Source organism: Pyrgilauda ruficollis, unplaced genomic scaffold, assembly GCF_017590135.1.
Source record: "Pyrgilauda ruficollis isolate IOZ18807 unplaced genomic scaffold, ASM1759013v1 scaffold132, whole genome shotgun sequence".
Lineage (NCBI taxonomy): Eukaryota > Metazoa > Chordata > Aves > Passeriformes > Passeridae > Pyrgilauda > Pyrgilauda ruficollis.
Window position 1 is genome coordinate 61,854 of NW_024511655.1, and position 141,312 is coordinate 203,165.

At 42.5% G+C, this 141,312-nt stretch overlaps 4 protein-coding genes and 1 long non-coding RNA gene across 9 annotated transcripts; all 5 read left to right on the forward strand.

Moving 5' to 3' along the window:
• Positions 1-23,507: 23,507 nt before the first annotated feature.
• Positions 23,508-30,671, forward strand: LMO2 (LIM domain only 2). The gene is made up of 4 exons (XM_041459186.1): positions 23,508-23,559; positions 23,889-24,066; positions 26,674-26,889; positions 29,717-30,671. The coding sequence occupies exons 1-4, from the start codon at positions 23,523-23,525 to the stop codon at positions 29,934-29,936; spliced, it is 651 nt and encodes a 216-aa protein (XP_041315120.1). The 5' UTR covers positions 23,508-23,522; the 3' UTR covers positions 29,937-30,671.
• Positions 30,672-38,574: 7,903 nt separating this feature from the next.
• FBXO3 (F-box protein 3) lies at positions 38,575-50,417 on the forward strand. The gene is made up of 11 exons (XM_041459185.1): positions 38,575-38,912; positions 40,827-40,916; positions 41,366-41,529; positions 43,082-43,196; positions 44,789-44,993; positions 45,263-45,308; positions 46,393-46,477; positions 47,133-47,255; positions 47,653-47,768; positions 48,091-48,281; positions 49,346-50,417. Exons 1-10 carry the CDS (start codon positions 38,803-38,805, stop codon positions 48,276-48,278), a joined length of 1,242 nt encoding a protein of 413 aa, XP_041315119.1. The 5' UTR covers positions 38,575-38,802; the 3' UTR covers positions 48,279-48,281; positions 49,346-50,417.
• Positions 50,418-53,158: 2,741 nt separating this feature from the next.
• CD59 (CD59 molecule (CD59 blood group)) lies at positions 53,159-59,929 on the forward strand. Of its 2 annotated transcripts, none has more exons than XM_041459181.1 (4): positions 53,159-53,386; positions 55,627-55,699; positions 56,454-56,555; positions 58,023-59,929. In XM_041459181.1, the coding sequence occupies exons 2-4, from the start codon at positions 55,636-55,638 to the stop codon at positions 58,214-58,216; spliced, it is 360 nt and encodes a 119-aa protein (XP_041315115.1). In that variant the 5' UTR covers positions 53,159-53,386; positions 55,627-55,635; the 3' UTR covers positions 58,217-59,929. The 2 variants fall into 2 exon arrangements, with proteins under 2 accessions (XP_041315115.1, XP_041315116.1); XM_041459182.1 differs by lacking the exon at positions 53,159-53,386 and adding an exon at positions 53,393-53,869.
• A 5,473-nt stretch (positions 59,930-65,402) lies between these two features.
• LOC121349087 (golgin subfamily B member 1-like) lies at positions 65,403-98,062 on the forward strand. 4 transcript variants are annotated; one of them, XM_041459176.1, is made up of 29 exons: positions 65,403-66,552; positions 67,218-67,361; positions 68,065-68,211; positions 69,065-69,187; positions 69,769-69,936; positions 70,175-70,360; positions 70,632-70,754; positions 70,905-71,018; positions 71,149-71,470; positions 71,818-71,927; positions 72,283-72,400; positions 72,493-72,584; positions 73,060-73,210; positions 76,712-76,821; positions 77,610-77,733; positions 78,580-78,710; positions 79,516-79,563; positions 79,856-79,965; positions 80,232-80,400; positions 80,751-80,855; positions 81,117-91,952; positions 92,235-92,386; positions 92,466-92,625; positions 93,916-94,068; positions 94,605-94,772; positions 95,637-95,734; positions 96,093-96,227; positions 96,854-96,968; positions 97,443-98,062. In XM_041459176.1, the coding sequence occupies exons 1-29, from the start codon at positions 66,508-66,510 to the stop codon at positions 97,599-97,601; spliced, it is 14,616 nt and encodes a 4,871-aa protein (XP_041315110.1). In that variant the 5' UTR covers positions 65,403-66,507; the 3' UTR covers positions 97,602-98,062. The 4 variants fall into 4 exon arrangements, with proteins under 4 accessions (XP_041315110.1, XP_041315111.1, XP_041315112.1 ...); XM_041459177.1 differs by having other exon boundaries at positions 66,200-66,552; positions 81,117-91,835; XM_041459178.1 differs by lacking the exon at positions 79,516-79,563 and having other exon boundaries at positions 66,201-66,552; positions 81,117-91,835.
• A 7,939-nt stretch (positions 98,063-106,001) lies between these two features.
• LOC121349105 lies at positions 106,002-114,552 on the forward strand. The gene is made up of 4 exons (XR_005954459.1): positions 106,002-106,360; positions 106,534-106,716; positions 108,586-108,823; positions 114,144-114,552. It is a non-coding gene; the product is annotated as an uncharacterized LOC121349105 (long non-coding RNA).
• Positions 114,553-141,312: the final 26,760 nt, after the last annotated feature.

Here is a 141,312-nt window from a genome sequence, read left to right on the forward strand (position 1 = left end):
ACCTCCATAATTATTTTGATCAGCAGAGCCACCTTTTGCCAGGATTGAGGCAAGGATTGCCTTCAGCCAGGCACCTGCGAGTCTCTCACTCCCACAAGTGTTTGTAGTGGTGTTATTTTTGTACGTGTTCCGCAGCCTTTCTCATTTTTAACTGATTCGCTGCTCTGGTGTTCCTATGATCCTGGCTAAATATGGGTTCAGCACTGCCTCACAACCTGATGAGTCTGTTCTTGCAGCGTTGTGGAGTCTTTCATACACAAAGACGTGCTGGGTCTGATCCTTCATGTTTAACATGCAACCATGGGGTCACAGATCCCAGAGTCACAGAAGGATTTGAGTTGGAAGGGACCTTGAAAATCATCTTATTCCATCCCTGCCATGGATGGGGACACCTCCCACTATCCCAGGTTGCTCCAAGTCCCATCCAGCCTGGCCTTGAACACTTCCAGGGATGGGGCAGCCACAGCTTCTCTGGGTAACCTGTGCCAGGATCACACACCTCATAGGGAAGAATTTCTGCCCAATATCCAGTCTAAAGCCACCCATTGGCATTGTCACATGCCTTTTATGGGCAAAAAAAAATTAATACTAATTTTTAATTGATAGGTATATTAGGTATTTAAACCCTGAGTTTTAAAGTCCTTCTGTTTATTGTTCCTACAAGCAGGGTTGATGACAAAAGCAGATGCACTCCATTACTCCTGTGACAACAAACCATGTGGCTTCTTTGTGTTCCAGCTACCTTTTGGACTTTAATTAAATATAGCATCACATTCCTTGGCTTTTCTCTCCACTGTGTCCCTTCACATACTTCCACTTTTATTTTTCCCCTTGTCTTCCCTCACCCATATTTTCCTTTTCAGAACTCCCCTCATTTATGATATCCGTGTGCGCGCCTTGGGTGAGCTCCGAGCCCCTGCAGCTCCCACAGCGCCGCGGTGTTTGTGTGTCATCAGCACTTGCTGAGCAAGGATTTGGGTTTCCCAGAGCTCAGGACATTTTGTACACTTCCCTTTTCTCCTGTCAGTGTGAAATATATGTGACACTTAACGTGATGTGTGATAGGAGAGCGTAGGAGAAAAAACAGAGATACCCTCAGAGGTGCCTTCAGGTTTTAAACAAAACAAAACAAAAAAAAAAAAAAAAAAGGAGCAAGAAATAAAATAAACAGCGCTGAAAATTTTGGGTTTAGTCCTTTTTCAGGGGCTCCTTCTGGGCCGGTGCCGTTGCTATCGCTCGGCAGGGTGTTTGACAGGGCCCTGTGAGGGTGCCGGTGCCTCTGGGCAGGCCGATAAGCGCGGCCCGGGGGCGCTGGGCCCGCCCGACCGCACCGCCTTTCCCCTTCCTCTGCTGGGCCCGGCCCGGCAGCCACAGCCGTGCCCCCATTATCACCGCCCTGCAGAGCAGCCCGGCAGCATCTTCGGCCCCTGCCTTTCCAGCGCTAAGTGCCTTTATCAGCTCCTTCGGGGCCGCGGGGAGCGGCCGCCCGGGACGCGATTCTGCAGGGATGGCCTCGGCTGGGGCCGGTGGGTCTGGGCCGGCGGAATCGCTCATTTCTAGGGATTTCTGTCGCTGCATCTTCAGGAGAGCGGGTTCCCTTCCAGCAGTTTCCTTCAGCAGTCAGGGGTGTGCCAGAAATATCTTTTCATCCTCCCACCATCCCTCTTCAAACGGTTTATACCCTCTGAGGAAGGACCTCGAGGGAATACCATACCCAGAGCTGATTTCCTCCCAGCTTTCCCCAGCTGGGATCCAGTGGGAACAGCAACCATCCATCCTCTGGGAGCCCCCACCCTCCCAGGGACCCGCAGCCTTCCAGGGGACCAGTTTGGATGGCTGGTGGGCGAGCAGCCATCCCATCTTCCCAGTGACATGGCCCAGTCCCTTTGGGCTAACACAACATTTACCTTGCTGGAATATTCCACCCTGAAATATCAGTTTTGAATACATAAACTGATGTTCTGCTGACCTGGAACCACTCAGGCACATAAACATCCGAGAGATTTTGCACAGTCCTATTGAGTTCCACCCAAATTTTTGCACTTTTTGGAGAGTTTTTTAGGACTAGGTTTTAGGCCAGCAGCTGTTTTTTTTGTGGCGTGGCTGGTATGATATGTGAACACCTGAGAGCTGAAGCCTCTGCAGACTGCTGTGCTGGTATATTATAAAATCATGGATGATTATAGATGTATGAAGAAATTCAGGGAACAAGGGAGGAGTTTTATTGTGGTTCAGGTGACAAATTTCACCTGAGTCCCTTCCCTGCTGTGTCATGGACCACGGGGAGGAGATCTGTTTTACTGAATGTGTGTACATGTTATCAGCCAGCCTTGGAAAACCTTTTATTTTATTCTCAGTTTTATCTCCCAGTAATCTTTCAAGTATTTCTACAATTGAGCAGATGTTTAATACCCAGGGACAAGTCTAGAATTGAAGGAAAGATATTTTCCAAGTAATTTGGGGGAACCTGACAAGAATCCCTTAGTGCTGGCTGCTAACTGTGTTTTCTTCCTCTTTTGATAGATCTGGTTGTGTCAAGGAAAGTCTCCATGGACTTGGTCTAACAAAGGCATGATGGATCTGACCCTTTGTAATCTTTGCCAATAAAGCTGGAAAAATGTTATTTTTTTCCTCTGTTGCTATCCTGCCAAACATCATTTTGCTCCCAGGAAAGCCTGGCTTTGTATCATGCTATAGTTACCCACCTGGGCTTGTATCTTTTACCCAAGCATGCCAACTATTTTTTCCCCCTTTGTATTGCCAAGGTTTTTTTGATTTATTGTGCCTCAGCTCTTTCTGAGGTAACGTTATTATCTTGAAAGAAGATTTTCCTGATCAGTTGCCATAATAAACAAAGCAGATCTGCCTTGGGTGATTGCAGACACTATGCACACTTGGATCCCTGTTGCTCAGGATTTATTATGGACCATAATGTATCTGTGGGATGCATGGAGAGGAAATTCAGAGGGGAAAAAGGGCTCCTATCCCAGTTAGGCTGGTGAAACTAAACAGGGGAGAATGGTGAGAGACACAGAAATAAGGATGTTATTTCTGATACTCTGATGAAGAAGGCGAATCTGAGCAAACAGCTCTCCCAAAATTTCACTGTTCACTTAAAATGTGCTTGCTGCTTGTTAGGAACAACCTCCCTCCAGGCTTGCTGGCACTGCTGTTGTTAATTACTGACTCAGAAGCTGTGTGAAGGAGGCTGAGGATTTAGATTCTTTGGATAATATAGAAATTCAGCCTAGAAATGAGGGATGTGCTGCACAGTTATGGCTAACGGAGGCATAGACTGCTTTGGGTTGGAAGGAACCTTAAAGCTCATCCCATTCCCACCTCCTGTTATGGGCAGAGACATCTCCCACTATCCCAGGTTGCTCCAAGCACCATTCAGCCTGGCCTTGGACACTTCCAGGGATGGGGCAGCCACAGCTTCTCTGGGCAACCTGTGCCAGGCCCTCCCCACCTCACAGGGAAAAATTCCTTCCTAACTTCTGACCAAAATCTCTCCTCTTTCAGTCTGATCTGTCTCTTATTTTTTATCTCCAGCAAGTGAGCCCAGAATGACTCAAGGATTTAAAATTAAGTCTTAGAGCAGTACAAAATATTCTATTTTTTTTTTTTTTGTCTGGTCGAACCGCTCATTTTATAAATAATTTTTCCTAATTTATGTTCTTCCCACCAAATCATTCATTCCAGTGTCCTTTGTGATCCCCCCTGAGCAGGGACCTCAGTGTGATGGATGCTGTGCAAACCAGGTCTGGGGTGCATCCCACACAAACACTTCCCAAGGACGAGGCAGGCAGAAGGTGCTGGGAAGGAGGCAGCATCATTCGACTGTGCAAGTGGAAAACTTCCAGAGGCACACAAGGCAGTCTTCCCCAGAACACCCTGGGAACCTCTGGCACAGCCAAGAGCTGAATTAATATCTCCTGAGTCCTTCAAAGACAATCCCTTCTCCCCAAATCAGTTTCATTTTCTAGCAGAAAGCCAGTGGAAAGAACTCTTTGATTTCAGTGATTTAGGCAGGGTTCCAAATGCTCCCAAAAATCCATTGCTGCATTCCCAAGCCACCTTATCCAATTCAGAGAAGAATTTTAACCTCTGTTTCTGTCGAGTTCTGACTCAAAGTCAGGTAAAGGGTGGTGGCTCAGCAGGAGCTCTGGCCCCTTGCTGGCAGTTCTATGAAAATGATTTATTTTTGTCACTTCTTGTGATTAGTCATGTCTCACATGGGGTATGTTGGTACCATCTCTCTCTCTCTTTTTGCTCTACAGTTTGAATTCAAACATGGAGGGGGTTTTTTGGCTCAGCTCATATCTTGTATACAGAATACTTCAAAGAAAGCTTTTTTTCTGACCAATCCTTGTGATGAGAAGACCCAGTGTTCAGTCTTTATCATTCCCAATAACCAGAAACCAGTGGAGGCCGATGCTAAAAGTTTGTAGCTTCCATTTCCAAGAAGAGAAAAGAAGGAACATTCTATTCCTTTGCTCTATTCTTATTCTAATCCTTGTGCATTTGCAAAGGCTTAGAAGCAAAGCATGTGGAAATGCCCATGCCGGGTCTATTTGGTTATCAGCTAATTCATTCTCAGGAGTAAAGCCCACACTGGTGAAGTCATCCTGGGTAACTGGGCATCCTGAATTATTCTTTTTTTTTTTTTTTGTCAAATCTCTTGCTGAGTGATATATTAAAAAAAAATTTTTTTTTTTTTTGCATTGTCAGAAAAAAAAGGCAGCTTTCAAGTTTCACTCAGTAGATTTTTCACATGTCACTGGTGATTCCTTTCCATATTTGGAAATTCCCACATCCAAATTAACTCATGCAAGGATGCTTTTCATTCATGTTTTTCAGAGAGGGACTTTGAGTAAGGGTATGGAGTGATGGGAGAAGGGGGAATGGTTTTAAAATGAGAGAAGGTGAGTTTAAATAGGATACCGGGAAGAAATTTTTCCCTGTGAGGGTGGTGAGGCCCTGGCACAGGTTTCCCAGAGAAGCTGTGGATGCGCCGTCCCTGGAAGTGTCCAAGGCCAGGTTGGAGCAACCTGGGATAGTGGGAGGTGTCCGTGCCGTGGCACAGGGTGATCTGTGAGGTCCCTTCCCAGGGGGACCCTCCTGGGATGCAGCAGAGGTTGGCCTCGCGGCCCCGCACCATCGGCGCGGCCGTCACCCATGGCGAGGGCAGAGCAGGTCACAGTGGCCCTTCCTTGTCACCGTGAGCTGCTCTCCTGTCAAACCCAAGGAGAACAAAAGGGGCCATTTGTTGCCGAGCTGCTGCCCAGCTGTGGCTGTGTCTAATCAGAGTTAATTACGGCCCTGCACTGCTCCCGTCCCCGAGCTCCCAAGGAGCCACCGCTTCATTCCCGCGCCTCCGCTGCCAATTTTGGGAGCTGCCTATTATCAAGCACCAAAAGGTAGAGATTGCACAGGATCCCTGGCAAGCAGCACAAAGTATCCCAGCTTAATACTAAAGCAATGACTAATCAGGGCATCCCAGGAGGAAGCTTTGCAGTAGCTCTTGCAAGGGTAATGAGGACAATTTCCATAGCTATGACACTTTCAGCCAAGTGAAATGCCACAAATCTTGTTTGTTCTTATTTATTCTCTCCTGGAGCAGCAGGTAACACAGAGCCAAAAGAAAAGGACCTTTCCTGGGGGAGGGATTGCACCAAACGTTTTGCAGGATGAACAGCCACAATTGTTGTTTTATCATGGCAGCACTAATAGCTAAATTCTATTAATTGCTGAATGTTGTTTTGTTTGGCAAATACAGGAAGCAGTTTACATGGCTACGCAAGTGCTCTGGTTCCCAGTCCTTCTGAAATGGTATTATTGTAACGGGATAATACTGATTAAGGACAGTTCCCTGAAGAAGGAGGGCCTTTTGATGACTGAGTCATTTCCTCTCCCTGCTCGACTCCAGGGCGATAGCACTTCTCTGCCACAGGCACACACCCTTTGTAGCCAGGGACTTCTCCACACAGGAGGTCCAAAGCACAGCCTCAGCCTTAGGTGGAAATGCCCGAGGCCCTGAGTCCTAAAGAAAGCACTGGAGCAGCAGAAATACACCAGCAGTCCAAGCAGAAATTACTTTTTCCCCCCAAAATATTTCACTTGCCAGTCCCTTTTTAAAACCAGTGTCTTTGGCTACACCACTCTGCTGGAATAGTCGGTCAACCCCTTAAAACTTCGATTTTTGTTCCCATAGAGGTTTGGCAAATTAATTTGCTAAAACAAATTACACCTCTGCAAACCAGTGAGTGCAGCCTTCTCCTTCTGGACGTGGTCACCTGCCACCAGTGAGCACCAGGCCAATTAACAAGGCCACCAGCTCAATTAACACAGGTCAGAAATCAGTAACAGCAAAACTGTTCACTCCTAAACTACAGACAATTCAGAGTAAGGGCCTAGAGGAAAAGATTCCATGTCCTCTCACAACTGATGGGCATCAACACTTCCCATCCACTCAAGCACCAGGGGATCTGATCCTAGTGGAACATGGTAGACAAGAACAGCCCTCAGCCTCTCCTTCCCCTTTGATTTTTGTCATGGGAGATGCTCGAATGAGCTCAAGTCTAACCGTGGCTTAGCAAGAAAATGTTCCTGTTATCACTTCTGAGCTCAGCCCGGGTCCTTCTCAACGTTTTCCCTTTTGAGGTACAGTAATTGCTCTCCGATTAGGCAGGAAACTGTACCAGGGTTATTGCTCTAAAGGAGCCAGTGTTATCAAAAAACAACACATCAGGGCCTGTCCTCACAGGAAGGGAATCATAAGTAATCAGCAGTGCTATAACGCAATTGGCTGCTGCTCCCTCCCCAATGAGCCCAGAAAAAAAGCAGCATAGGACTTTTTTTTTTTTTTTTGTTAGCCAAAGTGTTTTAAAAAGAGCCCTGGTTCCTCTTTGCCTCCTTGTTTGGCTTCTCCAAACATTGCTGTGTTTCCTCAACAGGACATAAAAAGCTCTTGTTGTGTGCAAGGATGGGGCAGGGGGATCTTCCTCACAAATTCTGCAAATTTTTGGTGCCATCCCTTCCCTGAGTGTCCCCCCCCCACCCCCACTTTGGGAGCAATGCTAGTCAAGGAGGAAGAACTGCCCTAGAGTGGAAAAATGATGAAGATCCTTGGGTGACACCCTTCCTGCTCTTTATTCCCATTCAGGTGACCTCCCTTGGAAAATAGGTGTTCCCAACACTTGTGAATACCCTGAGGAGCAGTGGTGGGTGTAACATTGGTTCTCTTACACAACTACTTGCCATAATGGCCTTTTAACCCTGTCCAAAGTGGTAAGGTGAATTAATTTCATTAATCAGGAGCTGCATTAATATAATTTCATTGAGCAGGACCTCCATCCATCCATCCATCCATCCATCCATGAACACACCCAGAAGCATACACAGTACTTACATCTGGGTTACAGAGCTGAGTATGTGCTACAAAAGGAAACAGAGCTATTGAATTTGGTAATTATACAGAATCCAACTGGGAGAGATGGCCAGGGAGCAAAGGGAAGGCAGGTCAGAAAGGATTTCCCGTATTGCTGCGCCACAGGTGAGGATTTCGGGGTCCCACCCTGGTCAGGTAGTCAGGGGATGTGGGGTGGTGGTGAAGGAGAAGCTGTGAAATCTGTGAGAACAAATTCTCCTGGAGGAGCATTTTAACAGCTCTTCTTGCTCAGCTGAGTCTGCCCTCAGCACAGAGCTTCTGACAATCCTTGGTGGATGAGGAAGGGAAGGGACAAGGCAGAAAACAAAAAAATTCTGTCAATAGACCATTTTGGAATGTTTCAATATTTTGCTGTTTGGTAAGTTTAACCATGGGTAACAAAAAGGACAATACATGAACCTTGAGCTGTCAGAGAAGAGGCTGGAAAATCAGTTGGTATCAGCAAGAAAGGTCCCAACGTTTTATGCTTATCATGTGTCCCCAGAAATAGAAATATTTGTCCTTTGGTCGCTGCTTTTCCTGTCTGCTTTTCCCCCTCTATTAAACATGGAAGCCTTCACTGCTTAATTGAGCCTCTGGACGAGTTGGAGTCTGGACACACAGGGATGTGATCACATCCCCCCACAAGCTCCCAACCTCCCTGGCAGGAGCCTGGGCTGCTCAGAACTCAGAGATAAAAGTCTGAAGAGCCCAAGCAGGAACATCTGCTTTGCCAGGAGTCACGATTTCCACATTTGGTCTGATCCAGGGGTCATGGTCCTTCAGACCTCAGCAGAGAGTTTTTACCTCAAGGGGTACTTCGATTGCTGAGCTGCTTTTACATCTCAGCTGCTCTCCCCGAAACGACTTTTGTCAGTTTGGTTGTTTGTTTTAGTGGTGATGTTTTTAAACTAAAGCCTGTGTGCCCAGAAGGCACATAAAATAAGAGGCTTTTAAAAGCCAGAGGATAAATAAAACACAACCTTGAATAAACAACAGGCTTTTGTCCTAATTTCCTCCCATTCCTTAATGGATGCTGATAAACTATCTGAATTTCTCAGTGTATTAATGCCACAATGACAGCAACACCAAACCCACAACTTCACAATAGCAATGATTGGACCAAATGGTTGCCTTTGAGGCAAGCAATTGTTTCATTTCAAGTGGGTTGTAGGATATCATGGCCTTACCAGGCTGCTCCTTTCTCTACCCCATCACAGACGGTTTCAGTGAGAGGCATTTGTCAAAGAAAACACACTCAGGGCTAATAGATTTCATGGAAAAAAGTATCTTGTTTGATCAGGTAAGACCACGCACATCATGTTTTGTTACTCATTTTATGCTCAGCACCCTTACAAAGTGAAACTTAAATTTCACTGTTAAATTTTGTTTTGCTGGTGTGCCTGTGAAAGTGACACGAGGGGTTCCAGCAGTGCCTGGTGTCCTCCACAGTGACTCTTGCCAGGATGACCTTGCCTTTGTTGTTTCTGCTCATGTGCTTAATTCCTCCCCTCACCCGGGTTTGTGTATTTATGGATTTTTCCCTGTGAGGGTGTTGAGGCAGAGGCACAGGTTGCCCAGAGAGGTGGTGGATGCCCCATCCCTGGGAATGCTCAAGGCAAGGTTGGATGGGACTCTGAATAGCCTGGTCTAGTTGAAGATGTCCCTGCTCATTGCAAGGGTTGGACAAGATGAGCTTTAAGGTCCTTTCCAGCCCAAACCATTCCAGGATTACGGATCCATGGCCTGTGTTTAAGCACAAAACTTCTTTGCTGTAAACAACACGGAGCTTTTTTATCCCTCTGGCCCCATGGGGATCAGAGCCTGAGCCACGGATTTCTGCTCCTAGCAGCTTCCATCCATGAGTCCACTCACAAAGTGCTCTCCGCTTTGCACCAAGGGCAAGTCCAAACAGCCTGAACACCCACCCAGAGCTTTGTTTGGAGAACATTCCCAGGGCACGTCACGCCCAACCCATTTTTCCTTTGGAAAGTCTCGAAACAAAGCGGGCGACGCTCGGTAACATAAACACACACGCACCAAACGCAGCCAGAAATAGGCAGCAAGCAAAAACACAAGTCACAAGCAAAACAAATTTACAGAAAAACACAACTTTGGGCAAGTCCAGACACAGCACTAATTTGATGAGTGTATGCACTTAATTTTTTTCTGCTTGGTGAGAGAAATTGTTCCTCCTCTGTATCAACCCATTCCCTTTTGCCTTTTATTTCAGGACATGTATAATTTTTACTGAAGGGGGGCTGGGGTGTGTGGTAATTTTCACAATCAGATTTAATTTTGCTTCAGAAGCAAGCAAAACATTAAAATGGGCCAATCATAAAAATGCACTAAAATATTTAATGTAATATGACCTCACCTTCAGGAATGAAAGCTGAGAATTCACAAGAAAAGCACAATGATTTGGTACAAGGGGAGCAGATGGGCATCATCCTAAAGAGCAGGAATATTTGTCCATCCACTGCTTCTTTCCTAAAGGATTATTTTCTCATGCAGCAAGAAGAGAAGCCAGACCTTACATCATCAGAAACAATCTCTGGGCATCCACGTGAGAATCAAGCAGGGCATGGATTCAAGTACTAAAAAGAATAGCGAGGGGTTCTTCAACTCTGATTTTACAGAGAAAAAGGGCTGAAAAAAGAGATTTTTAATTTATAATTAATAGGCATTCCAATCTCCAAGGCAAATTAAAGTTCTCCTGTGTGCAGGATTATCCCAAACCCAAAAGAAACAGAAGCTAAGCATTCCCCTTCCAGTCACTCTTTGATCCCTGAAAGCATCCTGGACATCACAGCGTGCCCTCAGTCCATCCTTGGGAGCTGACAGCCTGGCACAGGAGCAGGGCTTGGAGCACCAGGCCTGGCTGTGTTATGATGAATTCTCTGTTTTAATGATTTGGAGGAAAATATTGTTCGTGAGCTACATAAACAATTTTAATTGGCTCAGGCGCCCAAAATGTGCTTTTTTTGTTTGGCTGCCAAGGTTGCTTTCTCGCTTGCTAATTATGTTTCGCTTTAGCTTTCAGCAAAAACAGGAAATAAAGCATCCATTACTCGAATGACAACTTTTCAACAAGCCAACATTTCAACATCCATTGTGTAATTTCCGACCCCGAGCCAGCTAGGAGCTAAGTGCCTTTAGAGCCATATATCCCTTTTCACAAAGGGCCTTTTGGGCCCCTCATGCTCCTGAATACTGTTTGTGTGTCTGAAACAGGCCAGACACATTTGCTGCTGCTACCCACTGCCCAAAGAATTCCCTTTCCTACCGCAACATTTCAAGGATCCTGAAGATCACCTTTTTTTTTCCAAGGTCATGGAGGGATGGGAGAATGGGGAATAGTTTTAAAATGAGAGAGGGTGAGTTTAGATATGAGGCAGAAATTCTTCCCAGGTGAGGCCCTGGCACAGCGTGCCCAGAGAAGCTCCGGTTTCCCCATCCTTGGAAGTGCTGAAGGCCAGGTTGAACAGGGCTTGGAGCAACCTGGGATAGTGGAAGGTGTTCCATGGCAGGCAGGTTGGAATGAGGTGGTCTTTAAGGACAGGGTCTTTAAGGTCCCTTCAAAGCTAAACCATTCTGTTATTCTGTGATTGCAGGTGTCAGGCCAAAGGCTGCCCACATGTCTGAAAATCAAACTGCAGAGATTTTAGGGAAAGATTAAATGATCCCTCAGGTGAAAACATGGTGGTCCCAGGCCCCAGCACCACAGAGGAGGGTTGGACTGATGAGTGTGTGTGTTTTCCTTTTACATCTCTGTTTCTTTAGTGCTGATAATGATTCTATGCTCTGATTTGTCAGGGATTTTTAACAAGTCTTGTGAGTTAGGCTTTTATTTCCCCTCCTGAGATGCCCTGTCTTTTGTGGTTTCAAAACACACTTTCAAAAGCATCCAGAATGGGTGCTCTGTGCCATTTCCCAGCTCAGCTGTGGAGGAGAAGCTCTTCTTCCTTGTGTTCAGCCAACTGAGCTGTTCTTGGCAAAGCAAGAAATAGGTACCTACCACACGGTGGGGGTGAGTGAGGATGCCCTTTAAATTACCTATAAAACTCTTTGATTCAAACTGCTGATGTTGCCATAGGCAATTTGCTAAGCTTATTGATCATCTTCTGTTTAAATTAAAGTTTGATGTCCTGGAACAGGCTATTCAGCACCGAGAGCTAATGGGATGGGATGAGATACAGGGAGCCAGAGAACATGCACATGGGGGAAATGGATTGTGGTCAAAAAGAAAAAAAAAGAGGGTTATATGCTGAATAAGTTCCATGGGTCAGTTAGCAATAAATATTGTGGTTGTAAAAGAGTCCAGTGTGGATGTTGGAGGTGGGGGTTTGTCTGTGTAATTAAAGGGAAACAGGCAGCTTGTTAGAAAACTAAAAATTTCAGGGAAAGGAAGTGAAAAAACAAGTGTTATGATTTATTATAAATGTGTGCTTAGTGATATCTGCTGGAAATTCCAGCTGCCCCAAGTTTTTGGTAAGTTGGGCGAGATTTGAGCCAGTACAGGCAAGAGGTGATTGAGGTAAACATTGGCCAAGGAAGTTGGGAGAGGTTGTCCGTGGTAGATGTGAGTCTGTCCTTCCATCTCTCAATCAACCATGCAGTCATTCATACTCACACAAAATAAACCTTTGGAATGAATTAAAATCAGGCTTTCATAAAGAATGCAGGATTCCTTGCTGGAGCCATACCCAGTAAGACTGGCTTCTTTTCCCGTCTCCCCATGAAAATTGAGGTTGATTTCCTGGTTTTAGATTTGTTTTTGAGCTTTTCATTACATACCACCACGTTTGTCCTAAAGTTAATGGAACATGCACTTGCTGAGGGAATATCAAGATAAATTCTATGGCTGAGTTACCAGAGGAGTAACTGAGACAACAACTAAACTTTTCCAGCCTAGGCACTAAACTTTGCCCACGCTGACCTAGGAAGTAATTTCATAACCCCCCAAACTTATTAAAGCTGAAATAGTATTGGTAAATAGTGGTCAGATGTTCACCAGCGACCGGAGCAACCTAGGCTATGGAAGGTGTCCCTGCCCACGGCAGAGGGTTGGGGTGAGATGGACTTGAAGGTCCTTTCCAGCTCAAACCATTCCAGGATTCTATGAACATCTCGAGATAAGCTGACTGCTGCTGCTGATTTTGGTCAGACGTTCTCCTTTATCTCCAGTAGTGCTGTAAATCTGTAAGCCCACGAATCCTTTTAAAAGGAAAGGCTTGCGAGATATGGACTTACTTATGAGCCATCTAAGCGTCCAGAATTTTTGTTTCTCAGCCCACCCACTTGGCATCCACAGCTTCCCTGGGCAACCTGTGCCAGGGCCTCTCCACCCTGACAGGGAAGGATTTCTGCCCAATGTCCCACCTAACCCAGCCCTCTGTCAATGCGAAGCCATTCCCCATGTCCTGTCCCTCCAGGCCCTTGTCCAGTGTCCAGCACTCCTGGAGCCCCTTTAGGTGCTGGAAGGCTCCAAGGTGTCCCCAGAGCCTTCTCTTCTCCAGGCTGAGCCACGAAGCCTCCAGAGCTGCCGGGGGGACGTGGTGGCCGGGAGGAGCTATCTCAGGAAGCCATCTGTGCACAGGCAGCTCTGCAGGAAACCCCGCCAGCCCAGCACCCATCTTTTATTCTTATTTCCCTCCCTGACAGTTCTTCTCCTTGACACTTTCCCCAAACGACACCGGGGAGGAAGTGAGTTGTCAATTGAGCATCATGGCTTGTTCCCAGCCCTGGAATGCAGTGCTTTAGTTAAGAGCCAGTGCCTTTTCACTGGGCGCTTATTTCCTGTAGGCACAGCTAACAGGAAATCTCTTGGAAATAGAAACAGTTAGAAAACTACAGTGGGTGCTTTTAGAATCATAACAAACGACAGAATCAGCTAGGTTGGAAAAGACTTTTAGGATCACCAATTCCAGCCACCCAAGTTTTCCTGAGAAGGGTGATTTGTGTCTGGCCAGAAATTCAAGCTTGTGTTTTGGTGCGTTCTCAAAAACACAGAAAGTTGTGAAATGGGGGGAAAAAAATCAATCAGTGGATAAAGCCTGATAAAAACTTTCAACACATCAGCGAAAAGCAGTAGTGCAGAATGTACCTGTAGGACCTCAGTGGACTCTCCTCTCTGGAAGCAAAGCCAATCCCACCTTTCAAATTAAAGATACATATTTTCCATGGATATATAATTACTTAAATAGCCATTAATTCTACAAGAATGGTCTTTCATTCTAAAAGAGCCACAGGGTGGTGGGAAGAAAACACAGAAAATGTTGCTGAGATTGCAAACCATCCTATTGTTCATATTGCCAGTGCAATATTAGGGCACTGATCCCACCTGGAAAATACTTTTCCTCTGCCCAGCCCACTGGTTATGCAATTATTACATCTCCTATTAAGTAAAATAACAAAAATATCTTTAGAATATTCTCTGAAAAATTTATAAAAATCTTCTTTGACTGAAACCAGAAATCTGTAAAACAAATCTAAAATTTAAAAAAAACCTAAGAAAGGTTTATCAATTCAGTGTAGAGAATGTTATTCTAAGAGTCTGGTGACTCTACTTGTGCTATCTTAAAAAAAAAGATCATAATTCAGCCTATCCCCAAACATAAGCTTAGAGTAAGCTTAAAGCCTGTCATTTCCACCCTGCTCTGCTGTGGGGAACACCACTGGATTTTGTTTCACCTGAGGAAGGCAACAAGAAACTCCTTGAGAAGATGCTCGAGAACAGGCTGTGCAGGGCAGGGCTGGAGCTCCTATCCCTGGAGGATTTAAGAGCTGTGTGGATGTGGCATTTGGGGACATAGTTTAGTGGTGGTCTTGGCAGTGCTGGGGGAACAGACTTTGAGGGTTTTTCCAGCCTAAATTATTCCCAGATCTATGTTGTGGCTGCACAGTCAGGATTTTGCTGGGGCACTGTAACAGCACTGGCAAATATTCCCATTTAGGTTTGTCCTAAGTTCCCTACTCAGTAGGTAGTAAAGGAAATAGGAAATCAGACCTTGGGAAGGCTGAGAAGATATCTCTGAGCCTGAAGGAGAAGTTCCCAAAGCAGAAATCCCTCCAGTCAGCAGGGATGCTGGGGACTGTCCTTCCCTGCAGTAGCAGGAGGGGCAGAAATTGTGCAAGAAGCTCAATCGGCGCTGAAATGAGGAAGGAAATAATGTGTTAAATGATTTAATTCTCTGAGCTCACTTTGTTCCTTACAGATAGACCCAGAATCGGGGCTGATTACAGTGCCTTGTTTTGATTAACGGAGGGAGATCTGAGACAGAGACATTTCTATCAGTTTCAAAGAGTTCCCACATCTTGTATTTCATTTTCACAGTGGGGTCAGGAATTCAAAGAACATTTATCTTTCATTCTTTATAGCTAAAAAATTATTTTCAATGATGCCAGTTTAATGCTAGTCAACTCCACTGACCTTATTATACTTCAGTGGAATTACTCCAGATTTACACCAGTGGAAGTAGGTACTTTATCGGATGCTAAATGAATTTATGGGCTTTGAGTACTCTGTATATGCTTTTTCCACTTCTTGGGGAGTTTGATGGGATTTAAGGGTGATCAATTATTTTAGTTTTGTTTCAGCTCTACATATTCCATCATAATGCAGCCAGAATTTGGAAGTTAATGGGCCAAGTGCAGCCTCGGATGCAGCCTGGGATGCTGTTGAGGCCAGGTTCCCCACCAAACCATCACTCCTGCTGCCAGCACCTGACAAATCCGAGCTCCTCTGTGCTGCTGCAGGAGATTAAAGCAACATTTCTTTTGTACTACCCAGTAATCTTTATGTTGGGTGGTAAAGTTAATGTACGGGACTGTCGCTCAACCCATTTCACAGCAAAGAGCCCAGAGCAGCTCTGAGCCAGCAGTCTGGAGGTGAGAGCAGCACCCACCCATTCCTCAGTCTCAGAGGATTTGTGGAGCCGCTAAATGAATCATTAAAAAGAATTGAGAATTCCTGAACTGTTGTAACTACTGAGAACACCTCCAGCCCCACGAGTCCCCCGCTCTCAGGAACGGCAACTCGCTCTCGGCTTGGTGGGAAAAATGGGTTTTAAACAAGTCAGTTCTTTAATGCGTGTGTTCCTCTTCACAAGGAAGGGAGACAGGCTCGCAGAGCCCATTAGCTGTTCCACATGCACATCCATTGGCAAGGGGAATTAGTTTCTGGCCAGCACACAGCCGCTGGGTAACACAAAGGACAGACTCCTTTAATCTTCAGCAGCAGCATAGCGGTGTCCAGGCTTGTCAGAAGCTGCAGGAGGAGTGATGGCCATGCTGCTGACAGCCTTCTAATTGGGTAGTAGAAAGCAGCTCTAAAGGATGTGTTTGTGCCAACAAGTGTGGCTTGACATCAAGAGAGATCTGCCGAGGAGCCGAGGGGGGAGCGCGGCAGCGCTGGATGCGCTCCGAGCCCGCCGGGGCTGGGGTCTCGCAGCCAGCAGGGCCGAGCTGGGCTGTGGTGCTGGAAAGCTCCAGCAGGGAACACACTGCTCGAGTGCAATCAGGAAAGGTTGGCCTGGCTGCTCTGCCAAAATGAGCTGTCTGTGGCTTTGAGATCCAGAGAATCATAGAATGGTTCGGGTTGGGAGGGACAGTAAAGACCGTCTCGTTCTGCCCCCTGACACACCACGGAAGATGGGAGGTGTGAGAGCCACGAGCACTGGAACCCATTTGCCCACCATGGGTTTGCCCTCTGCTCCTGATTCTCTCGCTCCATATCCCAGAGGTCCCAGTGCTGCCTGCTGCAGCAGCCAGGACCGGCTGTGCCAGCCCCTGCTCCTCCAAATCCGCTGCAAAGCAGCACCAGGGCTGACAGAAGCTGGAAAACACAGGCAGCTGTGTAACACTGCCTTCACTTAAATATTAATAGGGGATGCTGAATAATTCCACCTTTAGACGTCGCTGGAAGGCTGGCTGATAGGGAGTGTGTGATAGGAGCTGCTGCACCTACCTGTCACTGTGCTTAGGTGACTCTACAGCTCAGTCAAAGGGGAATTGAAACCACAAGTTAATCTGAGAGTGCTCAGCCCCTGTGGTTTTGGAATTAAATGACTGCTCTAAATATAAATAAAGGCTGATGGACTCGCTGCCTGAAATATCTGGGAGAGAGCTGTAGCACAGGCAGGGTGAGAGGAACCTGGCCTCAGCTGCAGGCTCTGGCTGGGGCAGAAAATGCAGGGAAGCCTGTCCAGGTCTTCCTTGTTGTTCCTGCTGACCAGGAAGAGAAGATGAAACTTCTGAGTGGTGACATCAGTGAAAAGATCCCGAAAGAGGCTTAGAAACCAGAAAGGAGAGCTCCAGGGAAAGGTGCACTGCAAAGCTGATATTTTTCTTCTTCTGGGCTTATTCCCACCTGAGAGTGGCCCAGTGGCCCCTGGTCCATACACGGGAGAAGAAAGCTCAGCAGTGGGTGGATGGTGGTGACCAGATGGGGCGGGACAGGAGAGGATGCTCTGCCAGCAAACCGCTCAGCATCCCAGCTCTCCTGCTTTGGCACACCCCTGCCCTTCCCACGTCCTGCCAGAGCAGGACATGGCACTGCTGGCAGCTGTGCAGGGGCTCCAGATGCGAGCCTGGGGCTCCTGAGTTGACTGGTGCGGAGAGAAAAGGCGTGAGGATTGCAGCAGGAGGACTTCACAGAGACTGTTTATTTAAAAATGTGTCAGGACTGATGAATACTCCAACAAGCTTGATTTTGATAGGGTCACTGTGAAGAGATGCAGTAACAGCGTGGAGAGACCCCGGCTGTGCTGGAACCAGTGCTCTTTTCCCCCTGAAATGACACTTCTCCACAGACTTGTGTGTGTGGGGAGGGAGCCAGACAGCTCATACCCACGGCATCCAGAGGCAGCTAATAATTCCCTCAGTGGTGGAGTGCAGCATGTTCCACTAACATCTGCAGTAACTGGAAATGCACCCATCCAATTTTCTCCTCTCCCCCAGCCACAAAAGGAGACCACTCCAATTATTTTTCAGACAGAATTAAGGCTGATGTTTACCATTATCTCCCTGGTAACCCTCTCCTCATGACTACATTATGCAACATAATTGTAAAGCTGTCTCAGCTCACTGGGGTTGTTATTAAATGTACTCTGCTGCTTTTTTTTTTTTTTTTTTCCCCAAGGTCTAGGTTAGTAATTAGGTGGCTGGTATGCTTGGGACAGAGCCTTGTTAGGTAGGAAAAAAATTAGAAGGAATTTAAAGGATGCATCAGGCATTCCCAAGTGATGAAATTTTGTCAGCAGAAGGTAGGCTAGTGAAGGAAGGGAATTAGGGGATGTGAAGTGGTCCAGCACACAGGTCTGTGGATGAAAGTTGGGCAGACTCAGAGCGTGAGACGCGTCGGATGAATTTCCACAGGGAGCGCGGGAAAGCGAGCGCTGATATTGCGAGCTGAGGTGAGCGTGGCTCCTCTGAGCTGCAGCTTTAATTGGAGCTGCTGGAACAATAGTCAATCGAGCTGTTTGTTTTTCTTCTGGCTGCTTTTTCTCCAAAGGTCCACGGTGCTTGCACATGAAGTGTCAGCACCTTATTGTGCACGGCAGGGGGCTTGGAACGGGATGGTCCTTCGAAGTCCCTTCCAAGCCAAACCACTCCATGATTCTATGATTCCGCTGTCCCCAGGCCGGTTACTCTTAGGGATTTGCCTTTGCAATGGGATGGGGCTGCCAGTCAGCAGGAGTTCTCGCTGTTTCCCTGGCCCGTGTGAGCTAGATGACACCAGACTTCCTCATTAAATCTACCTCCTAATACATTTAATTAGGGGATATTGCTTCATTGCATGTTCAACCCTAGAAGGAATTAAGAGCAGAAATAACAACGTTCCATGGGGGAACGAGAAGACTGATGGGTTCCTGGAATGATGTCAGATTTCCTGGCAATATTGCTGGTTAGTGCCAAGGTTATTGAATCTACCTGGTGCTAACATGAAGGAGTGTGTTGACTAGAGCCTGTAATCTGAAAAAACTCCTTTGGTTGGGAAACAGCTTGGAAAGGAGAACAAGATGAAGACCTGCAAGTCTGCAAGTGTCTCTGTGTTCACAAATGCATAATTATATACATACTACATAGAAATGTGTAAAAAAACCCCAACCCCACAAATATATAAATACATATACATGTCTGTGTCTGTATATATACACAGGAGAGCCTGAGCTACAGTCTCTGGTTGTCTACAACTCCCTCTAAAATTTTTCCTGAGGGAATTGCGTTCCCAAGTCACCATTTATTTTCTAAACTGGAAGTATTTGTGGCTCTCTTCCTTGACATGAATGGGATGGGATGAGAGGTTTAATGCCAAAGTCAAAACTCTCCCCAGTGCCCTACTGGGGTCATTCCCATGCATCAGCATAGGAGAGAGTATTTACCATGGAAAAAGAGGGAATTACTTGAAAGGACTGTACTGTAGAGCAGTAGCCTTATGAAAACCATGACAGAGTAATTGGATCTGGCTTGCGTGCAAGGCAGCAAGAGAAATCAATAAAAGAAGAGGGAGGAAGTGGGGAGGGGGACCTTTCACATTTTTGCAGTGAAATATCCCTTCATCTGACTGCCTGTAACTAACTTTTCATCATCCCTGATGTGATCTGTAGTTGAAGATTTCTCTGGGCTATAACCACAGTTGCTGGGCTGGGTGGTTTTATTTCTCTCGTCTTTGCTGCTTGTGGGAGAAAATAAGGCAAAGCAAAACAAAACAAAACAAAACAAAACTTTGTAACTGCCCAGACCTCTCTGTGCACCAGGATCCTTATCTAACGTCTGGACCTCACAGTCCCAGGGCAAACCTCACCCTGAGTGTGGTTTTTATTGTTCTGGTTTGTTTTCTTCCAGTTCAAAGGAAGGGTTGAGCCCCAAAAAGAGAAGTGTGTCCTTGGTCAGAAGTCTGCAAGTTCTCTGAGTCACACTTTACCAAAAGCCTCCAAAGTGTGTTTAAGTCAGTGCATGTGGCCATCACTCAGTGACAACTCCTTACCCTCTCTGTCCACCCCTGTCCTCGGGGAGGTTAGAAAATGTACTAATTAGGAGAATGATGAGGAGGGTTTGATATGAAAAAAAAACAAAACAGCAAAATCAAAACAGCGCTTGTGGAGAGCACACAGACCAGAACAGAACTTACTGGCTGAAACAAAATTTCCAGGTTCATGAAAATGGATTAATTTTTTTTTTTTTTTTTTTTTTGTCTTTGAATTATGTGGTGCCCTTCATGCCATTGATATGACATGTGGAGATATGAGTAACTATTGATACTCATTATATATTGATGATAGCATTGGTTCTCCAGGGGCAAAGTCCCACCTCCTTGGCAGCAGCTGGTTTATACAGAATCACGGAATCACAGATTCTGTTTGGCTTGGAAGGGACCTTAGAAATCCCCCAGTTCTAGCCTCCAAATTCCTCCTCAAATATTCTGTGCTCTTTAAGAGAGACCAAGGTTCTTCTTCTGTGGTGTCAAATTTGGGCTCAAAAAACCCAAACCAACCCAAAATTTCCATTACTTCAGAGCCTCATCTCAGGGGCTGGCAGGTCAAGCCTTCAGTCCAGTGTGTGGTGGGAAAGAGAAGGATTCTTGCAAATAGGTGGATTGGAGTGGAGCAGTGATTCTATCACCAAATGGTGGCTCAGCAGCAGAAGACAGCCCAAATTACAGAAATCCTGATTCCTTTATGCCACCTCTCCTGTTAATTGTTCACCTTTAGTCACGGTCCTGACTTTTCCCTCCCACAGAAAGCATTAACAGAAAATCTAGGCCACCGTCACCAAGATTTAATTCTTCCATCTATGCAGAGACTTCAATCTTCATAAACTGCATTTTTAGGCAACCAGCATTACTGGCTATTGAGGGCAGCAAAGTTAATCTTACTGAACACAGACTTCTCTAAATGAGGGTGACCTGAAATAGCTCAATAGTATCCATAAGCTATAAGGGGGATAAAGCTGGGATATACCAAAGGAATAAAGGTAGGAACAACCTGAAGATGAGTGGTGATGATGATATTTTGGCCTTCCAAAACCAGAAAAATGAAAATACTCCCTGAGTGCATGAGAGGATGTTTCTTTGGAAACAGACACATTGAGCTATTTCTTTAGGTTACACCACTCACAGAAACGATGCAGCTTTACATTAAATTCTTATTGAGAAACATCCAGAAAAGCCCAACTGACATATTCATGGCACATTATTCCAAGCCCCAAACACTAAATATAGTCTCTAACAGCAGATTTGACCCCAGCCATGCTCCAATAATTAGTCTATAGCGTGATCTTTATTAAAAAAAAGTTAATTGAAACCAAAACTCATCCCTCAGGATTTCCAATCAATGAACACACATGCACATACAAAAAGCCACACTAAAGAGCACTGGAAAATCCAGCTTCACAGAGAAAGGAACAATGGAAAGAAAAGCCCTCACTAAAAATAGTGCTGGTCTTTTTGTGCCTGGGCAGGAAATGTCGGCACCACCAATTCCAGCGCTGAATAACGCTTTGTCTTTGGGAACGTTATTCAGCAGGAGGCAAAAGTAAATCAACAGCCAATTCTGCTGAGGAAAGTAAACATTTGCAGATGGGAAAATTGAGGCAAAGTGGTATTAAGGGACTTGCTCAAGGTGAAGAAAAAGAAGTCCTTCTTGATTACTGGTCATCTGTTCTGCTGGGACAGAAAATTCTCAGCTGGAAAGGCCAAATTTCACTGTCCAGAGCAAGAGTTTACTATATGTAAACCCATTAAATGGAAATGGAATTGTTCCAAAAAGGTGTATGCCTTTGTTCCTGAGAGATGTTTGAAGATGCAGCTCTTGGTCAGCATTCTGAGGACCTTCTTGATGAGCTTTTAGCTGCAAATCCAGCTTTTTTTCCACTTTTCTTTGCTCATGACTTTGCCTGGCATCTCTCCTTCACAGGACCGAGAGAAAACAAGAAATAATCACACAGTTTTAATTAAAATTACTTTAGATGAGGAGACAGATGGTACTTGCAGGCCCATGGAGTGATCCCAGCACTATCATGAGTTCTGTGCTTAAAGATCTGACTTCATCTGGGAAAGTTTGTTCTTGATCTGACTGAAAAAGTGAAACACATACAAATTGTCCTCTTCAGCTTCGACATTGCACATTATTGCACTGTTTTTATGCAGAAAAGCTTTTCTGCAGGTGAAGGGACTGATCTGGCAATGCAGGGAATGTTCCTGGACTGTCCATCAGTGCTTGTGCTCGACTATGAATATGAGAAATATCTCACTATCTGCCAGACCTAAGGTGGTCTGAGCAAAGCAAGGAATTGCAAAACCTTAAAAATTGTTTTTTTCCCAATAATCACTGGCCACTGTGTATTGTCAGTCCTCATTTTGGTGTTGTTTTTCTAATGAATTAATTGATTCCTTATGTGCCAGTGTTGATACTTTTGTCCCTCACCAAAACTTTTGAACTCTTTTAGATGCACAAAGGCACAGAGGTCTTAAATATATTAATTTCCTGTGATTTTGGGAAAATAAATAGAAGAGGGGCAGCAGGCCAACGCGTCTGCAGCGTGTGCACAACTCCTGAGATCAGAACATTTACTGGCATTATGGAATCGCTCACATTATTCCATCAGGAGTTTATCAGAATATGAGTACCCCAATCATCAGGGAAATTTTGCCTTCTGTATTTTAAGAGTTTATATTTTATTAAACCTTGAGATACTGGAGAAACCAAGCTCATAGAAATGTGTTGGGTTTTTAAAAACATGTTTGATGTCCTTCTGCATGTTTTTGAGCCACCTTTAATTAAATTTCTGATTCTTTTTTTAGCCAAGTGAAGTTCCTGGCAGATTTTTTTTTTCCCTGTGGAATCTTGCCATAGTTTAGTTATTCAGTCTTCTGGCAAGATTTACATTTATTTTACTTTGCTGATCACAGGGTAAACACACCAGAAATTAAATAGTCATCATATAATTCAGTCCTGTCTGTGAAAACCTAACAAAAGAGCCTTTTCCTTCAACAGAAATGAGAGTGACTGTCCTGCTGTAATAGCTTAAAATACATTGGAGATAATGTGTTTAAAGAACAAGAAAGATGTGTTCTAATGACCAGTGATAGCTCTAAAGTATTTCAAGAGCTTGGTTCAAAACCCCTTGAAAGGAATAACAGTCCTTCTGCTGACATTACTAATCTTTGGATCGGGCTCATTAATGTATTGCAGATATTATATCCCCAGCTGCCAAAAAGCTGAAAAAAAAGGAGAATGTAGTCATAAAAATAGACATCAAATACATTTTTCTTGTGGGAGTTAATATAGAAGCGAAATATTGCTGCTACTACTACTCTCCGGGGCTTTATTACAGATATTTCTTTACTGTTTTAAAAAGAATTAACAGGGCAAGCTGTTCATCCCATCCAGAGCTCTGCCTCCAGCAAGGGCCAGCGTCTAATGCCACACAGCCTGGCAAAGGCTCGCACTGCTGCAATAGTTTTCACTCCGGCGCTGTAAATCAGTCCTTTCCGGGATGTGCTGTGCTGATGGAGAGGAGGAAGGGTGGGAGGGAAAATAGACATATTCAGGCAAGACTTTCCCCATCTTTGCCATCTCTTGGATTAATTACAGATCGATACTTGGTACTCGCCGGTTTTATGGCTCATTAGCATCACGCGGTGCCGGGGTGTAAATTTGTTACACAGCTTGCCAAGAATCGGGGGTGCCTGGAAGCAAATGTTCACTCGGGGCTATAAATGAGACACAGCTGAGCTGACCAGTTTGAACTCTGGGTGGACAAATAATGCTCGGGATCTTTACCTGTGGCTCTCCAAGTGCCGCACAAACCCATGGGTGCGTGTGGGCATGTGCATGTTCGTGTCAGAGAGGGAGAGGGCGAGGACAGGGATGGTGAGTGCCGCGCTGTGTGCGGCTGAGAAGGCGGCACAATCCGGAACCAGGCGCTCATTTTTTTCCAGTTCTTGGGATCATTCTCAGGTCGCCCACCTGCCTGCGCACAGAGACAGCGTTAGTAAGGGAATAATAATAACGTGAGAACGCCTCGGCAGCCCCCAGCCCTGGCTCTGGGGAGCCCCGCTCTGTCTCTTTAAGGAACCCAGCGAGTCGTGATGCTGCTGTTTGTATTGCCGAATCCCCAGGAGTGCAGTTAAGAAACGGGCAGCTGTCTCTTTAAGTGTGATTTCCTTCTATTGTATTTGAATCGTGATCAGGAAAAAGGAAATGAAACCAGAGAGCCGGGGCTGAGCCACGGAGTAATAATAATCCCGGGGATGCGGCCGCCGCCGCCGCTCGCAGCGCTGCCGCCCGGGCGCGGAGCGTGTGCGGAGCTGCCCGCGCGGAGCCGCTGAGCGCCGGGCGCGGAGCCGGGGGATGGGAGGTCAGCGCCGGGGGGGCCGTGCGGGGCCGGGGGGGGCCGTGCGGGGCCGGAGCGCAGCCCCAGCCCCTGTGTGTCTCTCTGTGTCTCGGTGCTGCAGGAGGAAATCCTGTGAATGTCATCGCGGGGCGGCGGGGCAGCGCGGCTGGCGACAAGGCTCCGCGAGCAGACAGCCTCTGCGGGGGCGGCGGGGGCAGAGCCCACCACCGGCACGCCACAAAGGAACCGGCCCTGCCAATGTCATCGGCCATCGAGAGGAAAAGCCTCGATCCTTCCGAGTAAGTGCGCGCTTTTTCTGCCCGGTGCCCCGCTCGCCATCGTCCCCGGGAGCCTCCCGGTGCCACCCGTCCTCCCCGACGGAGCCGCCGGCGGCACTGCGTGCCCGGCAGCCCCGGAGGGCTTCGGCGGCAGCCGCGCCGCTCCGACCCCCCGCCCCGGACACCGGGCTGCCCCGGCCCCGCGGGGCTGACGGTGTGCGGGAGCTTGGGGAGAGCCCCCCAAGTTGTGGGAAGGAGCAGCGGGAGCAGAGAGGCGCAATTCCCCCCGGGCAGGGCATCTTCCACTCGCTCATCCCACCGCGGCGTGGTGGGGATGCTCGGCGACAGAGAGAGCATCCCGCTTCCCAAGCTGTCAGGTTTTCCATCCCGAGGGACCCTCTCTGCCCCATCCCCGATCTGCCCGACTCGCTGCAGCCGATCGGTGAAAGGTCAGGGCTGTTAGCTGCGGGTGCCCAACTTCCACGTTTTCGTAATGCAACTTCCAAAAGCTCGCAGAAAGCTTTGGTGGGGGCTGGGTGTTCTGCTAAGACCATGTAGACGGACTTGATGGACGGGATGTAGGAGATGAGAATTTCCCTCCCGGGGCTCCCCACTCAGGGAAGGGACCGGCTTCAGTGTCCAGACCCAGGCTTTCTCCCGGGCTGTGCTCCCGCTGTCCCACCCAGGGACGATAACTCAGCACAGACCCAGAGCCACTTCAGCCCTGAACGTGCTAATTAACTGCACTTAGGTTTGTCTGGGATCGCGGTAAAAGAGAAGAAAAAAGAAATGAATTATAAAATCTCCGTTTCCAGATAATGCTTAAAACATCGCTCTCAGTAAATTGAGTCATTTGTGGTTTGTTTCCTGTCAGATATTAAAAATGCCATCGCTTGGAGCCCGGAACGAGCACATGGGAACTGCTGCTTTTGGGGGTTAAATCACTTCATTCCATGATGTTTTACATGTTACATTTTCCTTTATGCTGTTTTTTTAAGAAACGCTAGTCCCAGCTCCTAATGATGTCCAGCTTTCATCTACAAAGTTTTTTTTAATCTTTATTTATTTACCTGCCTTGTGTTCTGGTGGCTTAAGTGCTGGCTTAGAAATCCATGGACATCAAAAGCCTAATGCGTTAACCAGGAATGCTGCTCTGCATAAACATCCGTTGGGCTGCTCTGGAGCTTAGGGCTCTCAGAGAAACCTGGCTTGGGATTCCCAAACACCCCCCAGATGAACCATTTTGGGGTACACTCCAAAGTTTCAAAAAATGGATAATGAAGGGTAATGATGTGTGCTTCCTTCTTCTGGAAAGCTCTCAGAAGTGGTCAGCATGGAGTCCACGTGTTAGGAAAGGGAGCATGCGGCCCAAAAGGATAAATTTGGAAAAAGTAGGGCCTAATCATGTGTTCCATGATGATTTTAATGAAAACTTACAGGATGGTGAGCTGGCAGGAGAGCGGTGTTACGACATAGCTTGCAGGGCACAGCAGTTTAAACTTAGAAGGGAGAAACCAGAGCAGAATAGAACCAGATAATATCTCAGGGCTCAGCTTGCCTAAATAAAAACTGCAGGATCACTTTCTCAGCCCAGAAGTTTTTGACCAGAGGTCGTTCCTCCCTGCTGAAGAAAGTAATTTTTGCCCAGAAAACTGCTGATCCAGTAAATAAGCAGGAGTAATACAATTTTTTCCCTGTTGCCTGCTGGAAACTGGGAGCAGAGCTTCTTCATCAGTGTAGGTCTCCTCTGCCCCCAGCAGCCCAGGGGAGGACAGACCAATGACAGAAGCAAATTGCTTGGGGACTCTGCGCTGGAGCACTAATCCAATAATATGAAAAAATTTGGGGTCCACTCTGCTAGCCACAGGTCTGAAATTAAACAAGTGCTTAAGGGATGGATCCAGTAGATTTTTTTTTTTATTTACTTCTCTGGCATTTGGGTAAATCCCACAACATTACAAAACTGAGTTCAGGCACTGTTTTAATGTTTTTACCTTTTTTTTTTTTTTTTTTTTTTTTTTTTTTAAGTTGTGAAATTACCTCAAAATACACAGAAATCCTTAAGAAAGTAGCTTTGAAGAAAATTCTCACTTCTTTTACCAGAATTATCCTAGATGTCCAAGCCTTTTAGGAAGAGGAACAAAATAGGTGCATAAAGAGTCAGTGTTAATATCACAATAAAGATTTGTGCCTCCTTTCACTCATGGACGTGTAAATCCCAGATAATTGAGGTATGTTGGCATAAACCCATCCCAGGGGATTCATGTCCTTGGCTAAGGGAAAAAAGAAATCCTGCAGCAACGTGAGGTAAAATGCTGGCTTTATTAAAACCAGCAGCTGGCTTTATTAAACCAGCTGGGCAACAGAATCAGCTGTTGTGTTTATTCACTTCGTGCTGTTCCGAGAAGTGACACCGTCAAACTCAGTCTCCAAATTTCCATTTCCCAACGGAAAGTGTAAAATCCCTTGGGCGCTTTTCTTAGTCCTGGTGAAAACGAGCAAAAACGAGGACACCACCCTCCCTGTCCTGACCTGTCCGAGCTTGTGACTCATTTTGCCTCTCCTCCTCCTCGCGTGGATGCTCTCGGGGTGGGTTTCCCTCGCCCAACGTTTGTCTCACTCCCTCAGGGAGCCGGTGGATGAGGTGCTGCAGATCCCCCCGTCGCTGCTGACATGCGGGGGGTGCCAGCAGAACATCGGGGACCGCTATTTCCTGAAGGCCATCGACCAGTACTGGCACGAGGACTGCCTCAGCTGTGACCTGTGCGGCTGCCGGCTCGGCGAGGTGGGCAGGCGCCTCTACTACAAGCTGGGCAGGAAGCTCTGCAGGAGGGATTATCTCAGGTAGGCATCCCGCTCCTCACACCCTTCCTCCCTCCTCCCCGTTTTACTGAGTACAGCTGGGATTGAGGAGCTCATTTGGAATGACTCTCGAAGCCTGGCAGCGTCGGCGAGCTCAGGTTTGCAGTATGGGCTCCTGTCCTAGAATTCCTGGATCATTTGGGCTGGAAAGGGACCTTACAGCTCCTCTCATTTCAGCCCCTGCCACAGGCAGAGGCACCTTCCACGAGGACAGGTTGCTCCAATTCCCCTCCAACCTGTCCTTCCAGGGATGGGGCATCTTCTCTGGGCAGCTTCTCTGGGCAACCTGTGCCAGGGCCTCACCTCAGGGACGAATTCCTTCCTAATATTCCAACTAAACACACCCTCTGGCACTTTAAAGCCATTCCCCCTTGTCCCATTCCTCCATCCCTTGTCCAAAGTCTGTCTCCAACTCTCCTGGAACCCCTTTAAGCACTGGAAGGGGCTCTAGGGTCTCCCCAGAGTGCACAGCCCCAGCTCCCTCAGCCTTTCCTTATATTTTTGGGATTCATATGCAGATGAATATGAAGTTTTTAGTATTGCTGGCATTCTTCAGTAATTATAGATAAAACTAGAGATTATCTGTATTGGCTAGATTAACAACATGAAGTTGTTTATAGATAAATCTTTTAACGTTTGGATGGGGGGAGCATTTTTAATGGAGATGAAAGCAGTGCTACACATTGTGGACAAGCCAGAATTATTTGATAATGTGAAGAATACAGAAAGAACACTTAGGACCCAGAGTTGTTGGCATCTGTCATTTTGCACAGACCTAACTCCACAGCTCCAGGTGAAGGGTCAGTCTGGCATTCTGGCGAGCAGAAATTGGGAAAAGAGGCTGAATTCCAGCAGTCTCCCACTGAGCTGGCAATGAACTGATTCCCCTGAATGGTTTTAAGGAGTTTTTCTGCTTCTCCCAGAATTGCCTTGGAGCTTAAAGGTGTTTAAACCCAGGTAAGAGGTGAAAGATCATTTGGGGTTTTGGCATTCTTAAGCCCAGTGCTGAATTAGCAAGAATTTGCACATTTTGCAGAATCAGATCCTACAAATACACTTGTTATGGGTGTTTTCATCAATAATTCTCTGCCTTCCCGTTTTGCCAAAATTTGTAAGTAAAGGATTAATTGGAGACTAAGATATTTCACAAAAATTGATAACAAAGGATCTTTAAATTTTTGATTAAAATGTATTGATCTTTGCTGTGCTGGTTGTGTTCCATTTCTTCTAATGGATCCCTAATGTGTCAGGAGGTTTGTGGAATGGAATAATGATATTTGGTATTTTCCCAGCTTTTTTACTGAAGGCTAATTTACCTGCCAATAAAAATGAAACCAAAATCTCAGTGGACTTCCTAATTATGCTGTCCCTGGGCTTTGCTGATGGAATTTTGCTGAGCAGAAATTAAGGACTGAGTTCTGCTAATGGGACCACTTGTAAATCCAGCAGTGATCCAGTGTTAATTACACTTCCCAGATACTTTTCATCTTAAAATGGAAAAAACAGGAAGTATGGCAATACAATTAATGCATTTTCTTGCAGTGAAAATCCAACGTTTTTATTTATTTAATAATGCAATAGATATCTTCCCTCATTAATGAAAAATTTGGCAACCTTTTTGTAACCTTAGCATTACTTTCACTGGGCAGAAGTAAACACTGACATCTCCTGGTAGACAAAAGGAATTATATTCTTTCTCCTTAAATGTCTCTTAATTTACCAAACATCCTTTTTCCAGTTCAGAAGATGATTTAAATCAGGCACAGCACATGCAGGAGATGTGTAGGAGGTGGAAAAACTTTTTCCAGAATTAGTATGAAAGTTTGGAAGTCAAATTCAATGAATACATCACCTATAACATTCGTCCCTTTTAAAAATTAAATATCAATATATTCATGCTTTGTTATTACTGATTTGACTTAATAAACTCTGCAGGGCATTCATTACAGGCTCCTTTTTATAGACAATGTCATGAGGACCCCAGCAGGGTTTCTCCATGTGGATTAAAGTGCAGTCCACAGCATAAAACTGGCTCATAGGTATCTAGGAGATCTTAGAATGTGTCCTTCTGAAACCCGTCAGGAGTGACTTCATGGATCAGGAGTGCCTTCATGGATATAGAAATGCTTGAAAGGATTTCCAATGTGGAGGCACAAACAAAAGGCAGGAGGGACTTAGACCATTGCTTATCTCAACCCCTTTCCGTAAATTACAGAGTAACAGTTTAAGAAGAGCAAAAATTATCAGCAAAAGGTAATTTATTATGTCGATCACAGAAGTGGAAGTAATAATATGGCACAACTTCATGCAGTGCTCTGGGCAACCTTTGCTCCTCCAGTTCACAATAAGGTCATTGGTCAGAGAAGCCAATTATATTGATAGATTTGAGTAGATTTAGTTTGGATATTAAGGAAGAAATTCTTCCTGGGAGGGTGGGGAGGCCCTGGCACAGGTTGCCCAGACAAGCTGTGGCTGCCCCATCCCTGGAAGTGTCCAAGGTCAGGTTGGATGGGGCTTGGAGCAACCTGTGGTAGTGGAAGGTGTCCCTGCCCGTGGCAGGGGGTGGCACAGGAGGGACTTTAAATTTCCTTCCAACCCAACCTATTCTGTGATTTTAACCAAGGTGAAAACCTTGCATTTTCTGTTTCAACTTTTGGTGTTGCAAAGTTTCCCGTTCTGCTCAGCAGCTTTGCAGGTGACCTCTCTCTAACTCAGCACTGGTCCTGACGGATCAAGGGTGTCGTGCTCTGGTTTTGACTGGGTTTTGCCCAGCCAAGGAGCCGTGCTGACCTCTGTGCTGTCGCCGCAGGCTCTTTGGCCAGGACGGGCTGTGCGCCTCCTGCGAGAAGCGGATCCGCGCCTACGAGATGACCATGCGGGTGAAGGACAAGGTCTATCACCTCGAGTGCTTCAAGTGCGCCGCCTGCCAGAAGCACTTCTGTGTGGGGGACAGGTACCTCCTCATCAACTCGGACATCGTGTGCGAGCAGGACATCTACGAGTGGACTAAGATCAACGGCATGATCTAGCACGGACGTGCCTGGCGCTCTGGGACGGACACCTCCCGGGCCCAGCTGCACCCAGGAGATCATCCCTTGGGCTGCGGGCTTTGGAACGGGGGGAAACGCCACGCAGTCGGCCCTTGGCAGGCAGTGCTACCTAGAATGTAAACCACACCCAGGTGAAGGAGGGAGAGCAAAGCAATAGTAGCTAGACTGACTTGTGTTCGCAGCACGGACAGTAACTGACATCAGCTGGCAGCTGGGGACAGACACAGCACCATAACCCATCCTCCCAACTGGAACAGAGTAGGGACTTCTGTAAAGAGATGTTATGACGTTGTCACCTGCAGACTAGGATTGTGCAATTCAGTTTCCTTTCTGTCTTGTTTTCATTACTGAGTTTAGATGACAAGCTCCCACAGTAGGCGTGATGAGGAATACTGGAAGGAAAGAGCCATCCCTCACATGGCCATTCCATATGGCCTTACACTTTGGCTGGGAGTTATTTTTGCATGGATTTTTTTCTTTTTCCTTTGAGAATGAACAGTGCATCCTCTAGTCCCAAACTTCTTTTTAAAAACCCTGCTGAATAGTTGCTTTCGGGCACTGCTGTCTCAAGATGAGATGTTCCCCAGATCATTTCTATACAAATATAAATCTGAAGAGTTGTTCAACTATTTTATTAACTTAGATTATATCAATAAAATATTTGTTGTGTGTAGTAAGACTCTGCAGCTTTAATAAAAATAATGGAAGATTTGAGTGTTGTTCTTTCTTTTTTATTTTTTTTCTTTGTTTTTAAGTTGTGCTGGATTTTTTTGTTTGTATTATTAATTTAATTTCTTTGTAGCAGGGTTTCTGCTCTTTGTCTACAGCTGGATCCACTTCAGGTTGTGTTTCAAAGCACAAATGCGAGAACACTGAGGGTTCAGTAAATCTTGTGCTCTTCATGCTAAGAAATTAGATTGTGCTCTAGGAGAAATTAGTGCTGTGTGACACCAAGGCTGTTTGGTGTTTATGAGGATGTTCTGAGGCTGGTTCTGGGTGTTTTGCAACAGATTGCATCTATCTGATCTTAGAAATCATGTAAGATTTGGGTCTTTTAGAAAGGTAGCTTATCCTGATTTTGCTCTGGATTAGGGAATCAGGATAATATAATGAGAGCCAATAAACCTATTTTGAAAGAATTAATTTCAGTCATCTTTAAGGTCCCTTCCAACCCAAACCATTCCATGATTCTATGATATCATATTCTCTCCAGCTTATTTTTCCTGAGGTGAATAGTCTTAAGTTTCTTCTTGCCTGAAAGCTGTTTCATGCCTCTGATAAAATTTTATTTCTCATGTCTGATTCTACATTAATCTTTCTGAGTGTGGGACTACAACTGCAAGTTGTGCTGAAAGGCACTAAAAATTAAAGCTTTTCCCACAAATGAGCAAGTCTGGCAACCCCCCAGAAGTTGCTTGCCAGGTCCATTCACTCCATCACTACTGACACATCAGGAATAGCAGCTTAAACCTGTGGATATCTACTCGACTGTTCTCAGCAAACTTGTCACCCAGGGGGATGTCCCAGCCACTGACCATTGACAGTTCTGCATTTTACAATGCATACTCTGAGAGCTCTTTTCTGGCTTTTGCTCTCACAAGGAGAGTTGGGGACAAACCCTTTAAATCTTGTTATCAGTGAAATTGGAAACTGCACCTAATGAGAACAACTTGGAAAGTATAGTTTGAGGGCGCTGATATTTAGCTATTTTCCAGTGATATGCTGACCTCTGGAGGCCACAGGCAGCTGGTTATAATTATAATTATTAGCCTGAATTCCTGCCAGCAGAGGCAAGGAAAATACAGCTATCAGCTCTCTTCATTGACAGTAGCTCCTTGCAAATCTTCTGTCCAGCAAGAAACAAAGCCTAAATTCATTAATGAGTTCATTCACAAAACGTGGTGGGTGTAGCCAGGATGCTGAGGTAGGGTGGAGGTGCTCCAGGTCACGTCACAAGTACACAGTGTGAGCTGTAACAGGGCTGATTTTCATGATTTCACCTCACAGAACTTTTGACTGAAAATTTAGGGCAAGAGGCCTCATTTACATCTGGGCTGAGATCAGAGAAGAGTGTTAATAGCTCAGGGAGACCTTGAAGGTTTGCACTAAGTAGACCAAGACCCGTGTTTTGTTCTCACCTCAGAAAGTGACTTTTGGCAAGGTAGTTCAATATTTTGCTTCTCATTTACCCACTCATAGAATGGAGATGTTCTCACTTATTCCATAAAAGTTCCTAATGCAAACACACTCATTATTTTGTGTAAGATCTAGTTTACACAGGGAAATATAATTTTTAGACGTAAATGTATGTATTTGTAAAGGAAGGATCCTTTACATAATTTTTTATAAGACCACCAGTATCAGGTATAATTTTTTATAAGACCACCAGGTTTATTTAGCCCGTGTAATTTCAGAAAGAGTTTAAGCTGAACTAGAAAGTGCCAGAAGAGTCTCCACTTGAACAGCAGTATTGCTCTCCCCAAATAGTTATACCAATCTGTTGCTGGACTTTTCCATGACAAATTCCCAATGCCTGCTCTCTGAGTCCAGGAGGAGAGAGAGCAGATTTCTCTTGGAATCAGTACGAGCAACACTTTACCTCATCTCGATTATGTTCCTTACAGTAAGGACTCTCTCCTGCAAAAACAAGAAAATAAAATGCTCCAAGAACAACATCAAACATGAAAGCAGAGCTGATTTAAAGTCCTAAGCAAAAAGCACAAAAATCTGAATATGACTTCATCACTGATACTCAAATGCGTCGTCCTTTCTGTGTTTCCGCTATCAGCAGTATTTTAAAAGGCGTATCATCCGTCAAGATTCCCCTTCTTTGTCCCCATTATTCAGTGTCAAGGCAGGAAGATGAGAGCATTACCATCGATATCACTTTTTTAATTCCCTGCCCTTGAATAAGGGCAATAAGAGCCCTGCATAATAGAGTTTTCAGCAGAGAGAGTAAATGGGAATCGGTTGTTAATTCAATACAGGCTCCAGAAGCCATCTCTCCCTTCTCTTTTCTCAAGGTAATACTCTGCCTCCAATTGTCATTATAGCCGAGAATGAAATTATTTGAATTCTGGACACATCAGCACAAACCCCAAGACTCCCTGCCAATTTCGTTGCCTGCTTGGAAGAGAACATCAGAGAGCATCACTCATTTATACGACTGCCAGCCTGAGACTGTAAATTCAGAAAACAAGGAGGCCTCAGGTGCTGCACTTTAACAGGTCTTTCTGCTCCTGAATCTCCCCCACCTCACACACAAGGTAACATTTTATCTCTGAAAGGCAAAGCTTTTAAGCATCTGCCAGAGCACACGCTCTGTACGACCTGAATGTGAATTGAAAATGAGACTATTAAGTTTATTAATTGGTATCAGTGACTTAAGGCTTTGAAGGAGATTCATGGCACTCAGGAAAATAATCTATAAAGATTTTTGTTGCTCTAAAAAGACAGTGCAGCATCAGCTTATTTCACTTGCAGCAGGTTCATCTCTTTTATGGAGCACATACTGCACTGGAGGCAAAGGGAAATTTAATGGACACTGGAAAAAATTATCTATTCCTCTGTCCCACAACAACTTAAAAAAGCATAAAAAGACAGAACTGAGAGATTGAGATACGCTATCACAAAACATTTAAGGCACTATAATTAAATTAAGATTCAGAAGTCTGTCAGTGAGATGAAGATTAAACTGGCAGAAAGTTGAACCGTGTTTGAAGCAACTTGTTCCCTCCTGCTGAGGGTTGCTTTGTACCAGGCTAATGAGAAGGCACATCTCAGAAAGGTTCCTAACAAACCAGCAGATCGCTGATGGTGATTAATCAACGTGGTTTGCAGGAGCATACGCCATGTGCCATTTTCAAGTGCCTCACACGCATTAATTAATGCATTATTGTATGTCTTGCTCCCATTTTAAGCCATAAGCCCTGCCCCATAGCAGGCTATGCATGACAATTTTTGATTTTTTAAAGATGTTTCGGTGAAGAGATGTTTCTTTTTTTAACGAAAAATTGAGTGCACCTTTTGCTAAGTGCTCCATGATTGCCTCTGCTCTGTATCTGGCATATTCTGGTAACATTTACAGCGTGGCATAAAGCAGCAAAGCCTGTAGCCAAGGGGGAATGGACTGCAAGAAGGTTGATTCCTGTGGAGGTGCTGGAACTGGAGGAGAGGCAACAAGGAATGTTGTAACAGGAAGCGACTAGGGTGATGGAAAGCTGTTGCTTCTGTTGCTTTGCAGTATTGAGAGAGAAATAACTTATGAAAGCCATGACCCAAGAGAAAGAGCTCCTTCTGTAGTCCAGTAGCTCTGTACCAGCTACGTTTCATGTGATCCCTGAGATGTTTCCTCTTCAAGGCTGTAACTTCTTGGGTTAGTTGGTAAAAATTCATAGGGTTTTGGTTTTTCTCCTCTCCTCAGATGTGTGTTGCATCTCATCTCAGACAACTTTACCAGTGAGTTTCAGTGATCTGGTTTTGAGATACAGAAATGCTTTACTTATTTACTTATATTTTGAAGAAACACAATAAAAGTGAAATTCTCCTTCAATAAGGCACATAGTCTTCAGTCTGGCATGGTGACAGCTCCCCAAACCAGCTGTTGTTATCTTATTAAAAAGATCCAAGACCTGCAATTATCAACCTAAAGATGCTTTGCAACACCAGGAAACTCCTGGTGGGCTCTAAGATAAGGCCCCATCACATGGTGGCTGTGATTTTTTGCAGCCCCTGGCTGTGAGCGAGTGCCTAATGAGCAGTGATGCAGCCGCCCTGGAATTCCTGGAGCTGGCCCAGCAGCGCGTGTGACCCACCGTGCAGGAGGAGCGTGCTGTCCAGCTGATAAGGGAGCGTGCATCAGCAAATACGGCTTGTTTATCCCGTAAAAACCGCTTTGGAGGAGTGCAAGCAGAAAGAGGACGGGTCTGCGCTGCACAGATAAGAGCTCTGACCAAAAGGACGACCAAAGGTCGCACCAGGCCTCCTGGAAACTCCCAAAGAGAAGCTTTCAGTGGGAATGGATGACTAAGGGAGTTGCAAAGGGCTTCTGGAGGCTTTTATCCGTGTGTTACCTCTCCAAATGCAGCTCAGCACTTCAGTCATTTGTTGTTGCGTGCTCTGATGAATGTGCTCTGGCTCGAGGAGTTAGTAGCCAAAAAACCCCACCACTGTAGCCGTGACCGATTGCCTGCCTCATTAGCAATCTCAGCTAATGACCTAAGAACAGTGTGTGCAGCTGAAAAGTGAGCTGCTATCTGGGTCATACACATGTGGGGTTTTTTCAGGTCAGGAAAGGCTCAATAGCAGTTTTCTGCAGGGATGCCTCATTATTCTTTATGTTCCTCAGGTAAAGGAAGATCTCCTGAACTCCCACACAAAGCAAGCAGGGTCTTGGCACTTTCCATGGGATCAAGAAATATTCCTGCAGCCCCTTTCAGTGATTCTTTCACACATCCCTTAGGCCATGAGCCACGTCATGGACTGGGAATCACACACAGTAAAACCACTGGAATTGTGTGAAATTAGAAATACTCCTGAGGCAAGAATCATGCCTTTCTATGCCATCCATGCCCTCTAAAGTAAATAAACTTTACTTTTTATACTTTCCTAGGTAATGCTTCCATTTGCAGTAGTATCTTTTATTTGATTTATGTGAGAGGATTATATGAATTGAAAACCAACTTAGAGCTAAGCTAGGCTGTGAAAGAATAAAACTTGGCTGTGGTTTGTGTCAACATGGAATCTTTGATCTGAGGAAAAAAGCGCAGTCTATATGAACACTGCTCTCCAAGTGGGATTCCAAGCTCTCCAAACATACATAAATATTTCAGACCCGTTTTGTAGCTAAGAATCGGAGACAAAAAGATTTGCTAATAACCAAAGACAAGCCTGAAGCCACCTTGATGCAGAGTGGGGAGGACTGGACATAGCTTTTTGATAACCTCAGGCAACTGATGCAGGCAAAAGCATCCATGTGGCAGATGGTCCAGAAGGATGAAAGCTGGGAGTGGACTCCAGTTGCTTTGCAAGATGAAGCCCATTGGTTGATTCTTGCAGTCTCCCTTGAATTTATTTGACTGTGGAGCTGCCAAGGCTAATTCACCACCCTGTGAGGTTTGGGAGGGGTTTTGTTGGTTTGTCCTGGGTCTGCGTGGCTGTAACAAGGCAGGGATTTTTTCAGCTGTTGTTTCGTTGTGTCAGGATGCAGCTTGAAGCTGTACTCTGTCAGAGATCCCATTTGTTACTAAAATGTCCAACAAGCTCCCATGCAATACTTAGTTCATTCACGTAGACTTTTCCCTGAAGTTCAGGCTCTGCTCCCTCCCTGTCATCTCTCACATCTCATCTGAGATTCACTCTTGTGAAGATGCAATTTGTTATCAGTTCATATGTAAATCCCCCGCTGTTCAAGGACTGCTGAACTGTCTTTCTTTATGTTTGTGTGGTTCACCGGAGTCACCGCAGGATAGTACAGCTCCCATTCTGAATTCTCCTACCCCGCTCCTCCTATGCTCTTTATTACAGTCACTCCTTGTGTTCTGGTTAATTTTACATGATCAGATCTCCAAGCCAAGGTCACTGCCTGGTTATTTCTGTGAAGCCCTGATCTTATTGCATCTCTGCTACAGCAAAGAACAAACCCAATAAGAACAGTATAATAACAACACACATTTTCTGGACCTCAGCTTCTTTCTTGCTACCAATCCCCCAAGCTGCCTCCTCCCCCCAAAGTCTCAATTTTGCCCACATATTATTGTCAATTTAGAGTACTTAAAAGCTAATCTTGTGAAGAGCAGCCCATTCCCCAAAAACCTTAGAACATTAGCTAAATTTTCAGAGACACTCAGCACCCGGTGGTGAAGATCCCCAGTGTGTCATTTCATTTGATTTTCAAGAAGTAAAAATAAATGAAGGATGCTAAAAGCCTCATCATCTCTCACAGATTAAACACTGGACACGCAGAGCAATCTGAGCAGTTTCCAGCCTGATGAGTACCTCTGATCTATTTGGCCATTTGGGCTCCATGGCCGGTGATAATGGAAGAAAAATTAGGCTCCATTATTGAAGAGGAAAAGAACCTTTATGTCTAGACTGAGCTAGGAAAATTCCATGATAACTTACTGGTGTCACAGTTTCTGCAGCTGTCAGTTATTTGATGGAGAATGCAAAGGCTGCTGTGGGTAAAACATTGAAATACTACAATTTCAAATGGGTTTATGTTGGCTTTTGGTTCTGTGGGTTTTGGTTGGTTGCTTGTTTTTTGTTTATTTTTTTTTTTCCTTCAGTCTCAGCAACAGATATTTCTGTTTTATTATGTTTTTGTTTAAATAATTGTTAGGACATCCATTAGGAAGGTAAAATGCCAGCCATTTCTGCACTTGAGGAGCCTCTCACCTGAGCAGGGGTGATAATCAATTTTTATAACTAACTCCTTTAGATCCTTCATCTCCATCTTCAGCACTGCCTAAGCCCTTGAGTAACAGCTTGGATCTATGCAAGTGCTAGAAGCAAAACTATCCAGGCTTTTGGCAAAGTCTGAAAGACATAAAGAATTTATGGACCTTCTCTTGGCTCTGCATTATTAGATTTTCACGGGCCACAAACCCAAGGACAAACACAACTAATATCATTTTATTAGCATTTCAAATATACTTTTGCTATTGTGTTTTCTTCTCTACAGGGAACTTTACAATTATAGAAATTATAAAGGACAAAAATCTCCCCTACAGCTAGCAATAGTGCAGTCATAAAAGCACCCCCTTGCTCCTTTCCAGTTCTTATTTGAGCAGCGTTGCTAGGACAATGAATTATTTTATTTATATGAAAATCCTACTGATACCTGAAAAAGAAGAAAGAAAATAAATTCTAGCATAAAATCATGCAGAAGAAATAACTCCTTCTTTCCTATAAGAATATGTAACTCAGTAAAGGTGAGGGGCATTAAAAAAGTAGCGTCTATTGCTTGTGCAGCTGTTGCACATCGAGTGTTCTTTTCCTACAAAATGTCATCCTGAAGATGCAACACTTTTTTTTGTTTTGTTTTGGTGATATTCAACTCAGTAAGTTTATTTTCCCAGTCTCAGTTTTGCCCACTTATCATTGTCCATTTAGATCACTAAAAGCTGATCTTGTGAAAAGCAGACCATTCCCTGACCAAAACCCTTTGGCACATAAATTGAATTTCAGGAGACCCAGGGCTGAGTTCTGAGGACCAAATCCTGAGGGCTGAGTCCTCTATTCTAACGACTGAGTTCTGAGAGCCGAGTTTTGAGTTCTGAGGGCTGATTTCAGAGTTTTGAGGGCTGAGTTCTTGACGGCTGATTTGGGAGTTCTGAGGGTTGATTTAGGAGTTCTGAGAGCTGATTTGGGAACTCTGAGGGCCAATTTGGGAATTCTGAGGGCTGAGGTCTGATTTAGGAGTTCTGAAGGCTGAATTCAGAGTTTTGAGGGCTGAGTTCTGAGGGCAGATTTGGGAACTCCGAGGGCAGATTTGGGAACTCCGAGGGCTGATTTGGGAACTCCGAGGGCTGATCTGGGAGCTCCGAGCGCTGATTTGGCACCTCCGAGGGCAGATTTGGCAGCTCCGGGCCCTGATCTGGGAGCTCCGAGAGCTGATTTGGCACCTCCGAGAGCTGATTTGGCACCTCCGAGGGCTGCCTTGGGAGTTCCGAGGGCTGATTTGGCACCTCCGAGGGCTGACTTGGGAGTTCCGAGGGCAGAGGCGGCAGCTCCCGCGACTGATCTGCCAGCTCCGAGGACGCGGCGGAGCCGCCCCCGGGAGGCGCTGCTCCGGCGGCGCGGAGAGAGGCGTGATGGGCGGCGCGTCCCGGGGACGTCTCGCAAGATGGCGGCGCCCCCGGACATGGAGGTTCCCCCGACCCTGAGCCTGGAGCTGCTCCCCACCGACCCGCTGCTGCTCATCCTCAGCTTCCTCGACTACCGGGATCTGGTGAGGTACGGGCAGCCCGGGGAGATGGCACGGGCGGCCCGGGGGGAAGGCAGGGGCGCGGCGGGCGGAGCTCCCCGGGCTGTGCGGGGAAAGGGCTTGCCTGCTTCCTCAGGAGGCGCTGAGGGGAGGACGCGGTCTGAGCACCTTTCCCTTCCAGCAGCACCGGGCTTTCCCCTCTTTTACCGTCATGTTTCTAACAAAATGAAATGTTCCCTTTTACTGAGGAGGTGGTGAGGCCCTGGCACAGGTTGCCCAGAGAAGCTGTGGCTGCCCCATGCCTGGAAGTGTCCAAGGCCAGGTTGGACGGGGTTTGGAGCAGCCCGGTCTAGTGGAAGGTGTCGCTGCCTATGGTAGGAGAACTCATTGATCTTTAAGGTCCCTTCCAGCCCAAAGCATTCAGTGAATCTGTTTCTCTCTCCCCCATTGTGTGTTTGTACCTAAAATGAAGCAGTAAGTAAATTTTTCAAATCAGTATTTGCCCCAAGCTTGTGTTTCAACGGGCAAACAAAGGGTGGTGTTGCTGCTAGTAAATGTATCCCACCCTTTGAGGAAAACCAAACTAAACGAAATAGGATAACTTTTCAAGGGAAAAAAAGAACTTGAATGAAAGTGGCAGGTGCCTCTTGGGCTCCGTGGCTGAAGGGTTGTGAGTCATACAGTGAAGATGAGAGTGTGGTTTTGGGTAAAACCTCAGCAGTTAACTGCAAGGTTTGGCAGTGATTGAAACCACAGTGTTTAATCAAAGAGGGAGGAATAAGCATAAGAAGAAAACAGAGTATTACCAGAAATGTGGGGGTTTTGGTTTTTTTTGTTACCTCCTAATAAATATTAGTCAAGAATGATAAGGATATCAGGGAGAATTCTGTTAGGATATCAGCAAAAAAGTCATTAAGCATAAGCAAAAATGATAACAGTTGTTATGGTGGCCCTTAGATATTTGATCGCGTGCCAACTTTTCCATTGTTTGCGTAATTAGTGAGAATGGCTTTAATTTCACTTTTATCGTGTTTGAAGCCACATGTTCCTGTGGTGCTGTGGTGACTTACTCCCTTCCAGAAGTTACAGGCTTCACTGATAAGCACCAGTACAATGGATTTCTGCAAGGGCTTTTTTCCTTTGGGATATTTCAGTTCCCCAGCCTTTAAAAATGTAAAAAATCCCCATGTCATGAAATTTTTGCACAGCCAGATGTCCAGCTGTGAATTGAATGTGTTTGTGGGGATGTGAGTGGAAAGGGTAATGCCAGGGAATACAGGAGAATCAGTTTGTTGAGGTTGATTTTGAGATACTAATACAATTCTAGTTTAAACAGTTTATAAAACCTCAAAAAGCAATAACTGGAACCTTGTTTGGTACCCTCATTTGGAGTTAATCACAGTCTTTGAAACACACACTTGGCACTGTAGAAGCTACCAGAAGTGATGTTGCCACATCTAAACTGATGGTGTCTTTTGACGACTTTCTTCAAAGTTTGTTATTGAAACAATTTAAAGAGGAAAGTAAGTTTGTAATACTCAAACTGTATGATTTCTGTAGCTTACTGTGGAAAAGATAGGGCAGAGCCTGACCATCCTGATAAAAAGAGATGAAAATCATAGCATCCTGTGCTACTGGAATGCTTTCCACTGGTGGAGTGGAGTCATGCTGGAATCTTTCAGGCACTGTTTACTCTGGAGTAGGTCTGCAGGGTGACCTGCTTTACAAAAGTACTTAATTGCTGCCAGTTCTTTAAGTGTGTGGAAAAGTAGTTCATGACTTACACAACTGTGATGAAGAGCTTTAACCATTGTAAGCACAGCTCTGAAAGGAGCCAAATCATTTTCAAATTCTGCATTTGTTTCATGAGAGTGTGATGTGTGATACAGCATTTCTGCCTGTTTGTTTTGCTGCAATCACATTTAATGATTTTATGTTTATAGTTGCTGCTATTTGAATAGAAGATTAAATCAGCTATCAAGCCATGACCCACTGTGGAAAAGACACTGCAAAAAATACTGGCTCATTTCAGAGTAAGTGGGATTGTTTTAAGCTTTTTTTTTTTCCTATGAAAATGAATTTCTAAAAGATGTTGTTCAGCCGATTTTCAGTCCATCTTCCGTCCAGCTCGTACTCTCAGCTTCTCCATAGCTGAGAAAAGCTGAGTAATGAAGGATGTGAATTAGCTTTTCACCAGCTCTAAGGTTCACTACCAGACAGAGCTCTGTTCAGAAGGCACTCTGTGTAAGGGAGTATTGTTTCTAAATTTTCCCCTAAGTAGCCCAAATGTTTCCTAGTTCTGTTCCAACTTGCTGTTGAATAGGTGCTGGAATTAATTGAGTTTGTGTAGCTTCACATGGCACAGAGTGTTCCTGGGTTAATGTTATGCATCCCGTTCCTGCCAAATAACAAATACCACGTCCTTGGGTTTAGAAGTCTCTTCAAGCTGCCATTTGAACACATTTTCTCCATGTCCCCTTAGGGAGGAAAAAAGCAGAAGGAATCAGAGCTGGAGAACCATCTTCATCAGCACCTACTCTGATTTAGGAAGATACATCCACTACTATGCCACGCTGAAAAAAGCCTGGGATGACCTGGAGCAGTACCTGGGGCAGTGGTGTCCACGCATGATCAGCTCTTTGAAAGGTACCTGGCACACCTGTGAGCAGGTTGGTTCACCCAGCCATGCCTGTTATTAGGCCTCACGCTGCTTTCATGAAAGGTCTGTGCCTTAATTAGCAGAGTCCTGAAAGTCAGGTAGATGTGCTCTCCCTTGCTTGCAGACACAGGCAGAGTCCTTGCCCAGTTCCCACTGATCCAAAGATTCCCTGAAATCAAGGTGATTTTTTTCTAGTGACTGCTCTGTCTTTATCACACTTTTAGGTTGCTATGATCTATTGTTTCTTATTTTTTTAGTGTAGTAACTCCATTGCTTTGAGGACCTGCTGGTGGGACTTTATTTGTGGGGTTTTCATAAGACCTCATTAAAATACTGTCACCTGAAAGCAGACATTTTAATCTGAAGCCAAACAAAAAGGATGTTGCTGGGTTTTATTTTTTTCTGTAGGTCTTAGAGTGGTCCAGTGGTGGAACATTAATTTTTCCTTTTTTTTACTCCCCTCCTAGATTCTGGTTTCAGTTTCAGTTTGTATTTTAGTCCTTGAAGTACTTCCACTGTTCTCGGTCATAAATCACAGCTACAGTGAGTTTTGGCTTTTCTGGTATAGGGGACAAAAAAACTTCTGCATTTTCAGCTGTATTTCAGTTTTCTGTATGAAGCTGACTTTTAAACCATGATGTCTAATTTAACCTGATCTGTGAAATTAAGAGACAAATGATCTCTTAAGAGACAATATTAAGAGACAGATTATCTCCTTCCCATTTAAATTTTGCATTTTCTTGGTTTGCCTGGATAGTACTGGATTCTTACATTTTGCTGAATATTTTTCAAGACCGAATGTGCAGCTTTTATTTATGTACAGAAAGAAAAAAAAATTCAAATTACCAATTTCCACTCTTACATAATGATGGCAGGTTTTAGATAAAATTTAGGCCTTTTTCATACTATTTGTAAGGGATACTGTTTCAATTAATTGTTAATTTGTGTCCTGTTAATGAAACAGATCATGAGTATGAAAAGGATTTTAAGAAAAAGGATTGGAACAGACAATTTTTTGCTGTGAGAGTGTTGGTATGCCCCTGAAGTGCATGTGGAAATGTAAGAATAGTTCTTCTCCACCCCTTTGTGTTATTGACTTGAAAATCCCCCTTTTACAACCCATTTATTGCTTCAGATTCCAGGTGAATGGGGGCTGCAGCCAGTATTTCTGTGTCACTGATTGAACTGGAAACTGACAGAAGCAACCCTCAGGGTGATGAAAGAGTAAAATCAATACTGCCTGAGAGCTGTAACTGGGACTCAGTTGCTGGCAGTGTTGTGGCAGAAGGGTTCCTTCCACTTTATAAACATTTGCTGCTTTCAGGCCTGTGGAGGTTGCACTGGACTGAGATTGGTGCTGTATTAAATAATCAATTATAGTCATCATTTTCTTTTCAAATTTATGTGACACTCATTGTGTACCACCCAGCATACAGTGAGGCCACCAGATACTGACTTGAGTCCACGTTGGTTGGATGAGGGCATTTACAGATGCCATGCTTTGTGTTTGAGATTCCTGCACTATCCTTTCTTTTCCAGAGAGTGTGAGGGAGGAAGATCTGGATGCTGTAGAAGCACAAATCCGCTGCAAACTCCCTGATGACTATCGGTGTTCTTTCCGTATCCATAATGGGCAGAAGTTGGTTGTTCCAGGGTAAGGACTGAAAGCTACTTACCAAGTATTAATTCCTTTGGTATTCCTTAGATACTTCACTTATTAAAAGGTGAAATGTCCCCAGAAGAAGATAAATGAAGCATTGAAATGTATTGTGACTGAGTCACCACTTAAGTGACACTTCTAGAATTGGCTGTCTTCTAATCTTGGAAGTAATTCGAAGCCCAGCATGGTTTTCTAATTGCTCAAATAATTTTTACACTTCCCCTTTTCCTAGTGAGAACCCTTGTCAGTTTTTTGCAACAACTCTAAACTTCCAGCTGTTAGACTTTTAATCACAGCACTGCAAGTTGCTCCCCTGAAGTTTGGCTTTGTATTACAGAAGTAAATTAGCCTCTTGCACTCTTTAAGCTTCATTCTTTAGTAGTTCTTTTATTTTTTAAAATGGTTAGGGAATGACTTAAAACCATAGTTAGTCATATTAAGGTAGAATCAAATTTTCAGTTCTGCAAATTAAGTTTCCTCAGTAGAAGATTTTACTATTTTATGCAGTTTCTGCAGTGAAAAACTCCCTTTGACATTAAGGTTAGAAGGCTGATGACCAAAGTTTCTGGTATTTCTGCTGTAGAAAAGTTAGGTGTTTGAAGCACCTGGTGAAGTTTTGTTTTGTTTTGCTGCAAACATAAGCAAAAGATGGAAAACTGCAGCAAATCTTTGCAATGTCTTAGGGAGGAATGCACTCATATTGCTCTGCCCAAACCTTCACTCATAAAGAGTGCAGCTTTCTCCAATTTGAGTGTTTTATGTGTAGAAGGGATTCAGGAAACTGTTTTATGAAACCATAAGGATGATTTCTAGTTCTGTTTTCTAGGAGAGCCTTTAAAATTTTTTTAGAGAGGAGATAGGTGCCCTAGTTCTGTAGATTTCAAATGGTGCTCTGCAGCCATTTGCATCCTCTCTTCCCACTGTTTCACTCCCACAAAGCCTCTACTGTAATGATGTGGATATGAAGGGGCTGCAGGAGCAGACACAAAGCTGTGGGGAAGTCTTCCAGCTTGGAGAATGGCTGCCAGGGGAAGGTGTGGTCCCACTGGTGAGGGATGAATACTGGAAGATCAGGGGTAGGCAGTGGAAGTTTGTGCAGCAGGCTGTTAGGTCAGAAACAGAAATACGGACTTGTCCTTGTTAGATGCTTCAGGTTTCTGTGTTGGCATGTTGGCACAGCTTCTGTAAAACGTGCTAATTCCAGGCCAGACTTCCTAAGGAGAAAGAGGAATGGAACCTGTTGCCCAGGATGGGATCAGCTTTTAGCATGCTGACATGTGGCAGCTTGCACCTGAGTCACAGCTTTCATAACAGCATCTGCTCAGCATCTGCAGGAATTTACATCTCATTTGCCTTTCCCTGGTGTTCCCAGCTGGGAGTGTGGGTGTGGAGTGTACACTGAGGTTTGGGTGATGCTTCCACAAAGCCAGGGTGATGTGAACTAATAACCTAGTTCAGCAGGTGGGTATTCAGCTTGGGTTTCACCTCAGTCTAATACGCATGTAGAGCATTGAAAGAAGCAGTTTCCAAAAGATGACAAGCCAGCTTTGCCTTGTGAGTGACGTCCCTGTTTGTGTTGTTCCCAGCCTGATGGGCAGCATGGCCCTGTCGAACCACTACCGCTCTGAAGACCTGCTGGACATCGACACGGCGGCCGGAGGCTTCCAGCAGAGGCTGGGGCTCAAGCAGTGCCTGCCCCTGACCTTCTGCATCCACACTGGCCTCAGCCAGTACATGGCCCTGGAGAGCGTGGAGGGACGGAATAAATACGAGATCTTCTACCAGTGTCCGGTAAGGAAGATGTGTTTGGATTCCCAAAGTACTTCTGTGCTGATTGGTAGTGCAGGAGCCTTGGTGGGAAGTTGAAGCTGTAAATTCGGTGGTCATGGGAACACTGTGAATTTTACATGTCTGAGGATCTGACTGGGACTACAGTGGTGTGTCAAGCAGCCAGACTTCAGGTTTAGTGAATACAGGGAAAGTGTTCCCTGTGTTATTTAAATTGTAACCTTGAAAGTCCAGTGTTCTCTAATATATCCTTAAACCTCTTTCCCTTTCAGGAGCAAATGGCTCGCAATCCATCTACTATTGTTATGTTCATTACAGGTAACAATTTAGATTAAATATTCAAAATTAAATAGTCACTGTGGGATCATCCAACATATTTAGAAATATTCCACTTGGTTTAATCTTGGTTTACCGTGGGGTGGAGGGGAAGTTCCATACACAGCATTTCTCTTAGCATTTTAAAGGTGGCAGGTAAACAGATCCACTTCCTCCATTCAGAGCTTTATATAAGGTTTACTTTATACACAGTACATTTTATACAAGGTTTGCATTTTGTGGATTAGCGATAGAAAGGAGGATAATAAACTTGGAGTCCCTTAGAATTCCAAAAGATCAAAGGACAGCACACACAGCTCATGCTCTAAGGAAGAAGTGGTAAGTACACTTAATCTAACAGGAGTGGGAGTACTTGATAACACATCAGGGAAGGCAAGGATAATAATTTCTTGGTAGCTCAGCCTCAATCCAATTTTGAATTACTAATATTGACAAACAGTTGAACTCTCTGCTTTTCTGTTGAACTCTATATTGCAATGCTTGGAAGATTTATGGCTGAGAAATTCTTGTGCAGAGAGCTGGTCTGTAAAACTCTCTTATTTGAGAATTAAATGTGACAGCTTGAGTGTCTGCTTAGCAATCAAGCTGTTTCATAATAATGGCTGTGGGTGTGTGAAAAGCTGTTCTCAGACAATGGCTGCAAGTGTACAAAATCCCAGAATGACATGCAGCCTTAGTCTTCTGGTGTTGTAGAGGAGTGCAGAGTGTGTCTGATTTATCCCTCTTTTAAAGGAGAGGAAATGCTGCAGTATTCCTGAGAAGGTTTCCATATGGAATCCAAGTGATGAGACCCTGATTATAATGTTAAAAACTTAGCTAAGAGATTCTTCGTTGGCTGTGTCATTTCTGGAGGGTGCACCCTGAACTCTTCAGTTCTTAACTGGTTTCCCCAAATGATCCTTTTTGGTAGAATGATCTGGAATATTGACTGACTCATCTCAATAAGCCTGAGAATTTTTAATAAAAATAATCAAAGCTTTAAACTTTTTCCTTGAAGTATTCACTGTAATGTGCTTAGTGGTAAATTTGCCCATCCTTAGGAATGCTTTCCTTCCTTGCCATCTAGGTACATCTTACTTGGAATGGTTTACATCTTATGTAAACAAAGTTGTCACTGGAGGTTATCCTATCATCAGAGACCAGATTTTCAGGTATTGTGACTGGGATTTGTAACCTCAGTGCCAGGTTTTGGTGCTGCTTCTCTGCATGCTTACCTCTCCCCAAGTGGTTTTGGGTATCTGATACAAAAGCTGGTGGTGGGGAGAGGAGAAAGCCCATGAAACTACTGAAAATGAACATGTAAACCAGAATGCTTAAAGCAACTTTATTTTTTTAACCAGAATCTTCAGAGCTTGTAACTTTGCATTAATGGGACCAGAATTTTGCATTATAAGTTACCTGAAGTTTAGCAAACAACATGATATTTATTCTGTGTGCCATGAGTGTGGTTTTGTTGCAGGACTGTTCAGTTACTAAAAAACCAAATGTTTCAGCTGATTGGTCTCTTGAATATGTAAATAAGCAGGACTTGTTCTAGTGTTTGAATTTTCATGCACTTGCAATTTCTTATAAATACAATCAACAACCTTAAGTCTGTCAAACTGGGATGGTATAGAACCAAGTCCTTGGATAAATAAATGTGCTGCTAAGTTTCTAGGTTGTTTTCTTTTTATAATGATACATCCCTATTAAAACAAGTGTTTTTATTAATATTAATTATTATTAATAATTAACCACTTTTTGTGTTTGGCTTTCTGTATTGAATATGCAGAGCTGTCTGCAGAGTTAATGCTCTCCTCTCTGCAGGTATGTGCATGATAAAGATTGTGTTGCTACCACAGAAGATATCACTGTGTCTGTGTCCACCTCTTTTCTACCTGAACTCAGTTCTGTACATCCACCACATTATTTCTTCACTTACAGAATCAGGTAAAAATAACTGAATTAATTCTTACAGTGCAGGATAGACCTGTGGAATGTTCAAAGCAAATTTATGCACAGCATTCAGAAGTGTTCTGAAATGAGCAGGAGGTGCACAACATGCTGTACTTTTTAATATAATAATCCTAGTCATTACTTGGTCAGGTACACAAAGTACCAGTCAAATTGGCAATTGCTAAAATACAGTGATGGGTAGGGGAAAGCAGTTACAAGCAGCTCTTGTGATTTAGGAAAGGGTAAAAGACAGAGAAGCATGGAGATGGTTCCTGCCAACTGATTTGGGCTACTTTAGTGGGTGTTTTCTTTTCCCAGTCTGCTTGGTGATGCCAAGGGCACTCAAACATTTCTTGAAAGGAATGTGTTAAGTATGTTCTTTGGCTTCTAGAATTGAAATGTCCAAAGATGCCCTTCCTGAGAATGCCTGTCAGCTGGAGAGTCGATACTGGAGAATAACTAATGCCAAAGGTGATGTGGAAGAAGTCCAAGGTCCTGGAGTAGTTGGTAAGTGAAAAATTACCGGAGAGAGTATTTAATGTTGTTAAAATACTGTTCTTGTCTGTTTGTCAGCTTGTATCATAATTAGAGAAAAAGAGATGTGTCCCTCTGTTTTGGCTTTCAAGTTTGTAAGGGATACCTGAACATCCTGTTACTTAACCCCTCTCCAGTTTTTTATAATATCAGCAATTGCTGAGCATCAATTTATGCATCCACTGGAATACAGAGTGATTTGTCTGAGCCTGTTGTGGCGTGCAAGTCTTTTGCAACTGCTAAATGGTAGTTCTCCATCAGTCCTTACTATTGTGATGTAATATTTTACTCACAGGAGAGTTCCCAGTTATCAGCCCAGGGAAAGTCTATGAGTACACCAGCTGTACCACGTTTACCACAACCTCTGGATACATGGAGGGCTACTACACCTTCCACTGCCTCTACAACAAGGACAGATTCTTCAATGTCACAATCCCTAGGTTTCATATGGTGTGTCCAGCATTCAAGGTGTCCACAGCATGAATGGTAAGCAGAGATGCAGTTGGCTAAAACAAACCCCAAAATTATAAAAATTACAAAAATTACAGTGCTGAATAGTGTTTGTATTGCTGATTCAATACAAAACATGCCCCACGATTCAGAGCTCCTCACTGGTGCCTGCAGACATGGCATTGCATGAACTGCTTGGGTTTCAGAGCTCCCTCCTTGCTGGGAGGGTGGGAGCACACTCATTAATTTTAGCCATAATAATGTATCTCTCTATTCAGACATGCTCTAGTTAATGACATTTTAAAAACTGTAGAGTCTGTGATGTGCATTAGTTCTTGCTGAAAGTGCATTTCATAAAGTCACTTAATGACTTTGCAAATCACCAAGATACTTCACTTGCTGTTAATTATCATGTAGTTTTAGTTTGGAGATGGTGGGTTAATTATATAATTTCTCCCTTTTCTTTGACACATTTAGAAAAGAGCTCTTGATTTATTTTATCCCCAGAATTAGTGCAAGCACTGAGGAGCTGTGAGCTTTCCTCAGGAGCAAGCAGCTGCTTGCACACTGTGACAGGTTTATCCCAGGATTTCAGACACTCATTCCCAGTGGCTCTCAGAGTAGGTGCCAGCAGATGTCGTGCTTCTAACAGAAAATGACATCTCTTAACTCTTGCTCACATTTTTGGGAATTCCTAAATTCCTTCCCTTCAGTTGATTGGGAAGGTAATTTGCTTTTCTCTGTTGCTCCACTCCTATTTTAAAAGTAGTAATGACCCTTTTCTTTTTAAGTTACTTTAGTAAAAGACAGCCTAAACCACCAAGAAAATGGGTACAGCTGAGCTACTGAACTGTGGCTTTACATAATTGGAGGTATGGAATATTGAAACCCAGTGGATCCTTAGAGAGTGAAAGGTCAAGCAGTTTGGCAAAATGACCTCTGTTGCAAATTAACCTTGGTTTTGGGACATAGATCACAATGTCTGCTGCAGCTAATGGGTGTGACAATGAAGCCCAGATTTTTCTAGGCAATTGTTAGTGCTTTCTTAAAATTAACCAGAAAGGAAGATTTTATTTAAACCTAGGTGTGTTTTGTATTAGGCAGCAATTCCCAATGATGCTGCAGTGGATGAAGACGAAGATTCCACAGGCACTGATGACTCCTGAGATCCACGTACAGTGTTGGACTTTCCTGCACCCTCTGGATGCTGCCACGGCACACTCTTGGGATTTTTTCCCAAACAGTTTGCATAAGCTGAACTCTTCAGGGCTAGTGCATAGGAATATTTCTGACTGTTGTAAATGAACTCTGTTGCACATCAGGGCAACTAGCATGAATGTTGGTGCCAGTTTTCATATTCATTAAGAGTATAACTTCTATTTCCCTGGTTTGGAAGTGGGGGAAGAGGGAGGAAAACCGGGGGAGGGAGAGGAAGAGGAAGGTGTTTGGGCTTTGTTTACTTTTTTCTGAAGTGTGAAACAGCTTGATAGTCCAAGGTACTCATATCTCACATTCTTAAAGTATTGCCTACTTATGATCATACTGCAGATATGGTGTGGGGACTTGGTTTTATACAAAGCATTAGAAGGGTGTATCCCATTGTCCTTTCTCATGAATTTCTGCTCTGGATAACTGCTGTTGGGAATGAAACTTGCAGTTTGGTCTGAATATCCCATTTGGGTGAGATTAGGTGCTGTTATGCTGGTTTTTTTTTAATTAACATAGTAATGGCAAAAAATTCTGGTCATCAAAATGTATAAATTAGGAGTGAAACTGGCCTTATTTATAGACAATCTATTTGTCAGTTGGATTTTATGCTAAGTGACTCTGACTGGAGAATGCCTCTGGGAATGTAGTGTCCATGCATAATCTGCCACTCGTTAAGTAAGGAATTTCTCAATGACTACAGAGTATGGATTTGTAAATATGTTTTGAGGTTTTTTTCCATTGATGTTTGCTGTTGTCATAGGTGACAAATTTATGTTATGTATCATGTTTTCCTGAGCCCTGGATGAATTTTTGTAACTGAGTAAAAAAGAAAATAAAATAAATATGAGGCTGGCAGATTTTCAGATGACTAGAAAATTTATATTTAAAGAAGTATCTGTTGGCTTTATCATTTTTATTTTGTTTCTGTTGTCCTTAATAAACAATTGCCTCTTTTGTTCTCAAGTGCTACATGGGACTGTTTTTGCCAAGACTTGAGCAATAATTTTGTGACCAGCACTGGTGTAGTCAGTTCTTTCTGTTGACAGCCAGACATTGTAGGTTTTATGAGGTAGACTGGTATATTGTGGTTCCAACTCAAATTTTCCATTATTGACTACTTTCCAGATTTCTCTTTTTTTTTTTTTTTTTTGCAAGTCCAGGTATTGGATTCTTCATGTGCTTAACTTTCCCTGGTGCATTTTCCACAGTGGCACAAGGTGGAAAAACAAATACTGAGTCTGATCCCTACCACAGTCATAAGGTGAAACATCTTCAGAAACAAAACCAGCTTGTGTTGTCCCTCACAGGAGTCAGAACAACACTGAATTGCTGGAATGCTTCCAAAACACAAGGATTTTTGGGGATTACCACACTATTACCTGTGAGGGGTAAGAAATTTCCACAAAAGTTTTGTCAAGGATCAGTACAAGTAGGTTTTAGTGGAACTAGAATTTCCTGCAGGGCTGTCAGTGGGCTGTGTGTTTCCAGGGACGGATAACCCTCATGGTTGGAGGCTGTTCTTGGGAAGTTTCCTCCCAGGATCTCTATGTTCTAGTGCAGTGGAATCAGCTCAAGGGCATGGGACTCTACACAACAAAAACTGCCAAGTCTTGGCAGTTTCACACATTTTTGGGGAGTGGTTCTGAGCTGGAATTCTCGCTCTCTGTGGGAGAAGTCAAGATCCAGGACAGGGCTGTGCTTTCAGCCCCCGAGTGCTGCGGTGCTGGGGTTTGAGGCCTCAGCTCTGGGCACAGCTGGTGCCAGAGGGGTCAGGAGTGAGGAGACAACCAGGAGGAGGGATTGCTGCTCCTGCCCTGAGCACCTGTGTGTTTTGTAGCAGGCCAAAGGGTGTTTCTTTGCTTCAGGCAGCTATTTCAGCACAGGGTGTGTTGCCTGGAGCTGCCAGCAGTGCTGCAGCTCCTCATGATGTGCATTTGAAGTGGGGCTGAAGCCAGTGGCTCTCCTCACCCCTCCCAAGAGGTGAATCATGGAATCAATGTGAAAAACAAAGGAGTTGGTGATGTTTGGCAGCACTGCTGGACTTTGGGAATGTTCACTGAGCGGCAGGAGAGAGCTGAGTTGAGGTCCTGCTGCTGCAGACAGCACCTCACTGCTCTGGGTGAGCACAAGTGTGGGGCAGGGTCACTCCAGTGCCTCCAGCTGCCCAACACTTCCTGCAGTCACTGGAATCACAGGAATGTCCTTCCCTTCAGCCACCCTCCTGCTGGCTCAGCTGAAGCTCTGCCACCTTCTCCTGCCGCAGATCTGACTCTAATGCTTGGTTAGGAGTTCACCTGGCCAGCTAAAACGAGCCACGTTGAACGCCCGTGACTCAGCTTGTGGTGAAACCCTGGTACATCCAACACAAACATTTACCTGCTCTGGTCCTTTTTCTGTCCCTGTGCTGACAGGCTCTTTAGAATTGTTCTTTATGATTCCTTCAACATCTTTGTGGGATTTTGCTGGCTGAATGGTTTCATGGAGGGGACCTTTGGCCACGATTTCTTTGCCATCACTGCATCACAGAGAGAAAAACAAGTGGTGCGCCAGCCAGTGAAATAAAAAAGTTGCCGTGCAAGTTATTCCAGGGTTCTGGTGTTATTTTTTCTGTCATTGTTTAATTTCTCTAACTTAATGCAAGGAATTTAAGGTGCAAAATTCAGGTCAAGTTTGAAATACCATTTATCTGTGATGATACAGATAAATGTGTGCTCTGTTGGAGGGACTCTTGCCAGATTTTGGGAAAGGAAAATAGGTAAATGTTCAGCTGCGGCTGAAGTTCCTTGTTCCCAGTTTCTCAGGGAAGTGAATTAATATGGGATTTTTTTTCTATCATATTAATTGTGTGGATTCTCATTTAATAAGCTGCATCCAATAATCCACAAGCATCTTACTCTTATCTCCCTTTTTTATTTATGGCTTAAACAGAGGCAAAATCTTTTAGACGGAAAATAATATACTGAGCTGACAGATAATCAACACACCAAGAGAATCTGATGTAAGTTCTGAGTGGTTTAGGATTTGCTTTAGGTTTAGTAAATAAATTGGCAGTTTAGGTGGGATAAAAAATAAATCTAAGAATCCTTTTTAAATATAACTGGTAACTTTACAGGTATTTCATATTGTCCTCAAGTCAGCACTGACCCTTTTTTTTTTTTTTTCTAGATAGCATGGATCTAAGTATTACTAAAATACTTTTGGGGTCCTCATTTCTATTGCTGTTCAATGTTTTCCTGAGTTGTCAATGTTTAAATCTAGATTCAGGTACCTGTGAAGGAACGTGCCACTTTCCACTCCTGGTTTTTCCTTTGTGTGTTTTAAAACCCTTCACTGTTTTCATTTATCTATTAATTCATACCATGAGGTACCTGGGGAGACCTTAGAGCACCTTCCAGTTCCTAAGGGGCCTCCAAGAAAGCTGGAGAGAGACCTTGGATAGGGCAATGGATTTTAAGTGACGAAGGGTGGATTTAGATGAGATATTGGGGAGAATTATTTAATCAGAGCACGGTGAGGCCCTGACACAAGTTTCCCAGAGACTCTGTAGCTGCCCCATCCTTGAAGTGCTCAAGGCCAGGTTGGATGGAGCTTGGAGCAACCTGCGATAGTGGAAGCTGTCCCTGCCCATGGCAGGAACGAATAGTCTTGAAGTTCCCCTCCAACCCCAAAGTGGCGGTGGCCGCAGGCATGGCCACATGACGCGCGATGGAGGGTGGCACACGCGTTCCTGGCAGCCGTCCCGGCGGGCGGGAGCAGGCAGCCCGCAGGAACCCCCGCCGCCCGGCCTGAGGCAGCGCTTCGCCCGCCTCGGCTCCGTCAGCGGCGCCCGGCCGCCGCCCCGCCCCGGAGGCGGCACCGCCGAGAGAGGCAGCACCGGCTGAGGCGGCTTCGCATCGCCGCTCGCCGCACTCGGCAGGATTTGTCCGGGGAAGGTGAGCGGGACAAGCCCGGAGCAGCGGCGGCGGCGGCAGCGCCGGGAGCCCGGCGAGGCCCAGCGGTGGCCGCGGGGGGAGCGCGCAGGTCCCCGCTGCGGGAGGGAGAAGGGGGCAGAAAGCGGGGAGAAAGGCGGCTTTTCCCGGGAGCCGCGGGGAGCGTTTGGGCGGAACTGCGTGCTCGGCCCGGGGCAGGTGTGCTCCGGCCGTGGCCGTGGCCGTGGCCTGAGTCACGGCGGCCGCACCGCAGTGCGCTGCGCGGGCCGGGCCGGGGCCGAGGGACGGAGCGGCCGCGCACGGCGGTGGAAGGCGGCCAGGAGGCACCGGCAGCTGCCCCGCCGCGCCCGGGCACCGCACGGGCTCAGCCGCTCCCCGCGGGCAGGCGGCTCGTGGTCCCCTTCCCCCTGTCCTCTCCCTTTTCCCCCCCGTGCCGGCATCTGCGATGACAGCAGCGGCGGGTCTTGTCCGCCTGCCTCCTCCCAGGTGGGACTGCAGAGAAATTCTGTCTCACAACCGGGCACTGAGCCTTCCGCGCTGTGGCAGTCGCTGTTTCTTGTCATTGAGATGGGTCGGATGCTTTGACTGATACGACTAATTTAGAAAATTCAGTTTAGGAGGCGTTTTCTCCTTTAATTTCTGCTAAGCCACTTTGTGAATTGCTGTTTATAGATGTAGTAATTGTTTTTAAAAGGTCGGAATTTCCTGATGACTCACACAGAAACAATTATTTTCCCAAAAAATAGATGCATTGAATTACTACTGTTTTGCTGGCTCTGATAATTTTTATTCATTTGCCTTACATTTATGCTGGTCATGACTTGGTGTTGCTAAAAGGCAAAGCTGTTTTTGTCTGCTGACACATAGGTGACTGAGGACTCCTGGAAGATGGAAAGATTCCCAGGGTGGTTCTGTTTGCTGTCTAGAAGGGCTCTTGCTGTAACATCAGACTTGACAGTGCTGCTACAGATCCACATCACTGTGGGATGAGCCGCTGGCCTTGAAGGCCTTCTTGCAAAGTTGTTTACCCCAGAAAATAAGCTCATCTTGCTCATTATGGTTCTGGTTTTTATAGTTTCCCCTCTGCTCAACAGTAAGTCATACAGAGAGGAGGAAAAAGAGAGCAGGTTAGTTTTCTAGTCATTGGGTGGGATTTCTTAAGGTTCTTTTGGATAGGTTTTGTAGGTTTTGTTTTTTTTGTTTGATGAGGTTTGGGGTGTTTTGTCAGTAGAAAAATTAAGTAGACTTAAGGTTGAGAAGCATTTAAATACTCTTTTGCTGTGAACCCATCTTGTCAAGTCCACAATCATTGTCCTGGGAGGAAAAAGCTCTGTCCTAACATGGTTAAGGTCTGCCATGCTAAAATCTTAGAGTTGCAGGCAGAATTAAGAGCAGTGACAGTTTTACTACAGTTTTATCAGATGTAAACTTGTTTTAGGAATACCTTTAATATTTTGGAACTTTGAATGCCACTTGGGCTTTAAAGACAAACATAAATCATGTCCTCCTAGCACAAGTGTGGTCCCTTTCTCCCTGCTGTGTCAGCTTGGTGCCTCCTCAGACTATCCCACTCTGCAGTGGCAGAGGTTTTTCAGTCGGAGCTGTGATCGTAGCGCAGACTCTGCCTGCAGAAATCTGTCTGAGAACTCCTGCTTTAGAGCTGCCTATGTTTAAAAAAGTCCTGACCTTCCCATCTCACTGCTGCCTACGGATTGCAGCAGCCATGGAGACCTGAGCCACTGCTGCAGGCACTTGGTGAGTTATTGCCTGTGTCAGTCCCTCAGTGAGAGGGAGAAATTTTGGGAGAGAAGAGGCAGAAGCTCCTGCAGAGCAGCCAAACCTCTTGCAACCCCATGAGAGAGGAGAAAGGAGAGCAGTCTGGCTCCAGGGTTACTGGTGAATTGCTGAAAGAGAAAAAGCATTTGAGACCTTTCTTTTTGTGAGGTGCATTTGTAGCTGTGAGAAATTGGGAGGCCTGTTGAATGGTGTAATCAGAGAGGAGGGAGGAGACCCATCTGAGCCTGTCAGGGCTCCAATATCAGTTCTGAGAATAAAAATCCCGTTCTCAGAATAAAAATCCTCCCTTGGAAAGCGCAGTTATTTTTCTGTCTTGTGTTTCCCTGCTTTTCCTGGACAGTGCTTTCAATTTTATACTGAAACAAGTCTTGAAACCTTGGTTCATTACCGGGCACTTTGCTCTTAAATAAATAAACTTGTAATATCTCTTTATGCCCTCAAATTAGGGAAGAAGCATGACCAAGATGAACTGCATCCTGCTGAGTGCCTGCATTGTTCTGATTAATTTTTGTGGCTCTGGTGAGTAGAAGAAAAGGACTTTGTGGTTTAATGTTATGGCAGAGGCTGAGAAAATCATGGAAAAAATGCCAGAGGGAGTAAAAACAGCGAGATGAGAAAGGCCTGGATTATTTAATACCACTGTGGGGAATGTCAGTAACCATCCAAGCAGGGTTCAGTTTCTGTTCTGATTGTCTTGGGTCAAGACAATCAGAACAGGAGATTCTCAGGAGAGAGAATTGGGGGGAGGATGTGGTGCTGCTTAACACAACAGAAAACTGGTATTTTGCTGCTAGAAAATGGGATTCCTCTTGTGTGAATTGGAAACTCGTGTGTAGTATGAGAGAGAAAGGGGATAGAATTAAAAAAATGGATAGAATAAAGCTCAGCTGCAAGTATCTGTCATTGCCTGGAAAAGGCAGTCTTCAAGAGCAGATAAAAGGAGCAAACTAATATCTTGTTCTGCAGGCAGATAATGGTGTTTTTAAAAGTGACATAAATACATGCTTCAAGATGTGCCTATCAAAATTGCCAGCCTCAATTGGTGCACTGACATAAGCTTGTCAATTTTAACTGAAGTCTTGAGTTTAACAGTTTTAACTGAAGTCTTGAGCTTAATAACCAGGCATATGTTTTGTGACAATTAGATGCAGATAAGTGATTCTTCTTCTTTTTTTTTTTCTTTTTTTTTTTCTTTTCCTTTTTATTGCTGCTGCTGCTGTCTCAGTAGTTTATTAGTTCATTACTCAGTGAAGATAAACCCTTGTTGTCTTAGGTTATGCCTTAAGATGTTACCACTGTGACAACAGCCCTACCCTGTGCAGGACCAACAGCACCTGCTTAACGACTGAAGACACTTGCTTGCAGTTGAAATTTGGTATGTACAGTGTCCCACAGACCTAAAATAAACCCACTTGGATCAGCTTTCATTGCCTGGCCACCTCTAATCTGGCCCTAGCATGCATATCTCAGCCTCACTGAAAAGGAACTTGCACATAATCTTGAAGGTCATGCTTATATCCAAGCAATAACATAATGATTTAGATGTGTGAGTTGTAGCTATACAAGCATGTTTATTCAGATTTAAAAAATAAGGAAACAAACAAAAACCTACACAAGGGAGCTGTAAAAAAATAAAGACAGCACTGAATTTCAAACACAAGTTGTTACCCTATTATAACAGATAAAGGATGTGTAGCTCACAAAATAAAGCTGCAGATGAATGGCTCAGTCATTTATGAATTGACACTATTAAAATAAATTCTCTTTTCCTGAGAGTGAAGTGATTTGTGCCTCAGGATGGACATCTCCAACTAGATCAGGTTGCTCAGAGTCTGGCTTTGAATGTTTCCAGGGATGGGACATCCACCACTCCTCTGGACAATCTGTGCCAGTGTTTTACCACCCTTATCTACTCTTCCAGCTCTGTCTTCTGCACATTCTTCACTGAGAGCCTTGTCAAGTGCTGGCCCAGGCTGCTCAGGGCAGTGCTGGAGTCCCCATCCCTGGAGGGATTTAAAGGCCATGTGGATGTGGCACCTGGGGACATGGGTTAGTGGAGGGCTTGGCAGTGCTGGGTTAAAGATTGGGCTTGATGATGCCAGAGGTCTTGTTCAGCTTAAATGGTTCTGTGAATGCAGGCTGAGCTGGCTGGTGATGCCAGGTATCACTCAAGCTCCACCCTGTATTTCCCAGTGGGTGAATTGGATACACACTGCTAAATTGCTAGTGAAAGCAAATTTGGAAACTTCTAAATGCTTGAACTTAAAAAAGGAAGTGCATAGCTGTGGCAAAAACAAAACTGTAGGGCTGATGCTGGGGGCATAAATGGCCCATGAACTGCAAGACACAAGACTTTACAAAAAGTGTCTCTTCTGGGGAGGGTGAGAGGCCAAGCCCAGAGATCTGTCCCTGAAATTTCATGTCAAATTCTCATTTCCAGTTTGCTACGAAATTGGGGGTACATTTTCTACCTTATTAGCCACTGCTGTGCAGGGTGCTGTGGGTGGGACTGTGGTCAGACCTTCCACTCTTTGCACAGAATATTTCTTGGTAGGAGGTTTGTGCTGGATTTGTGCAACATTTCTAGGTGTGGAGTCAAAGAACCAGACCATGCAGCTTCCCCCTCCCTCCACTGCCCCCTGATGCTATGGCAACAGAGACCACAAGGCCTCCATCCAATTTCTGTGTTTACACCATGGGCCCTGTCACAGACTGAGCTTTGCCTTCTCCTCACAGTTTTTTTCTCTAACAGTGGCAGTCTAAGCACTGCTTCTCTCTCCGTACCAAAAATGGTGTTACTGTCAACACTCTCTTAATCTGTTTAATCTTTTTTGTTCCATAGGTAAATTGAGAACTTTCTCCTGCTGGAAGACATCCCAGTGCAATGTGAATGAAATTGCTGATTCCTTCCTGCTGGATAATTTTGAATTCTTTTGCTGCCAACACGACCTGTGCAATGAGGGTGCAATTACTGGGGTTAACAAAGCAGCCTTCAGTGTTGCTTCTGTAATGGCCATGTTATGGATGCTCCTGTAGTAATCCTGATTTGTAAGATGTCCTTTTAAGATGAAGTCACACAAAATCATTAACTCTTTTCTATATAGCATATTTTTAGCTCCTGTCCATAGGCAGAAACATTCCCATGTAATTTTGTTTCCCAAGGTTCTGTCTGTTAAATCACTGCCTCCATTCATGGGAAGGAGATGTGTGTTGTTACCACTTAGTGGGTCTTTTGATCTGTCCCCCTGCTCGCGGGGAAGATCATCTCTTGTGAAGTCATGCTACTTGTGGAGAACCTGGGCAAGCTCCAGTGGATGATGTGAAGGAGAAGGAACACTACAGCTTTTCTGACACTGTTGAGTCAGGGATGGACGAAATGACTCCATGGTTTAGAAGGAGAAAAACAGAGATCCTTTGTTAAGGATCCTTTATTAAGAGGTAGCGTGCTTTTGTAACCAGGATGGCTAAGGTGAAATCTGATTGGTCTCAAAGTAAAAACATTTCACACTCTTGGTGAATAGCACACTCTGAAGGTACATATCGATAAACAACATGAACAGAAAGAGAGATAATAATAGATTTTATTCTTCCTTTCTGAGTTTCTCAGGCCTGAAGCCTGGGAGAATTATCTTCAAATGAACTGAGAATCTCCACACTTTTCTGCTGGAAACTGTCATTTTTTTCCTGTCTCATAAACTGTCATTATTTTTGGTTGGCATTTCTGTGGGTTTTGATTTGTTTTGCTTTGGATCCTCCTTGTCACAACCAAGCAGGGGATTTGCCCTCAACACAAGAAGTGTTGGATCATAAGTGTACCTTGCTGCAGTCTTTGTGATGAATATGGAAATATTCAGTTTCAAGTCATGTAAACACTTTGTTCCCATCACTGTACCTTTTTTTTTCCTACAAGCCAACGATATAACCTTGTCAAGTGCTGTTATTTTGGGAGAAAGCATCTACATTTCTTAAGCCAAAACCAAAATATTACTATAAGTGAGAAACACTTCTCATTTTTTTTTAAAATATATATATTTCTGTGAGCATGTAGACAACATGTGATAGCTTCTTTTTGGATTTTCCTCATACATTATCCATGCTTAGGACTTTAGGTGAGCATGTGCTTTGCACTGGGTATTTATTGGTATACTGAGAACCAATTATAAAATGCTGAGGAGTTGAAATGGCACATGTAGGTTACTTCCCCACCTAGTTAGCTTTTGGGTTTTGTTGAAAACAGCGACATGTAAACTTAACCCTTCAAGCTTCCACCTAAGTGTATTAAAATCTTGCAGAACTTTCTTTCATCAATGCCAATGCACAGTATAGGTGTGTATTTATATAGCATGAATAATACCTGCTCCATCTGTAGGTGTGAGAGATCAAAATCTGAAATACTTACATTGCTCTGCTCTGTGGTGGAGACAGACCTTGGGACATCTCTGGGACCTGGGGACCCTCTCAGTCAGATGGGATGCCAGATCCTCCTTTTTCTTCTGGAGTTGCTGGCATATCCCTGCCAGAGTTGTGTCCATTGCCAATGGGATATCCTCTTCCTGGGGACCCTCACTTGTGCTCGTGACACCAGTTCACCAGTCACAACAAGGGTGTTGTTCCAAATCCCTGATTGTAATCCACAATGTACCTTTTGGTTGAGCTTATTGTAGCTATGAAAGTGTCCTGGGATCTCTCCCATCACTCTTAATTACAGAAGTTGTCCTGTCTTTGATAAATAAAAATGTTAAAAAAGAAGAATGTGGAGTGTGTGGTGATTTATTGGTATTTACAGCTGGACAGAACTCCACTTGTTTCCATGGGAGGTGCATCCATGCTTCCCATCCAGAGACTCAGCAGGTTCCCAGTAGACTTCTCTCCTTATTTTTATTTCCCACCTGATTAAGAACAGACACTGGAAGACAGCAATTTCTGCACAATGACTTTTTCCATTGCTGCAGCACCATTTGTCAAACTCAGGCTCATTTCTGGGGAAAAAGTATTAAAGCACTGACTCAGTATAAAACGGGAGAAGCTTTGTAGCAGAGAGGTATCTTTTGTTGGACAAGGTGATAGATTCCTTATGCTTAAATCATCCTGATGGCAGCATTTTTTCTCTATAATATTGTCAATGTCTCTTTTTTTTGATGGTGGTACTTTTAAACTTGTTTCATTGATGTATGGCCTGCATATATAAAATATGCAGCCCGTACAGCATATTTTTGTTAAGTGCAAAAAGAAGCTCTGTATTTTTTGTGTCTAATCTTCAAGCAATCATTTTTACTATTTCTTTTGATAGCCTTGAACACTTTGCTAAATTATCATACCTTTTTGTTTCTCTTCCTGAAGCAGCCTTAGCAATGAGCCCTTGTGTTTTAAATATGTTAGTTTCTTTTTGTAAAGATCAACCAGAACATGATTTAATTCCTGTAAGGTTTGCATTTTCTGAGTCTGGCTCTGCTGGCTGCTGAGCTCTCTCCTGCTGGTTGTTGAACAGTGACTGCTCCTTGAACTTTGGCATTTCTCCCCCTGCTGCTGCTATGTTGTGCCCAGATTTGCTGGCTCATCCACAATGAGGACCATTAAAACCAAGAGGAACATGAAAACTTCAGTTCAAGTATCAAAATACTGAAATTTGTTTAACTCTGAGTCCACCAGGACTCCCAAGTCCTCTGCAGAGCTGTTTTCCCCTGGTCAGCCCCCAGCCTGTGCTGGTGCCTGGGGTGATTCCCAGCATTTGGGGTGGGTGTCACAAAGCGGTGCCTGAAACCCAGGGACCCCTGGCTTTGGGCCTCCCTCAGTGGGAATATCAGCCAGATGTTTTGTGTGGCTCAGCTGTGTCCTCAAGACCCAGGACGATGCAGAACAAACGCGGGCTGTGCCGCGGTGCAGAGGTGCCTGTTGCCCCCTGCAGCGAGTGCTGGGTACCTCGTCACTCTTGCCGGGGTCGCTTTCGTTTTATTTTGTAATTCTCTGAGTGGTTTGCTCTGCTCTGCATTAGTGGCATGACTAAAACCCCATCCTTTGAATGGGCTTTCTGTGCCACTACACATAATTTATGTACCAATGGTCATCAGATCGTCCAAGAATATTCTCCCCTTCATCTATTTCTCAGTCGCTCTATAACCAGCAGACCGGCAGTCTTTTTTTTTTTTGGTGGGGGGGACGACACAAAATTATACAGGAACAAGAAGGAGCAGGTAACAAATGGAAGCTTCAGCAACAGCAGGAATTCATTCCTGTGATCTGTTTTTAGCACTGATTCCTCCTCCAAGTCCTCATGGTGGTGACCAGGTGTACATTGACTTGAATTTGGGAATGGAGAGAGCTTGGGAGCCTCCTGGTACTGGCAGGAATGCGGGGCTGATACACCTGGTTGAGAAGAATTTGGCTTTATCCCTCATCAAAGACGAGGTGGGATGTCTCTGTGTTATTTCAGGATGCAGGAAATTGTGAAAAGAAGCAGATTCATGGGGAAAAAAACAGACAGGCAGAGCAAGCAATTTCCTCCCACTGCTTTTTGGTGTGAGAGGAATGAGGAGGCTGACCAGTGAGCAGCTTTATTTTGTAAAAAGGAGTAGCTAAGACAACAAAATAGTCCCAGCAGAGAGCTGCACATGAAGTACCTCGCTGTGGCACTAACTGGGGCATCTGGATACTGCTGTTATATAAATATTAAAGGCACTGAACAACAGTGGTGTTCCTCCAGCTGGAAGAGAGTTTAATGTGTCTGAATCTCTGTGTGTCTCCAAGGGCTTGGATCTCACTGGTTAATACACTCAGTCCTAAGCTGGCATCACAGCAGGGGAGTTTGGCTGTGCCTAAACATCCAAGAAAGCCTTGTCTGTGAGATCCCCATGTTTATTGAGGCAGAAACAATCACACTGCACTTTCTGACTCCACACAAGGTGAGTATTGCACTAACAGCACAGTAGTAACACCATTCTGCATTTTAGAGGGGGAGAAGGGAGTGACTGATTGGCTGTGAGATCCCCAAAAGAAGTGTGTTGTCATCTCCACTCCCATCCTTCCAAGAATAATTTATACATTGGGATAAAATGAAGACCTGCAGATGATTTTATTTTTATGGGTATGACAACTTACAGCATAGGGAAAACTGTCCTGGAGCCTAGGAAAGGGCAAATTAAAAATACTTTTGGTTTCTTCCTCCTAAGTGGAATGAGTAAAACCAAAAGGGTTTGGAGCAAAGTTCCCCTCCCAAGTAACAAAATCTCTGCATGTGATCCAGTGTTGGTTCTATTTAAGGGATAAGCAGTCTTGCATTGATTTAGATGCTTCTGAACCCATATCCCAGCACCTTGTGAGTCCAGCTGAGTTATTCATGGCACACTCGTGCTGTTCAGGAACAACAGCTTCACCATTCCTCACTGCACAGGGTAGGTTTGGTGCTTGATACAATTCAAACCTGCCCCTCACACCATTTTGGTAGATAGGGATGGGAGTGAAGCACCTGCACTGCTGTTTTCTCCTCTCTCACAGGTATTCAGAGATGCTGCTGTGGGGCAGGTTTGGAAAAAAGCTATGGAGACACTGCAGGACGGGGATAAAATCCCAAAGGTTACAGGTTGAGAGGATGGATGTTGTGGCCAGATTCACAATGGAATTTGTTTCGGAGACTGCTGCAAACCACAGAAACGTTATTCTCCAGAGGATTCTCCAAGGAGTGCTCCGTGCCACATGCAAGCCTGTGGTTCTGGAATTCATTCCATGCTCAGACTGCTATTTCCAGAGATGCTCACGTCTTGCAGGGATCTTCAGGCACCCATCATCATCAGCTGTCATGTTCCTAAGTGGCCAGGGCTTGGGTGAGAACATGCACAGTGTCACCGTTCAGATCGCATCGGACAGGAACAATGTTAAGAGTGCTGCACCAGGAAAAGATTAAAGAGATTAAAATGACACAGCCACATCTTGAAATCAAATTACTTTTAAGGTCTGATGGGTTTCTTCTTTCCTGCTCCCAGTCACGGTAATGCTGTAGGATCCTGTGAATTGAGGTTCATTCTCTGTTCTGTGGGATGAAGTGATGCTTGCCTGGGGAATGGTGGGGCTGTAGCCCAGAACCCAGTGCCACTTATCTCCAGAAACCTGCAGTTTGCACACAGATAAAAAGACTACCTCAAAGATTACAAAATGCAAAATATAAATGGTGCTGCTGTCAGATAGGAGGCACAGCTTCCTTTTGTACCTGCATCTTTTACCCTAAAGAAAGCTGGAGGTGGTTTCCTTTTTTTTTCTGCTTAGAAAAAGGATTTTCAATCCATTCCTCTCCCTGAAAGTGAGATCAATGCAACTATTGTTATGAAATAATAATACATAATAATACAGCAGCCAGTTTTTCTAGTATGAAAATGTTTTAACTTTATTTATAAATACCTCTCAATTACATCATACACTGCAAGGTACTGAGCTGGTGGAATTTTACTGGAGACTTTGGCATTGCTCATGTGGAAATGTAACAAACTGAAGGACAGTCTATACTGGAACGAAGGCCTTGGGGTAAGAGCTTTAAATTAAAGGAAGGTGAGTATTGAGAGTAGACATCAGGAAGAAATTCTCTCCTGTGAGGGTGGTGGTGAGGCGCTGGCACTGGTGAGCAGTCAATAAACACGTGGTAATATGTAGGGAGACCCATGTCTGGCTTGTAGGTCCCTGCTTCCTCACAATAAAACGGGAAAAAAGTTCGGGAATCCCGGGAGATCAGACGGCCTCCGGGCCAGAGCGCCGTGTGGGAGGCGGCCAGTCCTCCGCGCCGGTAGGAGGCGCTGCGGCGGGGGCGGAGCCGCTCCCAGCGGGCGCGGCCGGGGCTGCGGGGCCGCAGAGGCGGCGGCGACGGGGCCGCGTCGGGGCTGAGGGGGCTCGGCGGGCTCGGGGGCCGCGGCCGCCCCCCCCTCTCCCATTGCCGGGCGCCGATGGAGCCGGGCAGGAGGGGGTGGAAATGTGGGAAAGGGTGGAAATGGCTCTTTGGAGTTCCCCACATGCACCTGCGCTGCCGTGATCTGCGGTTTCTCCGTTGGGTCACTCGTACAAAATAGTGCTTCCCTTGTATTATATATATATTTGTATGTAATATATTTCTTATGGAAAGTAAGTAACAATTCATATTAATATGTAAGTGTGGTCAGTGTGACTAAGGGATCGTGTTTATAACAGGTCCAAGTAATAGCTATATGAAAGCCTCAGTATATTTTTACAGGGTGTGTGTGCTTTGGTTAACACTGCTTCAGTTTGTGCTGTGTGCTGTTTGTCCGTGCAGATTTTGGCCAAGGTTTTGTCCAGAAGCTTTTAGTCCCTATAAGGCACAGACTTTTTGAAAATAAATTTAGTTTGTTCAGCAGAAGAACCAGCATCTCGGTGGGCAAAAGCAAAAGTGTGCCGGTACTAGGAGAAACATACACTAGTGTGTATGTTGCCAACACAAAATTATTTTGGGGAATGGTTCTAAAATAATATTAGGCTTAGCTGGGTTGTTACACAGTTTGTTTGCCTGCTGTAGGCCTGTGGCAGAGAGGAGGGAGGACCATTAAATAAAAATTGTTTTCTTTCAGTGTGTATGTTGCCAACACAAAATTATTTTGGGGAATGGTTCTAAAATAATATTAGGCTTAGCTGGGTTGTTACACAGTTTGTTTGCCTGCTGTAGGCCTGTGGCAGAGAGGAGGGAGGGGACTGCCATCACCTTCCTTAGCAGTGAGAGCTGGAATGAGCTGCTGCCCAAATCTGTCATGTGCCCCTTGTGCTGGGCCCTGTCGTCTCTGACTCCGGGGACCGAGGAGGCTGGAAAGTGCCCAGATGAATAATACAAGATTAGTTTTTTATTTTTTTTAGCTGGATTTGGCTGCAGCTGGTAGGGAATGAGTTAGGAAGGCAAAGCTGCTGTTGGGGCTTTTCTTTTTGGTAACGTCCTGTTGTGATCAGAGCTGAAGCCTCAGTTGTACTTTGAGCATTTGGAGAAAGTTGTTTTATAAAATTAAGCAGCTTCTGTTGTGTCTTGTGGAAGTTGTGGAAGATAAAGAGTTGAGGGATTGCAGCTTTAACCAAAGATTGCAGCTTTAACTTGATGTCTGTACCCCAGAAAAAAAGCAGAACCCATCCTTCGTTGATTTCATGCCTGGTAAGAAAAGCCTGATCAGTTTTGTTTCCCAGCTTGATTTGGAAAACTTGTCAGTGTTTAGGGTCACTGATGTAAATAAAAAAAACACCAGGAAGGAACAGTTGAGGTATTTGGGTAGGAATGCGGGCAGGTGAGTCCAGCAAAATGATTCTGTCAGTCAGAGCTGGGAATGAGCTGAAATATTTACAAATGCACCACCGTGTTCCATTTAGTGAGTCATTCTGGCCTCTTTGTACCTGGGTGACCCTTTGGTGTGCCTGGAAGTGAGCTTTTCACTGGGAACAGGTTTGATGTTACAGCTCTGCAGTAGTTATGAGAGGAGGGTTTTACTGACAGGTTCTGCAATTCCCATCCCCACACCCATGGCTCGTTTGCTGATTTTATTGTTAGGAGAGATCTGGAGGATCCAGTCTGGAATTGTAGGTGATGTGGGCCATAGGTTGCAGTCTGTGATTCCTAGATTGAGCTTTGGAGTGATGAACTGCTTTAAAAGCAGCCTCTGCTATCAGGCTGCATTCTTTCAAAGATAAGCTGTGTGCTCGTGCTTACTATAACCTGCTTTCCAAATTCAGGCCTGGTCTGTGCGTGTGTGCTTCAGGAGTCTAATACAGAACGGGAAGGACACAAGATTTTCCTCTGGGTGTTGCTAATTGAGAGTGACAATTACTGAGCAGGTGCAGTGCTGGTTGTACTTTTCAGATGAGCAGCAGTCACAGCAATTCAAGCAGTTTGATGTTATTTAATGGTTTTAGCCTTAATGTGTGATTTTTTAGAAATGTGTGTTGATGTAAGCCCTGCTTTCCTGCAGTGACAGGCAGTGTTTAAGGTCAGGTTAAATATTAGCAAACTATATGTGGTTTGTGTCTTCTATTTATATGTTGGAGAGGCAGCTGTGCTGGATAATACTTCTTGGCATTTACTCTTTAAAGACTCCTCTGGATGATTTTTGGAATTATTGGCATTTTACTGACTGGCGGTTTTTAGAAAAGGCACGTTATGCATATTTTGTACATAATGAGAAGTGTTATTTCTCAACAAGTGGTGGTGTAGTGGAGATCAGAGGTGCTGTCAGAACTGAGCAAATCACTCTCAAGCATTTCACAACGAGATACATAGAAGTGTGAATTAATTATAGTTATTTGAGTCCCTTATACTTACTGTGGTATTATTTAATTTATTTTTCTGTAGCCATCGTGGAACTATGTGGAAATGGGGTAGTGGAGATGATTCTCCTTCCAAAACACCAGTAAGTACTGAATTACTGTTAATATCTTTTTAAGACTCTCTGACACAGAGGCTCTTTAATTTTTTTATGCACTAGCTGTATGTATTTTCTCTTTTATAAAGCAGTTGTTTGACTAGTTTTACCATGACAGTTCTAGGGCTCTAAAAGTCGGGTTGTGTCCTTGTTTCTTATCTCCTTGATATTTAATCTCTCGTGCCTTCCACAGCTGTTGTGCTTGTCCTCACTCTGCTTATCCTGCCTTAAGGAAACATCTGTAGGAGTTACATAAGCTCCATCCTCAGGGTATCTTTGGGTAGAGTAGGTTCAATATCAATATTTTATGGGTAGTTATTTTATTTAGCAGCACTGCTGGCTGTCACAACACAAATCAAGGGAATGAGGAAGTTCAGGTGTTCATACCTAGAATGCCTGGATGGTTTTGCTGTGTTTCAAGCCAAGCTTGCTAAAGCAGCTCATAAGGTTTAGAATTCCATGTGGCTTGGTAAAACCAGCCTGCTGTAAGTGTATATAACCCATGGAAGTTTTAGCATTGCATTTGCTGACTGTTGTAATGAAGTGGGACACGAAGTGCAGGCGCTCGAGGAGCGGTGCAGTGTGTGCCCCACTTGGCTCTTTGGAAGCACCGTGGATCTGGCCAGGCTGAACGTTCCCCTGGATCTCTGCAGGCTGCGGGCTCCAGGGACGTGGGAAGCGCGGCCGTGACGGATCTGACGGAGCAGCTGACGAGCACTGAGCAGCTGCTGGCACAGCTCAAGGAGCTTGTCAGGGAGAAGGATGCTGAGCTCCGGAGCAAAGATCTTCAGTTAAAGGTACTGAGCATGTGTTCATGTCGTAACCATTGTTTAAAATCCCCCTTCCAGTTCTGTTTGTCACGTTTTGCAAGCTGCTAGTCTGTTACAGCAGCTCTGGGATGGTCACAAGGAGCTATTCTGGGGTCTGGACATTGCTGCATGTTCCCAGTGTGTGTTCTGTTCCAGGACTGAGCTAGAAGGAATTTATCTCTAATATCCTGAAGGCTTTTTTGGAGCTTTGTTACTCTTTTTAAAAAAGTCATAAGGTTGATCTCTTCCTACGAGAGATTTCTTTCTGCCCTTTTTATCTGTGGATGTGAACAGCCAAGTGTTAAAATACTCCATGTTTTAAAACTCATTGTATATAGAGATCTCTAAAAAAAAAACCGAGCTTTTATCCTGAAGGTGTCTGTCTTTTTGTATTTTTTATGAAAAAATAATTCTTCTCATTAAAAAATCAAGCCTAGAATTTGTGTTGCTATGAAAAAACCAGGGAAATTTATATAATAAGATTTTGAATTCTATACAGTAGTAATCACCATGTGCAGAAAGTTTAAATATAGAAGAGAATATTTAAATAATGAAAATGAAACACTGTAGGGAAGATATTTTTTGTTAATCACTTCCGATTTCTCCCTCTGTCATTTTTTTTTATGGAAGAATTCAAGGAGGCAGTTGTCCACGTAGCTAATTTAGTCTGTCATGACTTTGATGTTTGTAGGAGGAGAAGGAATCTGCTGATGCCAAACTTTCCAAGCTGAAGCTGCAGAACAAAGCCAAGGTTGCATCATTAACCTCGCAGCTGGAAGAACTTAAGAAGCAGTTACCAGTGGCAGGAGGCTTAGAGGCCAAAGCAGAACCAAAAAAGGTAAGGTGTTCTCATACTTGAAAGCAGATACAATTTCTGGGATGCTGTAGGCTGTTTCCTGTGCTGGACTCAATGGGGAAATTCAAATTTTGAGCTGAGTCAGGTTAGGATCAAGGTTGACTGAGTGGGTGCTGTCAATTCATCTGTGTTTCTATTTAATTCTTTTATTTTTCAATAGAAATCCAGAAAATTGCACATTCCCTTCAAATTGTTTTAGTAAAAATTTCTCACTCCTTCATCCTATTAGCAACTCAAAGTTTTGACACATGTGAATCAGGCAGATAAGGTTTGGAGAAGAAATGAAAACAAAACCTGTCTTGTTCCTTAGGAAATGTATAACTGTCCTTACTAGCAAAATGTAAATTAAGTGCTGGAAAGTGTCAGGTGTTTCACTGTTAACAAGAGAGTCTCAGATGTGTTTGTAGTAACACCGGTGTGCAAGTAGACTTGTATTTCTTTGGAGCAGGACTTGATATAGCTTCTAAAATAACTTTAGTGAGGCTTTAGTTTTTCAGGGAGTTTTGTATTTTAAAGCTGTGCTTTAAAATTTGTATTTTAAAGTGTGTGTGCTACACTTGGCAGATTGAGTTTCAATTGCCAGAGAAAGTGAATCTCCTTGCTGCACATTCCAGTCCACTTTTTAGCAGTAATTATCATTAATAATTTAAATACAAAGACTTTTATAAGCTTAATACAAATTCTGTGCCAGCTTCTACATGGAATATTAAATGTAGAAGAGAACTGAAACAGAGTCTGTGAGTAAAGTCTGCTTTTTTCACCAATATTATCAGACTAAGTAGAGGTACATAATCCAGGGGTTACCTGTCCAATGCAAACCTCCCCGTTTTTGCAGGCATCAAAAGATGGAGACCAGGAAAATGCTGCAGCCAATCGGGGGAAAATATTAGTGCTGAGAAGGAGAATTGAAGAGCTGGAATCCCAGATCACACAAAAAAATGAAGAATTACAGAAAAAGGTGGTGTTTTGTATGACATGACTTTTCACCTCCGTGGTGTAGGATTATGTTTGAATATATTTATTTAAGTATATATTTAATTCTGTGCTGCTGAGCAGCCATTCTGGGAGTTTTCTACTGAGGAATTGTTATGTTACAGCCTCAGCAAGGGCAGTGGGAATTCTGTCATTGTGCCTTCAGTGAACAGGAAATCCTGGATCAATGGAGAAGGATACACGAAGACGCACTCTGTGGATCAATGTTGTATTTAAATCTTGCATTTTGAACAAAAGTACTGGTTTGCTTCAATTTTCCTCATTGAAAAAATAGGTCATAAGAGGGGGAAATGTAGGCAAGGGCTGATTTCATGTTGTGGTGTTTTGTGGACATAACTTCCCTGGGGATGGTGGCAGGAATGGGAATGCTGCAGAGTTTGAGAGAAAGGCTCAGTAAATAATGATTACACTCCAAACAGAACAGTTATACATCTGATTGTAATTTTTGGAGTACTCTAACACAGACAGTAAGGAAATTATGCAGACCATTCTTCTGTGGTGGAGATGGAAGCACAGACCACAAACAATTCTGCCTTTTCACCTCAGGATGCTGAGCTGGAGGCGCAGCGCGGCCGTGGGGCTGACATGGATGCCATGCTGGCAGAGAAGGAGAAGAAGCTGGCTGAAAGGGATGCTTACATCAGGGATTTGCAGGTGGCCTGTGGATCCAGTGATGCTGCCACTCAAATGTTCCTGCCCAATGAAGAACTGAAGGTATGTTAGCAGCTCAGTTATAAAGTCTCTGTAGAGCTTACAAGGAACCAATGAATTGTGATATGTTACTTAATCAGTCCCTCTCTGAAATACAGTCAATTCATGTGAATAAAAATTCTTTATTGACTATCCTAATTTATATATATTTACTTGCTGATTATTTTGTTCTTACCAGGGAGAGGCTTCATGATTGCTGTATCATTTTTCTGCTAATTGTCTTTTGGTTTGCATTGTAAAGAACCAGCTGGCAACTAAAGAGTCATCACTGCAAAGCATGGAGATTCTGGTGCAGAACCTTACCAAGAAGGTGGGAGACAGTGAGGAAAAATGCAGCTTGTTCCAGGAGCAGATCGAGAGTCTGAAAAACATTCAAAGCAAGGAAAGAGAGCATTTCCAAGGAAAAGAAGCTACATACATGGAAAATGTAAGTAAATGCAGGATTCCAAAAGTTATATCCAGTTCTTAGGAAAAGTAGAATACAGGTGTTTGAGGAATAGGCTGCCATTTGGGCTTAGTTGTTAGGAACTTGCTAGGAATGAACGTAAGTGACTAATTAGTGTATTTAATGTTACTGGAAGCAAAATTCAGACTTAATTTGAAATCCATTATCTTTCTGTATCTTTAGTTAGACAGTTCAGTGTGGTTTTACTATAGCTTGTGGACTGTTTTCATATTTATTTTCTTTTTCATTTTAGATACGTCTGTTTCAAAATATTATCCAGGAAAAGGAAAAGGAGCTGGAAGCACAGAGAGAAAAACATGAGCAGGAGCTTTTTAGATTAGCTGCTAAATCTGATGCAAGTGCTGACCTAGAACAGGTATGTTGCTCTGGAAACTCAGCAGCTTGAATCTGGAGTCATGTAATTACTAAACTCTGTGACACAGTTCAAATGTCTGGTTGGGAGAATAAAAATAAATTTTTTATAGATTGCTTGATTATTTAACTTTTTTTTTTTTTTTTTTGGTAGCTACTAAAGGCTTTGAAACAGAAGCTCCATGAAAAGGAAGAAGTCATGCTGGGAAGGACACAGGTGATTGATGTCTTGCAAAAAGAGCTGGATGCCAAGGACCAGCAATTGAAAGTAAGAAGTGCCATAAGTAGTAGTACAGGTATAGTGTTTGACAATGGTAGGAAAAATACTTTGCAATGAAATTATAAATGGGTTTTGTGCTGTTTTTTTGTTTGTTTCTTTGGTTGGTTTTTTTTAACAGGAGATTAATGAAAACCTGAAACGTCTTCTGTCTGAAAAAGAGAACCTCCAGTCTAAACTGGATGCTGAGAAACATGTAATGAGAGCCCAATTAAAAGACATGATGGAGAAACATGAGCTTGAAATGACAAAAGTTAAGGCGAAATACAATGCTGAACTGCATGAAATTCAAGAGAAACATGAAACTGAGCTGCAAGAGAAGGACCAGGCCCTGGTTCAGCTTCAGAAACAAGTGGCAGAGTTGAGTGCTGGTGGGCAGAGTAACTCCAAAGAAGTCAAAGATCTGGAATCTATAACCAAAGAGAAGATGGAAGAATTGGAAGGTATCCTATTTAAACAGTTGTCACTGACAGTATTAAAGGTTTCTTTGCCTCAGACTTCTACGTGTTTTGAGCCAATTTCTCACTTATTGAAATTAGAACTACATGAAATTTGATGGAATGTTATTGCCACAGTAATTAAAGGGATCAAGTGCTATAATAATGAGGGTTAGAGGATTACCAAGATAATCACATGAACTGTAAATTTCTCACTGTGTCTTATTCTTATATTTTTTCATAAATGCTGTTGTCTTGTGTGTGTAACTTTCAGTTGCTAAAGGAATTACACACAAGGTCTGTATGAATAATCTCTCTACAGTTTTAAGTAATTCCTGCTTCTTTTTTCTTAGTCCAAGTGAAATTGAAAACAGAAGAGGCCAGCAAATCTGAAGCCAAGTTTTTGAAAATGAAGGCTTGGTCTAAATCAAGAATCAAACAGCTGGAGGATGAACTGAAAAATGTATGTGTAGCTTTGTGTTTAAGGCTCTGTGTCTTTCTCCAACTACTGTGCTTGGAGTTTTGATTAGGAAGAAGTAAACTGTGGCATAAATAGAATATTAAAACAGTTTACTTTATGAATTAAGGTATGAAAATGGAATGGACATAATGTGTTGATAGAAGATGTAGTTTAAATAAAAAATAGTACAAATTGTGTTACCAGCATTCAGGAGTAAATTTGTTAGAGAGAGCTGCTGTATTGCACTTTAAATATTAGAAAAACAGCTATTCTAGATACTACTAAAGAATAAGGAAAGAAAATGACTTTGCTGTGATTTTGCTGTGTTTGAAACCCCCATAACTCTATTTTCTTTCAGTTTTCCTCCAAAAACAATGATGTATCTGCCTTAAGCAATCGTGTGTCAGAATTAGAAGTTGAAAATGAAGAACTACAGTCAAAACTGCAGTCATTGCATGAAATTGGAACTCAGAATGGTAAAAGAAAATCTTTTGCAGATGATCCAAAGCAAAGAGGCAAAAATAAATTATTTGTGTCCTCATGAACCAAATTTGTTCTGTTTTTGTAGAAGAACTGCTGAAAAAGCTCGAACTCTATGAAGAGCAGCAGAGGAAGCTGCAGGCTGATCTTGACCAAGTTACAAAGAGAGCAGCTTCACAGGTTGACTTGAAAATTGATTTGCATGAGTTATTGATTAATGGTGCTAATTAGACTTTGAAAAGTGTGTCAGCTGGATTTTCTGAGAATTAATTTATTGATAGACGGAATTGTCAATGGCTATTCAGTTAGAGAACACAATGACAAGTTTTGAATTACTCAGAAAGATTGATTTCTACCTAACTTTGCGCACACTTTAAATTACATTTTTCCAAGCAGTTTGCTGTTTATTTAGTTATGTTTAATGTGAGTCATCAAAGTGTGGCTGTTGTTTTGTAGACAAAATATTTTTAATACTTTGCGAGTTTGTGGGACTTGTTTTTCACATAATCTGCAATACCTACAATCTGCATTTACCAATTTCATAGATTTTAATTTAAGTTAAATGGTGAATTATGGTGGTTTGCCAGCTTACAATGTATTTACATTTGCAGAGAGGTGTGGTAAATTAATTTTAATACAGAATGTCTCTTGTTAGGCCAGTGAATCAGGTAGTGTGGATGAACTGCAGAGTCAGCTCTTGGAATGGCAGGAAAATGTCCCAGAGTCAGAGGAGTCCCGGGATCAAGTCCGAGAAGAGAAATCTGCCATGGCCTTGAGAATGGCTCAGATTGAGGAGGAGAGAGAAGGTGAATTATTTTATTTCCAATTCAACAGTCCTGTTTTTGTAGGTCTGTGTGTGTCAGTTATGCTTCAGGTCGAATTGATAGCACACCACCATGACTCATTTCTGTAGTCATAGAATATGTATAGTTAGTGAAATTGCTGAAATTTGCAATTTCTGCTTTTTCCTATTCCCTCAAGTTTGGTTTTCATATATTCACCTTGTTTTATATAATTTTTATTTAGTAGATGTGCTGTTCTGTTTGCTATTTGAGCTGCTGCTTTGTAAGACTGCTTGACAGGCTTATTGTCTGCATATGAAAAGTGGTAAAAATGATAAAAAAAATCATATTTTACCAATAATAAATAGTTCCCCATTGAAATATTAAAGCTGCCTGCCTAGAGAACTGGTAAAAGTGTGGGGGACTAGAGTGTTGGTTTGAATTAGAGGAATGAAGTTGGTACTTAAGCAAAATGTGCCTGGCATGGAATTTCTCTTTAGGAGATGTCTCATTAATTCTGTTTAGGATATTTAGTGATCTGTTAGTAGGTGCCACTTGTATGGGCCAGCTGAATAATTCTCACTGGCTTGGAGATGGTTAAAAACATCAGATTACCTACAAAAAATAGCATTTCAAGTAATGTCAGGTTTTTGAGCTTTCTAAATTGTTAATTAATCAGCTGTTGAGAAACTGAAGTTGCTTCTATTAAAGTTTATAAAAGTCTGGTTAAATTTTAGATAGCTTTTACTGCTCTTTCCATGCCATCTGAACTAAATTGCAAGTTTTGTCCCCTTAGTTAACTGCATGGGGAATAATGGCAAATTTTAATGCACAGGATCTACCATCATAATTAATCCAGTTAGTTAATTTGGGCCTTCTCTTTTCAATCAGCAACTGAATTATTTTTCATTTCCATGATCCATTTGAAAGTTCAGTAAGCACAAAAATGTTTTGTGTAAGCACAAAAATGTTTTAAGGATCATGTCTCTTCTGTTTGAAGGATTTATGGTTTGGTGTTGAAAGGGAATAATACCCTTCCATCAGATCTACCTGTTAGCACATCTGTGCTGGCCACAGAGCCACATGCAATATTAATAACACTTGTAAAATTTCCTCTGCCTCGGTCCAGGTTTAATTTTGCATTTTTTTTTTCCCTTGGGAGTAGCATGATCTTTCTGTTTCTTTTTTTCCTGCCGTTCCACCTGGTGAGCCCTGAGCGTCCCTTCCCCCTCCACTCCTACCCTCCACTGCGATCTGGGCAGCCAGGGAGAACAGTTTCCCATCAGTTTTGTGCATGCAGGTTCCTGCAGCAATGGCCCCTTGGAATGTACTGTTGCTGATTTCTCCAGCTCTTGCTTCTTGTGGAGAAAATTGCCGACAGTACCTTGCAAGGTTTGCCATTGATGGTTTGTGGATTTTAGCAATATGTGTAACAACTGCTGGGTTTCAACTTGAGTTTCTCCTGCTTTGCACTACCTGTTTCTTCTTTTATCTTAATGAAGTCATCTTCATTTTTTCACTTCACATTGTAGTAACAGCTGGCTCCATATTTATGTTTTATGTAGAGACAAATTTCTTGGCTTGCCACAAGTGGTTGTGACTAAGTAAGAATCAAATTAATTCTTAGTACTATCTGAAATTCAGTAGTATTTAAAACAAAAAATCCATCCCATAAATTGCTGAGCTTGCATACATTAATATTAGCTACCAACCATATGTAAGTAACATGTAGCATCAGTAGTGGCTCAGGGAGGTACAGACATATCATAGTTTGTTTATATGCAGTGTGTGTCTGAAAAAAGGTGTTCTGGGAAGTTTTTCAGGTTTTTGTGTTAGGTAATTGCAAATTAAAAGCTTCCTAAGCTGCTGTGAAACATTAGAAAATGTATTTACTTACTTATTGTTAAAGCAATGCTCAATTCAACTGGAAGTGTTTTAACACTTGTCTCAGTGTGCTAAATCATTCTAAAGCTCCAATTTCTATACTTCCATTATTTTGTGACAGTTGTAATTTCACTGGGTTTTTTTCATCATCAGATACTTAGGAGCCTAAATATGTTGGGTTCCTATATTACAGTGTCAGAGGAGGAGTTAAATTTTTACCTGGAATAGATGTTATTCTTTGAACCCCTTAACTGGCAGTTCCTGTCAACAGAGATTTAAGGCCTGTAATCAAAATTTAATTTTACATTTAATTTTACAGCCTTGAAAAGGTATGCATAATGATAAAAAAGGTATGCATAATGATAAAAAAGTGTAAAATCTAGAAAATACACAAGGGTGTTTAAAACACTTAGGAAGTGACAGTGTAAGAAGCCGAAGTGTAATTGAAATCAGAAGTATAAACCAATTTATCAATCCCACTTGAAAAGGGTCATTGTTTTTTCTTTACCTTTTTTCCCCACTAATCTTTTCTGACAAGACATTAGGGGTGTAATTTTGGAATATTACAGGAAGAATTTAAATCTAGCAGATTCTACAGAATTGTGAGTTAAGGAAATCTGTGCTATAAGTAATCTTTGGCCAACTCAGATGAAAGCAAGGTATTCCTTGTAGGGTTGAATCTCCAAATAGTTCCTGGTGTTGACCTCACAGATGCATTGACATGAATTCTCTGAGTTTTGTGTGCTGTGAGGACAACTGTGGATTCATGTGGTTAAACTGAAAGCCAAGTTTGTAATTATCCAATTAATGTAACTTTCAATTAAAATATGGAGCCACCTTTACTTTCTCTCCCTTTCCCTGGCTGTGCTGTTGTGTCTGCTTTGCATGGAACGTGTTGTTTCCTAATCTTTACCTCAAACATGTTTTGTCGTATCACAAAACAGATGGGAATGCACTTCAGATGACAAATCATTTCTAACAATGAACAGGATGCATACCTAAGCTTTCATATTCTCAGTTTATTCAGTGTTTATTTACTAGTGATTCTGTATTTGTCCTGAAAAGAATGATACTAATTTGTGATAAGATGGTTTGATGCCAGTTTGCAGTGTAACACATGCTTGTGACTTCCTCAAATGATCTGGCTTTAGAGCTCGTACTAAAATTAAAGTTTTTATAAAAATGAATGTGCTTGTTGAGAATAAAAAGGCATCAGCTGAAAAAGCTGTGTTTTTCATCATACAAATTAGGCATATTTGAACCTGGTAAATTGAATTGAGATGTAATTTGGCATTTTGATTGATTGGCTTTCCTTCTTAGTATGGTTAAACCTCCCCCTTTCCACCCTCCTGTATAAAGTCTTCCTTTAGAGGCTGATGAAGAAGTGAAGTTAGACTTCAGTTTGCTTCTTCTTAGTGAGATACTCAGACTTTATGTTCTACATAGCAGTGTTGGAGGGAAATCACAAGGTGAATGCAGTGGATTTTAATCTTTAATCTTGTTCCTGTCAGTCATTTGTAGGGACTTCACCCTGTCCCTGATCTCTTTTCATGTAGTAGTGTCTGATATAAATGTAAATGCTTTCCTGTGGCACAAAACTGATTGAGGATGACTGGTTCTTTCCTGGCTGCTCCGATCCAGCCATAGTCTCAGGGCAGCAGGAGCTGGAGGAGGAACTGGCCACAGTTCAAGGAATGGGCAGGCTGCAGCAGGCAAGAAGAAAAGGCAATCAGACCAGCAGGAAGCTGCAGGTAGGTTCAAAGAGATGTGAGTTTATTTTTACCTGTCTGTTAATAAAAATGTGGAAAGTACTGTTATTTATGTGGTGCTTTAGTCTTTAAAACATTGGGAGCTTAAGAACATAGATTGGAACTGAAAACATGGATAAATGTAATGATCGTGTACATAGCCAGAAGATGAGAAATTCCAATGGCATCACACCTCTTACTCCTTTCCCCTGGAAAATCACAAGGTTTTCTCTGGAGTAATTCCCATGCCTGAAGCCATGTGCATGCTTCAGATGTTAATGTTTTTGGCTTCTATAAAATCTTTACAAATCTCTTCGCTGGTGGAGCTTTACTGAATTATTAGTGCCACTTCATTCAGCTGGACTTCTAGGTAGGTGGTGCTGTACCTTGCATGAAAAAATGGTAACGTTTTTAAGAATTAGGATCTCATTGTCCCATTAACAGACTGTTGGAAGAAGATAATTAGTTAACTGATACTTCAGAGAACTCTTAACTTCAGAAATCAGGGCACTAATTAAGATATCTGAGCGCTGTTATCCATTAGCTTCTCAGATAGCCAAGGGTGTTTTTAAAGGCTTGCAGGTGTCTTAAAAAGCCTGGCTTCTCTTGGAATAATAGCTGGAAGCTGGGGAGGCCACTCTAGTTCACAGCAATCCCACATACTTGCATTTAAGATCCTGAATCAGTGCTAAGTTCTGGAATTTTTATTGAAACTGTGGTTTTAGTAGCAGAATTTATCCCTGCTTGCTTCCTTCTTTAACTTAAACTTCCTTCTCATCTTTTGTGTGTAGGAAGAATTCCCCTTCGATGGCAAACAATGCTTCCAAGAACTGAATGTCACCTTGGATAGCACTGACTCAGCTGAAGGAGAAAACATGGGAGGTTGGTGGCCAGAGTACCCTTCACCCAATGCAGGTGTGATAGCGACTAGACAGTTGATGAAAGCATGCACACAGCATCTGCATTTTGTGTCTATTTTCGTTTTCAAATTCAGCTAACAGCCCATTTGTGGTGTATTCTAATCTTTGTTGGATTTTTTTGCCTTGTGTTTTCTTCCTTTTTGTTTCCAAGCATGTGCGTGCTGGATGAACTGCCTAGTTCTGGCTCACAAGTGCAGCGTCAGTGTGGCTGAGCACTGGAATTGGATGAGCTTTGATGCCCATCAAATATCCCATGTGGCAAAATCGTGTGTTTGTTTTAAGTTATGAGCTGTTCCTGTGAATGTGTTTCCAGTTTATATCACAGTTATATTGCAAACCAGAATTCCATTCCACTGCTGCTTAATTTAAAAATACAATTCTCAGTTTTTAATGCTGATGATTTTATACCAGTGGTAAAGATTGCAAATACATCTTATTGTTAAGATGGAGTGGGCTCACTTGCAAATTGTCAGTCCAGGCCAGTTTATTAATAATTACTTAATATATGATCCTGCAAGCACCTGATCAACTTGTGGTTAATGTAATGTGAGCCACACTATTGGTTGAGCCACAATAATAGTGGCTCAATATTTGAGTATTTCTGCTAGGTCCTCTGAGTCCATGAACTCTGCAACTTGTTTTGGTTTTCCAACAGTTAAGGGTACTTTTGCCAAAGAAATTTTGAGGATGTAGTGCCTCAGGCATTTCCACTAGAAATAGATGAGATTTTTTTGTGCCCATCACTGATGAGAACTTTGAATAAAGAGCTGCAGCCATTTCTAGACTTCAGGCATTTTGGTAGACTTCTCTTGAAAGAATTTTCCTTCTTTGACCTGAGTAGGTTTACGGAGTGTGGTTGAAGAGCTGGAATTGGAAAGAAACCAACTGCAGGAACAAATACTTTTTCTGGAAGAGCGTTGTCAGGATTTGGAAGACAGATTTCAGCTTCAGAGTAGAATGGAGGCTCTCCAGGTGAGCTTTGGAGTTGTGTAAACCTTATGATGCAAGAGTTTCATTCTGAGTTTATGTTCTTTATATCAAAGCCTACAGTAAGCCAAGCCCATCAGTTGGCAGCTGACAAAAAATGGCTGAAACCCAATTTACACTCATTAATTATGCCGTCAGACAGTGTGCACATCCTATATTATGCTTTGAGGCTGAAGCCTGTTGCTTTTGTTCAGCATGTGGAGAATTATGATTAGGATTAAGCTTTATTTGTTCTAGAAACATAGTAAAAAGACAATATGATTTTCATAATTCTTTGTGGAGGTCTTTGCCAGGAGGTCCAGAATTAGATTTGGTTATGACTCGTTTGAATTTCCCACTCCTTATATCCGTTAAGTTTCTTTTTTGTAAGAGTGTGTGTGTATTAATTTTTCATATATATATGTACACATTTTTTAGAGAAGAAACTGCTTATATAAAAATGATCCATAATTTTATGTAAATAAATACACATGCAGTATAACTCTAGATATTAGCTAGATACATAGTTATATTTTAAAACCATTCACTGAAGGCCCCACAAAGAATAGTAGAGTTCTTTTTAAAGGAAAAGTTATTTTTAGTCTTGCCTGACTGACAAATTACTGTGGTAATTTGGGAACCATATTTTCACTGAGTGACACAACTGATCTTGTACTCAAACTCTTGGTGCGTTACTCATAGTTCTTTATCTGTTAAGTTGCACGCGTATAAAGAAGAATGACTGGTTTTAAGATAAGAGACAAGCTTACATTAATTATTGAGACTCTTGTAACAAAGCCTTTCAATACAGGTAACGTTTGGTGTAGAGGAAGAAGGGCAGCTGTTGAGGGCAGTGCAGGTGTGTTCTGTCTCTTCCAAAATGCCACCTTCTGTTCGTGAAGGGTGACAAGTTTGCCACGTTTGTCCTACTTGCTGTTGATTCTGGATGTGTTTTGCTTTTGGTTGTTGGTTGCTGTTGTATTTTTTTTTCTTTTTTTTGGTGGTTTTATTTTTGAATTGGTGCAGTGGATCTGACTTAGAGTAGGAGATTTGTACTGTGTTTGAAACCTTCAAAAAGCTGTGTGAACAAAGTGAAGTTCTCTCATGCTTCTCTGGGTGTAATAATGCTCTTCATCATTGCTTTGTTGCAGAATGAAAATGAGCGTTTGCAAACTCAACTCACCCAGTTGCGCAACCAACAAATGCGAGATGTGGAAAAGCATCAAATTCTGATCTCTGGCTTGAATGAGCAGCTTAAAGGGTAAAATCAAGGTTCTTTACAATATCACACACCATTGGCTTTCTCTGCTTTAAACTTCAACTTCTAATGAGACGTATAATCTCTCAAAACACTTGAAAAAACGATTACTTGGCTCCTGTTTCTGTTTGCAGTTGTGTTATTTTTATAGTGGGAAGTTTAAGTGGAAAGTGTAAAAATAATAATTCTCTTAGTTTGGGGTTAGTAAGTTTAGAAGACTTAACGCAAGCTTTGTTTTCAGAATATCTAAATATGTATTTTCTTCTCAGATTAAGTGACAGAAATAGTTTCCTTGAAAATTCACTTGGAGAAAGAGAACAAAAACTGGCGAGCACGACAGAAAAGCTGGAACAAGTTGAAACTCTGAGGAAACTGCTTCAAGAAAAGGAGATTCTGAACAAAGAACTTGGGGAAAAGTTTGTGCATGTTGAACAAAAGGTAAGTTAAAATTATAGTTACTATTTCACATATTAGAACTGATGAGCTTTAGCCATAACTTTTGATTTGTGTCCCGACAGAATTGTTGCTGTTTTCTCAGTCTGAAAGTTTGTACTTTGTCTTTACAGTTTTGGTCATTTAATTGCTTTGCTTTAAGTTTGGTGTAAGGATTTCTTAGACCCAGCACAGCTTTGCATGAAAGTATTTACATTTTATTGGGGTGATAAGTTTTTGTTTATGAATGTAAAAGTATAAACTTCACTGTTGTGTGAACTCAGTATTATAACTGGCAACATCACAATTTTAATAGAATTCTATGTATTTCTATCACATGAACTTTTAATACTAAGCTGAATGAAGCCTTAAAGAAATGCAGTGTGTATGAAATGGAGAACATTGAGCAGAAAACAGCCATCAGTGATCTCACGGAAAGAGTTGCTACATTGAAAGAAAAGGTAATTTATAAAAATAATGTGAGAGAGGAAATTCTGTGTTCATTTTTCGTGGCCCATTTAAATGTCAGCAAAAGTGACAGCATGAGTGGCTTTAAATTTCGTACAGTGGGCTTTCTGTTTGCTAAAACAGTCTAAAGAAGAATATCTTGTGACTTGGGTACAGGCTGATTACTTTAAATGCTTGTTCTACGTGTGGGGTGTAGCTTCTCTCTCTGACCGGTATTTGGAGTGCTCTTGTAACATTATTTTCTTGCTGTTTAGACTTTGAAACAAGACAGCGTGGTGGAGTCTATGCAGCTGGACCTGGACCAGACAAACGAAGAGCTTGACAAGTTGAATTCAAGCCATTTGGAGGAGAGATCTCAACTCATTCAAGATCTGCAGAAACGTGAAAGAGAAATTGATAATCTGAAAGAAGCGCTGTCAGAAAAAGACAAGGAGATGTCTGTCCTGTCTCTGAACATGACAGAATATTCTGAGCAGGTCATGATCCTGAAGCGTCAAGTGCAATGCAAAGAGGAGGAGATGCGAGGTTTGGAAGAGGCTTTATCAAAGGCTGAACGGGAAATGCTTTCACTGAAGGAAGTACAGACGGCTGATGTGAGAGATGCCAGCGTGAAGATCTCTGCCCTTTCTGAGCAGAGTGACACCATGAGAATAGAGCTGGAGAGAGCTAGAGCTGAGAATGAAGCTAAAACCAAAGAAATTGAGGAGTTAATAAGGCAGAGCACTGAGAACAGTGTGACAATTAAGGATCTCCGCTCCGAAATCAAGGCCAGCAACGTCGCGTACCATAACAAGCTCACGGAGTGCGAGTCACAAATTGCTCTGCTGAAAGAGCAAATTACTAAATCATCTGAAAAACTGCAAGAAACAGAGGATAAACAAAGAAAAGAAATGGAATATTTGAAATCTCAGCTTGAGGAAAACAATGCTCTGAAGGAAAAATGGAACTGTTTGCTTAAAGAGAAAGAGAGCAAAGCAGAGACATTGGAAAATGAGTTAAAGTCAATTAAAGATTCATACAACAAACTGGTTTTGGAAAGCGCTAAAAAAGATGAAGAATTGGCTGAATTATCCAAAAAGCTCACAGAACACACTGACCGTAAGGAAACAGCTGAAAAAGAGTTGCAAGAGAAACAAGAGCTCATTGGTTCATTAGAGCAGAAACTTGGGGCTTTGGAGAAGCAGAACGAAGAGACTAAACTTAAATTAATTGGGGATCTGAAAGCCAAAGAGACATGTTGCCAAGAACTTAATGACCAATTAAATGAAATACATAAACAAATTAAAAAATGGGAGATAGAGACACAGGAGAAAGCTTCAGCTAATAACCAATTGCAGGCAGATCTTGAAGGGAAACAAGAAAAATTGGCAGAGCAAATAAAAGCAAATGAATATCTGAAAAAAAGTATAGGTACAATAGAAAACGAGAAGGAACAGCTAATCAGAGAAAATGAGAATTTGTCCAAACTCCTGGATGTAAAAGAGTGTGAGTTGTTAAAGAAAATCCAGGCTGTGGCAGAATTGGAAAATAAATTATCTGTTAGCACTGCAGAGTACGAAAAAGCTCTTTCAGTACTAAATTGTGATAAAAACACTCTGGCAAAAGAGATTGAACAACTGTCAGTGGTTGCCAAGCAAAAGCAAAGTTCAGTTGCAGAACAGCTGGGGGAGAAAACAAAGGAATGTAATGTGCTGGCTGAGCAGTTGTCTGAAAGCAAGGAACAGACCCAGCAGTTGCATGAACAAGTGCAATCACTGCTCATTCAGCTGAAGGAGGTTAGAGATGAAGAAGTAAAGAAAGAAGAAATGTTAAATAATAAATTATCTGAATGCAGTGGTCTAATCAAAGACCTCAGCCATAGCAAGGAAAAGAATTTACTCCTGCAGGAACAAATTCAAAGCATAACTTTGGATTTTGAAACTGCAAACAAATCTCTAGAAGAGAAAAATCTTCAAAATAATTCATTACTTAAGGAAATGGAGGAGAGTAAGCTTTGTGTTGTAGAATTGCAGGATGAAATAAAAAAACTTAAAGATGAAAAGACTAAATTAACTCAGTTGGTAGAGGAAAGAGACCTGGCTGTGAAAAGTCAGGGTTCAGAACTTGAGAAGTTTCAGAGGCAAATTTTTGAAAAAATGGAAGAAAATAAAGGGTTAAATAATCAGGTACAACTATTAAGCAAAGAAATGGAGGTGCTTAGGCATGAAAAGGAGGACTTTTCAAGGTTATTGAGTGAAAAGTCAGATGAATGTAGATGTCTCCAGTCTGAAATTGCTTCAGCAAGGCACCAAGCAGAAACATCAGTTGTAGAAAATGAAAAATTGAAAGCAGACATAGAGACAATTAGTGTTACAGTAACCAAAAAGTCAGAGGAAATAGCTGCTTTAACTTCACACCTGTCCCAACAAAGTCACAGTATTTTAGATTTGAAGGACCAAATTGACAGCCTGTTGATGGAGAAAGAAAACTTAAAAATTGCCTTTGAGGAAAAAGAAAGTCTCCTTTCTGAAAAGGAGGCTTTGATTCAGGAAATGAAAGCTAGAGTGTTAGGAGAAGAGCGATATGTGGAATTCATTGCAGATCTCCGGTACCAAATACAAGCCCTGAACTTTGAAGCCAATGATCTCAGACACGCAATGCAGGAAAAAGAAGATGAATTTAAGAGGCAAGCCCAAGAATTTAAGTTATTAAAAGATAAATCTGAAGAGTCTGATGTACTTAGGGTTCAACTGTCTGAGAATATGGAGGTTATTTCTAACCTTCAAAGCCAGCTTAAAAGCATGACAGAACAAGCATCCCAGTTGAATCACTCAATTGCAAAGAAAGATGCATCTTTAAAAGAAAAGGTAGATGAATGCACTGGTTTAAAAGCACAGCTTTCTGCCGTACAGGATTCTTGTGTTGTGCAGGAGAAGCAGTTACAGCTTTTAGCCTCTGAAGCAGAACAGCTAAAAGTACTTGTTTCAGAAAAAGAATCAGGCATCAACAGTATTTCAACATTCAGTGAGAATTTAAAGATGCAACTTCAAGAGAAAGAGACTGAGTGTGCTGTCTTAAAGAAACAGGTAGTGGAGCTGCAGGAAATGAAAGAGAATTTCCAAAAAGAAATAGAGCATCAGAAGAATGTAATAATTGAGATGAACCAGTCCTTATCAGAAAAGGAATCATCTCTTACAGAAAAGAAAAGTCTCCTCGAATCTCTGAAGGAGAAAGCAAGGAAAGATGAAGAGAAGGTGGATTTAATTTCTCAACTCCAAAGTCATGTCCATGAACTAACACAAGAACTACAAAACTCTAAAGAGCTAGTCCATGAGAAAGAAAATGCCTTTTTATCTCTTCAGGAGAAAATTGAAGCACAGTATGAGCTGAGAACTGAGTTGAATGTTGCTCTTGGGCACAAAGATGAAGTTATTGCTGGACTGCTTAATTCCTTAAAGGAGAAAGATGCCAGTGTACAGTTGGCAGAGAGCAATGTTAATGCTCTTTCTAGTGAGATTGATGTTCTCAGATCGAAATTAGTGGAAAGTGGAACAGCCATGAAAAACCTGAGTGAGGAATTTCAGGAAAAGAACAGGAATCTTGATAATCATCAGAAGAAAATTGATTCTTTGACTGTTGAGCTTGACTCTCTTAAAAATGAGCACCAAAAAGCACTAGACCAAATAAATACCCGGGAACAAGAACTCCATCAGAAAGACTTAGCTATGGAGTCTCTGCGTGTGACGTGCACTGAACAGGCTGAGAAATTGGAATGTTTGAAGTTGGAGTTCAACAACGTAAATGCCAAATCATCTCAGGACTGCCATGACAACGCACTTTTAATAAATAGTCTGCAGCATCAAGTGGAATCTTTAGAGAAAGAAAAAAAACTGTTGCAAGATGATGTTGGTAAACTGATGGCTGAAAACACACAACTTAGTGCATCTCAGACTGATTTGCAAAAGAAATTGGAAGATCTCCAGGAAGTCCATGAAAAACTAGAAACCAGTGAGAATTATTCAAGGATGCAGATAGATGCTGTCAAACTGCAGTTGAAGACTGAAAAAGAGAAGTTACAGATGCAGGTTAGTGTCAAGGGTGAAGAGCTTTCTAATTTAGAACTTAAATGTCAAACTCTAGAACTAAGTCTGCTTGAGGCAGAAAACAAATGGGTGACAGAACTTGATAAGGCAAGTTCACAAAATAATGATCTTACTGAGCAATTGAGCAGTTTAGAAAGTGAAATGAAATTAAAAGATAGCAAAATCCAGTCTTTGCAGCAAGAACTGGATCTTATAAAAGAGAAATTAACTCAGAGCTTATCTGCATTACTTAGTAGTAGGCTTTTAGGTGAAGAAAAGAAGGCACAAATTTCAGATTCTGAACTGCAGCCAACCGATAGTAAAACTCAGTTGGAAAAATTCTCCACTCTGGTAGCTGCTATTCTGAGCAAAGAAACAGAAGGAGAACGTCTGCAACTGGCGCTTTTAGAAAAACAGAAAGAAATAGACACCATGAAGGATGAATTAAGAAGTATGGAGTTGCTTGAGAAGCAGAAGGAGGTGCTGCAGAGTGACATGGAAAAGATGAAGGGTAAATACGTGTCTGAAATGGAATGTCTGTCAAAAGAAATGGTCTCACTCAAGGAAACAGTAAGCAAACAAGAGTGTCTCCTGAAAGAAAGGGAGGAGTCTTTGGCAGAAATAAATAAGCAGGTGGAATTTCTTCAGGACAAGATGAATAAATCAGAAGAAATGGTAAGAACTAGTCAAGAAAAGCTGCAGGCTGAGGGTAAAAAAGTAGCAAATCTCCTTGAAGAAATGGGGGAAAAAGATCACCTCATCGAACACTTAACATCCCAGGTCAATCAGCAGAAGGATTTAATTTCTGGTCTCAGCCAGCAAATGAAAGAAAAAGACTCTTCTGTTACCCAGGTCATGGAGTCATTGTCTAATGAAATGCTGAATTTTTCTGAAGAGAGGAGTACATTAAATGCCAAACTTGAAGACCTTGAAGCTGTTCATAATAGTTCAGTGGCAGAGCTAAACCGAGTAGTGCAGGAATTGGGGGATTGTAAGAAAGAACTGGAACATAACCAGATTATGTTAAGCGGTAGAGAAGCTGAGGTTAAAGATTTAATGAATGAAAAAGAGGAGATGAAGTGTAATCTTGAGAAAATGGGCAAGGAAAAAGAGAATCTGAAAAAGAAGCTTCAAGCAGCATTGATAGTAAGAAGAGATCTGATGCAAAAAGTTGGGAAATTAGAAAAGAGTGGACAGGAAGAAATAGAAAAAGAGCAGAAAAAAGCAGAGGAGCTGTTGAAGCAAGTTAATGAGTTAACAGACAAACTGAAACTAATTGAAGGACAAAGTAATGATTTTGAGTCTCATCTTGGAACTTTGAAACAGCAACTTTTAGAAAAAGATGCCAAGATAAGTGATCTGACCAAAACCTTATCTTCAAGAGAATCCTATTTAGAGGAACTCCAACACAGTATTGCAGAACTGAATGATGTCATAGCTGAAAAACAAAATGTTTGTGAGCAGAACCTAAAATCTTTAGGGGAGAAGGACTGTATGCTTGCTCATCTGCAGTCTGTGCTTGATGAAAGAGCAAGGGCATATCAAGAGGAACGTTCTCAGTTGCTCTTGACTCTTGAACAGGTGAAGTCTGAACTTAAAAAGAAGGAAGAATTGTTGAAAGATTCCAGTTTAGAAGAGCCTGGTTCAAGCGCTGGAGATGGGAATGAGTGTCTGAATCCCAGCAATGACGTTAATGTCATGAATCAGTTACAAAAAGAAAAAGAAGCTTTACAGAGGGAGCTTTTGTTCATGAAAGAAGATATGGAAAAATTCCAGCAAGAAAGGGAAGAGCACATGAAACTGGCAGCAGATTTTGATGATCAAAAAGCCCACCTTGAGCAGCTCAGGCAAGAGCATAAAGCTCTCTGGGAAGTTCTCCAAACAAAATGTAAAGAGCTGGGCTTTAACCAGTTAGAATGGAAGGAGCTGGTTCCATCCAAGGCACTGCTGGGAGACGAGCAAGCTGACCCAAGGAGTCTGGAATCAGACAAACCAAGAAACAAGGTTCAGGTTGCATCCTTGAAAGAGTCAGAAAACACAGTCACTTCAGTGCCAAGTGAAAACATTGAGCTAGAAGAACTAAGAAGTGCTTATGCAAAACTTCAGGAGGAAACAGAGATGTTAAGGAAAGAGCTGAGAAAAATATTGGTTGAATTCGGTGATGATAGAGAAGAAACAAACAGTTTAAAGTCTTTGAGACCGGAGGAGCAATGTCAGGGCAGCTTGTTGGAGGACATAAAGCATCTACAGAAAAAGCTGAAAGCACATCAGACTGAAACTGTAGAGCTCAAGGCAGTGCTTGAACATGTGGATGATGAGAAAAAAGCACTTATTAAAAAAAGTGAAGAGGATTACAGGATGAGCCAGGAGGAACTGCAGAGGTCACGAATTGAAGCTAAGCAGGAGGTTGCAGGAAAGAATGAGGAAATAGAAGCACTGAGATGTTCACTTACAGATTTAAAAGAGAAACTTGGTCTGGAAAAAGAATTATTAAACAAAGCCATAAAGGAGGGCCAGGAAAAAGCCCACCATTACAAAACAGCCTTTGAAGACATGAAGAGTGAAAAAGAGCAACTTCTCAGTTCTTTGGAAAGGTCCAATTTGGAACTAATTAAGATGAAAAAGGAAGTTGAACATTTCAGTGAAGAAAACAAAAATCTTGTGGCAGAGCTGCGTATGCTACGTGAGAAGGCTGAGATGAGTAAACCTGTGGTGTCAGGCAAAGAGCTTAAGGAAGAGAATGGGACTGGAAAGGAATTGGGAGAGGTTGGTTCAGAAAGTAATTCTCCTAAAGAGAATTTGGAAGGAAAAGTCACTGCTCTTCAACTATCAGAGACTGATTACTCTGGGAAAAGTAAACTGAGAGAAGCAACAGAATGTGAAATCCAGAAACAAATGCAAACAATGGAAGAGCCACTGGCAAAACCTGCAAATTTAAATGATTCCAAAGCCCAAGAGCAAAGAGCTGTAACGGAAGAGAGATCCAGAGAGCGCCTCCAAAGGAAGTTACAGGCAGCTTTAATATCACGTAAAGAAGCCCTGAGAGAAAATAAATGTCTAAAGGAACAGATTGATCAGCTGATGTTGGAAAGAGAAGAACTAGTGAACAAGACAGGAATGCTGGAGCACTTGCTAGAGCTTAGCAGAGAAAAGCAGAGTTCAAGTGCTGTGGCTCCATTGTCCGGAGAGGAGAGCCTCGCTTCGGAAAATGCGAGGCTGCTGACGGAAAATGAAAACCTCACTGCAGCCTGTGAAAGTCTGAAATCCACCATGGAGTCCATAGTTCAGGAAAAAGAGGCCTTTTCTTTCCAGTTAAATACCTTAAAAGATTCTCAGACAGTTGAATTGACAGGATGGAAGGCTAAACACAGTGAATTAAAGCAGGAGTATGAATCGCTTCTTCAGGCTTATGAGAATATCAGTAGTAAAGTGGCAGATATGAGGCAAGCCATTGATCTCAGTAGGAAAGAAAAGCAAGAGGCTGTTCAAAAACTCAGGGAAGGACAGTCTGAAAAGGAAGCTCTGCAGAAGCATTTAAAAAATCTCCTTGATGAAAATGAGGTTATTAAGAACCAACTGAAACAACTCGGTGAATCCAAGAAAATGGAGGTCGAGGAGTTGCAGAGCAAAGCAGAAAGGCAGATCCATGAGCAGGAGGCCAGGATGCAGGAACACCAGGATCGTCTGTGTGAGCTCACTGAGCAGAACCATCAGCTGATGGAGGAGAACGAGCAGCTGAAACAAACCTCTGAAAACCTAAAGCAGGCTTTAGAGAAAATTCAGAATGAGAATGATGTCCTTCATAATAACATCACTGTAACTAAAGCTGCCTTGGGAGAGCTACAGGTTCAAATGGAAGTGTACCAAAATGATACACAATCCAAAATCAGTGATGCATTATGTGAGAATGAATCACTGTTAAAGGACATTAATGTGTTAAAGAATAAACTCTCTGAAAAAGAACAAGCTGTGCTTGTCCTAGAACAAGAAAGAGAATTAATTTCAGAAAAAGCACAAGAAACTGAGAAATCTTTGCTCCACAAAACACGTTGTCTAACAAAGCTGGACACAGAATTTAAAAGTCTAACACAGGAAATTGTTAGTCTAAATGAAAAAGTTAAGATTTTAGAGGATGACAAATGCCTGTTACAGGAAGAATTAGAAAATGTACAAGAAAGTTCTTACAAAGTAAAGAGTGAGAGAGAATTTCTTGAAACAGAATTGCTTAATCATGTAAAAAAAGTTGATCATCTTACTGATAGGATGAAATCAGCACAGGTACAGAATAACTTGCTGTTACAGCAGCTGGAAGAGTTAAAGGCAGAAAAATCTAATGCGGTCAGAGAAAAGGAAGAGCAGCAGCTCCATCTTGTAAAGATATTTGAGGAAAAGGTGAAAAGTGCTCAGAGGGATAATAATGGTACTAAAAACAAAACTAAAGAATTGCAAGAACTCTTAAAGGAGAAACAGCACGAGATAAACCAATTGCAAAAGGATTCTATAAAGTTCCAGGAACTGATCCTGGATTTGGAAAGATCTGTGAAATTGTCACAGTCAAAAAATGAAAAATTGGAAAAGGACTTAAGTAATGCGTCAGAAAAGCTGGCAGAATCAAATGATGAAATACTTCATCTCAAGGGAGAGCTTACTGCACAGATGAACCTGTTGGATCAGTCAAAGAGGGAACTGGACAGGCTTAAAGATGAGAATCTAAACTGGAGGAAAGAACTTCAGAAGAAGGGAGATAAACTGCAGCTTCAAAAGAGAGGATACGAGAGAGAATTGGAATTTCATCTCCAGCAGCTGAAATTGCTTCACAAAAGTGAAATTTCGAACCTGGAGGAAAGACACGGTGCACTCGAGAGAGAAAAAGATCGGGCGATGGGTGAGGTTCAGGGTTTGCAGGAGGAAGTCAGCACAAAGGACTCTCAGAACAAGCAGCTGCAGGCAGAGCTGAACGCAGCTCTGGCACGGCTGGCTGCTTTCACAAAGTGCATGTCCTCCCTTCAGGATGACAGGGACAGGGTCATCACTGAGATGAAAACCTGGGAAACGCAGTTCAAGGAGGCCATCCAAAACAAGGAGAAACAGCTGGAAGACAGTAACAAAAGAATAGCAGCCTTGCAAGATGAATTGAAAGATAAAATGACTCAGATTCAAGAACTAAATGTCAGATATTCTGTGGTGGAGGAAACAAAGGATGAACTGTACTTGAGGCAAAAATCTGTTGATATGCAGCGCTATGAAGAGCTCTGCAGGATAAAGGAAGAAAATACATTCTTTTTTAACAGACAGCAAGAGCTGGAGAGTGTTCTTCAGTCCAAAGAAGAAGCTTTGCAAGCACTCCTGAAAGAAAATAATTCTCTAAATCATCTCATAGAGAATAGTAAGAGTGCAGGAAGAGAGATAAAAGCTTTGGAAAGTAATTTTACAAGACAGGAGCAAGAATTGCAAGAGCTTCTAGCAGAGAAGGAAAAAATGAATGCTGAATTGCAAAAGCAGATGACTATTTCTGAGCAAATGAAGATCATGCTAAATAATAAAGACAAAGAAATTTCCTTGCTCATTTCTTCAAAAGGGGATGAAATTTCAGACTATCTGATTCAGATACAGACTCAACATAGGAATCAGATTAAAGAGTATGAACTTCAGATAAGGTCTTTGCAGATGGAGAGACAACAAGCTGAGGAGTCGTGTCAGAGGCTGGAAAACGAGCTGAGAAATCTCCAGGTGAAAGCAGAAAGAGCAGATCAGGAGAAGGCTGTGATTGCCAGTGAAATAGATGCCTTTAAAAAATCCATGTCATCCCTCCAGAATGACCGGGATGATCTTTTTACCAGATACAAGGAGCTGGAACATCTTCACCAGGATGTCTTAAACCAGAGGGACAGTCTCCTCGTTGGCAGCACAAGTGAGACTAATTCTTTGAAGCAGGAGTTAAGGGTCCTCCTCAATCGGATAGATGATCTGCATTCTGAAAATGCAATGCTGAGTGCACAGCTGATAAAATACAGGGAAGATCTAAACCAGGTTTTATCTCTGAAAGACCATCAGCTGAAGGACTTACTTAAGCAGAAATTGGAATGTATTAAAAGCCTTGAGCATGAAAAATATGATCTTCAAAAACAAATAAAAGAGATGCAGCTTTCCACTGAACTGCAGAAGGGGGCTGCTGTGGCACTGGAACATGAGAATAAAAAATTGGCATCTAAAGTAAGTGATTTAGAATCTCTAATTGCATCACTAAACAAAGAGAAACTTGTTTCTGAATCTGGAGAGAAGCTGCTCAGTAGTGAGAGTATTCAGAAAAAAGAATCCAATGGGCGGCATGGAGGAAAGCTTCAGAAAAAGGTTCAGGAGCTCCAAAAATCCAGAGGCAGAAATGCAGATGAGGAATACAGTGGGACTCTCTTGACACTTGAGGATGGAGATAAACCTAATGCTTCTGCAGAGAAGATGCTGCTTGAAGTTCAATCTCAAAACAGGGAGCTGAGATCCCAAAATGAGGCCTTTGGGAAAGCAATGACTGCTCTGCAGAACGACAGAGATCGAATCATAGAGGACTTCAAAGTTCTTCAGAGCAAATACACCTCTGAGCTCAAGACCGAAAGAAAAAAAGGAGATGAACTTGCAGCTGAATTGGAGGGATTTAAATCCCATCTCATGAGTATCCTCAAAGAAAACTCTCTTCTGCACGGGGCTGTCCTTGATGCTGCAGGCCAGGTTACCCTTGCTCAGGTGGCTGACGACATTGGAAGTGTCTGTAGGACTTTGGTCAGTCGGGAGCTGGAGGTGAGCAGGCTCTCAGCCGAGTGTGGGAATTATGTCCAGCAGATGGAAGCGTTTGCCAAGGCCATGGCCAGTCTCCAGGATGACCGAGACAAATTGCTGCAGGAGCTCAGCCATCAGAAGGTAACTTCTGAAGCTAAGCAGGGCACAGCTTCGTTTCCCATTGATTGCAGCAGCATCAATGAGAAAAACACTGTTAAAAAGAGTTTGGATGTGCCTCAGAACAATGGGGAAACTTTGGTAAGTTGTAATTAGCCACATGGCTCTGTAATTTTGTTCTTTGTGAAGAGAATGCTCAGAGACATGTTGGATTCTGGAGTTTAACTTTGTAGATTGTGTGAGTGCTGAGATAGCACTGTGTGCCCAGAGGAGCTGTGTTTACAATTTTGGGAGTTAAGGTAATTACCCTGTTAAACAAAGCAAATAGGGAAAACCTTTGTCTGTAATCAGAATTTTAATTCTAATCAGACTTCACCCATCTAGTTTTCATTCCAGTTCACTAATGATGTTTATTAAACCTAGGCTAAAGAAGGAGCCAGCCTTGCAGCTGTGGAAATATCCAAACTGAAGACCAAGGTTGATGATTTGGAGAAGGCTTTGCATCAGACAAAAGCCTTCCAGGCAGAAACCGAGAGAGAGATCACATCATACCAGAACGAGCTGGCTGGATTAAGGTATAACAGTGCAGCTTTATACTCTTCATTGATTTGTATAGAATACAGAATTAATTAACATCTGGTGTTTTATGTTCAGAATGGAAAAAAACCTCCTCCTCTCCGAGTCCCAGGCACTGAGGAATCAGTGTCAGATCACAGTGGCTGAGAAGGACCGGCAGATTGCAGAGCTCCAGAGGCTGCAGCAAGACTTGGTTGGGAAGAAGTCACTCCCTGCTGGCAGCAGTTACCCAGTCAAGGTAAAAAATGGAATGCAGCAGGAGTGTAAAGTGGAAGGTAGCAGCTTATTGTCTGAAATTTGCAGCCTGCTTCTCCAAAGAGCAGTCTATAGTAATTCTGTAAGTTATTGTCTTAAATTAGTTAAATCCAGAATATAAAAGGAAGAAGTTGAAAAAAAAATAAAATGGGTTTATTTCTTTCAGATTTATTATGGCTGTAACCCATTTTCAGGGACAGGCTTTTCAAGGGGATTGAAAAAGAGCTTGGTGGTTTACATGGACAGCAGGTTTCACAGTTTGTATAGTTGATGCAGAGGGGTTTTAAACACCTAATGAAGTTCATTCTTCAGAGCCTAAATCCATGTAGATTACTGCAGATTGAACTAGGACCTAACTGGGGGAGAAGGGGGAATGGAAGTGTTCTTGTCCTTCCCCTGAAGCAGCTGGAGCTGGCTTCTGCCAGGAACAAAATCCTGGATTTAGAAAGGCAGCAGCTGACACCCAGGCTGGCAAATGCTCTTTTGTAGACTGTCATGAAGGATTCAAGGAAAGTGCTGTTTTAGAATAAGATTCATATTTACCTTTTCTGTGCCCAAGGGAGGAAGCAGTATTCATTTTAATTTCATTAAAACCAGCATTTTAGTTGCTGAAGTTTGTATGCTGTTCATTTTCTGAGATTACAAGCATGAGTAAGAGCTATTGACCAGTAATGTCTGTGGGTAATGGAGTATTTTATGTGGTAAAAACATTTTATTTCATGATTGGATGGGTGAATAGATTCCATAAAGCATTAGAGATGGCACATATCCCTCTCTTGTTAGAGATTAATATCAAAATGTTGAGCTGCCAGAGGCAAAGAAGGCCAAAGCTGTAAATTGGTAATACATTTTTCTTTTCAAAATGAATTCTTTTGGCTTTAAATTAGTATTTACAAAACAGCTGTTCTACAAGTCATGAATACAAGACTTTATTAGCTTGAAAATAAATTTTGAAAGGTGTTTTATATAAATCTTTTGCTATTTTTCCCCTTTTATTTTTGTGCTTCACATTATTTGCAAAATAAAAATCAGGTTGGGTTGCATTTTTGTGGTAATTTTTTTTTTTAAAATACAAGTATTAACACTATATGGATAGAAAAATCTAGTATTTCAAGTAGTAAAAATCTTGTATTTATTTATTTTCAAGTTGGTATTAAGTTGTGAAAAGAAAATAACGTGAAAAGGGAATTCTGTAGGGTGTATTTAGTGTTGGGGTGTGGATTATTTAGAGAACTCCTGTACCATTTACCTTGAATATCCTGATATTTTTAAGGCTTTGGAAACTGCCTCCCTTGCTGGAAGTGCAGATGGAGCAGAGGAAATCAAACGTGTCCTGGCTGAGAAGAACCAGCTGCAGACTGAGCTGCAGCGCTGCCTGCAGGAGATGCAGCAGAAGGACCTGCACTTCCAGCAGATTAACTCCAAGGTAGCTTGGAATTAATTAATCAGCAGCTCTGATCCTGAAAAGCTCATGTGAATCTGGGCTGGCCTCATGTTGGAATATTGCTGAAGTGGTGGTGTCTTACATGGCTGAATGGTGTTCTGCTTTGAAATGTAGATATTTTAAAAGAGCTTAGCCTGGACATTCAAATTAAATGCCAGTTTTCCTTCAGCCAGGCTTTTCTGACTTGGTGTTTGTCTGAGAGGTTTATTTGACTCTGCATTCTGAAGACATTGGTGAACCTCTGAACTTCTACTCACAGTCAAATATTTTTCATTAGAGTCAGAAACAGATGTCTGTCTTAGCTGGAACGAGATTTCAGCTGCTGGTTTAGGTGTACTGATGGCAGGGGAAATCACTGCTCAGCTTTCATTTTTCCTCTGCCCATAAAACATCTTAAATCCCAACTGAAATATGACCTTGCCAAAAAGTGGATGCAATTTTGAAACAGCAGATCTCAAATCTTCAGGGATTTCCTGGGAGAGCTAATTTTAATGACTTCAATGTGAATTTCTCTTCAGGTTGTGCAGTCAGCAGAAGAGAATGCTGTCCTTTCTGCCCAGCTGAAGACTCTTTCCCAGACGCTGAGGGACAACCAGTTTCATTACACTGATCTGCAAAATCGTTACCTCAGGCTGGAGAGGGAATATCAGGCAATGCAAGTGACATCTTTCCAAGGCTCAGTCCAGGTAAACAGATACATGGAAAGGTTCTTAGGTTTCTTCCTTTGGTGCTTACACTTCTCTGGTTTTCTTGCTAAAAATGAAATAAAGTACTTTTTGTTGTAGTGACCCAGTACTTTTGGTGGCCTGTGACTCACGATAACTGTCCTTATTGTTGTTAAGCTGGTCTAATTTGACTTTTTATTTAAGGAAACAGTTTTACATATTTTTTTTTGTTTTGAAACATCCTTTTTGAGTTGGGCTGCAGCTGGCAGAGATAACTGGATCATCAGTGCTCAGTGGATCAGGAAATTTAGTGATAATTTCACATCAGTTGTAGATCATTTCACAATGCTTGAGTAATATTTTCAGAAGTGAGATCTGCATCACCAGTTCAGCATTTCTGTACCTTTGCCAACACCTCATACACATCTCTAAGATTATTATTTGGGGTTGGAACTTCATGATTTCTAAGATCCCTTCCAACCCAGTCTTTTATGATTCATCATTATTCCTTTATTCTTAAAAAGCATTCCTGTACTGCCTTGGTTATTTATTAACAATCATTAAGAGAACACCCTGAAATAGCCTATGAATACCTAGAGAAAACAACCCTTGCTCTCCATAAATGGAAATAAATCCAAACAAGAACTGTAAATTAAGAATAAATTAATAACTGCCTTGCTTCTAGAATTGTGGATGTGTAGATGCATTTCTTTCCCCTCAGACATTGTTAAGAGATGGAAATGAAAATATTAAGTGGCAGAAATAATTATCTGTTCCACTGTTTTTTGGTGCTCATGGCTTCTGTAATTGAAATAAAGACTTTTGGCAAGTAGAAAAATAGTCACTTGTTCATTTTTTGTTTTTTTTTTCCTTAATATTTTCTAGGATGAAACCAGAACAGAAGTTCCCCCTGGAGCACCACAGGAGAGATCTGGGATTATTGTGGAGATAGACAATATGGAGCTAAATGAGCTCAGGAAAAGGTCAGCACTCAGAGCATGTATTAGCAATATTATTTTCCTGACAGCTGTGTTGTGAGTGTGAAAGTAATGCTTTTCTATCCCTCTGAGGCATTTGTGTGGAGATGGAGAAGGAGTGGATTTACAGTGGATTACATGAATCATAAGCCATATTCTTGAATTGTTATCATCTAGTATTACTTGTGGTTTGTATCTGTACATAAATATACTGATTATTGGTGGCTTTATCTCAATATTTAAGCTGAAGCATCTCATTATAATTAAGTCTGTCACTAAAAGAAAGATCTCCTATTAAAAAGAGAACAAGTAAGTAATTCTTTGGGTCCATAAAACATTGATTTCAAATTTTATTTTGTCCCAGGCTTGCAGAGTCTGAGCAGCAGTATGAGTCAGTGCAGCAGAGTCTCTCCCAGCTCACAGAAACACTGGCAGAGGAGAGGAGGAGGAGAGAAGCTGCAGAAGAGGCTCTTGGACTCTCTGAGGAGAGAAGTAACAGGTAAAACACAGACTGTTTGCCTTTTATTTTCTGTGAGATTAGTGAGAGGTTTTCCTGTGGGTCTTTGATTTTTTTGAGATACTACTACTATTTCTAATAGTACTAAACAAACCTGTGTGTGAGCCCACAGTGCCCAAAGTAGTGAAAATCCTACTGTTAAAAAGCTGAGTAAAACACTAGATCAAGAAAGTGTTATAGGCTTTGGGATTTTTTTAAAATTTACTTTCATCTGTTAGACTGTTCATCTGTTAGTAGTCAGTGCTATTTCTTTTTTTCGAGGTTAGGGAAACAATTTCCCATATAACAACTTCAGTAGAGCCACTGGTTAGATTGAAAATATTATTATGCACCTACATAAATAAAGGGTCCCTCACTACCATCACCTGAAAATCACTGTTCAGTCAGCTGGTGATGATGGAGATTAATTCTGAATAAATGAAGCACCTTGAGAGTAGATTGTAAATGGAGACTGAAAAAGACCTGGCAGGATAAAGTGAGTCAGCATTTTGTGGGGACCTTCCCTTAGTCATTTTAATATGCAAAATAATGGCTTTTGTGTCAATTCAATACTTAAAAGAGGAGATAATTCAGCAGTACATGTGTCTGTGCCTTGAATTTTCTTCTAGATTTGAAGTAGGCAGTTACAGGTCTGTCCCCAGTGACTACACTGTCCAGATGGAAGATGAGGAGGAGAGGGAAGCCTTAATTATCAATCCCAGTGAACACGTTGTTGTGAGAAAGGTAAGGGAATGAAAGCCTTTAAAAACCCTCAGCTCCTTAAAGGTGGTGGAAAAACATCCTTCATTTCTTTCTGTTGGGGCTGTGAGTCCAAGACCAGCAGCTGTGTGAGCCGTGCCAGAACACACACTGCATATGTCCAGGTTAAAAACTGTATGTAATCATATTTATACTACATGTGTGGCCATTAAATAAACTGTGTCTGCATTTAATTATGCATGCCCAAAATGCAGTATGCATGTTGGTGTGTGGAGCTGCATAATACACAGCTTGGATTCATTCCTTCCCCTCTCATTAGTGCTGGGTTTGGGGCCTTCAAATCATCTGTGCTTTGGTATTTGGCTTCGCTTGTGTTTTGGGGTCAATTGCTGTGTCAGAGACAGAAGTTTGTAGTGCCTCAGAAATCCAGGCTGCAGGGGAGCTGTTCCTTGTTTGTATTCCTGATTCTTCCTCTGCTAACTTTTGTCTCTTCCTCAGATGAAAGGAGGAGCCCTTTCCTTGCGCCGCTGGCTCCGGGGGCGAAGCCTTTACTGCTCCAAGCTGCTGACGGCCCGAGCCAAGTCCCGCTATTTATTCCTCACCTACCTGGTCACACTACACCTCCTTGTTGTCCTGTGCCTCGCTGGTGTGCTCTGAATCCACTGCCCTCCACGGGTGGCTCCTTTCCCTGCGGGCAGTGCCAGTCCCAGCCCCGAGGCTCCTCACATGCTGCTGTTCTGCTATGCACTGGACACAGTTGTACAAATCCCTGGGACACTGCACCGAACCTCGAGCTTCTCCAGTGAAATTCCTGCATATCACACTTGCTCCAAAGTTGACTTGAATTGCTCTTTTACAGTGGGATATTATATTTGTAAGGAGAAAATATTCCCCTCTGCCCTATAAGGAAACTGCTGCATACAAGTTATTTAATATCGTTTGTGGGTACATAATGGTTGATTACTACTGAATGGGTTGTAAATGATATCTTTTCTATACAAATTTTATTTTAAGAGTTAAACTATAAATTCTAAAGGAATATCAGACTATTACTGTATATTGGCTTCTTGATTATGACAAGAAGTTTTATGGAGTGCAATAAAGGAAGAACTACTGGATTTTTGATTTTTTTTGGTTGGTTAGGTGGTTTTTCTTTTATTTGGCTGGAAATAAAAGAATTAAGAAGGTTCTTTCCCATGAAGTTTGTAAAGAACTCAAGATGCACAGATCTGTGTGTGGTAATGAGGTAAGCTCATGATTAAAGATTCAGTAAAGATTCACAACTGAGGTGACATAAATATTTCCAGCTTCTTATATTTTTGTATTTTTTTTTTCTGTAACTTGTGGGGGGTTCAGTATTTTTTAAATTTACTTGCACTTTTCTTGCAAGTAAATTTAAAAAATTTAGTTACTGCCTGTCTTGCAGGCAAAATGTTACTCAGCTGCAGAACGTGAAATTCAGGCTTCTAAAGACACAACCTCACATATTTTACATGTTTCAGCTTCAAGGTACAAATCAATAAATTCAGCTAAGAATCTTGTGGGAAAAGGAAAACCCAGTGAATATGGAAAAGGAAGGATTCCATCGGTTTTACTGATGAGCAGAAACAAGGTTGACTTGGAGATATTTTAGTGAAGTGATTTATCTGCTAAAGAGGTAGTTACTGCTGCAGGTAAATACTGTAAACCACCTTCTTTTGATGGTATTTAATATTTCTTAGTCTGGTAAAGGTGTGGATTTTTATATAAATCAAATATATTCTGCTAAAATTTTTTTATTTTTTTTTTAAAGAGTGATGGTTCATCTCCTTTGAGTGGCTGATTCAGTCCCTATGTTCAGCCCTGGTGTCACCCAAATACTGAGATAACTCATAAACACCAGGTACAGTAGGAACATGAGTACTGATGATGCTGACTTCCCTTCCCAGCCTGAAAATGGGTGTTAGCAGAATGATAATGAGCTTTTCTTAGCTAAGTATGTTACAATGAAGCAGAATGTTTTCCAAAGGCAGCAGTGGCCCTTCAGTCCTTCCAGTCTTACTCATCCAGTATGAGGGATTTTTGATCTGGGGGGAGAAAAAACAACCCTCTGTCCTGAGGCTAAATGAGTGGGAAGGGATCCAGAGGTGTTTGAAATTCTGTCCTGCTTTCTTCAGGCCTTCGTGCTGTCGCTGTGATAAGCACAAACTGGAAAAAAAAGTCAAATGGCTTGACTTATAGATATCCTGTGAACTCCATTCCAGAAGCTGATGAAAATGTATTGGGAGGTGAGCTCATGTCATTTATGAGCAGCTTCTCCTGGATAAGTATTGCCCTGAGTGTGCTCATGCTATAGTTCATGATTTAAATGCTTGACTTGACTTGCTGTGAGATCGAGCAAATTGAGGAAATTTGTTTAAAATTCTCTGCCTTCAAATTCCAGTGTCTCAGCTGATGCAATTCCTGATGTATTTAAGACCTGAATTTCCCTCTGGTTTGTGGTGTTGGAGCCAGAGTCTGGGTGCAGTGCTGTGATGTTGGATACTGCTGGTAAATAATGGGTTTATTGCAGTCCAAAACCTTTTCCTGAGGGTTTTTGGAGAAAATAATTCATGGCAATGTGAATTAATGTTCAAACCCACCAGCTACTATAACTAAGGGACAAACATTCCCACATTAAAGCTCTTTCCAAATTTATGTGATAAAATCCATTTTTGCCTTGTTAGGGACAAGAACTTTGCTGGACAAGTGCTGCTTTTCATTCCTTTCCCATTTCTGAAATACCTTTCCTTACAGAGTGAAGTTGCCAAAGAAGGGAAAATAAAATCTTTCCCTTCTTTCAATTGCCTAAAGAGGCAGTTTTCTAGTCCTGAAAATAGCCCAGGGATCCATAATGGGTCCTGCCCTTGGGGAGGGTTTTGCCATGAATTTCAGGGAGAGCAGGACTTGGAGGTGTTGGCCAGCTCCTGAAGCTGAGGTGTTCCTGTGCCAGCTGCCTTTTGTTCTTTTTCCCAGAACAGCCACTTTCATGGAGCGTTTGCCACTTCCATGGAATAGGTCCTGGAGTGAGCTCTCCGCATTGCAGAGTGGCTGCCACTTAGAAACACATGGCAAATGCTTCCCCAGAACTTTTGCTGGGGGTTATTTGTAGTTCGAGATTGATGATCACCCTCAAAAAAAAAAAAAGAAGGAAAAAAAAATCAATTTTCAATGTTCCATGCGGGAAAAACCTGCAGTCTTTGAAGTAACAGATGTTTTTGGTGGTTTATTTACCATTAGCTACTAATGTTACAGCTGGTGTGTGGATACAATTAATTAATTTTAAACAAAGGAACTTTCTAGAAGATAACTTCCCCTCGGAAGAGGTGGGATTTATGCTTAGGTCCCAGTAGAGCTAAGTGTGTGTCCTGTAGCTGAGCTTGCCCATGGTCACAACGCCAGTTAACAGGATCACAGGACCCTGGAGGCTGCAGCAGGAGATTTCCCCTCTGGAAGAAACAAAAGGCTGCCAGTGTCCTGATTCATTTGCTTTGTGAAGTCCTATTCAGGTGGGAATTTATGTGGATGCTTCACATGCTTGGTAAGATCCATTGATTTTGATGGCTAGGTTTCTTCTTTCCTGCGGGAAAAACCTGCAGTCTTTGAAGTAACAGATGTTTTTGGTGGTTTATTTACCATTAGCTACTAATGTTACAGCTGGTGTGTGGATACAATTAATTAATTTTAAACAAAGGAACTTTCTAGAAGATTTATGCTTAGGTCCCAGTAGAGCTAAGTGTGTGTCCTGTAGCTGAGCTTGCCCATGGTCACAACGCCAGTTAACAGGATCACAGGACCCTGGAGGCTGCAGCAGGAGATTTCCCCTCTGGAAGAAACAAAAGGCTGCCAGTGTCCTGATTCATTTGCTTTGTGAAGTCCTATTCAGGTGGGAATTTATGTGGATGCTTCACATGCTTGGTAAGATCCATTGATTTTGATGGCTAGGTTTCTTCTTTCCCAAAAATAGTGTTTTAATGATATGAAAGTGTCTTACGGAAGACAAGCCCCACCTGTTGGAATGTATTCATATCTTGAGTCACATTTTGATTTTTCTGGGGTGTCAAAACTCCCCTGAAGTTCTGTGTGATAAATAACATTTTACCTCATATCTTGTGATATTATCTGGGGCAATCATGACAGACTTCCTTATGCAAATGTGATAAACTTAGTAAAATCAGTATTTAATAAGTGATTTTTCTTTTAGATGATCTGTCTCCCCTTTATATTAATGAGTTTTTCAAAACCATTTGACTTACACCAAGGGGGAACCTCACTGTTAAAAGGCAGAATAATGGAACTACTTAGAGAGCAACCAAATAAGTGAATCTAGAGAAATGGTATCTTTTCCACCTCTAATTCCTTCCATTTATTCCTTTGTGCAATGACAGAGGACCCATTCCTTGTGGAGAGCCATGAGTTTGCTGATGCTCACCTCGGCTGGGCTCCTGTGTGAGCAGAAGCAGCACTTCATTTTTGAAGCTGCCTTGGTATTTCTGGAGGGTTTATGGATGGAATTATTGCAAAGTAGTTACCCACAAATTCTCATTTTAGTTCCTTGCATGTTTTGGGGGTGCATTCTGTGAGGGCAGGAGCAGGAACAGGAAGTTTTGAGTTAAAAATGGTATTTTGTCCATGATGTTCCTGACAAACTGCACTAATATTAGAATAATTAGTGCTTTTCAGGGTGTTATGGTTGGAATGGGTCAAAAATACAGCAATGTAGGGAATGAAGCACAAAGTAAAAGAGTGATCCTGACACTGGAACATCCCAATGAATGTGGAATCATCATTAACTGGGATGATGTGGGAAAGGTGGGTGTTTTATTTGTTTTTATATTTACACATACTTGGCAGTCATGAAGTTCCTACTGAGGCAAAACATTTGACAGTGATAGAAGCTAAAGTTTAAAAAAAATACAGGTTGCAATTCATCAGAGGTGAATTGGAGAAATATTAAATTACTGAAATTGGGAACAAAGCCTGTGAAGTGCAGGGGAGAGGGTCATTTTCTCTCCTTAGAACTGACCTGCATGAGCAAGAGGATGGGTGATGCCCACATCTCAGGTGGCATTTTCACTCACTTCCAGAAGAAAGGACAGACTGGGGCTTCCTATCCCTATACTGATCCTTTGAGAGGAGGGCTTTTATTATTTTTTTTTCCTGAAGCATGTTTTTCTGTTGCCAAAAGTTAGCATTTCATGTCTGGGTGGTCAGAAGGCATCTTTATTCCCCGTCCAGCACCACTTCCTTGGCATTGTGCAATGAGCTCTGGGGGAAATGCCAGTTCCAAGATGTCCCAGGTGCAGGCAACAAGGTGTGCTTGCAGGAGAAGCTGCTAAATATCTTAAATATCCCAAGTGTCCTGGTCTCTTTGGAAAGTATCTGGCTCTGTATGTGGGAAAGACTGTAATGTTTGGGGGGAAGCTCCACAGGGAAATGCTCCTGGTGCTGTTTTCCTGTAGAAAATGCTACTGAAAGAGAAATACAGGGCTGGGGTTGCTCTGTACTCTGCTCGCTAGGATGAGGTGCAGTTATAATCCAGGTATCTGAACTCAGCTCCTGTGCCATATCCATGGACCCAAGCTGTTCCCAATGAACAAATCCAGGAGCAGTGGGAGTTCCTCAGTTGATATTTGGAAATAAATAAATTGCCCACTTACTCCTCTAGATGGAAGCACAGTACTTGGATTTCATTCTCTCCCTGCTTGCTGCAAGCACACTTTTCTAACTACATCCCGTCTTTTTTCTACATCAGAGTTTTCCTGCTGTCTGCATTCAGCAAGGAATAACATTTTCCTGTAGGGAAAAAAAAAATAAAAAATCGAATTGTAGGGCCATATTTTGTGTTCCCTCATCTGCATCTGGCGATCATCCTGCGCACAGCACACACCAGTGCCTGTTCCTTCTCTGCGGAATGCTGGATGCAAGAGCAGCCCCTCGGAAACTGAGAAGAAGGAATTAAGGAAGGTTAAAAAGGTGGGATGTGCTTTCCTGTAGTGGGATTATTTTTAGGGTGTAACTTGGTGGAGGCCTCAGGCAGTGCTGTAACTCAAACAATGGTCAGGTACTGAATGGGCTCTTGCAGCTTAAGCTTTCCTTCTTTTTGTCTCTTGGATGGAGGAATTACTTGTGGAAGTGGCTCCCTAGCCCAGACTGGTAGGGAAGGGACAAGAAACAGAGTTGATAACTGTTGTGTTTACTCCAAATAAGACAAAAAGGGTGATTGTGGATCCTTGTGTGATTTTGATTCAAGCCGCAAATTCCTTCCCAGTGCTTGGAAATCCTACTCCTGAAAGCACCAGGATGTGGAGGAAACAAGAGAATTCCTGGGTAACGTGCCAAAAATGGGACAAAAGCACAGCAGTGCAGTGCCCAGCCATCCACAGGGTACAAAAGGAGGGTCCCCAAAGGCTGAGACTGGGTGTGTGAGGGGGAGCAGGAGTGGGAATGGTGCAGTGTGGGAATCAGAAAAATAGGAACTTCCACAGACACTGAAGAGTTTCATTTGCAGCCCTGGGAGAAACTTAGATTGATGTAAAAATACAATACACAAACATTAAGCAGAAAAATTGTAAACTTATATTTCTATGGTTGTAAGAATATGCCTTAAGTAAGTAAGAAACTGTATTGATAAAATGGTGAAGGGTTTATAATGTAGGGATGTGGTTGTGTAGAATAAGCTAAGGGTTTACAAGTTGTAACAAAAGTATATGTGTGATGTGAGACAGAAGCCCATTAGACAAAAGTATCCACAGTGCACCAAAGGAAGAAAAGGTGATAGAAAAACAAAATCAACCCTGTAACAACGGTCTGTTAAGTTAGAAAATTATATATTGCTTTATAACCAAGAAACTTGTGACTACTCTTGAGCTATAGCTGATGGCTTCCTCCTTTAAAGTCTCTCAGCCTCTAAGACTGATTTATCTGAAGAATAAATCGTTCTTAACCTGAAAATATCCCATCCCTTCATTGCCAATGACAGCAATGATAGTGTGGGATGCATGGGCGGCCGTGGGAATGGAGGAGGAGCACAGGCAGCCGTGCAATGGAGCATTCCTGCTCTCCTGTGCTTCAATTCACAATATTCCAGCTGGAAAAGAGCACAGGCCATTGTCCATCCCTGGGCATTTGTTCCCAGGAGCTGACAGTGGATGGGAGGGAAGGCGTGGGGACCCAGCGTTTTCTGGCACTGGTGACAACGTAAATGTTTAATAGAAATGCTGGGATAATTTGGGATATTTCCTCCTCGGTAATTTCTCTTTGCCAGTGTGCCTGCTGCTCACATTTAACTCTCATCACCTCTAAAATCAGCACTGCATTCTTTTGGTTCTGCTAGAGTATCGCTATCCATTAACATTCTGGTTATCATGAGGTCAGATTTCGTGGGCTGTGCAGGGCCTGATCGTGCCTGGTTTTGAGGGAAAACTTGGGAAGTGCCACACTTTTAGGCAGGCTCCTGCTTTATGAGTCCAGGTCTCTTCCTCACTGCTGAAACCACCCATATTTTGGGAGTTATGTAAGCACAGAGGTTTCCTTCTCTTCCCTTATTTCTTTCCTGTCTGAAGTAGCAGTAGTTTTCTTCTTACATCTGATTTATGGATATATATTTTTTAACTTTCACATAATTGCTTTCTGGTTTATTCAACTTCTCCCTACATTTGTATTCCAAACCTCCAAATGAAGGATGGCCTGGCATCCCAAAGCCCAGTTCAAGAAATATCTGATTATTTCTTTTTCTTAGAAGGTTGATATATAATTGAATTGTTTCAAACAGCTGGTGATTTTAATTAATAACTCCAGCTCTGGACAGATGTTGATACTGTAGGTGCTTCAAATTTAGAGAGGATCTCTTTTCCATTTAAGTTCATTTTGGGGAATAATAATACTTGTTTCTAGGGTATAATACTTGTTTTTAGGATATTCTTCAAAGAAACTTATCCATAAAACTATCCTGATGTTTTGTGTTAGGTCAGAAAAAAAAATGACCTAAAAAGAGAATAAACACCCAACCCAGTGAATTTGGTTGAATTTGGTGAATAAATGTGAGTTTGGCAGATTTGCTCTTGCATGCTTTCTGTCTATTTTAATATGGCTGTAAAAATATGAGTAAAAATTTTAAAAAGCAATTATTTTTATTATATGAAATATATTTCACATATTTTAAATATTATTATTTAATATAATGTAATATATTACTTACTGAAAGTAATGTAATAAAAAATACATTACTCAGGCTGTATTTGAAAAACTTATGGCTTTGGGCCAAAAGTCCACATGGTAAATTTATCCAGGGATAGAAGTAAGTGTGATTTAAATGCAGAATATAGGTATAGAATCACCTAGGGAAAAGGAGATGTGGCTCTGCACTTCCCTTGGTGCCCACTTTTGGTGTATATTTAATTGGAAGATTATGCATCCATCTAGCAACAGTGTAAATAAATTAATTAAATTGTGAGCTTGACAGCAGGAGTGACTGGGAGGGAATACAGCTGGGAGATAAAAACCACCACCAGACCATCAGAACAGCCCAGTTTCCAACAAAGAGGAGGTAGAGCTCCTGCAGGAGACGTGTCTGGGGCTGCTTCTCCATCATTACATGCAGTGATAAATCTGGGTTTCAAGGCTTGTTGTTTATTACTGATGGCATTAAATTCATTACAATAATTATGAATTATTGGTAATTTACGTGTTCTTTATTTGAAAGCATAGTTTTCATTAAAAGTTGACTTTAGTGGTGAAGGCATTAACTTCTGAAATTCAGTACTGGAGTTTGTGTGTGTGTGTTTGTGTATATGTGTAAACATTAGATTGCTGCATTGTTGCAGCCCTGCCATCAGTGTAAAAGAATTTATCCTAGGGTATCATCTCCAACTAATATTGTCAGTAAAAACCTGGCCTGGATTAATGGAAAGGTATCCACTGGCTTGGGTGATTTTTCTTTTAAATGAAATCCCAAAGAAAGCATGACATGGTGTTCACAGAAGAACCACAGTTCAGGAGGGGACCCAGGAGTAGTAACTGTCAGTATTCATTAAAAAAAAAAACAACCCAAATTGGCTGTCCCTTCAGTTTGTGTTAATGCAGACCCTAAAGTTTTTCCAACTCTTCCTTCCAAATCCTTTTGGAGACATTCCATGTGCCAGCAATGTGTCTAAAATCCAACTGTTTGTGTGCAGGCTTGGTATCAGAAATGCCTTACTCATTTTGAGTGGAAAACATGGACTTCATGTTATGTGGCATTGGATTTGGAAACAGCAACTGCAGCCTCCTCCTCCTCTCTTGAAAAGGGCATGGAGCTTCCTGATGGACAGGGGAAGGAATTCACCATTGGCAATGAATGGTGCTGATGCCCAGGAGTATTTTGCTTGTATAATTACCATGCTGAGGTTCCAGAGGAGGTGAGTGGAAGGTGCTGTCCTTGTCCTTGCTCTCCTAGCCTCACACAGCTGTCTTTTTCCTGGAGTTTTTTCAGGGAGGCAGCTTGGGCTAGTGAGGCTTCATCTCATTTTAACAGTAGGAAAAAGAAGGGGATGAAGAGAGAAATAATGTGTTGAAACTTCTTTCCACTCAGGGCTGGAATCCACAGGTATCCATGAAACCACTTAAAATGGTATTGTGGAATGTGATATTGACTTCCATGAGGATCTCTGTGGGAAAAGTGTCCTCTCTGGAGGAACCACTGTGTGTATCCTGGGATTTGGGATCATATGCAGAAGGAGAGGACAGTTTGCCTCCAAGTACTGTGAAGATCAAGGTGATTTTTTAACATTTTTATTGCTGCCAGTTCCATCTTAAGGTGATTTTTCCTTATTCAAATGGTCTCTTAATGGTAAAAGCTGCAAATCTGTCAAAAAGGGGTTTTTCAAAGTTCTGCTCTAGCTACCTAAAGTGAGAGAGGTTGATTTTACCTTCATTCCTGCTTTTGAACAGCAGTCAGCTCAAATTCCCAGTATCCATGTCTTCTCAAGCAAATGGAAATCATATTTTCCTCAGCCTCTGAGTGAATTTTACTTTATTATTCTGGTTTCAGTTTGTATGACTGCTCAGGTTGCTAATAAATCACCTTACATGTAGGAACAGCACTATTAGCTGGCCTAATCACCTGCCTGAGCATCATTAGTTACATTTCAATCTCGACTTCTTGTAGGTGTGATGGTCAAGAGCAACAACCCTGGTCCTCATGTCTCTGCAGCCAAATTACATTTGCAGTCCCCACAGGATGAAAGCAAAATTCCATTAAATTTGCCAAGAATTTACTTGCCCTTGTTTCAGTATTAATGAAGGATGTTCTTTAGGTTTTCAAAGTTTAATTTGTGTTTTATACAAACTATTTTGTTACTTCCACGGTTGCTTCTTTTTTTATTTGGTAATAAGCTTCCATTAATTCTCAGAATTGCTTTAACAAGGAAAAATAGTCATCATCATTTGAATGTTATTCTTTCTAAATGAAAGAAAAATCTATCCAATACAAGAAGAAGCAGGCATTCCCACTCACACTTTTTTTTTTTTGTTCTAAAGGGAAACACCTTCTTTTCTTAGGAGTAAATTGTAGAGGAAAGCATGCATCCACATGAAGGTTCCCTTACATATAAACCAGCCCAGGTGCAGTGGCTTCTGTGGATGCAATTTATTAAATCCACTGAGTATTTGACACTGAGATTTTAAATGGGAGTTTTGGAAGTGATTGCTGAGCCTTCAGTCTCCTCTGACTCTGCAATTCAATTCTGCATTTCCCATCAGGGATGTTTTCCTGGTAAAAGGGAGGTTTCCCTCCATTTTTGCTTCCAAGTTAGATGTTCCAACTGTGATGAAATTTTCTTGGAAAAACATAGCGAACTCTCTGTTAGGGCCTTGCTGATAGGGCCTTACTGACATTTTAAGAATCTCCAGATACAAGAAAATATGTTTTTTAAAAAGCAGCAGTGTTTTTGAGATGCAAAATAGAAATGGAAAATCCTGAAACTAATCATTAACCATTCATTAAAATGGTTGTTGGTCATGTTAATTGGAGCTTCAAAGAAGAAATGACATTTGCTTTACCTCACGTGTGCAGAATAGGGAGGGAAGAGAGAAAAATATATAGTGGTGAAAACAAATCACCTTTGAGGAAAACTTCTTGAGGTCACTGAGGACACCATGCTTGGGATAAACTGACCCCTTTTTCATTCTGGCAAACTTTTAATGAAAGAGGAAAAGGGCCTGGTGATCTTTTGCTGCAGAGGTTAATAATGGATGATCCTGATGAGCATTTCATGTAAAAAGCAAAGCCTGCAGATCTCATTACCTGGGCCTCCTGATTGTGCATTCCCATCCAACAAGAGGAGTGGAAAATACTCTTGAGACAATTAAAAAAGGTTCTAGTGGGCAGCATTCACATTTCTGATTCCACTCCCAGTGCACTTCCCTTCTTAACAGGGATAGAAGAGGCCCCTGAGGTCATCCAGGCTGTCTGCCCCCATGCTGCTGGCTGAGACACGTGGCTGGCTGCAGTGAAGGGCAAGGTGGGAGCAAGATTTGGGTCCCACTTAATTGACCAGCTGTTGCTGTAACTCTAAAATGCTAAAATTCTGTTTTGCCTGCATTCATTTTTTGTAAAGCTCTTGATTTCTCTGCCAATCTACAGGCAGAAAAGCTGGGCAGAGGTGCTGAGCCTTGTCTAGAGCGTGACAGTGTGGCCGAGTCTCCATCACACTGACCAGGGTGCAAAAGCACAGAGCAGTGAAAACCACCCAAATTCCACATCCCTCTGTGCTGGTTTAGCAGGACATTCCAGAAGACACAGAAGAAAGAAGACAAAGAACACAAAGAAGACCAGAACTGTAACGTGGTGACAACAAACAATGAAAGGTGCAAGCTTTGAGGTGAGTTAAATTTGTGAAGGTGGAAGACGAGCCCAGCGAGGTGAGGAGCTGCTGTGGAGGAGAATGAGATTAACAGGGTAAAATAGCTCCTGTTTAAGGTTGGCCTCAGGCAAGAACGAGTTTGTCAGTGTAATATGTTGTTGAATTTTAATATGGAAATGTCTCCTGGCATGTATTTCAAACACACTACAAATAGTGATATTGATCTAACCTTCAATTAATGGGAGAGGTCCTCTGTGAAAATCGGATCTGGGTCTGAATGGCAAATAGCTTTAATATTCTGAGGACAGTGGATCATTTGCACAGCTCAGAAAGAGACTATAAATCACCAGGATTAGGGCTGTTTTTGTTATTATCATTTTAATGCAGGCTTGCTTTCCCTGGAGCAAGGGACCAGGAGTGTGGTAAATCATTAAAAAGTCACGGAGACGGTGTCAGTAGGTATAGACAACAAATAATCTACTTGTGCTAAAAGGAATTATTTGAAATCCATTCATTCCTGCTCTCTGTTGCCATGTTTTTTTAGATATCTGTGCTCTTTTGGGACAGAAGGAACACTCTCCCTTTTGCTTTTACACAATCTATGGGTGTCTTCTCACTTTTGGTCCTCACAGAGCACCCATCCTAAAGGGCATTTTTTAGAGCAGTCTGAGACAGAACCAAAGCTGATTGTTCCTTGAGATGGGAGTAGCAAGATTATTCCTCATGGCTTCTTCCAGCTGTGTCTTCTGTACATTGTGTGTGTGTTTGTACATATGTACAAACCTTAGATTGCTTCATTGTTGCAGCCCTGCAGCAAAAAAAAAAAAAAAAGAAAAAAGAAAAAAATAAAGAAAAAAGCTGTTGGCAAATAACCCTTCTTTGCCAAGAAGTAACACATGGTTTCACTGAAGTTGATGCTGATACTGAGCAGTTTTCTAGAGAGCTGTTCACGATCAGGCTGTGAATTTAGCAGATTTACTCTTAATTGATTTCCTATCTGGCCCAGAAAAAACAATGCTCTTAAAAGGCTTGGAAGCCTCTAATTAAATCAGATAAGAATTTCAGCCAGTCCTGGCTTCCACTGCTCTGTGAAATGCCCAAGATGAGAGATCAGCTTGAATGTGGGCAATTCCCTGTCCAGCCAGCCTCTCTTGGGGATGGTCAGGAAGGATTTCCTTCTGGAAGCTCCTTCACTCTGGCTGTCCTGTAAAGAGCATTTTGCTGTGCAGGTTGCTCCCTAAATCAGCTGTTTGGCTCTCCCCCAGAGCTGCTGAATTAACGTGATGTGACCCAGGGATGCAAAGGGATTTCTTTCCTTGTCGGGCCGGGATGCTCGGAGAACACAAAGATGGGTTTCCTAGACAACAGCTGATATCACTGGGAGAACGTACAGAGGCTGAGTGGGGAGTTTGTGAAGAGCAGGGATCAGTTTAGGGAAAAAAATAATGAATAGTGAAATTACAGATTTTTTATTTCAGAAACAGAGACCTGTTTCTGAAGTCTGGGAAATGGCTCTTGGAGAAATAAAAATCTCTCACAAAGAAATGCAGTTTATAACACAAGTACATCACCTCCTGAAGTCTCTACATGCTGCAGTCTCAAAGTCACAATCCTCACTGAGCTTTTTCCCCAGAATAAAACAATCCAGAATGATAATCCTTCTGGAACAAACCCAGATGGCACCATGGACGTGATTTCGTTTGGATGAAGTTTTACTTCAAATTCCATGCAGGATAAATAAACCATCTCTCCTCTGCTCTGGATGTGCTCACGGTAGGAAGGCTGCTAGTTAATATTTAAGTGCCATTCCTGACAGCAGAGTTTTGTGCATCAGCTTGACAAACCAGCTCCTCTCTAGCCCTGTGGTTCACGTCTGAAAAGCAGGTTGGAATGGATGCATCATTCATTTTCATCAGCAGCTAGAGAAGGATTAAAGTTCCCTCATCTGACCACTTCAAAATTATTTAAAAGATTATTTTTCTGTGCTTAAAACAATAGCTCTTTGGGCTAACATTTGCTTTAGAGAACTATTTTAGGATCCTAAAGGTTTTGAGGCTGCAGTTTCCCAGACTTCCAAGCTGAACTGTTGGCTTGCTGCCATCAGCAGGGCAGGGGCTTTTCCTCCCCCTTCAGCACTTCTGCTGCCATTCCTTCTGCCTGCCCTGGCCAAACAAAAGGGCTGCTTTTGTTCCACGATGACTAATTAGCTTCCAGATGGGTTAGTGAGTGGAATTGTCTCGTGAATGGTCCTGGCAACCATCACAGCTGATGCCAAGCAAAGTGGGAGACCAGGGGGGTGTTGGCTGCCCCTTCCATTGGCAGGATTTTATTGCATTGCCCTCTTGTTTTGTGGAGCTTCGGCATCAGGAGAGGGGATGTGGTGTGTGCTGAGGAACAGGAGTTCTCATCTGTGGCCAAAATTCAGTAATACCTCTTTCTCTAGGCTTGGACCAGCACTCTTGCATCATTCACCTGATGGTTTTACAACTTTTTACAATAAATTCTCGTGAATTAACGAATATGACAGGAAAAAGGAGGATGGGAACCACGGTCAATCAGCCTTGTCTCAGTCTTTAGGAAGATTAAGGAGCAATTCCTCAACAAAACCCTTTACTTGAGGAACATGAGGAACATGAACTCCAAAGATCTATTCCAGTCTAATTTTTTTCCTCATCTGTCATTGCTTTGCCTCTTTTACAAGTGTAAAGTAACTTTGACCAGTGCTGCTTTCAGTCCTATTAGAAAAAGGAGGAATAGCAGTAAACACCTCTGCCTTTATTTCTTGCTTTGAATTACTTCTTTTCCTCTCTCAAAACTATTTTTTAGGCAAATATCACTCTGAGGCTCACGCTGGGCAAATATGTTGGTAAAGTTTGTTGGAACAAGAACTTACATAAATTCAGAGCTCTGGGACACTGCAGTTTATTGAGTGGGGAGTTTTCCTCCCCACTACCTGCCAGAGGATGTCACAGTTACACACAAAAGGTGCAATAAATGAGCCAAATTTCTACTTTTTGCACTAAAAAATTGTTCTTGCCTTAAATCTTTACAGTCTCCTCCAAGAAAGCTTTGACTGCAGCAGGAGGGTAGCCTGAGGAAGGGAACAAAATTCAACCTGGACTGTGTGTTTAGTGAGGATTTATTTTGTGCTTTATGAACCTGGACTGAAGGCTTCTTAACAGATGTCAGAGATTTTACTGGGAGGAATTGTCAAATGTCCATAAGAAAAGCTTTCTCCCTGGTTTTATTAGTGAGCTGTATCTATGCAAGGGAATTCTGCTGTAAATAGAGCTAAAAATGGGTGTCACAGTAACAGTTTCATCATGATTTTATTGTCGGGGCAATGCACTTTTGGCATTTGCTTCTAATTCTTTTCATTGTGACTTTCTGCGCTCTGTCCCAGCAAAACATCAAGGCAGTGAGGTGCTGCTGCTCCTGGGCTTCTGTGCCCTGGCAAAAGCAGTGTCAAGGTTATTGTGGGAGTTGTATTTAAATTGGGAAGCATTTCAAAATGAGCACTGCTTCAAATGGTACTCCCTGCAAAAAGTGAAATGTCCAAAAGTAGCTTCCAAAGACACTTCGTAGTGCTGGAGAGATTGTTGCCATTCCCCAGGCACAGGAATCTTAAAGAGGCTAAACCAAAAACTGCAGGAGTTCATTGTGAGAACCCTGGGCTGCTGCCAGGAAAGCTGAGCCATTTTTCTTTCTTATTTTTTAATTTTTTAAATTGAATTGCTGAAATCTCATGGATTAAAAAACAAAATAAAAAACCCCAAACCCCCAAAAAACAACAACAAAAACCACTCCAAAAATAAACAAAAACCTCAAGCACAAAAGAATTAGTGGCTAAATCATTTCTATTGGCTTTGCTGTCCAAGATACTCACTTGGAAACTGATTCCCAAAAGCTAAAATTAGATTGGCATCATATTTAAAGACCTGGGATTTGTCATGGTCAATAGAACTGAAATAAAAACAGTGGGCAGCAACCTTTCTTTCCTACAGAGGTATCCTGCTAAAGTCTACTCAATTATACATCATTTATCAATCATAATGGTGTCATGGTTATATTAATTAACTGCTAGTTTAGTCAGACTAAACCTTATATCTCTCCAAACAAAGAGCTCTTTTATTATAACAAAAATCAATCTCACTTGTTAAACTTCTGCATTAAAACATAGAAAGTTCTCTGCTGTTTTTGTTTTTCCTCCTCCTACAGCTCAGCATTAACACAGAGCTTTTGGTTGTCATTAACTAATACAGATGTTAATTAATTAATCATGCTTGCATAGTTCTCTATTAAATTGCCAGTCTACTAAAATTCATCCTTTCTGTTCCCTAAGGGTATTTGGTATTTCAGTGAGGTCTTCTGTTAATTTTCTCTTCTCCACAGCATGTTTAACCTTCTTTTGCTGTCATTTAGAGGCATTATTATCTCAGTTATCCTCTGTTGAACCTCCTGTGTTGTCCAATTTTTTTTCCCTGGCTCTAATCAGAGCTGTGCAGTTGCCCCAGATTCTCCTCTGATTAAGTGTAAAAAGTCAGGAAAAAAGCCTGAATCAGGGTTAACTCTACTGGAAGTCAGATTGTAGAATTCAGACTTCTGGTTCATATTAAGATGCAATTGCTTTCATTTGTATTTATTTTTAATGAGATTTACACAATGCCTAATCACACACAGGTCGCTGTGTGTGATTAAGCATTGGCCAGTAAATTGTGTCTGGCTTATGTGGAGAGAGAAAAAAAAAAGAAACTTGGAAAGATTAGGAAAAAAAAATACTCCAGGAATGATTTGGCATTGGCCAGTAAATTGTGTCTGCCTTATGTGGAGAGAAAAAAAAAAAAAAAGAAACTTGGAAAGATTAGGAAAAAAAAATACTCCAGGAATGATTTGGAATCTCAAAATCATCATGAATAATGAGAAACTAAAAAAGCCCGACCTGCTCCAAGGTAAGGGAACTTGGAGAAAAGCTGTAGAACTTTTGGGGAAAGGATAGCAGAGAGAAATTAAGCAAAATGCACCAAACCCCAGAGTTTGGGAACTGGAGACAGAGTAGTTCAGGGTATGTTTCAGACTGGCTGAGAGTAATTAACTATCAGAACAATTAACCTATGGACACAGTGAATTTGTTGAAGTTTTTAAATTGAGACTAAGTATTTTTCCTGGATATGTGGTTGTTCAGACAGGAATTACTGGGTGAGATTCCTTGGCACTGCCTCGTGTATGAAGTCAGGATAATTCATCACAGACTTTCAGCCTTGAAATTTAAGGCTCCAAATCCAAATGTTATCTGCTCAAAACCTAATTTTCTTTTCTTTTTTTTTTTTTTTTTTCCCAGTGTTTGGTGGGAAACACAAAACATCTCCTCTCTTGCGGTTCTTGCCCACACACATTCCCAACTGTTTTCCTTGGAATAGTGCAGAATATGCCTTGTGATTCAAGACCCTTTACTCCTGTCCTGTAATGTAAAATCTTTTAATTTATTCCTGTTCTTTGCTATTGCACTGCCTGGAGTTTGATTGTGGTAGTTGCTCCCCTGTTGATGTTTCATTTCCAGCTGGTTTTATACACATATAGATATAAATATGTATGTAAATAACAATGTTTCCTGCAAGCCATGTAATTATACCTGCAGATCTTCTCTCTGCCAAACCTCTCCTGTTATTGCTGCTTCCTCAGTGAGGCAGTGGGAGATTTGTTAGGCCAGCTCTCTGTGGGTAAATCCATGCTGCAATTTAGCTATAATTTGCTAAGTGATCCATGCCAACTATCTCCTGCTACTCCTGCTATTTTTATTATTCAAATCATGCTTGTAGAGCTGTCTGGTTGGTTTTCTTTTTTTCCTTTTCCTATTCTTCTTGCTCTCTCAAATAAATGTAACACAGGTTTCATCCTGTTCTGTCAGTCCCAAGGAATCTCTTCCTTCTGTTCTTGTTTTTGTTCCAGCTGCACACTTTGGCCGATTTCTGCTAAGTCAGAACTTGAGTTGTCATTTCTTTGTCTCTCCTCCCCCTTGGATTTGTGTGCAGCCCCTCCTCACTCTCTTTGTGTAAACCAAGTGAAGGATAATGTAGTTCTATGCCTTGTGGGACACCTTTCTTCCATTTCTACCTCTTTTTTGTCTGCTTTATCCACAGACCTGCTTTTCTCATCTACTTGTTGCTCCTTGCCTGGAAGCACATCCTGTGTGGCACTTGGCCTTCACCTTGATTCCCAAATCCCCTTTTCTCCAATGTCCTTGCTATAAAACAGTGTTTTGGTGCTGCCTTGCAGACAAACAATGCCTACCCACGGATGAAGCGCTCTGGCACTGAGCAGCTCCTTGCTGCTCCCTGCACCTCACATCTGTGCTGGAAGTGTAACATCTCTCAAGGCAAGGATGTTGTAGCCTCTTGCTAAGGCGCTGATGACCCATTTTTATTTTCCCTCGTGCTGTTCAAAGACAAAAGAAGGTGAGACCATCCGAGGGAGTTCTCATGATTAATTGGTCTCTGCTACCTGTCCCAGAATGCAGATTGGAACTGGAACGCGCCGCCTCCCCGAGCTGAATTCACAGAAAGCAGCTGGGGACTTTTCTAATAAGCAGCAGCAACACACACCTGCCACTAAATGTGTGAATGGTCTTTGAAATTCTGCCTTGTTTCATGCATCAAAGCAGCTCCGGCTTTGGATGCAGTTACTTAATTCCATTTACATCCCCTCCTGCGTTGTCTGTGCCAGTCAGAGAGAGGCACTTTGAGAAGGATGCTTTCCTGTGTGCTACATTCATGTCTCAGTTTAAAGCCACGGGAGGTCCCTGTTTCCCATTCTTCTGGCTGCATCCTCCCTGATAAGCTGCTCCTTGGGCACATAATAACGGGGAATCAAGCGAGCTGCAGCACTTGTGCCATCATTGTGGTGCTTCAGCAACCACTGCCACATGGGAATTTGTTTTCCAATACTTAGGAAGTGAGGAAAGTGACACCCCCTTCACATCAATGGGGAACAGCAGAGCAGAGATGGGGAAATGCATCTGTGTCCCTGGAATAAGGAACATTGGAATCAGCAGGCTCCTCACAGTGGGCAAATTTAACATTCAGATGAAAGCAGAGTAGAACAAGCTGCACTTTCAGTCCAGGAACATAAAAAAGATTTGCGAATAAGGAATATTGGAATCAGCAGGCTCCTCACAGCAAGCAAATTTAACATTCAGATGAGTGTTGGAAGAAAGCAGAGTAGAACAAGCTGCACTTTCAGTCCAGGAACATAAAAAAGATTTGGACAGGCAGGAGAGGGATCTCCAGAGCCACTTCCAAGACCCTTTGGCCAAAGGGAGGGATGTCTCACTTAAAAAGAGATTTGATGGAAGAAGGGGTAATAGGAGATAGGGAATAATTAACTGGGTCCTTTGAAGTCTTTAAAAACATGGTTGGTAATTTGGTTGAAAAATACTTTGCAGTGACTTAATCTGCTCTAAAATGAGCCTGTTTATTGATCCTTGTTTATGGGTTTGCTTCTGGGAGGGGTGGGCAATGTGGGGGTCCTGATGGCACTTTTAAGGCACTTTTACTTCAATTTTGGTTCCCTTTTGAAGCCTTCAAACACATAATGTGTGGTCATGCTCCACAAGAGTCACCAGCCTTGCAGATGTTGGCATTTGCAGCACATTGACTCAGGGCATTGCAGGAGATAACTGTGTTATGCTTTCCCTCACAGCCTGAGGCTTTATCCTGCCTGTGTTGCTTTTATGCCTGGGGAATCTCAACTTTAAGTCAGAAGTGCTGGGTCACCAGGCTTCAAGTTATTAATTTGCATGGAGGAGTTGTGCCTAATGGAGCAGGCTTTTGTTTTGGGGCAGATTGCCCAAATTTCTCAATCCTTAGCCCCTGATGGGTGGCTGAGTCAGAACTCCACGCTTGCCACTGTTCACAGCACATGAAGCAACTGATACCCACATCCCAACCCTCTCTCTGAGGATGTGAAAGTGGAGACCCTGAATTATTTAAGGGTGTGAAGTGTTCCAGGGATCCAGCCTGGCAGTACAAAGCCTTTCCTTGTTTGTTTTCAAATGGGTGCAATATATAGGAAAGTGTAATACAGTACAATATATATGATTGATATATTCACAGAATTAAGTTGGAAAAACTCTTTAAAATCAGCAAGTCCAGGCATTCCCATAGAACTGCCAAGCCCACCACTAGCCCATGTGCCCAAGTGCCACATCCACATAGATTTTAAATCCCTCCAGGCATGGGGGCTCCAGCAGTGCCCTGGGCAGCCTGTTCCAATGCCTGGCTATCCAGATAATTAATGTGTATGTATATAAAATATACATATGGCATTTCAGTAACTGCAGGTGGTTGGGGAGTGTGCTGTGGTGCACAAGACACTTGAAACAGCCAACACCTGGTTTAAAACCCCAGCATTAGGACAGAAGGGGTAGCTGCAGTGAAGGCTGCACTGAGCACAAATAACACATCATGGTGATGTTGTACCTGGCTGGGGCTGTGTCAGACCTTGAGGAAACCCACTCTGGTACAGCCCTTCCAGAGGATTCTGTGCCACTGCTCATAAAGTCACTTTATCTTTAATGGTGCTGGGTGATACTCAGCACTCTTGGGGCACTGTGAGTATCTGAGGTGCAGCAAATATTTCCCACGTTTCCTCCAGAGCTCATCCAGCTCAGACCCTGTCACTGCAGCACAACCCAGCTGCTGTCAGAAGAGTGGGGATGGCAGTCAAGGGGAGTGTTTGGCTTCTCATTTCTGGGTTATCATAAAATGAGCTGTTCTGCCCTGCAATCCACAGACAGACAATCTGGGACAACAAGGCACGTAACATCATTTTGATATTTTGAGAAACAGGGACAAAAGAATTAGAACAGTCTTGTTGGCTGCCTGCCTCCAACATTTCTTTGTGACAGCCACTAAGAATTTTTCAGTAGGGAACAAATTCTAAGCTTTTAAACTGTGATATATTTTGTAAGCAAAAAGGCAATTTATTGACATTTTTAGCAGCAAATGCAGCTATTAAAAAAAAAATTGAAAAAAAGGTACTCTGAGCCTTCTAGCAATCAAACCGTATGATTGCATTTCCCTCGTCACTCTAATTTACTGTAAGGACAATGTTGATGAAAATTAGACAAGATTTTAAATTTTCTGTCATGCTGACAGGAATTTAGTGTCAGTTTTAATGGTATCACACATCCCAGTTTTATAACACAAATTTAACTATAGAACTTGAAATCGCTGTTGAATCTAACACATGTACAATTAATAAACAGATACAATTCAGTTTGACTTAATAAGAGACTTGATGTCCTGTACAACAAATTGTGAATTATAGAAACAAACACCACACTTAGGGAATTCTCGTTTCTGCTGCTTTTGTTTTTAATCCACTTTGCTGTTATTAACTTTTACCAAATATAAAACCTTATGAGCAGTATGCAAACAATACATCCCATGCAGGCTGAAGTTGACTTTACAGTGCCACTTAAAAAATAAATGGTTACTTTAAAACAGACAGAAAAACTGGACTCTGCTATGCTGGTGATGAAGGAAAACTCTGAGACACCATAACTAAGATGAGGCTTTAGATGTGAAGCTTGAGTAGCCTTGGTGATGGAGGAAGATGGATGTGTCCTGTTCTCATTGGAACTGTGGCCCTAAAAACCCCTGCTGGTACGACCAAACTGTCCCAGACCCTTCAAGGACCTGCCAAGGTGCAAGAAAATAAATGCCACAGAAAATGAAATTGCATTTAATTGCTTCTTGTGAGCAATTGTACCAGTTTTGTCCTGGGATTTTGTGCGAAGATCTGCAAGAGAAATCTTGGGATTAATACAAAAATGCCCTACTTTGCTGCTACCTATATGTGAGACCCAGCATTGACCATCCCATAAATTCTCTCAATTAAATCTGCCAGTTGGGGTAAAACAGGTGTTCAAGATGATACCAACATGATTTATAAAGGAATATCTGTAACTAAAGAGAATTTGCAAGACAGCTGGATTAAATTGACTAATGGAATATTTTTACATGCCCTGAGCATTACCATGTTTTACTTGGGCAAGTACTTGGGCAGATAAACATCTGGTGAGACATAGAAATACCTCCAGCTGGGTTTTCAGGATGTTTTTCAGTTTGTTACCTATAGGGCAATTTGAATGTAAACTGCAAGTTGTCTTTAAAATCTGATTTTAGACCCTTAGAGTGCAAGAGAGATGCTTCATTAGCTTTAGCAAAGTTGATTTCTCATTGATGCAGCTGCCTGTTGATGCCAAGATATTTGCTTAGTCACCAGATTTCCTTTCTTCACTGCCTCCCTTACAGATTTCAGCTGGAGATTTTAAGAGTCACTCAGGTAAAATCTTTAAGATCAAAACAGCTTCAAATTGTTATAATTATTTTTTTAATGGCAAACTTAGTTTTATCTTCTATATCCCTGGAGTAAGTCAAAGCACATTTTCAAGCTGTTCACAACAATCTGCAGTGGGCAATGACACAAAAAACTCGATTAAGAATGAAAAACAGAATTAAATAAAAAGAGAATGTTTCTAGTCTAAAACTCACTTTGTTCTGAAGGAAGTATAGTGGAAATTTTGCGATTTGAAAACACAAACTCTGGTATTTTTAAATTATTGTTTATAATTTTGTAATGGAAATGAAATCTCTGTGACTCTCTACTCAGTTTTAGGCAACCCTTAAAGAGGGGAAAGCTTTAAAAGCTGCGTATATACTTATACATAACTCTCTGCTTTTATTTACTGACCTATTACTGTCCTTTATTGGGAAGATACTGCAAGTTACTTTTAATTAAGGTAGTGATCCCTAAGGAACAGACAGGGAAAGAGGGAAATTCCACTGCTTGGGAACCTGAAGTGAGGAAAAGGGCAGTTAGTTGTTAAAATGGATTGCAAATAGCAAATCAGAGCAATTCTGCAGTGTAGAAAACTCTAACTCTGGAAGTTAGATATAATTTCTCCCTGCTGAATTTTCTTGCTCTTACTTTACAGAACTGCTGTGAAATGGATTCTGTAATTTTTTTCAATGTGATGATTATTCATCAGCCATGAATATTCAAGATTTGAGCTATTATTTGACTGCAGTTGGCCAGATACATTGTATGTAGTGCCTGCTTCTTGATTGGAGAAAAACAGAGCAATTCTTTGTTCAAATATTTGCATCCACACATTTTCCATGTGTTTTTAAACAGTAGTCATACATTTGAATTTAAAGTGGCCACGACATTGCCTGATACCCAGTTAGGAATAAAATTCCCTGGAAGGATAACTTGAGTGTTGAACTTGGAGAGCAGATTTAGAAGTGGCACAAATGTAGGTGATGAGTTGCAGTGTCTGCTTTGTCTTCAAGCTCATAATTCATACAATCATTTAGGTTGGAAAAGACCTCTAAGACTATCAAATCCTACCACCAACCCAGAACTGCCAAGGCCACCATTAAACCACATCCCCAAGGGCCACATCCACAGAGATTTTAATTCCCTCCAGGAATGGCAACTCCAATGCTGCCCTGGACAGCTGTGCCAGGGCTGGACAATCCACTTGATCAAGAAATTCCTGAAAAGGAAAAGCAGAAATAAGATCAGTTCCTGGAGAATATGGCAGAGAAGTTCTGCCCATGCCAGGACTCCCAAGGCAAAAGAAGAAATTCCCTAAAAATGAAGTTCCCTGTTTCTATGTAAGCGTGCAGTGCTGCCCTTGCAGAGGTAGGGCCTATGCTTCTTCTAATTTTTCCTTCTTTGATATTGAAGATGAGGGGCAACTTTTTATTTCAGTAGCTGTTTTGGGGCTTCATTTTCTCCTTCCCTGGGTATTTTGGTAATAGATGTCTGGCTCCCAGCCCATCGGGTTTGGTGCTGAGGAAGGAGCAGCCACAGAGAGTGACAGCCTGTTTGTGGCTCCTCCGTCAGGGACAAGGCTGCAGTTTCAGCTTGGATGAGCTGAGAAGGGGAACTTCAGGGGCTCACAGGTGAAATGGCCCTGGAAATCACCTGTCACTTCACTAGTCACGCTTGGATTAATTCCTGCCAGTGCCACTGGAGTGTCCCATCTTCTCTCCTGCAAGATCCTGCTCCTTCCCTGAAGTGTCCTTGCCCCCAGCAGTGGGGGAGGCCTTGTGGGGTTTCTGCTGTCCCCCAAAATCTCTTTGGAACTGTATCACACATCTCCTTGGTCCTGGAGGGCAGATTTGGTGCACAGGCTGTGTTTGTCCATCCCTGTGCTTACCTCACACCCGGGAGATCCAGCTGTGGATCTCTGCACTCCAGGGAATCTGTCTCGGCAGCAATCCCTTGGCTGTCCTGCTCCAACAGGCCTAGCAGGGGGCTGAGGCTCCCCAAAAAACCTGATGAATGCTCAGTGTTATATATAGGTAATTCATACTGCTTAGAATATAAAATAAATACAGGTAATAATGTTTAGAAGTAATATATAAGGAGGATTTAAACTCACATGCGGAGTCTGGGGAATTCTACGTGCTATAGATAGGCCACATACCATTACAAAATTGCAGCTGAAGGCAGGAAGGGATGGAGTCTGGGGAATTCTGCATGCTATAGATAGACACATACCATTACAAAATTGCAGCTGAAGGCAGGAAGGGAACTAATTTACAGACCTAGCTGGGGTGGAGACCAACTGCACCTAAACAATCATTACTTGAGATCAAGACAGTGGGAGCCATCGAAAGAATTGCATTCAAGTGTCGGTTCTGTAACCTCATCACCGGCCATCGCTGCCTGCCGGGAATTGTCAAACACAGCCCGGAGGGAGGGGACAACAGGAATATGCCTGACCAGCGCTCATCGCTGGCCAGGAACTGTATTCTTCAGTTCAGCTCACACTCAGCATCACAGAATATCACAAAATCACCAACTGCCTTCTGCAGTTTTTTACAAGCCAGATTGCTCTCAGTGTGGTCTGAAATGATTCCATGCTGAAGTTCAAGTTTTCTTCCTCAGCTTTCCTCCTTTTCCTAGTGACCAGGTGCATTCCTGAAGGGAAATCAGCCTGCTCCATGCACTGTTAGTTCTAGTACAGCCAATATTTTTTTTTCTGGGGACAATAAAAACTGTATGAGATTGCAAAAGGTTTATGCATGTTTTATAGCAGGAGCAACCATTGGAGCAAAACTACATTGTTTTCCTCTTTCACGCTCCCTTTCTGCTTTCAGACCACATCACTGTGAAGTCAAGCAGGAGGTTCTTCAGCTTCACAACATGACTCAGGGAAAAAATTAGCAGTAATGTTATGTGTTTATGCAGTGGCATTAAGCAGGTTGTAAATGTTATAAATCAAACAAATAGGAGGTTAGGTATGTTAATGCAGAATGTTTTCCATTCAGATCCCCTAATCAAGGAAACTCAGGGTGTAAAATATCTGGTGGAATTCCCTGAAGTCAAAGGCTGGTCTTTGCCAGGTTTCCCTGGGTGGATTCCACAACTCACCTACTCCATCTTATTTTGAGGACAACGGGATTCTCAGCAATCATAGAACAGTTCAGATTGGAAAAGACCTCTAAGATCACCAAGTCCAGCGTTGCCATGAAATGTAAAATTACACTCAGAAAATGCTCAGTGACAAGCCCAGAGATGGCATAACATGATTCAGATGGAGTTATGCAAGTTCCATGTCACTGTCGTTGTGGATGAATGTGGAAAAGCAGAAAAGTTTAATCCCATTGAACGTGTTGGTTGTGTGGTTTTTTTGGCTTCTTCCTGGAAACATTAGTAGGGAGAACTGACATATGTTTTTTTTTCAAGGAATAGTGAAATGAGTTGCAAAATGCTGGGGCTGCCCGTGCTTTGTGCATGCTTTTTTTTTTTTTTTTTTTTTTTTTTGTAAGTAGATGTTGTGGATCTCTCAGATCAGAAAATCCAAGGTGTTGCTGAAAGTGCAGACAAGTTTTGATGGCAGGCAGTTTTCTAGTTCCCAGTTCTTCTGGAAGACTGGTAGGCTTTTGGTGCTGAGAAATCTTCTGTCGATTGCTCCTTCTGAAGCCTGGCTTGACTCCTGTCCTTCCTAAAGGTAGGGTCAGTTTTATTGCCTTTGAAAGTAGTAGGGAAAAAATCCCATTTTAAATTTAAGAAGAGACAGGACTGGAATGTGTGATTATGCAAAACACATAAAAGAGCGAATCAACTGCTACCTCCCCCCTGCCTCAAAAAAAAATTAAATAATAATATTTTTAGTAAAAACAAAACCCCACAAAGAATTGCCTGCACCGTTGGCTCAAAGGATTGATGTCATGTAAATAAATCCCCATGGGAAGCTGTAAATGTTACTCTGCTCTACATCAGTTTGTCCTCAGATGGCCTCTGACAGAAAGAATGTTTTTCCTGTCACTGAAGTCACCTGGTATGGAAAATTAAAAGCCAAACTAAACTTAAGGCCTTACCCTACCCCTGAAACAGACACTGTAATAATTTTTCTTGCCTTTAATATCCTAACAGTTGCAGTTCAGTTTAAATGGTAATTAGCATCAAAGTACTAATTAATATTGGCATTTTCCATCAAAGAGGCTAAGAACATAATGGGTTCCTAAAAGTCAGTGTTGAATTCTATGGAAAACTGAGGCTCTGCAGTGGCAGATCATCTTCTGTGACAAAACTAGGTAAAAAATAAATCCATAAAACACTAGCATACCCATTTTTCTTGTACTAATTCCAAGGAGTTCAATGACACCCAATGTTATTCTGTTCTCTTCTGGGGTACTTTGAATATGTGCAGTATTGAATTGGTGTTCTGATGCTTTGATAGTTTCAGGTTCATCCTGTGCTGGCTCTGCTCCTATGTGGTTTTTTAAACAGTAGTAAATCACTCTTTAGGACTGTAAAATAAACATTAAGAGGTCAGTTCATTTTCAGTTTGCCCTTTTGGAAATACTCTTACACAGGTCCATTACTTCGCTGTATTATGGGATAAGATCCTTAGTCCCCATCATAACCTTGGTTTTAGCATTGTTTGTCCTTCCAACCTCCTCTGGGACTTTCTTTTTCCTGAAAAAGAGAAATATTCTCTATAGACAACTAAACAAAATCTTTGGGTCCATGAAGGGGTTGCTGAACTTGATACAAATCCACTCAACAGCCAGGTGTGGCATCAAAAATTGTCTGCTATGGCAAATACCTTCAACTTCTGATAAAATTGGAGAATTGTCCCATTCCCAGAGCTGCCCTGGAGCCTGTGACATCTGGGTTTCCATTTCACAGCTCTGAAACCCAGCTGACACTGCCAGGAGCAGAATGCTGTGTGTGAACCTGAAAACTTGTACTTCAACTCTGCTTGTTCCAGGGGAAACTTGTTTGTAAATAATAAATAAAATAATTCATTTCACTTCAGTGTTTCTACTGTCGAAACTACAAAAATCACTGACTGAGTTTGCCTTGCCTGTGTTTCAGATTTCCCAGTTTCATCCATTTGGGATGGTCCCAGCAGCCTGAGTGTCACAGAAAAGAAAGTTTTTAGCAGTTTCTTGTCCTGACTTCTTAATTTCCTAAATATTTTAATTTCCCACTTCTTACAGTTGGGGTTTTGTTTTGTCACTGTGCTGTCTTGGGTGTTTCCCTGGAGATATGAGCCAAGCTGAAATTGTGGGGCTGTTGCTCCTGGAATTTTTCATGCAGACCTCTGATTCTCTTTTGACACCCCCATATTTTCTGCCAGTATAGGACTGGAGAAGTTCCTGCCAGTATAGGACTGTTCATGCTATGTACAAACACTTGTATTTGCAGGAAATGCATGGAATGCAGAGAAATAACAAATTTTTTTTGTTTTCAGTCATTCAACGCCCAAAGATTTATTTTGACACTGAGTGATTTTGCTCTTTCTTTACGTTACCTTGGAAAAATAAGTTATTAAATGATAATTTGGCTTAACCCGTGCTGGAGGCAGGAGCTGGCAGAGGTTGTCAAGGTGTCTCCAGGAGATGGTTGGTGACATTTTGAAGCTGGCACGTGTGGGAGCTGAGTTTCAGAGGGCACAGTGCCCTGTGAGCAGCTGCAACTTTGCTCTTTTAAGCTGCCTTTTACTTGCTTGAATAACTGTGGTTTTGATGAAACCAAGGAAAGCAGTGGTAAAGGGAATTAGATGTAATGACTGTAAAAAGAAGTGAAGGAGAAAGGAGACGTCCATGGTCTCAGTGTAACTTATCTTTGACAAGCTGATCTGTTATTTCTCACTGATGGAAAGGTTAAATCCATTAACTGGTGGTCTTCCACTGAGGACAGGGAGCTGACAAGGCATGAAGGGCTTGGGCCAACAAGACCACAAAGCCCTTGATCTTTGAATGTGTGGCTTTTATTGTCAGCAGCAGAGACAACTTGACTTTCATATGTTCCTGCTATGTGCGAGGAAGTGAACATAAATTAATAGCTACAGTAATTTCCTCTGGGTAAATCTATCTAAATGATCTGAAATACCAGGATGCTGAAAGGCTAATGACATCCCTGTCTGACATGATGAACATCTACAGCTGTTTGTGGAGCCAAAGGCAGGACTGGGTGCTCGCTGTCTTTCAAAATCAGGTCACAGCACCCATCACGTCTTTCTACACAAAATCCCCTTGATTTCAGTAAAATTTACACGAACTGGATGACAGCCTGATGTACTGAGGCTGTATCTGACTTTCTAAATATTATAAGGCTTGGAAATGACTGCTCTGTTTGCCTTCTGAGAGATGTGAGACTACAGATGTAGTAGTCTACAGACTACAGATGTAGTAGTTTTTATCCCCAGCTGTTGAACGTGTCACTGTTTTGCACTTTTATCTACACAACAGTCTGTAGTCAGATAGTCAGATAGTCAAAGTGACAAATGTGGGAGACTTGTTGCCCAGTAATGGCTACACACATCCAGCCTTCCCCAGCAACAAATAAAACAGATTAGCCATAAAGTTCCTATTGTATACTTAATACATGGCTATTTAAATTACTGGGTTACCTGTCCCTTTACTGAGGTGTGTAAGCATGTGTGAGTTCCTCCACCACTGCAGTGAGAAGGAAAACAGGCTCCTGTGATCTCCAAACCCTTGTAATCCACAGACAGAACTCTTACTCAGTGATTTGCTACCACCAACTGTGGCCTGTGTTGTCACTTCAAATGAAGGACAGAAGAAAAATCAAGAGAGAAAAAACATGTCTGTTTCGTGTCCTTTCTTTTTGTCCTGGGTCTCTGTGACGTGCCAGCCATCAGACAGTAGTCACATATATTTAATTTTTTGAAATTGATTTGCAGTTTGCGAGAGGCTGAGAAGCAATAAAGTCTAAGCTTACCTAACACCTGGTAGCATTAACTACAGTTCAGAAACTTCCAACTAATATAGGAGGGAACATAATTTGGATTTAGCAAGAAGCTGGATTTATGAATTCTTCATTCACTGTGACTAACTCATGCCCTTGGGAAAGTTTCTCCATCTCTATTTTACCAGATCTATGTGGAAAATGAACTTGGCACTGAAGGTATTTATGAACTTTGGAAATTCTATGTAAATAAACCCAAGTAGTCAATGACTGGTAAATAATTGACATTTAACCTTAAAAAATTAATTTTTCTGCTCTTGTTTTCCAAAGGTTGCTGAGATGTCCCTGAGGTGCTGGTTGGTGAATGCTGACTAGAAGAGGATAGTGCTTTGCTTTGTCTACAAAGTGTAGTTGATATTCCTGCATAATAAAAGCTGGCTTTAGCAGGGAGCATCTCTTCCCCTTGTTGAGCAGCCTCCTCCTTTGGCAGAGACAAGCTCCATGAAGATCAAATGCATGTTCATCTTGAGAGCAGAGAGCCCTCATGGGTTTGATGAACTCCATCTTTTAACAACAAACTTCAATAAACTCTAATTTTTAAAGATGTGGAGCCTATGTAATCCCCACTTTGTATAACTTAGCTCTGTCAAAATCTTGTTGTGTAACTTCCAAGCAAACACAAGCCTTAGAAAATGGGTGCTTATGGCTGTGAGTGGTTAAATGTGGCATATTCCTGATCCTGAGGAGTAAGTACTGAGACAGAAAACCTTAACATGAAAAAATGTTAGTAACTATTCCTATTGGCAGGAAAAGGAGAACATCTGCTCAAGTCACTAGTGGTTTGTTGCCTGAGTTAGCAGCAGGGCAGCCTACAGCTAATTAGCTATGGCTTGATGAGAGAACAGGAGTGCAGTGGATAGAAATGTTGTCATCTGAAGTTGCTTGCAATCCCTCTAAAAGCATTAAAAAACATGGCACTTGACTTTCCTTTTAAATTCTTTCCTTGGTATCTTAGGAAATTGCTGCAATGACTGCTTAGCTATGAGTGCAGACCCCCACTGAAACCTCTGTGCATGAAATGTCCTGATTTGGTCTGGTTTTCATTAAAGCATCTCAGTGAGCACTTGTCCATTCCTACCCAGAAATTTGCACATAAGCACATGCAAAGCACTGAGCACATCTCCCAAACTCCAGTTTAAACACAGATTTTCACACATATGCTGGGGCAACACTGAGATCAACCAGAACATGGAATTTGCGTTATTTTAAGCTTTTATTGTGGATCTGGTCTTGAGAGCACCAGAGCCTGGCTGAATTTGGGACCACAAGCTCCAAACCCCTCTCCTGCTTTTTTCCTAAACTCACCTTGTGCAGGGATCTCTCAGATTCAAAAGGGCTCTGTCTATTCCAGCACCTTTGAATCTCAGATATTTGCAGTTGGCATTGGTGTAAGGGTGAGGTAGTTGTGGGTGCCAGCTTAATTAACCTTGCATGTCTGTTATGTTAATTCCTAAGACAGGCCTGCTAATGTGTGGAAACAGGAATAATCTCCATTATGTTTTGCTCTTTTCCTCAGTTCCTTGCAGTGCAAGTCTGTAATTTATATTTTGTGTAAGACGCTTCATTCTGGCATAGCTCCTGTGAGAGTTAAATGCTAAATTCCCTTGAGAAGAATATTTTAAAAAATGATACCTATTTTTATAGGCAGAGAAATTTGAGCATGGTGAGTAACACTTGTTTTCCATTGTATTTGTGACTGACACACACCTCTGATGAATCTTCTTTGGTCATCTGCACTCACTCAGCTTTGTCCTCAGCCAAAAGTCTGCTAAATGAGCTGCTTCTCTGATTATTTCTGAGTGCATGGATGACTGCTGTCTTCCAGTTTTATTACTGCCCAGATACAGTAAAGCACAGAAGTAAGTTGGGGAACATTCAGCAAAAGCCAGAGGTGCCATATTTAAATTCCAGTTTTCCTTTGCAGTGTCCTATTGTTCTCATTGATTTCAATTAGTTCAGGCAGGAAATCCCATTGATTAGAGGCTTTCAGAGGACGTGGGCTCCGAGTGAAGCAGCCTCCCGGGCTCAGGAGGGAGCTGCTGGGAGGAGGAGGAGGAGGAGGAGGAGGAGGAGGAGGAGGAGGAGGAGGAGGAGGGTCCACCTCTGGATTAAACCACACTCCTCCTCCTCCAGGCTTCAGATTAAGCAAGATGCCTTTGATACTGATGTGTAAAATTCTTTGCACACATTGCAAAGCCACTCCTGTTTCTGTGGCTTGTTGTCCCTGGAAAAGGAGTGTCACCAAAAGGAGCAACCAAAGCATTGTGAACACTGGAGAGGCACCAGTGGTTTGGAGGGTTGTGGTGAAGTCCAACAGACCAAGCTCTTAAAATAAACCATTGTGTCACTGTGTCATCGTGCTTGTAACCCGAGGGGGAAATGAATTAACCATGGAAATCAGAAGAGCCATATCACAAAACCATCATAAGAAAGAAAAAAGGCACCCAAACCTTCAGTACTGGAAAATTGAGTGATTTATTGTTTAATTTTTGTTGCATAGTAACAATTTTTGCTTTTATACTAATTTGTAGAAGAATTATTTTCTTGAATGTGAACGAGGTAAGGAGGGGAAGTTAGGGAAGTCTGTCATTATCTTTTTTTTTAAATAGCAAGAAACTCGCAACAAATGACCCCATGGTATTTTATCTGTAATGGAAAAGGAACAGATTTCTTTCCTTGTCAGTCATTAATTCAAAAAAGTATTTTATCTTGGAGAGTAAGAAACCTAGTAAAAATTGACATAAAGTTTTTTTTTTTTTATATTTAAATGCCTTATTATCTTAAAGGGCACAATAATCTTACATCAGGAGACATTCATGTATTTAACACCTCTTCCAGGTCTGTGTCTAACTGGTGCTTTTAATGACTTCTATTATTCTTGAAGAACATAAAGAACTGCTGGAGGAATCTATTCACAGATACAAGAAAAAAAAAAAGTCTGCATTAATTTAACTTTATATTGGTTTAAGCTTAATAAACTGGCTTATTAAGGCTAACTGATAAACCATGTCTGAATAGAAGGGGTGAAATAATTACTGAAGAAGTATGGAAGCAAAGCACAATAATGGGATAAAGATGTCAAAACATCCCTCCTTAAAAGGGCTTAGGAAGTCAGAGAGTATTGAACAGAAAAGGAAAAATAGAAAAGGAAAAATAGAAAGGAAAAATAGAAAAGGATTGGGAATTCAGTGGTGAAGGGCCTTAAGAGTGAGAAGGTTGAGACCTTGTCTTGTAAGCAAAAGCATCCTCCAAAATTATTTGAAAGATTTAAATTGGCCATGAGAGTACTTTTTATGGGGTTCAGAAAAGGTGCAAAAATGATAAATAAAATTCCTTGCTAATTTATACAACTAGATCTTGTATAAGAGTTCATAAGTTTTGAAAGTTATGAAATGCCAAGGAACTTGTAGGTGGTATTTTTTTTTTAAACAAAATATTTAACTTTTTACCTCATACAAAAAAAAAAAAATCTGAATTTGAAGTCAGGCTTATTATTGCTTTAGTCCTACCTCAATTTCTTGTCATTCAGCTGATGCAGGATCTGTTTGACAGTTTAAAAAATCTTATAATAAACCTAATGCTGGACTTGCATTTGAAATTACCAGAATGTACTGAAAACAGGTCATTAATCTGAAACAATGAGAGGTTTAAAAGTCCTTGAAACTTCCTTTGCTATGAATAAGAACCATGGGTTTCATCCCACCTGCCCCTCTCAGCCTACAAAGTGTTCATTCTCCAGGCTGGTGTAATTAATAATCAGCTGTACCCATGGAAGGAAGTCCCCTGGAGCTGCACAGTTGTGTAATTCCTATGAAACATGGAGATTCGCTCTTGCTCCACCTCCTTTTCCTGAAGGATGAAATGTCACAGACAGAATTTCCTAATACCGTGTCCAAACTCTGAAGATTTTCAGGCAACTGATTGTAGTTGGGGATGGCTGCTTTGCCCTGGTTTTCTTGGCTCAAGAAGCTCCTGAGGGTCACCATCATGTTTTTTAAAAGGACTAAACCTACACATCTGGAAACTGAAAATTTATTTAATTATAGATAAAGCTTTGGACTTTTAACAAGGAAAAGTTTTAGACATAACAGTCAAAATGTAGGGGTTGCAAATTTGTGCTTCCAGCAGTATTTAGAATGTATTTGAAGGATGCTGAGTTTCTCTTGCATCTCAGGCATGGCAAAGATATATGCTGTTTAGTTTAGTCATACTTTGAGGCTATTCATGTGGAATTTGATGAATTAGATGTCAATAAAAATATTTTTTGTTTCCACATTTTGTACACTGGTCATTGGCTACAATATTGAGTTCTGAATTAAAGCATAAAAATTAATGAAAAAACTGCTGTTTTGTATGGTTCCCTCCCCACCTCTTTTGTTGCTGTTCACTGTTTGCAAGTTTTTAATTGTAAAAGATGCTGTAGATGAAATTTCTCTCCTTAGCATTGCTGTCCTATTTTCCCCGTGATATCCCCAGGGGATCTAACATGAGTTTAAGTAAGTCCATTTTTTCTCGACTGACAGAGCAAATGTTCAGATGCTTTAAAATTTAAAGAGCAAAATGTAGGCATGGGTAAATCAGCTCAGAAGAAGTAGGAAATTCCCATTTAAGCCAAATAGTCTTCTTTTGGTTTTTTTTGCCTGCTTAATTCCCCTCGGTTTTGTTTGCTTTTAATTTCCCATAAGGATGTTGCATTTTAAGAGCTTGGCATTCCCAATATCCTTCACTATATCTAAAATGTCCATGTTTCATCAGGGACTTGCAGCCAGAAGGGAGAATGATGTGTGGAGTTTGTCAGTGAATGCACCTATGGGCACAGGTATTCTTGCATGAAAATTATTTTCATGGCTGAATGTTCATTAATATTAATGAGGTAACATAGTTGCTCTGTATATATTAAAGAATATTCCCCTTTTCAAGGACATTACTTATTTGAAGAAGAGCTACCATAGTAAAAAAGTTTGGTAGCTGTACAAAGCAGTTCAGGAAGTCCAAAAGAGAGTTACTGAAGATTTTGATACGCCTTTTTCTGTTCTATGCAGTTTGAAATGGTTTAAATGGAAAAAAAAAAGTATAGTTTAAATGGAAAAAAAATTGTGCTTATGAGTTGACATCTTCAAATAGTCTGAAATCCATATTCCTGTGTTGAGTTACTTGAGATTTGCACTAAATGGCAATATTGAGTTAAAGTTCGTGTTCTTTGAGGATAAAAAGAGTCCAAGATATTTTGAGGATAACATTTTGCCGCGGTCCTAACTTCGCTGCATCCACCAAGGATCGTGGTTCTCCCGTCTCCCGGTCCTTCCAGCGCCGGGGCAGAGATCGTAGCTGGGAATGGGTGTGTGAGATCCAGGGCGTGCCGTGACAGCCGGCGGTGCTTTTGGGCTGCCCTGCCGAGCCGTGGCTGCCCTGCAAGCAGGTGCGGGACGGTTCGGAGGATGCGGGGACACGGCAGCAGCAGCGGCAGCGGCGGCGGCGGCGCGGCCGGAGCGTGCGGGACCCGCACATCCCTGCCCACATCTCCAGCCGGGATCGCCCCCGGCTTCACAGCCGTGCCCCCCGCACGCTTGTGTTGAGCCTGGCGCCTTCCATTCCTTGGGAAACCGGCGTGTCGGGAGAAGTTTCTGACGGAGCCCTCACGCCCCGCAGCAGCAGCGGCAGCGGAGCCTCTGACAGCCGCCCCGTACCGGGATGCCCGGGATGCTCCCGCCCAGCTGAGCGCGTTCGGGCCGGTCCGGGAGCAGCAGGATTTAAAAAAAAAACCCAAGAAATGGAGCGTGCGGGCAGCCTCGCTGGCTGAGGGCCGAGCTGGGACAGTCCCGGTGCCCCGCCGGCCGCGCAGGTACCCGCGGCCCGCGGCGCTGAGGGGGCACGGCCGGGGCGGGGACGCGGCCCTGGGCGGGAGCGGCCGCTGAGGGCGGCGGGCGCAGGGGGCGGCCCAGGCGGCGAGGCGGGCGCTGCCAGGGCGAGCCGGGGGGCGGCTCCCGGACCGGCCCCCCGGGAAACGCGGCCCCAGCGAGCCCGGAGAACCGGAGGAGGCGGCGGCGGTAGCGGCGGCCGGTGCCGGGGGCATCGCGGCGCTGCCCGGTGCGAGGGACCGGCGCTGTGCCCCCCTTGCAGGTGAACCGGGGCGTGAGGGGAGGGGCGGCGGCCGCGGGACCCGTGAAGGGCTCCCTGAGCTCCGCGGCGGAGTTTCGGAGGCGCATCCCCCGCCCGCGGCTGAAGCGGGAGGTCCGGCTGCTCCTTCCAGGCAAGCGGCACCTCCTGCCCCGGCTGTCGAGTGGGAATGGGGCGGTGAAGGGATGGGGAGGTGGCGGTGAGGGGATGGGGAGGTGGCGGGGGGGCCGCACGGGCCGTGCAGGTGGACCCGGCGCTCACGGTGGGGCGGGCGGGAAGGCTGAGGGGGGCACAAGGGCGCCCCGGCTTCTTGGCACTCAGGGGAGAGGGCAGGAGATAAGGGAGGATGTGAGGAAGGATAAATCCTCGCTCAAACGCAGAGCTCGCTCCCCTCACGCTGTAGGACCGCGAGCATCAGGGTGAGGTAGGAGAGAGGAATGTGAGTGTGGATAGCAGGAAAGTGCTTCCTAAGGGCTTCCCGCAGTAGTAAAAGCAGTGGGAAATTGAATCAGGCCTTGCTCTTCAACACAGGAGAAGTCAAACAACCTTCCTGCAAGTGACTGAATGCACTGGTGAAAAGATTCTTCTGAAAGTTTTTACATCCTTTCCTTTTTTCTATCTTCCCTTCCTCCTGTGGCCTTGGCTCTGTTTAAGTCCTCTCAGAATAACCTGCCTTGTTGAAGGGACTCTCTGTCAGGGGAGAAAAAAAAAAAGTCTTTGAAAACAAATGCTATCTTTGTTTAAAACTATTTGTGTATCAAGGTTGTGCCTTAACTATGAAAGGGAATGGCTCTCCTTGGCTTACATTAAAAACACAATGACACATTAAAACAGTTTGAATCTGGGGAGATCACTGGGCTGAAATGCAGTTCAGCAGAGTGAGACCTCAATGCAGGTTTTACAATACCTCAATGCAGGTTTTACAATACCTCAACTCTCTGGTGAATCAATAGGATAATTAGTGGTGGATCTTTTCTTTTTGTCTGTTATTTGAAGAAATTCTTCAGGCTAGAGGTGGTAATTGATATTATTTTTAATCTCTCCCACTTTCTTCCTGAGGCCTGTAGCTATGATCTTTAAAGTCTTCTTCAATCCAGACCATTCTATAATTCTGTGATGCACAGGTTTAGATTTAAGACAGAAGGAAAAGGGTGAAATATGGATCCACCCTTTCAAGTCCCTGTGCTGTTTAAAAGTTGCAGCTACACTCTGTGAGCTGGGGTACCTGCTGGTAAACGTTTGGATTGGTTGCTGGATGCCATTACTTGTTCCCAGTCCCAAATTTGATGGCCCATATGATCTTACATCTAGCAGGTATGAGCACTTACATATATCAGGTATTTGCAATAATTTTGTGCAGGCAGGTACAGAAACTCCAAACTACAAAGCGGCTTTGGTGTTTCTTCTCTCGCCACAGTGGGATGGCCTGAAAGAATTAAAGTTGCAAAAAGTAGCAGCTAAATTCAGGTAGGGAAGCCTGAACACTGGCCAGAAGAAATGTTACTTCTGCACACCTTTTCTAGGTGTCCTTCTATAAACTAGAATGAAGAGACCATAAAAATACATCTGAGGGAGGGGTCCTGCAGCTTTAGGAAGTGTCTGTCAGAGGCAGGCTGGGAATTGTGGTGCTCTTTCCCCAGCCCAGCCAGGAGTGCTCCAAAGAAAGTGAATTATGCAGGAGACTCCACGGGCTTGATCAAATTTCTGTCTTCACTTTCACTGGCAGGCTTGGGTTTCGCCGCTCCTGAGGTCGGCCTGTTCTGCTGGGGGCTGGAGGAGTGTTCTCAGTGTCAGAGAACTCTGAGTTTCCAGAGAAGCCCCTCAGAGCCCCAGCGTGACGTAGGTCTTCCCATCAAACTAGTTTTCCATTAATTAAAAAAGTAGGCACCCTAGATAGCATGAACTCCTTGGTGAGGATAGTGGAGAGAAGTTATTTATCTTCAGCCTTTCAATCCTTTCCTCTTTGTGACCTTTGCTTATTTCATCTGTGTTAGTTATTCACAGCTCTGGCAGACCTGAAACAGCTTTGCTGAGACCTACAGGAGAATCACTGCTCTATTTTCTAACTTCTCAATCTTGTCCTAATCAAAAATGTAAATACATGCATAATGATTTGCATGTCATTAACTTCCAAAAAACACCCTCATGCTAAAATCAGTGTTTTTTGAAACCCAATTTTCCTGACTGCCTGAGAAGTTACACCTGGAATTCACAAACCATGAATTCAGAGAACATAAACTGCTTTCAGCACTGCTGTTTACTTTCTGCTTTATTTTTTGCTTTCCATTCCATCCAGGGGAGAACAATAAATTAAAAAATACGTTGATAGTCTTTTTTGTAATCGGTTTCTTTCTTCAGTCTTCATACTGAAGGCAGAAATACTGTCTTCATACTCAACAGGAAGTTTCAAAATTAAAAATGAACAAAGTTGGTGTGGTGTAGACTCACTGTACACTCATTATGCCACCACTGAACTCATTGTGATCATTTATGAACAGAGCATCTAACGCATTCCAGAAATTCCAGAGAAGTTCAGATGGGAGCTTGCAGATTTTGAGGAATACAGGGAAACCGGGAGAAAACAGTGTCCTTTTGAGCCAGGCTGGCAGTGTAGCTGCCCCTGGATTTCGGTTTCCCTGGCACAGAGCTTTGTGTGTGAGCTAAGGATCTGCCTGGGAGTGTCTGTGTGGAGCAATCAGCAGCCCGGGATACGGCACGGGCGCTTTGCCAGCAGTTTCCAGGAGCGTGTTTTTGCCTGATGTCAGAGATGCTGGGAATGAGAATTCCCGGGATGTGGCGTGGCTGCGGGGGTGCCTGTCACTGCCATCTCAGAGAGGCTGAGCGCGCGCGCTGGGCGGAGGAGTCGCTGAACATTTAAGGATGAGCAGATGAGGTTGAATTCCCGTTAAAAACCCAGGGCCTGGAATGTGCCTTTGCTATGCATGGCTTGCCCAGAACTCGGGGCTTGTTTTAATAGGCTGCCTTCAAGTCAGTGAGTCTGGGAGCCAGCACAGGGTTACCCTGGATCAGATGCCAGAGTGTGTAAGGGCTCTCTGGAAAAGCTTTGGAAACAGGATTAACAGCAACGCTGCAAACCCCGTGTGCTGCTGGATGTGTTACACTGTGGTTACAAACACGAAATCCCTTGGGAGCAAACAGAAAGCACCACTGCTATTCAGTGGAGCAGCTTGAACATGTCCCTTCTTTCAGGAAGGAGGGGAAAACTGTGTGCAGCTGTTCTGTTGATACAAAAAAAAAAAAGGATCTAAATAGCAAGAAAAAATGTATGGCAAACTGTGGATCAGCTTGAAGTTCCTGTGATATTTGAAAAAGCATTTTGGTTTCTGTGCTAGGACACAAGCAGCTGTCTGATGCCTGAGATTTATTTCACACTCAACACTGCTTCTGATGAATTTTGTGTTAAAAATCAAAGGTGTATGATCTCCCACTTAGAAAAAAACCCCAAACAAACAATTTTTTTAGAAACCAGTTAGGACACTGTGATGAGAAGAAGCAGGAGAGGGCAGTGCTCCCGTGTTGACTCCGGAGCATGGACTCTGCTGCTGTAGCATGTGAGGAATGTGCATTGTGTTCAGGACACTGGGAGCACCCAGGAGGATCTTGGTAGCTGTGCATGGTTGAGCAATGGGATGCTTAATGAGGGGGTGCTGAGCTGTGCAGTCAGCGTTGTGCCAGCACCATCTCACAGGCATCAGAGACTGCGACTGCCTCCACAATTCAGTAAAATAGGCCAGTGGCTCTGCTCCATCCCCAGGGCCAAAAGGCAACAGCTCCCTCCCACGTGCTGAGCTCGCTCCTCTCCAAAACAGAGTGCAACTGCCCAGGCTGGCTGTGCCCAGAAGAAGGGTGGGACTGACCAGACTCGCTGTCAGAAATGGAGCCCTTAAATTCCTATTTTTGGATTCTAAATATCATTGATCTGGGTTTTGGTAGCACCATTACACTTCACCTCGTACACCAGCTCATCGCTGCAATTTCACTCACAGTGCACGAGTGCTTTTGTTTAATTAAACTTTACTGAAGAAATATCAGCAGTGACAACATGAAAGAATTGTAATGAGATGCAGCTGGAAATACATTTCTGGGACTAACATCCTGTCAATTACAAACAGAGGATGTTTACTCTGTGTGAGTAAATTTTGAAAGTGAACCTCAGAAAAGCAGTTAGTTAAACTCTGAAGCTGTGAAACCAGCATCTTAAAGTTTAAATATAAAGTTCAATCACCAGAGTGTAACAGAGAATACATTCACCAGTCATTAATCTGATGTCTTATCAAGATATTTCTCCTTTAATTTGCATTATCACTTCAATATAAATATTTCAAGTCATCCAACCATTCCACTGTAGTGAATTTTACCTGTGGATGTGAGAAGAGACTGTGCATCTTGAATAGTTTGAATTCTGCAGATGATACTTTCACATTGCTGTGTCTGGTAGGGAGATCTGTTCCTGGGTCATTTCTCATAGCTGGTGGAAGCAGCTGGAAAGAAGCCCAGCCAGAGAACTGAGGGAAAAATGTATGGGAGGAGAAGGAAGAAAGAGGGCAGATATTAAAGAAAAAGGGAAGTAGAGATGGAGAGAAATGACCAAGAGTTATTCATGAACAGGGATAAAGTGTTTCCAGTGGAAAAGGCAACAAGTGTTAGAAAAAGTCCTTAAACCGCCACATATTTAATCCTGCTGGTAAAAGAATCTCTGCTTCTAGTGGAAAACTGATGTCTCTGTTTCCCAACCATGTAACAAATATAAAATGCTTTCCCAAATTTAGCTTTACTCCAAATACAACCTTCTGGCTTCCTGCATTTCTGATTGAACTGGTGCTCTCTTTCTTCATTAAGCTGTAAAAGTCACAGTTAGTCAGTTTTGCCCCTGAAAATCTCTGATGTTGCCTTAGGTGTAAAAGATTCTCCTCATCTTGGGGAATATTTTAAAGTCTTGTCTCAGAATTTTTTGCTAAGAAAGCTGGATTTACGTCTTGGTAACTTGAGGTGTCACTGATGGTGTGTTTATATGCCAGCTCCAACATAATTTTTAACCAGAATCTTCAATTAAACAAGGCACACAATGAAAGAATTTGAAATAAGACTTTTTCTGGGTACAAGGAGAAGCTTTAGTGATGAGAAAAACCTGAGCACAGATCCCATGAAACCGACAGTAAATGAGGGCTGATGGCAGAAACTGTGATGTGCAGTAGCCTGGTAGTGAATTATGTTGATGTTCCTCATATATTTTGAAAGCAGCTTTTCCAGGCAAAGAGAATGATGTGAATAGGCTGTGTCACTGGGAACCATGCTGAGTTTTGGTTAAGACACATTTTTATTAAAATTGGTTTGTGTACCAACACTTTTCCATCTCCCTGCTATTTTCAAATGTTTTACTGTCCCACGTGGAGATGTTTTTCAATTCATCAAAATCCAGTGCACTGAGTTCCTCCACCACAGAACATTCCCACCTGAGTCTTTCCCACTCCCACGCTGCAGATGGAGAAGAATGGGACAGCTGCCCCTACTGGTCACCTCCTCCCCCAGATCTGATTGACAATGAAATGTATTAAAACCTGTGCCTCTTGCTAGCCTGTGGATTACCCCCAGGGCACATCCTTACAGCTTAGATACTTCCAGAGAGAGTAAATTTTAACCCAGCAGGTGAGTGGCCTGTGGAAATCTTCCAGCAGGCCTTTCAGGCCAGCTGCTTTCCTCTCGGAGCCCCCCAGAGCATGGCATTGCTGGAGCAAGCTCGGCAGTTTGGCCCCTTAATTCAGCCTGGCGTGTATTGATGTCTGTGGCCACTGCTCCTGACAGCAGATTCTGGAGCACACTCTAAAGGACCCTGGCTGTATGAAAACATCCTGGCTTATGAGATGATCTCTATCAAATTAGACAGCATTCTCCTAGGACAGGGCTGGGTGTAGCACATTGCTGTGAGTTTTGTTTCTGTGCATTACTTTAATGATGCTGCCATCAGCGCAGTGGACTGGACAATTTCTGTCTTCTCCAGGAAATACTGGGATAGGGTTTTCTGAAGCATGCTACAGCCTGAAAAACATAAGCCAGATGATACCCATTCCTACTGCTGCTGCTCACCTACCCTTTGTTACTCTCTTTGGGTCAGACCTGGTAAAGATGAAAAGTTTCAACTGGAATGGCAGTTTTTTTGGTAGACAGACTTGTCTTCCTGTCTGCTGCAGGTTATAAGGATGTAATTCCTATTAGGACAAGCAGGATGTGCCAGCTGTGGGTTCCTGAGGGAAGGAATGGAGATGTTCTTCTTGCCATCATCGTCTCTCTGAAATGGGCCTGAAAGCTGCTTGGGAAGTCAGCAGTTCGCAGAAATGTAATGCTTTCCCTGCTTTTTGCTTCCAGCCGTGTTCCATCCCCTTGGATCCATTCTCTCCCCACTGGAACCATCCCACCAGGACAGAGGAGCAGGCTTGTCCTTGTGGATGCCTTTAGAACCGCTCTGCTTGTGTGTACAGAGGTGAGGTCATAGGGGGCACAGAGGCTTCTCACAGAGGGGAAAAGCCATTTCAGGATCAGCACTGCAAATCCCTCCTGGCCTTTCACACCACAGGACTTGTCTCACACCTGTGGGTGCTGGTTTTCCCGTTTTCTGCAAAACTGAACTGAGCTGACCATTTTTCATGTGTTGTAGAGGGCAAACGTGCACCACTTTGCCATCAGCATAATGTTTACCTGATAGTAAAGATCACCCTAAATGAATATTTGAAAATGTTGTCATGGAGCAGCTTAACTTCTGGCAAATTCTGCTTTTTTTCCCCTGGCCTTTGCACTTGTACAGTCAGGTCTGAGAAGTGTGTCACTGTGAATGCCACTTTGCTTGTCAGTCAAGGAAACTGAATGTGCAAGATAAAGCCAAGTGAAATTTTTATAGTTCAGAACCCAGGGAAAATATTTGAGAAACAAAAGTGTTTATTTTCCCTACTTGGAGGTCCTCAGCTGGTGTCAGCAGCTGTGCTGAAGGTGGTTATTTATGCCAATATTCAGACTTCAAAACTGCAATTGTTAATGCAGAGAGCTGCCCTTAAATGCCACATGGAAGAAAATATGTCAAGGTCCCTAAAAGATTCATACCACAAGAAAGCAGTCCAAGGCAGTATTTTGCTTTTCTCGTCTTCTTCTTTTTTTCTGTTCCCTTCCTATGATACCCCAATAACACTGTATGCCCTGTTTTTCTCCTGAGGAGAGTGACATTTCCCACACAGCTGTGTGATGTCCGTGCAGTGCCTGATATCCCATGGAGCTGGATCATGGGGCTCTGTTTCTTTGTTTTCCAGGGGATTGTATTTTTAATCCCAAATGTTTGTGTATCACAGTGTTGGTGACTGGTGGCTTTTGCACTTCCCCTTCTATAGAGGACATGATCTTAATTTTTAATGAGTTCCTGAAATAAACACCTTCTTATGTTTCAAAGCACAAAAGAGAAAAAGGAGCATTTTTCAAAGTTTAACTCAAAACTTAAACACTTCCTTGAAATTTTCTCTCCTGTGGTAATCCACCTGTTTGATATGACTTTCTCTTTTGTCAACAAAGCTGGGCTAAAACTTTGAGAATGATTCTGAAGCTTTCCTCCCATGAGACTTCAGATTGACAAAGAAGGTATAAAACTTCACGAAATTAAATTCATCAAATGATGTATTGCTCCCTTTTTTGCAAAGCTTCCTTACTTGCCAAACCAGATGGGACAAAATACCGTGCAAATTATACTGAATGCAGCAGTTTGTCTCTCAGTAATACCTGTTTAGGAGAAAATGCATGTTGAATTTTTTGGGAACAGTTTGCTAGTGCTTGTGACTTCAGAGTGGCAGAATATTGTGTAGTACAAAATGACATGTGCAGTAGTATATTCAGTTAATTGATATTTATTGATATTAAGAGTCTATAATTTTTAACTTAAACTGAAAAAGATACCCTACTGAGATCATCATATATCAATATTTCCTTACTGGTCAGCTGGAAGTGTGAAATGGTCCTGTGAAGGGTAATCTAAATAAAAACTTATCATAATTTATACTCCTTATCAGTGTAATCATTAACCCAAGCCTTGCTCCACAATGTTGCTGCAATTGCTGTTTTTATTTGTTTCCTTCCTGGCCGTCTTAGCACTTGGCTACAGCTGAATTGTTTATGAAATTGCTGTTCAGTATTTCAGCTTCTCTCCAGTCTGTCAACTTCTGCTTTGAAAATTACTTTGTCTCCTTTTAAAATTAAAAACCTGCTTTACCACCTGGTAGTTTTAGCTTTTCAGTTTGAAATCTGGATTTTTTTCATTTTTAATTTTTCTTTTTTTCCTTTTTTTTTTTTTTTGTTAACAGTCTATTCTATTGTAATGTCTCAGTAAGTAACTATTTATGATAAATTTTATTATGGCAAAAAATATTTAAGTTGGGCTTTAGTTTGTCACATCCACAGCATTGATATGCACTTTGTCCCAAGGAAAAAACCCCAACCCACTTGAACTGCTGTTTATAAAGCAGTTTATAAAGTGCAGTCAACATGAATGAAAATTGTTCTGGTTTTTTATTTTTTAAAGTCTATATTGGATGAGTACTTCCAATGCTTAAGGATGCTTAAGGAAAGACTTTCCCAATAGGGCAAATATGCTGCAATATCATGAAGGTGGTGGATTAAATTGGGAACCATTGTTCATTGAGCTCTGCGCCATGAGAGATCAAGCTGGCATTTGTAGTTGAAATCTGGGGCTAAAATTTGGTTTAGAATGGAAAAAGGACATTTTTGCATGGTGGATGTTGTACTGTGTGGGCTTTGCAGAATGTGACTACAAAGACAAAGCTTTTAATAAGAGTAAGAGTCCTCTTGGAACAACACAAGAGATTCCCACTGCTGCTCTCCGAGCAGGACTAGGGTAAGCCCAGACCTCTGCACGCGAGTGCTGCTGAACTGGGGAGTGTGTCCTCCTCAGCCTTGCTCTTCTCTGCTCACTGTGGGAAAAAAAAACCTCAGCAAAGCTGGCAACAAAGCACTGCCAGCACAAATGGTGTTGGAAGGCTCTTAGGAATTGGGTTTTATTCAGGAAAAATAGAAATTGA

What these genes read in the sequence shown, in the direction of transcription:
- CD59 (XM_041459181.1), top strand. Translation starts at nt 55,636, where the DNA reads ATGACCAAGATGAACTGCATCCTGCTGAGTGCCTGCATTGTTCTGATT. An exon ending in GATTAATTTTTGTGGCTCTG is followed by an intron (nt 55,700 to 56,453) that starts GTGAGTAGAAGA and finishes TTGTTGTCTTAG; the next exon opens with GTTATGCCTTAAGATGTTAC. An exon ending in TTGCTTGCAGTTGAAATTTG is followed by an intron (nt 56,556 to 58,022) that starts GTATGTACAGTG and finishes TTTGTTCCATAG; the next exon opens with GTAAATTGAGAACTTTCTCC.
- LOC121349087 (XM_041459176.1), top strand. Translation starts at nt 66,508, where the DNA reads ATGTGGAAATGGGGTAGTGGAGATGATTCTCCTTCCAAAACACCA. An exon ending in AGAACAATGGGGAAACTTTG is followed by an intron (nt 91,953 to 92,234) that starts GTAAGTTGTAAT and finishes TATTAAACCTAG; the next exon opens with GCTAAAGAAGGAGCCAGCCT. An exon ending in GCAGCAGTTACCCAGTCAAG is followed by an intron (nt 92,626 to 93,915) that starts GTAAAAAATGGA and finishes GATATTTTTAAG; the next exon opens with GCTTTGGAAACTGCCTCCCT.
- FBXO3 (XM_041459185.1), top strand. Translation starts at nt 38,803, where the DNA reads ATGGCGGCGCCCCCGGACATGGAGGTTCCCCCGACCCTGAGCCTGGAG. An exon ending in AAATACTGGCTCATTTCAGA is followed by an intron (nt 40,917 to 41,365) that starts GTAAGTGGGATT and finishes ATGTCCCCTTAG; the next exon opens with GGAGGAAAAAAGCAGAAGGA. An exon ending in CCAAGGTCCTGGAGTAGTTG is followed by an intron (nt 47,769 to 48,090) that starts GTAAGTGAAAAA and finishes TTTTACTCACAG; the next exon opens with GAGAGTTCCCAGTTATCAGC.
- LMO2 (XM_041459186.1), top strand. Translation starts at nt 23,523, where the DNA reads ATGCTGCTGTTTGTATTGCCGAATCCCCAGGAGTGCA. An exon ending in GCCGAATCCCCAGGAGTGCA is followed by an intron (nt 23,560 to 23,888) that starts GTTAAGAAACGG and finishes TCGGTGCTGCAG; the next exon opens with GAGGAAATCCTGTGAATGTC. An exon ending in TGCAGGAGGGATTATCTCAG is followed by an intron (nt 26,890 to 29,716) that starts GTAGGCATCCCG and finishes CTGTCGCCGCAG; the next exon opens with GCTCTTTGGCCAGGACGGGC.